Raw genomic sequence first — 144,179 nt, 5'->3', positions numbered from 1 at the left:
TTCCTGATGTTTGAGGGATAATAACTGTTCCTGAACCTGGTGGTGTGGGGCCTGAGGCTCCTGGACCTCCTTCCTGATGGTTGAGGGGTGATAACTGTTCCTGATCCTGGTGGTGTGGGTCCCTAGGGCTCCTGTACCTCCTTTCTGATGGTTGAGGGGTAATAACTGTTCCTGAACCTGGTGGTGTTGGTCCTGAGACTCCTGTATCTCCTTCCTGATGGTTGAGGGGTAATAACTGTCCCTGAACCTGGTGGTGTGGGTCCTGAGGCTCCTGTACCGTCTTCCTGATGGTTGAGGGGTAATAACTGTTCCTGAACCTGGTGGTGTGGGTCTTGAGGCTCCTGTACCTCCTTCCTGATGGTTGAGGGGTAATAACTGTTCCTGAATCTGGTGGTGTGGTTCCAGAGGCTCCTGTACCTCCTTCCTGATGGTTGAGGGGCAATAACTGTTCCTGAACCTGGTGGTGTGGGTCCTAAGGCTCCTATTCCTCCTTCCTGATTGTTGAGGGGGGAATAACTGTTCCTGAACCTGGTGGAGTGGGTCCTGAGGCTCCTGTACCTCCTTCCTGATGGTTGAGGGGAAATAACTGTTCCTTAACCTGGTGGTGTGGGTTCTGATGCTCCTGTACCTCCTTCCTAATGGTTGAGGGGAAATAAGTGTTCCTGAACCTGGTGCTGTGGGACCTGAGGGTCCTGTACCAACTTCCTGATGGTTGAGGGATAGAAAACTGTTCCTGAAACTGGTGGTGTGGGGCCTGAGGGTCCTGTACCTCCTTCCTGATGGTTGAGGGATAATAACTGTTCCTGAACCTGATGGTGTGGGGCCTGAGTGTCCTGTACCTCCTTCCTGATGGTTGAGGGATAATAACTGTTCCTGAATCTGGTGGTGTGGGGCCTGTGGGTCCTGGACCTCCTTCCTGATGGTTGAGGGGTGATAACTGTTCCTGAACCTAGTGGTGTGGGTCCCTAGGGCTCCTGTACCTCCTTCCTAATGGTTGAGGGGAAATAAGTGTTCCTGAACCTGGTGCTGTGGGACCTGAGGTTCCTGTACCTCCTTCCTAATGGTTGAGGGGTAATTACTGTCCCTGAACCTGGTGGTGTGGGTCCTGAGGCTCCGGTACCTCCTTCCTGATGGTTGAGGGGTGATAACTGTTCCTGAACCTGGAGGTGTGGGTCCCTAGGGCTCCTGTACCTCCTTCCTGATGGTTGAGGGGTAATAACTGTTCCTGAACCCGGTGGTGTGGGGCCTGAGGGTCCTGTACCTCCTTCCTGATGGCTGAGGGGTAATAACTGTTCCTGAACCTGCTGCTGTGGTTTCTGAGGCTCCTGAACCTCCTTCCTGATGGTTGAGGGGAAATAACTGTTCCTGAACCTGGTGGTGTGGGTTCTGATGCTCCTGTACCTCCTTCCTGATGGTTGAGGGATAATAACTGTTCCTGAACCTGCTGGTGTGGGGCCTGAGGGTCCTGTACCTCCTTCCTGATGGTTGAGGGATAATAACTGTTCCTCAACCTGCTGGTGTGGGTTCTGAGGCTCCTGTACCTCCTTCCTGATGGTTGAGGGATAATAACTGTTCCTGAAACTGGTGGTGTGGGGCCTGAGCGTCCTGTACCTTCTTCCTGATGGTTGAGGGGTGATAACTGTTCCTGAAACTGGTGGTGTGGGGCCTGAGGGTCCTGTACCTTCTTCCTGATGGTTGAGGGATAATAACCGTTCCTGAACCTGGTGGTGTGGGGCCTGAGGGTCCTGTACCTCCTTCCTGATGGTTGAGGGGTAATAATTGTTCCTGAACCCGGTGGTGTGGGGCCTGAGGGACCTGTACCTCCTTCCTGATGGTTGAGGGGTAATAACAGTTCCTGAAACTGCTGGTGTGGGTTCTAAGGCACCTGTACCTCCTTCCTGCTGGTTGAGGGGAAATAACTGTTCCTGAACCTGGTGGTGTGGGTTCTGAGGCTCCTGTACCTCCTTCCTGATGGTTGAGGGATAATAACTGTTCCTGAACCTGGTGTTGTGGGGCCTGAGGGTCCTGTACCTCCTTCCTGATGGTTGAGGGATAATAACTGTTCCTGAACCTGTTGGTGTGGAGCCTGAGGCTCCTGGACCTCCTTCCTGATGGTTGAGGGGTGATAACTGTTCCTGAACCTGGTGGTGTGGGTCCCTAGGGCTCCTGTACCTCCTTCCTGATGGTTGAGGGGCAATAACTGTTCCTGAACCCGGTGGTGTGGGGCCTGAGGGTCCTGTACCTCCTTCCTGATGGTTGAGGGGTAATACCTGTTCCTGAACCTGCTGGTGTGGGTTCTGAGGCTCCTGTACCTCCTTCTTGATGGTTGAGGGGAAATAACTGTTCCTGAACCTGGTGGTGTGGGTTCTAATGCTCCTGTACCTCCATCCTGACGGTTGAGGGATAATAACTGTTCCTGAACCTGGTGTTGTGGGGCCTGAGGCTCCTGGACCTCCTTCCTGATGGTTGAGGGGTGATAACTGATCCTGAATCTGGTGGTGTGGGACCCTAGGGCTCCTGTACCTCCTTCCAGATGGTTGAGGGGTAAAAACTGGTCCTGAACATGCTGGTGTGGGTTCTGAGGCTCCTGTACCTCCTTCCTGATGGTTGAGGGGAAATAAGGGTTCCTGAACCTGGTGGTGTGGGTTCTGAGGCTCCTGTACCTCCTTCCTGATGGTTGAGGGGTGATAACTGTTCCTGAACCTGGTGGTGTGGGTCCCTAGGGCTCCTGTACCTCCTTCCAGATGGTTGAGTGGTAATAACTGTTCCTGAACCCGGTGGTGTGGGGCCTGAGTGTCCTGTACCTCCTTCCTGATGGTTGAGGGGTAATAACTGTTCCTGATCCTGGTGGTGTGGGTCCCTAGGGCTCCTGTACCTCCTTCCAGATGGTTGAGTGGTAATAACTGTTCCTGAACATGCTGGTGTGGGTTCTGAGGCTCCTGTACCTCCTTCCTGATGGTTGAGGGGAAATAAGGGTTCCTGAACCTGGTGGTGTGGGTTCTGAGGCTCCTGTACCTCCTTCCTGATGGTTGAGGGGTGATAACTGTTCCTGAACCTGGTGGTGTGGGACCCTAGGGCTCCTGTACCTCCTTCCTGATGGTTGAGGGGTAATAACTGTTCATGAACCTGCTGGTGTGGGTTCTGAGGCTCCTGTACCTCCTTCCTGATGGTTGAGGGGTAATAACTATTCCTGAACCTGCTGGTGTGGGTTCTGAGGCTCCTGTACCTCCTTTCAGATGGTTGAGGGAAAATAACTGTTCCTAAACCTGGTGCTGTTTGGCCTGAGGGTCCTGTACCAACTTCCTGATGGTTGAGGGATAGTAACTGTTCCTGAACCTTGTAGTGTGGGGCCTGAGGGTCCTGTACCTTCTTCCTGTTGGTTGAGGGGTGATAACTGTTCCTGAAACTGGTGGTGTGGGGCCTGAGGGTCCTGTACCTTCTTCCTGATGGTTGAGGGATAATAACTGTTCCTGAACCTGGTGGTGTGGGGCCGAGGGTCCTGTAACTTCTTCCTGATGGTTGAGGGATAATAACTGTTCCTGAACCTGGTGGTGTGGGTCCTGAGGCTCCTGTACCTCCTTCCTAATGGTTGAGGGGTAATTACTGTCCCTGAACCTGGTGGTGTGGGTCCTGAGGCTCCTGTACCTCCTTCCTAATGGTTGAGGGGTAATTACTGTCCCTGAAACTGGTGGTGTGGGTCCTGAGGCTCCGGTACCTCCTTCCTGATGGTTGAGGGGTGATAACTGTTCCTGAACCTGGAGGTGTGGGTCCCTAGGGCTCCTGTACCTCCTTCCTGATGGTTGAGGGGTAATAACTGTTCCTGAACCCGGTGGTGTGGGGCCTGAGGGTCCTGTACCTCCTTCCTGATGGCTGAGGGGTAAAAACTGTTCCTGAACCTGCTGCTGTGGTTTCTGAGGCTCCCGTACCTCCTTCCTGATGGTTGAGGGGAAATAACTGTTCCTGAATCTGGTGGTGTGGGGCCTGAGGGTCCTGTACCTCCTTCCTGATGGTTGAGGGATAATAACTGTTCCTGAACCTGCTGGTGTGGGTTCTGAGGCTCCTGTACCTCCTTCCTGATGGTTGAGGGGAAATAACTGTTCCTGAACCTGGTGGTGTGGGTTCTGATGCTCCTGTACCTCCTTCCTGATGGTTGAGGGATAATAACTGTTCCTGAACCTGGTGGTGTGGGGCCTGAGGCTCCTGTACCTTCTTCCTGATGTTTGAGGGATAATAACTGTTCCTGAACCTGGTGGTGTGGGGCCTGAGGCTCCTGGACCTCCTTCCTGATGGTTGAGGGGTGATAACTGTTCCTGATCCTGGTGGTGTGGGTCCCTAGGGCTCCTGTACCTCCTTTCTGATGGTTGAGGGGTAATAACTGTTCCTGAACATGGTGGTGTTGGTCCTGAGACTCCTGTATCTCCTTCCTGATGGTTGAGGGGTAATAACTGTCCCTGAACCTGGTGGTGTGGGTCCTGAGGCTCCTGTACCGTCTTCCTGATGGTTGAGGGGTAATAACTGTTCCTGAACCTGGTGGTGTGGGTCTTGAGGCTCCTGTACCTCCTTCCTGATGGTTGAGGGGTAATAACTGTTCCTGAATCTGGTGGTGTGGTTCCAGAGGCTCCTGTACCTCCTTCCTGATGGTTGAGGGGCAATAACTGTTCCTGAACCTGGTGGTGTGGGTCCTAAGGCTCCTATTCCTCCTTCCTGATTGTTGAGGGGGGAATAACTGTTCCTGAACCTGGTGGAGTGGGTCCTGAGGCTCCTGTACCTCCTTCCTGATGGTTGAGGGGAAATAACTGTTCCTTAACCTGGTGGTGTGGGTTCTGATGCTCCTGTACCTCCTTCCTGATGGTTCAGGGATAATAACTGTTCCTGAACCTGGTGGTGTGGGGCCTGAGGCTCCTGGACCTCCTTCCTGATGGTTGAGGGGTGATAACTGTTCCTGAACCTGGTGGTGTGGGACCCTAGGGCTCCTGTACCTCCTTCCTGATGGTTGAGGGGTAATAACTGTTCATGAACCTGCTGGTGTGGGTTCTGAGGCTCCTGTACCTCCTTCCTGATGGTTGAGGGGTAATAACTGTTCCTGAACCTGCTGGTGTGGGTTCTGAGGCTCCTGTACCTCCTTCCTGATGGTTGAGGGAAAATAACTGTTCCTAAACCTGGTGCTGTTTGGCCTGAGGGTCCTGTACCAACTTCCTGATGGTTGAGGGATAGTAACTGTTCCTGAACCTTGTAGTGTGGGGCCTGAGGGTACTGTACCTTCTTCCTGTTGGTTGAGGGGTGATAACTGTTCCTGAAACTGGTGGTGTGGGGCCTGAGGGTCCTGTACCTTCTTCCTGATGTTTGAGGGATAATAACTGTTCCTGAACCTGGTGGTGTGGGGCCGAGGGTCCTGTAACTTCTTCCTGATGGTTGAGGGATAATAACTGTTCCTGAACCTGGTGGTGTGGGTCCTGAGGCTCCTGTACCTCCTTCCTAATGGTTGAGGGGTAATTACTGTCCCTGAACCTGGTGGTGTGGGTCCTGAGGCTCCTGTACCTCCTTCCTAATGGTTGAGGGGTAATTACTGTCCCTGAACCTGGTGGTGTGGGTCCTGAGGCTCCGGTACCTCCTTCCTGATGGTTGAGGGGTGATAACTGTTCCTGAACCTGGAGGTGTGGGTCCATAGGGCTCCTGTACCTCCTTCCTGATGGTTGAGGGGTAATAACTGTTCCTGAACCCGGTGGTGTGGGGCCTGAGGGTCCTGTACCTCCTTCCTGATGTCTGAGGGGTAAAAACTGTTCCTGAACCTGCTGCTGTGGTTTCTGAGGCTCCCGTACCTCCTTCCTGATGGTTGAGGGGAAATAACTGTTCCTGAATCTGGTGGTGTGGGGCCTGAGTGTCCTGTACCTCCTTCCTGATGGTTGAGGGATAATAACTGTTCCTGAACCTGCTGGTGTGGGTTCTGAGGCTCCTGTACCTCCTTCATGATGGTTGAGGGGAAATAACTGTTCCTGAACCTGGTGGTGTGGGTTCTGATGCTCCTGTACCTCCTTCCTGATGGTTGAGGGATAATAACTGTTCCTGAACCTGGTGGTGTTGGTCCTGAGGCTCCTGTATCTCCTTCCTGATGGTTGAGGGGTAATAACTGTCCCTGAACCTGGTGGTGTGGGTCCTGAGGCTCCTGTACCGTCTTCCTGATGGTTGAGGGGTAATAACTGTTCCTGAACCTGGTGCTGTGGGGCCTGAGGCTCCTGTACCTCCTTCCTGATGGTTGAGGGGTAAAAACAGTTTCTGAACCCGGTGGTCTGGGTCCTGAGGCTCCTGTAACCCTTCCTGATGGTTGAGGGGTAATAACTGTTCCTGAACCTGGCGGTGTGGGTCCTGAGGGTCCTGTACCTCCTTCCTGATGGTTGAGGAGTAATAACGGTTCCTAAACATGGTGGTGTTGGTCCTGAGGCTTCTGTACCTCCTTCCTGATGGTTGAGATGTAAAAACTGTCCCTGAAACTGGTGGTGTGGGTCCTGAGGCTCCTGTACCTCCTTCCTGATGGTTGAGGGATAATAACTGTTCCTGAAACTGGTGGTGTGGGGCCTGAGCGTCTTGTACCTTCTTCCTGATGGTTGAGGGGTGATAACTGTTCCTGAACCTGGTGGTGTGGGTCCTGAGGCTCCTGTACCGTCTTCCTGATGGTTGAGGGGTAATAACTGTTCCTGAACCTGGTGGTGTGGGTCTTGAGGCTCCTGTACCTCCTTCCTGATGGTTGAGGGGTAATAACTGTTCCTGAATCTGGTGGTGTGGTTCCAGAGGCTCCTGTACCTCCTTCCTGATGGTTGAGGGGCAATAACTGTTCCTGAACCTGGTGGTGTGGGTCCTAAGGCTCCTATTCCTCCTTCCTGATTGTTGAGGGGGGAATAACTGTTCCTGAACCTGGTGGAGTGGGTCCTGAGGCTCCTGTACCTCCTTCCTGATGGTTGAGGGGAAATAACTGTTCCTTAACCTGGTGGTGTGGGTTCTGATGCTCCTGTACCTCCTTCCTGATGGTTCAGGGATAATAACTGTTCCTGAACCTGGTGGTGTGGGGCCTGAGGCTCCTGGACCTCCTTCCTGATGGTTGAGGGGTGATAACTGTTCCTGAACCTGGTGGTGTGGGACCCTAGGGCTCCTGTACCGCCTTCCTGATGGTTGAGGGGTAATAACTGTTCATGAACCTGCTGGTGTGGGTTCTGAGGCTCCTGTACCTCCTTCCTGATGGTTGAGGGGTAATAACTGTTCCTGAACCTGCTGGTGTGGGTTCTGAGGCTCCTGTACCTCCTTCCTGATGGTTGAGGGAAAATAACTGTTCCTAAACCTGGTGCTGTTTGGCCTGAGGGTCCTGTACCAACTTCCTGATGGTTGAGGGATAGTAACTGTTCCTGAACCTTGTAGTGTGGGGCCTGAGGGTACTGTACCTTCTTCCTGTTGGTTGAGGGGTGATAACTGTTCCTGAAACTGGTGGTGTGGGGCCTGAGGGTCCTGTACCTTCTTCCTGATGTTTGAGGGATAATAACTGTTCCTGAACCTGGTGGTGTGGGGCCGAGGGTCCTGTAACTTCTTCCTGATGGTTGAGGGATAATAACTGTTCCTGAACCTGGTGGTGTGGGTCCTGAGGCTCCTGTACCTCCTTCCTAATGGTTGAGGGGTAATTACTGTCCCTGAACCTGGTGGTGTGGGTCCTGAGGCTCCTGTACCTCCTTCCTAATGGTTGAGGGGTAATTACTGTCCCTGAACCTGGTGGTGTGGGTCCTGAGGCTCCGGTACCTCCTTCCTGATGGTTGAGGGGTGATAACTGTTCCTGAACCTGGAGGTGTGGGTCCATAGGGCTCCTGTACCTCCTTCCTGATGGTTGAGGGGTAATAACTGTTCCTGAACCCGGTGGTGTGGGGCCTGAGGGTCCTGTACCTCCTTCCTGATGTCTGAGGGGTAAAAACTGTTCCTGAACCTGCTGCTGTGGTTTCTGAGGCTCCCGTACCTCCTTCCTGATGGTTGAGGGGAAATAACTGTTCCTGAATCTGGTGGTGTGGGGCCTGAGTGTCCTGTACCTCCTTCCTGATGGTTGAGGGATAATAACTGTTCCTGAACCTGCTGGTGTGGGTTCTGAGGCTCCTGTACCTCCTTCATGATGGTTGAGGGGAAATAACTGTTCCTGAACCTGGTGGTGTGGGTTCTGATGCTCCTGTACCTCCTTCCTGATGGTTGAGGGATAATAACTGTTCCTGAACCTGGTGGTGTGGGGCCTGAGGGGCCTGTACCTCCTTCCTGATGGTTGAGGGATAATAACTGTTCCTGAAACTGGTGGTGTGGGGCCTGAGCGTCTTGTACCTTCTTCCTGATGGTTGAGGGGTGATAACTGTTCCTGAACCTGGTGGTGTGGGGCCTGAGGCTCCTGTACCTTCTTCCTGATGTTTGAGGGATAATAACTGTTCCTGAACCTGGTGGTGTGGGGCCTGAGGCTCCTGGACCTCCTTCCTGATGGTTGAGGGGTGATAACTGTTCCTGATCCTGGTGGTGTGGGTCCCTAGGGCTCCTGTACCTCCTTTCTGATGGTTGAGGGGTAATAACTGTTCCTGAAACTGGTGGTGTGGGTCCTAAGGCTCCTGTCCCTCCTTCCTGATGGTTGAGGGATAATAACTGTTCCTGAACCTGGTGGTGTGGGTCTTGAGGCTCCTGTACCTCCTTCCTGATGGTTGAGGGGTAATAACTGTTCCTGAATCTGGTGGTGTGGGTCCAGAGGCTCCTGTACCTCCTTCCTGATGGTTGAGGGGCAATAACTGTTCCTGAACCTGGTGGTGTGGGTCCTAAGGCTCCTATTCCTCCTTCCTGATTGTTGAGGGGGGAATAACTGTTCCTGAACCTGGTGGAGTCTGTCCTGAGGCTCCTGTACCTCCTTCCTGATGGTTGAGGGGTAATAACTGTTCCTGAACCTGGTGGTGTTGGTCCTGAGGCTCCTGTATCTCCTTCCTGATGGTTGAGGGGTAATAACTGTCCCTGAACCTGGTGGTGTGGGTCCTGAGGCTCCTGTACCGTCTTCCTGATAGTTGAGGGGTAATAACTGTTCCTGAACCTGGTGCTGTGGGGCCTGAGGCTCCTGTACCTCCTTCCTGATGGTTGAGGGGTAAAAACAGTTTCTGAACCCGGTGGTCTGGGTCCTGAGGCTCCTGTAACCCTTCCTGATGGTTGAGGGGTAATAACTGTTCCTGAACCTGGCGGTGTGGGTCCTGAGGGTCCTGTACCTCCTTCCTGATGGTTGAGGAGTAATAACGGTTCCTAAACATGGTGGTGTTGGTCCTGAGGCTTCTGTACCTCCTTCCTGATGGTTGAGATGTAAAAACTGTCCCTGAAACTGGTGGTGTGGGTCCTGAGGCTCCTGTACCTCCTTCCAAATGGTTGAGGGGTAATAACTGTTCCTGAACCTGGTGGTGTGGGTCCTGAGGCTCCTGTACCTCCTTCCTGATGGTTGAGGGATAATAACTGTTACTGAACCTGGTGGTGTGGGTCCTGAGGGTCTTGTACCTCCTTCCTGAAGGTTGAGGGATAATAACTGTTCCTGAACCTGGTGGTGTGTGTCCTGAGGCTCCTGTACCTCCTTCCTGATGGTTGAGGGATAATAACTGTTCCTGAACCTGGAGGTGTGGGTCCTGAGACACCTGTACCTCCTTCCTGATGGTTGAGGGGTGATAACTGTTCCTGAACCTGGTGGTGTGGGTCCTGAGACACCTGTACCTCCTTCCTGATGGTTGCCGGTTAATAACTGTCCCTGAACCTGGTGGTCTGGGGCCTGAGGGTCCTGTACCTTCTTCCTGATGGTTGAGGGATAATAACTGTTCCTGAACCTGGTGGTGTGGTTCCTGAGGCTCCTGTACCTCCTCCCTGATGGTTGCCGGTCAATAACTGTCCCTGAACCTGGTGGTCTGGGGCCTGAGGGTCCTGTACCTTCTTCCTGATGGTTGAGGGATAATAACTGTTCCTGAACCAGGTGGAGTGGGGCCTGAGGGTCCTGTACCTCCTCCCTGATGGTTGAGGGATAATAACTGTTCCTGAACCTGGTGGTGTGGGGCCTGAGGGTCCTGTACCTCCTTCCTGATGGTTGAGGGGTAATAACTGTTCCTGAACCTGGTGGTGTGGGTCCTGAGGCTCCTGTGCCTCCTTCCTAATGGTTGAGGGTAATAACTGTTCCTGAACCTGGTGGTGTGGGTCCTAAGGCTCCTGTACCTCCTTCCTCATGGTTGAGGGGTAATAACTGTTCCTCAACCTGGTGTTGTGGGTCCTAAGGCTCCTGTACCTCCTTCCTGATGGTTGAGGGGGTAATAACTGTTCCTGAACCTGGTGGTGTGGGTCCTGAGGCTCCTGTACCTCCTTCCTAATGGTTGAGGGGTAATAACTGTTCCTGAACCTGGTGGTGTGGGTCCTAAGGCTCCTGTACCTCCTTCCTGATGGTTGAGGGGTAATAACTGATCCTGAACCTGGTGGTGTGGGTCCTAAGGCTCCTGTACCTTCTTCCTGATGGTTGAGGGGTGATAACTGTTCCTGAACCTGGTGGTGTGGGGCCTGAGGGTCCTGTACCTCCTTCCTGATGGTTGAGGGGTGATAACTGTTTCTGAACCTGGTGGTGTGGGGCCTGAGTGTCCTGTACCTCCTTCCTGATGGTTGAGGGGTATTAACTGTTCCTGAACATGGTGGTGTGGGGCCTGAGGGTCCTGTACCTTCTTCCTGATGGTTGAGGGATAATAACTGTTCCTGAACCTGGTGGAGTGGGGCCTGAGTGTCCTGTACCTTCTTCCAGCTGGTTGAGGGATAATAACTGTTCCTGAACCTGGTGGTGTGGGCCCTGAGGGTCCTGTACCTCATTCCTGATGGTTGAGGGGTAATAACTGTTCCTGAACCTGGTGGTGTGGGACATGAGGCTCCTGTACCTCCTTCCTGATGGTTGAGGGGGTAATAACTGTTCCTGAACCTCGTGGTGTAGGTCCTGAGGCTCCTGTACCTCCTTCCAGATGGTTGAGGGGTAATAACTGTTCCTGAACCTGGTGGTGTGGGTCCTGAGGCTCCTGTACCCCCCCTTCCTGATGGTTGAGGGATAATAACTGTTCCTGAACCTGGAGGTGTGGGTCCTGAGGCTCCTGTACCTCCTTCCTGATGGTTGAGGGATAATAACTGTTCCTGAACCTGTTGGTGTGGGACCTGAGGCTCCTGTACCTCCTTCTTAATGGTTGAGGGGTAATAACTGTTCCTGAACCTGGTGGTGTGGGTCCTGAGGCTCCTGTACCTCCTTCCTGATGGTTGAGGGGTAATAACTGTTCCTGAACCTGGTGGTGTGGGTCCTAAGGCTCCTATACCTCCTTACTGATGGTTGAGGGGGTAATAACTGTTCCTGAACCTGGTGGTGTGGGTCATGAGGCTCCTGTACCTCCTTCCTGATGATTGAGGGGTAATAACTGTTCCTGAACCTGGTGGTGTGGGTCCTGAGGGTCCTGTACCTCCTTCCTGATGGTTGCGGGGTAATAACTGTTCCTGAACCTGGTGGTGTGGGTCCTGAGGGTCCTGTACCTCCTCCCTGATGGTTGCCGGTTAATAACTGTCCCTGAACCTGGTGGTGTGGGGCCTGAGGGTCCTGTACCTTCTTCCTGATGGTTGAGGGATAATAACTGTTCCTGAACCTGGTGGTGTGGGGCCTGAGGCTCCTGTACCTCCTTCCTGATGGTTGAGGGGGTAATAACTGTTCCTGAACCTGGTGGTGTGGGTCCTGAGGCTCCTGTACCTCCTTCCTGATGGTTGAGGGGGTAATAACTGTTCCTGAACCTGGTGGTGTGGGTCCTGAGGCTCCTGTACCTCCTTCCTAATGGTTGAGGGTAATAACTGTTCCTGAACCTGGTGGTGTGGGTCCTAAGGCTCCTGTACCTCCTTCCTGATGGTTGAGGGGTAATAACTGTTCCTGAACCTGGTGGTGTGGGTCCTAAGGCTCCTGTACCTCCTTCCTGATGGTTGAGGGGGTAATAACTGTTCCTGAACCTGGTGGTGTGGGTCCTGAGGCTCCTGTACCTCCTTCCTAATGGTTGAGGGGTAATAACTGTTCCTGAACCTGGTGGTGTGGGTCCTAAGGCTCCTGTACCTCCTTCCTGATGGTTGAGGGGTAATAACTGATCCTGAACCTGGTGGTGTGGGTCCTAAGGCTCCTGTACCTCCTTCCTGATGGTTGAGGGGTGATAACTGTTCCTGAACCTGGTGGTGTGGGGCCTGAGGGTCCTGTACCTCCTTCCTGATGGTTGAGGGGTGATAACTGTTCCTGAACCTGGTGGTGTGGGGCCTAAGGGTCCTGTACCTCCTTCCTGATGGTTGAGGGGTATTAACTGTTCCTGAACATGGTGGTGTGGGGCCTGAGGGTCCTGTACCTTCTTCCTGATGGTTGAGGGATAATAACTGTTCCTGAACCTGGTGGAGTGGGGCCTGAGTGTCCTGTACCTTCTTCCAGCTGGTTGAGGGATAATAACTGTTCCTGAACCTGGTGGTGTGGGGCCTGAGGGTCCTGTACCTCCTTCCTGATGGTTGAGGGGTAATAACTGTTCCTGAACCTGGTGGTGTGGGTCATGAGGCTCCTGTACCTCCTTCCTGATGGTTGAGGGGGTAATAACTGTTCCTGAACCTGGTGGTGTGGGTCCTGAGGCTCCTGTACCTCCTTCCTGATGGTTGAGGGGTAATAACTGTCCCTGAACCTGGTGGTGTGGGTCCTGAGGCTCCTGTACCCCCCCTTCCTGATGGTTGAGGGATAATAACTGTTCCTGAACCTGGAGGTGTGGGTCCTGAGGCTCCTGTACCTCCTTCCTGATGGTTGAGGGATAATAACTGTTCCTGAACCTGTTGGTGTGGGACCTGAGGCTCCTGTACCTCCTTCTTAATGGTTGAGGGGTAATAACTGTTCCTGAAACTGGTGGTGTGGGTCCTGAGGCTCCTGTACCTCCTTCCTGATGGTTGTGGGGTAATAACTGTTCCTGAACCTGGTGGTGTGGGTCCTAAGGCTCCTGTACCTCCTTACTGATGGTTGAGGGGGTAATAACTGTTCCTGAACCTGGTGGTGTGGGTCATGAGGCTCCTGTACATCCTTCCTGATGATTGAGGGGTAATAACTGTTCCTGAACATGGTGGTGTGGGTCCTGAGGGTCCTGTACCTCCTTACTGATGGTTGCGGGGTAATAACTGTTCCTGAACCTGGTGGTGTGGGTCCTGAGGGTCCTGTACCTCCTCCCTGATGGTTGCCGGTTAATAACTGTCCCTGAACCTGGTGGTGTGGGCCTGAGGGTCCTGTACCTTCTTCCTGATGGTTGAGGGATAATAACTGTTCCTGAACCAGGTGGAGTGGGGCCTGAGGGTCCTGTACCTCCTCCCTGATGGTTGAGGGATAATAACTGTTCCTGAACCTGGTGGTGTGGGGCCTGAGGGTCCTGTACCTCCTTCCTGATGGTTGAGGGGTAATAACGGTTCCTAAACATGGTGGTGTTGGTCCTGAGGCTTCTGTACCTCCTTCCTGATGGTTGAGATGTAAAAACTGTCCCTGAAACTGGTGGTGTGGGTCCTGAGGCTCCTGTACCTCCTTCCAAATGGTTGAGGGGTAATAACTGTTCCTGAACCTGGTGGTGTGGGTCCTGAGGCTCCTGTACCTCCTTCCTGATGGTTGAGGGATAATAACTGTTACTGAACCTGGTGGTGTGGGTCCTGAGGCTCCTGTACCTCCTTCCTGAAGGTTGAGGGATAATAACTGTTCCTGAACCTGGTGGTGTGTGTCCTGAGGCTCCTGTACCTCCTTCCTGATGGTTGAGGGATAATAACTGTTCCTGAACCTGGAGGTGTGGGTCCTGAGACACCTGTACCTCCTTCCTGATGGTTGAGGGGTAATAACTGTTCCTGAAACTGGTGGTGTGGGTCCTGAGGCTCCTGTACCTCCTTCCAAATGGTTGAGGGGTAATAACTGTTCCTGAACCTGGTGGTGTGGGTCCTGAGGCTCCTGTACCTCCTTCCTGATGGTTGAGGGATAATAACTGTTACTGAACCTGGTGGTGTGGGTCCTGAGGCTCCTGTACCTCCTTCCTGAAGGTTGAGGGATAATAACTGTTCCTGAACCTGGTGGTGTGTGTCCTGAGGCTCCTGTACCTCCTTCCTGATGGTTGAGGGATAATAACTGTTCCTGAACCTGGAGGTGTGGGTCCTGAGACACCTGTACCTCCTTCCTGATGGTTGAGGGGTGATAACTGTTCCTGAACCTGGTGGTGTGGGTCCTGAGACACCTGTACCTCCATCCTGATGGTTGCCGGTTAATAACTGTCCCTGAACCTGGTGGTCTGGGGCCTGAGGGTCCTGTACCTTCTTCCTGATGGTTGAGGGATAATAACTGTTCCTGAACCTGGTGGTGTGGTTCCTGAGGCTCCTGTACCTCCTCCCTGATGGTTGCCGGTTAATAACTGTCCCTGAACCTGGTGGTCTGGGGCCTGAGGGTCCTGTACCTTCTTCCTGATGGTTGAGGGATAATAACGGTTCCTGAACCAGGTGGAGTGGGGCCTGAGGGTCCTGTACCTCCTCCCTGATGGTTGAGGGATAATAACTGTTCCTGAACCTGGTGGTGTGGGGCCTGAGAGTCCTGTACCTCCTTCCTGATGGTTGAGGGGTAATAACTGTTCCTGAACCTGGTGGTGTGGGTCCTAAGGCTCCTGTACCTCCTTCCTGATGGTTGAGGGGGTAATAACTGTTCCTGAACCTGGTGGTGTGGGTCCTGAGGCTCCTGTACCTCCTTCCTAATGGTTGAGGGGTAATAACTGTTCCTGAACCTGGTGGTGTGGGTCCTAAGGCTCCTGTACCTCCTTCCTGATGGTTGAGGGGTAATAACTGATCCTGAACATGGTGGTGTGGGTCCTAAGGCTCCTGTACCTTCTTCCTGATGGTTAAGGGGTGATAACTGTTCCTGAACCTGGTGGTGTGGGGCCTGAGGGTCCTATACCTCCTTCCTGATGGTTGAGGGGTGATAACTGTTCCTGAACCTGGTGGTGTGGGGCCTGAGGGTCCTGTACCTCCTTCCTGATGGTTGAGGGGTATTAACTGTTCCTGAACATGGTGGTGTGGGGCCTGAGGGTCCTGTACCTTCTTCCTGATGGTTGAGGGATAATAACTGTTCCTGAACCTGGTGGAGTGGGGCCTGAGTGTCCTGTACCTTCTTCCAGCTGGTTGAGGGATAATAACTGTTCCTGAACCTGGTGGTGTGGGGCCTGAGGGTCCTGTACCTCCTTCCTGATGGTTGAGGGGTAATAACTGTTCCTGAACCTGGTGGTGTGGGACATGAGGCTCCTGTACCTCCTTCCTGATGGTTGAGGGGGTAATAACTGTTCCTGAACCTCGTGGTGTAGGTCCTGAGGCTCCTGTACCTCCTTCCTGATGGTTGAGGGGTAATAACTGTTCCTGAACCTGGTGGTGTGGGTCCTGAGGCTCCTGTACCCCCCCTTCCTGATGGTTGAGGGATAATAACTGTTCCTGAACCTGGAGGTGTGGGTCCTGAGGCTCCTGTACCTCCTTCCTGATGGTTGAGGGATAATAACTGTTCCTGAACCTGTTGGTGTGGGACCTGAGGCTCCTGTACCTCCTTCTTAATGGTTGAGGGGTAATAACTGTTCCTGAACCTGGTGGTGTGGGTCCTGAGGCTCCTGTACCTCCTTCCTGATGGTTGAGGGGTAATAACTGTTCCTGAACCTGGTGGTGTGGGTCCTAAGGCTCCTGTACCTCCTTACTGATGGTTGCGGGGGTAATAACTGTTCCTGAACCTGGTGGTGTGGGTCATGAGGCTCCTGTACCTCCTTCCTGATGATTGAGGGGTAATAACTGTTCCTGAACCTGGTGGTGTGGGTCCTGAGGGTCCTGTACCTCCTTCCTGATGGTTGCGGGGTAATAACTGTTCCTGAACCTGGTGGTGTGGGTCCTGAGGGTCCTGTACCTCCTCCCTGATGGTTGCCGGTTAATAACTGTCCCTGAACCTGGTGGTGTGGGGCCTGAGGGTCCTGTACCTTCTTCCTGATGGTTGAGGGATAATAACTGTTCCTAAACCTGGTGCTGTTGGGCCTGAGGCTCCTGTACCTCCTTCCTGATGGTTGAGGGGGTAATAACTGTTCCTGAACCTGGTGGTGTGGGTCCTGAGGCTCCTGTACCTCCTTCCTGATGGTTGAGGGGGTAATAACTGTTCCTGAACCTGGTGGTGTGGGTCCTGAGGCTCCTGTACCTCCTTCCTAATGGTTGAGGGTAATAACTGTTCCTGAACCTGGTGGTGTGGGTCCTAAGGCTCCTGTACCTCCTTCCTGATGGTTCAGGGGTAATAACTGTTCCTGAACCTGGTGGTGTGGGTCCTAAGGCTCCTGTACCTCCTTCCTGATGGTTGAGGGGGTAATAACTGTTCCTGAACCTGGTGGTGTGGGTCCTGAGGCTCCTGTACCTCCTTCCTAATGTTTGAGCGGTAATAACTGATCCTGAACCTGGTGGTGTGGGTCCTAAGGCTCCTGTACCTCCTTCCTGATGGTTGAGGGGTAATAACTGATCCTGAACCTGGTGGTGTGGGTCCTAAGGCTCCTGTACCTCCTTCCTGATGGTTGAGGGGTGATAACTGTTCCTGTACCTGGTGGTGTGGGGCCTGAGGGTCCTGTACCTCCTTCCTGATGGTTGAGGGGTGATAAATGTTCCTGTACCTGGTGGTGTGGGGCCTGAGGGTCCTGTACCTCCTTCCTGATGGTTGAGGGGTGATAACTGTTCCTGAACATGGTGGTGTGGGGCCTGAGGGTCCTGTACCTTCTACCTGATGGTTGAGGGATAATAACTGTTCCTGAACCTGGTGGAGTGGGGCCTGAGTGTCCTGTACCTTCTTCCAGCTGGTTGAGGGATAATAACTGTTCCTGAACCTGGTGGTGTGGGTCATGAGGCTCCTGTACCTCCTTCCTGATGGTTGAGGGGGTAATAACTGTTCCTGAACCTGGTGGTGTGGGTCCTGAGGCTCCTGTACCTCCTTCCTGATGGTTGAGGGGTAATAACTGTCCCTGAACCTGGTGGTGTGGGTCCTGAGGCTCCTGTACCCCCCCTTCCTGATGGTTGAGGGATAATAACTGTTCCTGAACCTGGAGGTGTGGGTCCTGAGGCTCCTGTACCTCCTTCCTGATGGTTGAGGGATAATAACTGTTCCTGAACCTGTTGGTGTGGGACCTGAGGCTCCTGTACCTCCTTCTTAATGGTTGAGGGGTAATAACTGTTCCTGAAACTGGTGGTGTGGGTCCTGAGGCTCCTGTACCTCCTTCCTGATGGTTGAGGGGTAATAACTGTTCCTGAACCTGGTGGTGTGGGTCCTAAGGCTCCTGTACCTCCTTACTGATGGTTGAGGGGGTAATAACTGTTCCTGAACCTGGTGGTGTGGGTCATGTGGCTCCTGTACCTCCTTCCTGATGATTGAGGGGTAATAACTGTTCCTGAACCTGGTGGTGTGGGTCCTGAGGGTCCTGTACCTCCTTACTGATGGTTGCGGGGTAATAACTGTTCCTGAACCTGGTGGTGTGGGTCCTGAGGGTCCTGTACCTCCTCCCTGATGGTTGCCGGTTAATAACTGTCCCTGAACCTGGTGGTGTGGACCTGAGGGTCCTGTACCTTCTTCCTGATGGTTGAGGGATAATAACTGTTCCTGAACCTGGTGGAGTGGAGCCTGAGGGTCCTGTACCTTCTTCCTGATGGTTGAGGGATAATAACTGTTCCTGAACCTGGTGGTGTGGGTCCTGAGGCTCCTGTACCTTCTTCCTAATGGTTGAGGGTAATAACTGTTCCTGAACCTGGTGGTGTGGGTCCTAAGGCTCCTGTACCTCCTTCCTGATGGTTGAGGGGGTAATAACTGTTACTGAACCTGGTGGTGTGGGTCCTGAGGCTCCTGTACCTCCTTCCTGATGGTTGAGGGATAATAACTGTTCCTGAACCTGATGGACTGGGGCCTGAGGGTCCTGTACCTTCTTCCTAATGGTTGAGGGATAATAACTGTTCCTGAACCTGGTGGTGTGGGTCCTAAGGCTCCTGTACCTCCTTCCTGATGGTTGAGGGGTAATAATTGTTCCTGAACCTGGTGGTGTGGGGCCTGAGGGTCCTGTACCTCCTTCCTGATGGTTGAGGGGTAATAACTGTTCCTGAACCTGGTGGTGTGGGTCATGAGGCTCCTGTACCTCCTTCCTGATGGTTGAGGGGGTAATAACTGTTCCTGAACCTGGTGGTGTGGGTCCTGAGGCTCCTGTACCTCCTTCCTGATGGTTGAGGGGTAATAACTGTTCCTGAACCTGGTGGTGTGGGTCCTGAGGCTCCTGTACCTCCTTCCTGATGGTTGAGGGGGTAATAACTGTTCCTGAACCTGGTGGTGTGGGTCCTGAGGCTCCTGTGACTCCTTCCTAATGGTTGAGGGTAATAACTGTTCCTGAACCTGGTGGTGTGGGTCCTAAGGCTCCTGTACCTCCTTCCTGATGGTTGAGGGGTAATAACTGTTCCTGAACCTGGTGGTGTGGGTCCTAAGGCTCCTGTACCTCCTTCCTGATGGTTGAGGGGGTAATAACTGTTCCTGAACCTGGTGGTGTGGGTCCTGAGGCTCCTGTAACTCCTTCCTAATGGTTGAGGGGTAATAACTGTTCCTGAACCTGGTGGTGTGGGTCCTAAGGCTCCTGTACCTCCTTCCTGATGGTTGAGGGGTAATAACTGATCCTGAACCTGGTGGTGTGGGTCCTAAGGCTCCTGTACCTTCTTCCTGATGGTTGAGGGGTGATAACTGTTCCTGAACCTGGTGGTGTGGGGCCTGAGGGTCCTGTACCTCCTTCCTGATGGTTGAGGGTTGATAACTGTTCCTGAACCTGGTGGTGTGGGGCCTGAGGGTCCTGTACCTCCTTCCTGATGGTTGAGGGGTATTAACTGTTCCTGAACTTGGTGGTGTGGGGCCTGAGGGTCCTGTACCTTCTTCCTGATGGTTGAGGGATAATAACTGTTCCTGAACCTGGTGGAGTGGGGCCTGAGTGTCCTGTACCTTCTTCCAGCTGGTTGAGGGATAATAACTGTTCCTGAACCTGGTGGTGTGGGGCCTGAGGGTCCTGTACCTCCTTCCTGATGGTTGAGGGGTAATAACTGTTCCTGAACCTGGTGGTGTGGGTCATGAGGCTCCTGTACCTCCTTCCTGATGGTTGAGGGGGTAATAACTGTTCCTGAACCTGGTGGTGTGGGTCCTGAGGCTCCTGTAACTCCTTCCTGATGGTTGAGGGGTAATAACTGTTCCTGAACCTGGTGGTGTGGGTCCTGAGGCTCCTGTACCCCCCCTTCCTGATGGTTGAGGGATAATAACTGTTCATGAACCTGGAGGTGTGGGTCCTGAGGCTCCTGTACCTCCTTCCTGATGGTTGAGGGATAATAACTGTTCCTGAACCTGTTGGTGTGGGACCTGAGGCTCCTGTACCTCCTTCTTAATGGTTGAGGGGTAATAACTGTTCCTGAACCTGGTGGTGTGGGTCCTGAGGCTCCTGTACCTCCTTCCTGATGGTTGAGGGGTAATAACTGTTCCTGAACCTGGTGGTGTGGGTCCTAAGGCTCCTGTACCTCCTTACTGATGGTTGAGGGGGTAATAACTGTTCCTGAACCTGGTGGTGTGGGTCATGAGGCTCCTGTACCTCCTTCCTGATGATTGAGGGGTAATAACTGTTCCTGAACCTGGTGGTGTGGGTCCTGAGGGTCCTGTACCTCCTTCCTGATGGTTGCGGGGTAATAACTGTTCCTGAACCTGGTGGTGTGGGTCCTGAGGGTCCTGTACCTCCTCCCTGATGGTTGCCGGTTAATAACTGTCCCTGAACCTGGTGGTGTGGGCCTGAGGGTCCTGTACCTTCTTCCTGATGGTTGAGGGATAATAACTGTTCCTGAACCTGGTGGAGTGGGGCCTGAGGGTCCTGTACCTTCTTCCTGATGGCTGAGGGATAATAACTGTTCCTGAACCTGGTGGTGTGGGTCCTGAGGCTCCTGTACCTCCTTCCTAATGGTTGAGGGGTAATAACTGTTCCTGAACCTGGTGTGGGTCCTAAGGCTCCTGTACCTCCTTCCTGATGGTTGAGGGGGTAATAACTGTTACTGAACCTGGTGGTGTGGGTCCTGAGGCTCCTGTACCTCATTCCTGATGGTTGAGGGATAATAACTGTTCCTGAACCTGGTGGAGTGGGGCCTGAGGGTCCTGTACCTTCTTCCTAATGGTTGAGGGATAATAACTGTTCCTGAACCTGGTGGTGTGGGTCCTAAGGCTCCTGTACCTCCTTCCTGATGGTTGAGGGGTAATAATTGTTCCTGAACCTGGTGGTGTGGGGCCTGAGGGTCCTGTACCTCCTTCCTGATGGTTGAGGGGTAATAACTGTTCCTGAACCTGGTGGTGTGGGTCATGAGGCTCCTGTACCTCCTTCCTGATGGTTGAGGGGGTAATAACTGTTCCTGAACCTGGTGGTGTGGGTCCTGAGGCTCCTGTACCTTCCTGATGGTTGAGGGGTAATAACTGTTCCTGAACCTGGTAGTGTGGGTCCTGAGGCTCCTGTACCCCCCCCTTCCTGATGGTTGAGGGATAATAACTGTTCCTGAACCTGGAGGTGTGGGTCCTGAGGCTCCTGTACCTCCTTCCTGATGGTTGAGGGATAATAACTGTTCCTGAACCTGTTGGTGTGGGACCTGAGGCTCCTGTACCTCCTTCTTAATGGTTGAGGGGTAATAACTGTTCCTGAACCTGGTGGTGTGGGTCCTGAGGCTCCTGTACCTCCTTCCTGATGGTTGAGGGGTAATAACTGTTCCTGAACCTGGTGGTGTGGGTCCTAAGGCTCCTGTACCTCCTTACTGATGGTTGAGGGGGTAATAACTGTTCCTGAACCTGGTGGTGTGGGTCATGAGGCTCCTGTACCTCCTTCCTGATGATTGAGGGGTAATAACTGTTCCTGAACCTGGTGGTGTGGGTCCTGAGGGTCCTGTACCTCCTTCCTGATGGTTGCGGGGTAATAACTGTTCCTGAACCTGGTGGTGTGGGTCCTGAGGGTCCTGTACCTCCTCCCTTATGGTTGCCGGTTAATAACTGTCCCTGAACCTGGTGGTGTGGGCCTGAGGGTCCTGTACCTTCTTCCTGATGGTTGAGGGATAATAACTGTTCCTGAACCTGGTGGTGTGGGTCCTGAGGCTCCTGTACCTCCTTCCTAATGGTTGAGGGGTAATAACTGTTCCTGAACCTGGTGGTGTGGGTCCTAAGGCTCCTGTACCTCCTTCCTGATGGTTGAGGGGGTAATAACTGTTACTGAACCTGGTGGTGTGGGTCCTGAGGCTCCTGTACCTCATTCCTGATGGTTGAGGGATAATAACTGTTCCTCAACCTGGTGGAGTGGGGCCTGAGGGTCCTGTACCTTCTTCCTAATGGTTGAGGGATAATAACTGTTCCTGAACCTGGTGGTGTGGGTCCTAAGGCTCCTGTACCTCCTTCCTGATGGTTGAGGGGTAATAATTGTTCCTGAACCTGGTGGTGTGGGGCCTGAGGGTCCTGTACCTCCTTCCTGATGGTTGAGGGGTAATAACTGTTCCTGAACCTGGTGGTGTGGGTCATGAGGCTCCTGTACCTCCTTCCTGATGGTTGAGGGGGTAATAACTGTTCCTGAACCTGGTGGTGTGGGTCCTGAGGCTCCTGTACCTTCCTGATGGTTGAGGGGTAATAACTGTTCCTGAACCTGGTAGTGTGGGTCCTGAGGCTCCTGTACCCCCCCTTCCTGATGGTTGAGGGATAATAACTGTTCCTGAACCTGGAGGTGTGGGTCCTGAGGCTCCTGTACCTCCTTCCTGATGGTTGAGGGATAATAACTGTTCCTGAACCTGTTGGTGTGGGACCTGAGGCTCCTGTACCTCCTTCTTAATGGTTGAGGGGTAATAACTGTTCCTGAACCTGGTGGTGTGGGTCCTGAGGCTCCTGTACCTCCTTCCTGATGGTTGAGGGGTAATAACTGTTCCTGAACCTGGTGGTGTGGGTCCTAAGGCTCCTGTACCTCCTTACTGATGGTTGAGGGGGTAATAACTGTTCCTGAATCTGGTGGTGTGGGTCATGAGGCTCCTGTACCTCCTTCCTGATGATTGAGGGGTAATAACTGTTCCTGAACCTGGTGGTGTGGGGCCTGAGGGTCCTGTACCTCCTTCCTGATGGTTGAGGGGTAATAACTGTTCCTGAACCTGGTGGTGTGGGTCATGAGGCTCCTGTACCTCCTTCCTGATGGTTGAGGGGGTAATAACTGTTCCTGAACCTGGTGGTGTGGGTCCTGAGGCTCCTGTACCTTCCTGATGGTTGAGGGGTAATAACTGTTCCTGAACCTGGTAGTGTGGGTCCTGAGGCTCCTGTACCCCCCCTTCCTGATGGTTGAGGGATAATAACTGTTCCTGAACCTGGAGGTGTGGGTCCTGAGGCTCCTGTACCTCCTTCCTGATGGTTGAGGGATAATAACTGTTCCTGAACCTGTTGGTGTGGGACCTGAGGCTCCTGTACCTCCTTCTTAATGGTTGAGGGGAAATAACTGTTCCTGAACCTGGTGGTGTGGGTCCTGAGGCTCCTGTACCTCCTTCCTGATGGTTGAGGGGTAATAACTGTTCCTGAACCTGGTGGTGTGGGTCCTAAGGCTCCTGTACCTCCTTACTGATGGTTGAGGGGGTAATAACTGTTCCTGAACCTGGTGGTGTGGGTCATGAGGCTCCTGTACCTCCTTCCTGATGATTGAGGGGTAATAACTGTTCCTGAACCTGGTGGTGTGGGTCCTGAGGGTCCTGTACCTCCTTCCTGATGGTTGCGGGGTAATAACTGTTCCTGAACCTGGTGGTGTGGGTCCTGAGGGTCCTGTACCTCCTCCCTGATGGTTGCCGGTTAATAACTGTCCCTGAACCTGGTGGTGTGGGCCTGAGGGTCCTGTACCTTCTTCCTGATGGTTGAGGGATAATAACTGTTCCTGAACCTGGTGGAGTGGGGCCTGAGGGTCCTGTACCTTCTTCCTGATGGCTGAGGGATAATAACTGTTCCTGAACCTGGTGGTGTGGGTCCTGAGGATCCTGTACCTCCTTCCTAATGGTTGAGGGGTAATAACTGTTCCTTAACCTGGTGGTGTGGGTCCTAAGGCTCCTGTACCTCCTTCCTGATGGTTGAGGGGGTAATAACTGTTACTGAACCTGGTGGTGTGGGTCCTGAGGGTCCTGTACCTCATTCCTGTTGGTTGAGGGATAATAACTGTTCCTGAACCTGGTGGAGTGGGGCCTGAGGGTCCTGTACCTTCTTCCTAATGGTTGAGGGATAATAACTGTTCCTGAACCTGGTGGTGTGGGTCCTAAGGCTCCTGTACCTCTTTCCTGATGGTTGAGGGGTAATAATTGTTCCTGAACCTGGTGGTGTGGGGCCTGAGGGTCCTGTACCTCCTTCCTGATGGTTGAGGGGTAATAACTGTTCCTGAACCTGGTGGTGTGGGTCATGAGGCTCCTGTACCTCCTTCCTGATGGTTGAGGGGGTAATAACTGTTCCTGAACCTGGTGGTGTGGGTCCTGAGGCTCCTGTACCTTCCTGATGGTTGAGGGGTAATAACTGTTCCTGAACCTGGTAGTGTGGGTCCTGAGGCTCCTGTACCCCCCCTTCCTGATGGTTGAGGGATAATAACTGTTCCTGAACCTGGAGGTGTGGGTCCTGAGGCTCCTGTACCTCCTTCCTGATGGTTGAGGGATAATAACTGTTCCTGAACCTGTTGGTGTGGGACCTGAGGCTCCTGTACCTCCTTCTTAATGGTTGAGGGGTAATAACTGTTCCTGAACCTGGTGGTGTGGGTCCTGAGGCTCCTGTACCTCCTTCCTGATGGTTGAGGGGTAATAACTGTTCCTGAAACTGGTGGTGTGGGTCCTAAGGCTCCTGTCCCTCCTTACTGATGGTTGAGGGGGTAATAACTGTTCCTGAACCTGGTGGTGTGGGTCATGAGGGTCCTGTACCTCCTTCCTGATGGTTGCGGGGTAATAACTGTTCCTGAACCTGGTGGTGTGGGTCCTGAGGGTCCTGTACCTCCTCCCTGATGGTTGCCGGTTAATAACTGTCCCTGAACCTGGTGGTGTGGGCCTGAGGGTCCTGTACCTTCTTCCTGATGGTTGAGGGATAATAACTGTTCCTGAACCTGGTGGAGTGGGGCCTGAGGGTCCTGAACCTTCTTCCTGATGGTTGAGGGATAATAACTGTTCCTGAACCTGGTGGTGTGGGTCCTGAGGCTCCTGTACCTCCTTCCTAATGGTTGAGGGGTAATAACTGTTCCTGAACCTGGTGGTGTGGGTCCTAAGGCTCCTGTACCTCCTTCCTGATGGTTGAGGGGGTAATAACTGTTACTGAACCTGGTGGTGTGGGTCCTGAGGCTCCTGTACCTCCTTCCTGATGGTTGAGGGATAATAACTGTTCCTGAACCTGGTGGAGTGGGGCCTGAGGGTCCTGTACCTTCTTCCTAATGGTTGAGGGATAATAACTGTTCCTGAACCTGGTGGTGTGGGTCCTAAGGCTCCTGTACCTCCTTCCTGATGGTTGAGGGGTAATAATTGTTCCTGAACCTGGTGGTGTGCATCCTGAGGGTCCTGTACCTTCTTCCTGATGGTTGAGGGGTGATAACTGTTCCTGAACCTGGTGGTGTGGGGCCTGAGGGTCCTGTACCTCCTTCCTGATGGTTGAGGGGTATTAACTGTTCCTGAACATGGTGGTGTGGGGCCTGAGGGTCCTGTACCTTCTTCCTGATGGTTGAGGGATAATAACTGTTCCTGAACCTGGTGGAGTGGGGCCTGAGGGTCCTGTACCTTCTTCCTGCTGGTTGAGGGATAATAACTGTTCCTGAACCTGGTGGTGTGGGGCCTGAGGGTCCTGTACCTCCTTCCTGATGGTTGAGGGGTAATAACTGTTCCTGAACCTGGTAGTGTGGGGCCTGAGGCTCCTGGACCTCCTTCCTGATGGTTGAGGGGTGATAACTGTTCCTGAACCTGGTGGTGTGGGTCCCTAGGGCTCCTGTACCTTCTTCCTGATGGTTGAGGGGGTAATAACTGTTCCTGAACCTGGTGGTGTGGGTCCTGAGGCTCCTGTACCTCCTTCCTGATGGTTGAGGGGTAATAACCGTTCCTGAACCTGGTGGTGTGGGTCCTGAGGCTCCAGTACCTCCTTCCTGATGGTTGAGGGGTAATAACTGTTCCTGAACCTGGAGGTGTGGGTCCTGAGGGTCATGTACCTCCTTCCTGATGGTTGAGGGGTAAAAACCGTTCCTGAACCTGGTGGTGTGGGTCCTAAGGCTCCTGTACCTCCTTCCTGATGAGTGAGGGGTAATAACTGTTCCTGAACCTGGTGGTGTGGGTCCTAAGGCTCCTGTACCTCCTTCCTGATGGTTGAGGGGGTAATAACTGTTCCTGAACCTGGTGGTGTGGGTCTTGATGCTCCTGTACCTCCTTCCTGTTGGTTCAGGGGTAATAACTGTTCCTGAACCTGGTGGTGTGGGTCCTAAGGCTCCTGTACCTCCTTCCTGATGGTTGAGGGGGTAATAACTGTTCCTGAACCTGGTGGTGTGGGTCTTGATGCTCCTGTACCTCCTTCCTGTTGGTTGAGGGTTAATAACTGTTCCTGAACCTGGTGGTGTGGGTCCTAAGGCTCCTGTACCTCCTTCCTGATGGTTGAGGGGGTAATAACTGTTCCTGAACCTGGTGATGTGGGTCCTGAGGCTCCTGTACCTCCTTCCTGATGGTTGAGGGGTAATAACTGTTCCTGAAACTAGTGGTGTGGGTCCTGAGGCTCCTGTATCCCCCTTCCTGATGGTTGAGGGATAATAACTGTTCCTGAACCTGGAGGTGTGGGTCCTGAGGCTCCTGTACCTCCTTCCTGATGGTTGAGGGATAATAACTGTTCCTGAACCTGTTGGTGTGGGACCTGAGGCTCCTGAACCTCCTTCCTGATGGTTGAGGGGTAATAACTGTTCCTGAACCTGGTGGTGTGGGTCCTGAGGCTCCTGTACCTCCTTCCTGATGGTTGAGGGGTAATAACTGTTCCTGAACCTGGTGGTGTGGGTCCTAAGGCTCCTGTACCTCCTTACTGATGGTTGAGGGGGTAATAACTGTTCCTGAACCTGGTGGTGTGGGTCATGAGGCTCCTGTACCTCCTTCCTGATGATTGAGGGGTAATAACTGTTCCTGAACCTGCTGGTGTGGGTCCTGAGTGTCCTGTACCTCCATCCTGATGTTTGCGGGGTAATAACTGTTCCTGAACCTGGTGGTGTGGGTCCTGAGGGTCCTGTACCTCCTCCCTGATGGTTGCCGGTTAATAACTGTCCCTGAACCTGGTGGTGTGGGGCCTGAGGGTCCTGTACCTTCTTCCTGATGGTTGAGGGATAATAACTGTTCCTGAACCTGGTGGAGTGGGGCCTGAGGGTCCTGTACCTTCTTCCTGATGGTTGAGGGATAATAACTGTTCCTGAACCTGGTGGTGTGGGTCCTGAGGCTCCTGTACCTCTTTCCTAATGGTTGAGGGGTAATAACTGTTCCTGAACCTGGTGGTGTGGGTCCTGAGGCTCCTGTACCTCCTTCCTGATGGTTGAGGGATAATAACTGTTCCTGAACCTGGTGGTGTGGGACCTGAGGCTTCTGTACCTCCTTCCTGATGGATGAGGTGTAAGAACTGTTCCTGAACCTGGTGGTGTGGGGCCTGAGGGTTCTGTACCTCCATCCTGATGGTTGAGGGATAATAACTGTTCCTGAACATGGTGTTGTGGAGCCTGAGGCTCCTGGACCTCCTTCCTGATGGTTGAGGGGTGATAACTGTTCCTGAACCTGGTGGTGTGGGTCCCTAGGGCTCCTCTACCTCCTTCCTGATGGTTGAGGGGTAATAACTGTTCCTGAACCCGGTGGTGTGGGGCCTGAGGGTCCTGTACCTCCTTCCTGATGGTTGAGGGGTACTGTTCCTGAACCTGCTGGTGTGGGTTCTGAGGCTCCAGTACCTCCTTCCTGATGGTTGAGGGGAAATAACTGTTCCTGAACCTGGTGGTGTGGGTTCTAAGGCTCCTGTACCTCCTTCCTGATGGTTGAGGGGTAATAACTGTTCCTGAACCTGGTGGTGTGGGTCCCTAGGGCTCCTGTACCTCCTTCCTGATGGTTCAGGGGTAATAACTGTTCCTGAACCTGGTGGTGTGGGTCTTGATGCTCCTGTACCTCCTTCCTGTTGGTTGAGGGGTAATAACTGTTCCTGAACCTGGTGGTGTGGGTCCTAAGGCTCCTGTACCTCCTTCCTGATGGTTGAGGGGGTAATAACTGTTCCTGAACCTGGTGGTGTGGGTCTTGATGCTCCTGTACCTCCTTCCTGTTGGTTGAGGGTTAATAACTGTTCCTGAACCTGGTGGTGTGGGTCCTAAGGCTCCTGTACCTCCTTCCTGATGGTTGAGGGGGTAATAACTGTTCCTGAACCTGGTGATGTGGGTCCTGAGGCTCCTGTACCTCCTTCCTGATGGTTGAGGGGTAATAACTGTTCCTGAAACTAGTGGTGTGGGTCCTGAGGCTCCTGTATCCCCCTTCCTGATGGTTGAGGGATAATAACTGTTCCTGAACCTGGAGGTGTGGGTCCTGAGGCTCCTGTACCTCCTTCCTGATGGTTGAGGGGTAAAAACCGTTCCTGAACCTGGTGGTGTGGGTCCTAAGGCTCCTGTACCTCCTTCCTGATGAGTGAGGGGTAATAACTGTTCCTGAACCTGGTGGTGTGGGTCCTAAGGCTCCTGTACCTCCTTCCTGATGAGTGAGGGGTAATAACTGTTCCTGAACCTGGTGGTGTGGGTCCTAAGGCTCCTGTACCTCCTTCCTGATGGTTGAGGGGGTAATAACTGTTCCTGAACCTGGTGGTGTGGGTCTTGATGCTCCTGTACCTCCTTCCTGTTGGTTCAGGGGTAATAACTGTTCCTGAACCTGGTGGTGTGGGTCCTAAGGCTCCTGTACCTCCTTCCTGATGGTTGAGGGGGTAATAACTGTTCCTGAACCTGGTGGTGTGGGTCTTGATGCTCCTGTACCTCCTTCCTGTTGGTTGAGGGTTAATAACTGTTCCTGAACCTGGTGGTGTGGGTCCTAAGGCTCCTGTACCTCCTTCCTGATGGTTGAGGGGGTAATAACTGTTCCTGAACCTGGTGATGTGGGTCCTGAGGCTCCTGTACCTCCTTCCTGATGGTTGAGGGGTAATAACTGTTCCTGAAACTAGTGGTGTGGGTCCTGAGGCTCCTGTATCCCCCTTCCTGATGGTTGAGGGATAATAACTGTTCCTGAACCTGGAGGTGTGGGTCCTGAGGCTCCTGTACCTCCTTCCTGATGGTTGAGGGATAATAACTGTTCCTGAACCTGTTGGTGTGGGACCTGAGGCTCCTGAACCTCCTTCCTGATGGTTGAGGGGTAATAACTGTTCCTGAACCTGGTGGTGTGGGTCCTGAGGCTCCTGTACCTCCTTCCTGATGGTTGAGGGGTAATAACTGTTCCTGAACCTGGTGGTGTGGGTCCTAAGGCTCCTGTACCTCCTTACTGATGGTTGAGGGGGTAATAACTGTTCCTGAACCTGGTGGTGTGGGTCATGAGGCTCCTGTACCTCCTTCCTGATGATTGAGGGGTAATAACTGTTCCTGAACCTGCTGGTGTGGGTCCTGAGTGTCCTGTACCTCCATCCTGATGTTTGCGGGGTAATAACTGTTCCTGAACCTGGTGGTGTGGGTCCTGAGGGTCCTGTACCTCCTCCCTGATGGTTGCCGGTTAATAACTGTCCCTGAACCTGGTGGTGTGGGGCCTGAGGGTCCTGTACCTTCTTCCTGATGGTTGAGGGATAATAACTGTTCCTGAACCTGGTGGAGTGGGGCCTGAGGGTCCTGTACCTTCTTCCTGATGGTTGAGGGATAATAACTGTTCCTGAACCTGGTGGTGTGGGTCCTGAGGCTCCTGTACCTCTTTCCTAATGGTTGAGGGGTAATAACTGTTCCTGAACCTGGTGGTGTGGGTCCTGAGGCTCCTGTACCTCCTTCCTGATGGTTGAGGGATAATAACTGTTCCTGAACCTGGTGGTGTGGGACCTGAGGCTTCTGTACCTCCTTCCTGATGGATGAGGTGTAAGAACTGTTCCTGAACCTGGTGGTGTGGGGCCTGAGGGTTCTGTACCTCCATCCTGATGGTTGAGGGATAATAACTGTTCCTGAACATGGTGTTGTGGAGCCTGAGGCTCCTGGACCTCCTTCCTGATGGTTGAGGGGTGATAACTGTTCCTGAACCTGGTGGTGTGGGTCCCTAGGGCTCCTCTACCTCCTTCCTGATGGTTGAGGGGTAGTAACTGTTCCTGAACCCGGTGGTGTGGGGCCTGAGGGTCCTGTACCTCCTTCCTGATGGTTGAGGGGTACTGTTCCTGAACCTGCTGGTGTGGGTTCTGAGGCTCCAGTACCTCCTTCCTGATGGTTGAGGGGAAATAACTGTTCCTGAACCTGGTGGTGTGGGTTCTAAGGCTCCTGTACCTCCTTCCTGATGGTTGAGGGGTAATAACTGTTCCTGAACCTGGTGGTGTGGGTCCCTAGGGCTCCTGTACCTCCTTCCTGATGGTTCAGGGGTAATAACTGTTCCTGAACCTGGTGGTGTGGGTCTTGATGCTCCTGTACCTCCTTCCTGTTGGTTGAGGGGTAATAACTGTTCCTGAACCTGGTGGTGTGGGTCCTAAGGCTCCTGTACCTCCTTCCTGATGGTTGAGGGGGTAATAACTGTTCCTGAACCTGGTGGTGTGGGTCTTGATGCTCCTGTACCTCCTTCCTGTTGGTTGAGGGTTAATAACTGTTCCTGAACCTGGTGGTGTGGGTCCTAAGGCTCCTGTACCTCCTTCCTGATGGTTGAGGGGGTAATAACTGTTCCTGAACCTGGTGATGTGGGTCCTGAGGCTCCTGTACCTCCTTCCTGATGGTTGAGGGGTAATAACTGTTCCTGAAACTAGTGGTGTGGGTCCTGAGGCTCCTGTATCCCCCTTCCTGATGGTTGAGGGATAATAACTGTTCCTGAACCTGGAGGTGTGGGTCCTGAGGCTCCTGTACCTCCTTCCTGATGGTTGAGGGATAATAACTGTTCCTGAACCTGTTGGTGTGGGACCTGAGGCTCCTGAACCTCCTTCCTGATGGTTGAGGGGTAATAACTGTTCCTGAACCTGGTGGTGTGGGTCCTGAGGCTCCTGTACCTCCTTCCTGATGGTTGAGGGGTAATAACTGTTCCTGAACCTGGTGGTGTGGGTCCTAAGGCTCCTGTACCTCCTTACTGATGGTTGAGGGGGTAATAACTGTTCCTGAACCTGGTGGTGTGGGTCATGAGGCTCCTGTACCTCCTTCCTGATGATTGAGGGGTAATAACTGTTCCTGTACCTGCTGGTGTGGGTCCTGAGTGTCCTGTACCTCCATCCTGATGTTTGCGGGGTAATAACTGTTCCTGAACCTGGTGGTGTGGGTCCTGAGGGTCCTGTACCTCCTCCCTGATGGTTGCCGGTTAATAACTGTCCCTGAACCTGGTGGTGTGGGGCCTGAGGGTCCTGTACCTTCTTCCTGATGGTTGAGGGATAATAACTGTTCCTGAACCTGGTGGAGTGGGGCCTGAGGGTCCTGTACCTTCTTCCTGATGGTTGAGGGATAATAACTGTTCCTGAACCTGGTGGTGTGGGTCCTGAGGCTCCTGTACCTCCTTCCTAATGGTTGAGGGGTAATAACTGTTCCTGAACCTGGTGGTGTGGGTCCTGAGGCTCCTGTACCTCCTTCCTGATGGTTGAGGGATAATAACTGTTCCTGAACCTGGTGGTGTGGGACCTGAGGCTTCTGTACCTCCTTCCTGATGGATGAGGTGTAAGAACTGTTCCTGAACCTGGTGGTGTGGGGCCTGAGGGTTCTGTACCTCCATCCTGATGGTTGAGGGATAATAACTGTTCCTGAACATGGTGGTGTGGGGCCTGAGGCTCCTGGACCTCCTTCCTGATGGTTGAGGGGTGATAACTGTTCCTGAACCTGGTGGTGTGGGTCCCTAGGGCTCCTCTACCTCCTTCCTGATGGTTGAGGGGTAGTAACTGTTCCTGAACCCGGTGGTGTGGGGCCTGAGGGTCCTGTACCTCCTTCCTGATGATTGAGGGGTACTGTTCCTGAACCTGCTGGTGTGGGTTCTGAGGCTCCAGTACCTCCTTCCTGATGGTTGAGGGGAAATAACTGTTCCTGAACCTGGTGGTGTGGGTCCTGAGGCTCCAGTACCTCCTTCCTGATGGTTGAGGGGTAATAACTGTTCCTGAACCTGGAGGTGTGGGTCCTGAGGGTCCTGTACCTCCTTCCTGATGGTTGAGGGGTAATAACTGTTCCTGAACCTGGTGGTGTGGGTCCTAAGGCTCCTGTACCTCCTTCCTGATGGTTGAGGAGGTAATAACTGTTCCTGAACCTGGTTGTGTGGGTCCTAAGGCTCCTGTACCTCCTTCCTGATGGTTGAGGGGTAATAACTGTTCCTGAACCTGGTGGTGTGGGTCCTAAGGCTCCTGTACCTCCTTCCTGATGGTTGAGGGGGTAATAACTGTTCCTGAACCTGGTGGTGTGGGTCTTGATGCTCCTGTACCTCCTTCCTGTTGGTTGAGGGGTAATAACTGTTCCTGAACCTGGTGGTGTGGGTCCTGAGGCTCCTGTACCTCCTTCCTGTTGGTTGAGGGGTAATAACTGTTCCTGAACCTGGTGGTGTGGGTCCTGAGGCTCCTGTACCTCCTTCCTGATGGTTGAGGGATAATAACTGTTCCTGAACCTGGTGGTGTGGGACCTGAGGCTTCTGTACCTCCTTCCTGATGGATGAGGTGTAAGAACTGTTCCTGAACCTGGTGGTGTGGGGCCTGAGGGTTCTGTACCTCCATCCTGATGGTTGAGGGATAATAACTGTTCCTGAACATGGTGGTGTGGGGCCTGAGGCTCCTGGACCTCCTTCCTGATGGTTGAGGGGTGATAACTGTTCCTGAACCTGGTGGTGTGGGTCCCCAGGGCTCCTCTACCTCCTTCCTGATGGTTGAGGGGTAATAACTGTTCCTGAAACTGGTGGTGTGGGTCCTGAGGCTCCTGTATCCCCCTTCCTGATGGTTGAGGGATAATAACTGTTCCTGAACCTGGAGGTGTGGGTCCTGAGGCTCCTGTACCTCCTTCCTGATGGTTGAGGGTTAATAACTGTTCCTGAACCTGGTGGTGTGGGTACTAAGGCTCCTGTACCTCCTTCCTGATGGTTGAGGGGGTAATAACTGTTCCTGAACCTGGTGATGTGGGTCCTGAGGCTCCTGACCCTCCTTCCTGATGGTTGAGGGGTAATAACTGTTCCTGAACCTGGTGGTGTGGGGCCTGAGGCTCCTGGACCTCCTTCCTGATGGTTGAGGGGTGATAACTGTTCCTGAACCTGGTGGTGTGGGTCCCTAGGGCTCCTCTACCTCCTTCCTGATGGTTGAGGGGTAATAACTGTTCCTGAACCTGGTGGTGTGGGTCCTAAGGCTCCTGTACCCCCTTCCTGATGGTTGTGGGGGTAATAACTGTTCCTGAAACTGGTGGTGTGGGTACTGAGGCTCCTGTACCTCCATCCTGATGAATGAGGGGTAATAACTGTTCCTGAACCTGGTGGTGTGGGTCCTATGGCTCCTGTACCTCCTTCCTGATGGTTGAGAGGGTAATAACTGTTCCTGAACCTGGTGGTGTGGGTCTTGAGGCTCCTGTACCTCCTTCCTGTTGGTTCAGGGGTAATAACTGTTCCTGAACCTGGTTGTGTGGGTCCTGAGGCTCCTGTACCTCCTTCCTGATGGTTGAGGGGTAATAACTGTTCCTGAATCTGGTGGTGTGGGTCCTGAGGCTCCTATACCTCCTTCCTGATGGTTGAGGGTTAATAACTGTTCCTGAACCTGGTGGTGTGGGTCCTAAGGCTCCTGTACCTCCTTCCTGATGGTTGAGGGGGTAATAACTGTTCCTGAACCTGGTGATGTGGGTCCTGAGGCTCCTGTACCTCCTTCCTGATGGTTGAGGGGTAATAACTGTTCTGAAACTGGTGGTGTGGGTCCTGAGGCTCCTGTATCCCCCTTCCTGATGGTTGAGGGATAATAACTGTTCCTGAACCTGGAGGTGTGGGTCCTGAGGCTCCTGTACCTCCTTCCTGATGGTTGAGGGATATTAACTGTTCCTGAACCTGTTGGTGTGGGACCTGAGGCTCCTGAACCTCCTTCCTGATGGTTGAGGGGTAATAACTGTTCCTGAACCTGGTGGTGTGGGTCCTGAGGCTCCTGTACCTCCTTCCTGATGGTTGAGGGGTAATAACTGTTCCTGAACCTGGTGGTGTGGGTCCTAAGGCTCCTGTACCTCCTTCCTGATGGTTGAGGGGGTAATAACTGTTCCTGAACCTGGTGGTGTGGGTCTTGATGCTCCTGTACCTCCTTCCTGTTGGTTGAGGGTTAATAACTGTTCCTGAACCTGGTGGTGTGGGTCCTAAGGCTCCTGTACCTCCTTCCTGATGGTTGAGGGGGTAATAACTGTTCCTGAACCTGGTGATGTGGGTCCTGAGGCTCCTGTACCTCCTTCCTGATGGTTGAGGGGTAATAACTGTTCCTGAAACTAGTGGTGTGGTCCTGAGGCTCCTGTATCCCCCTTCCTGATGGTTGAGGGATAATAACTGTTCCTGAACCTGGAGGTGTGGGTCCTGAGGCTCCTGTACCTCCTTCCTGATGGTTGAGGGATAATAACTGTTCCTGAACCTGTTGGTGTGGGACCTGAGGCTCCTGAACCTCCTTCCTGATGGTTGAGGGGTAATAACTGTTCCTGAACCTGGTGGTGTGGGTCCTGAGGCTCCTGTACCTCCTTCCTGATGGTTGAGGGGTAATAACTGTTCCTGAACCTGGTGGTGTGGGTCCTAAGGCTCCTGTACCTCCTTACTGATGGTTGAGGGGGTAATAACTGTTCCTGAACCTGGTGGTGTGGGTCATGAGGCTCCTGTACCTCCTTCCTGATGATTGAGGGGTAATAACTGTTCCTGAACCTGCTGGTGTGGGTCCTGAGTGTCCTGTACCTCCATCCTGATGTTTGCGGGGTAATAACTGTTCCTGAACCTGGTGGTGTGGGTCCTGAGGGTCCTGTACCTCCTCCCTGATGGTTGCCGGTTAATAACTGTCCCTGAACCTGGTGGTGTGGGGCCTGAGGGTCCTGTACCTTCTTCCTGATGGTTGAGGGATAATAACTGTTCCTGAACCTGGTGGAGTGGGGCCTGAGGGTCCTGTACCTTCTTCCTGATGGTTGAGGGATAATAACTGTTCCTGAACCTGGTGGTGTGGGTCCTGAGGCTCCTGTACCTCCTTCCTAATGGTTGAGGGGTAATAACTGTTCCTGAACCTGGTGGTGTGGGTCCTGAGGCTCCTGTACCTCCTTCCTGATGGTTGAGGGATAATAACTGTTCCTGAACCTGGTGGTGTGGGACCTGAGGCTTCTGTACCTCCTTCCTGATGGATGAGGTGTAAGAACTGTTCCTGAACCTGGTGGTGTGGGGCCTGAGGGTTCTGTACCTCCATCCTGATGGTTGAGGGATAATAACTGTTCCTGAACATGGTGGTGTGGGGCCTGAGGCTCCTGGACCTCCTTCCTGATGGTTGAGGGGTGATAACTGTTCCTGAACCTGGTGGTGTGGGTCCCTAGGGCTCCTCTACCTCCTTCCTGATGGTTGAGGGGTAGTAACTGTTCCTGAACCCGGTGGTGTGGGGCCTGAGGGTCCTGTACCTCCTTCCTGATGGTTGAGGGGTACTGTTCCTGAACCTGCTGGTGTGGGTTCTGAGGCTCCAGTACCTCCTTCCTGATGGTTGAGGGGAAATAACTGTTCCTGAACCTGGTGGTGTGGGTTCTAAGGCTCCTGTACCTCCTTCCTGATGGTTGAGGGGTAATAACTGTTCCTGAACCTGGTGGTGTGGGTCTTGATGCTCCTGTACCTCCTTCCTGTTGGTTGAGGGTTAATAACTGTTCCTGAACCTGGTGGTGTGGGTCCTAAGGCTCCTGTACCTCCTTCCTGATGGTTGAGGGGGTAATAACTGTTCCTGAACCTGGTGATGTGGGTCCTGAGGCTCCTGTACCTCCTTCCTGATGGTTGAGGGGTAATAACTGTTCCTGAAACTAGTGGTGTGGGTCCTGAGGCTCCTGTATCCCCCTTCCTGATGGTTGAGGGATAATAACTGTTCCTGAACCTGGAGGTGTGGGTCCTGAGGCTCCTGTACCTCCTTCCTGATTGTTGAGGGATAATAACTGTTCCTGAACCTGTTGGTGTGGGACCTGAGGCTCCTGAACCTCCTTCCTGATGGTTGAGGGGTAATAACTGTTCCTGAACCTGGTGGTGTGGGTCCTGAGGCTCCTGTACCTCCTTCCTGATGGTTGAGGGGTAATAACTGTTCCTGAACCTGGTGGTGTGGGTCCTAAGGCTCCTGTACCTCCTTACTGATGGTTGAGGGGGTAATAACTGTTCCTGAACCTGGTGGTGTGGGTCATGAGGCTCCTGTACCTCCTTCCTGATGATTGAGGGGTAATAACTGTTCCTGAACCTGCTGGTGTGGGTCCTGAGTGTCCTGTACCTCCATCCTGATGTTTGCGGGGTAATAACTGTTCCTGAACCTGGTGGTGTGGGTCCTGAGGGTCCTGTACCTCCTCCCTGATGGTTGCCGGTTAATAACTGTCCCTGAACCTGGTGGTGTGGGGCCTGAGGGTCCTGTACCTTCTTCCTGATGGTTGAGGGATAATAACTGTTCCTGAACCTGGTGGAGTGGGGCCTGAGGGTCCTGTACCTTCTTCCTGATGGTTGAGGGATAATAACTGTTCCTGAACCTGGTGGTGTGGGTCCTGAGGCTCCTGTACCTCCTTCCTAATGGTTGAGGGGTAATAACTGTTCCTGAACCTGGTGGTGTGGGTCCTGAGGCTCCTGTACCTCCTTCCTGATGGTTGAGGGATAATAACTGTTCCTGAACCTGTTGGTGTGGGACCTGAGGCTTCTGTACCTCCTTCCTGATGGATGAGGTGTAAGAACTGTTCCTGAACCTGGTGGTGTGGGGCCTGAGGGTTCTGTACCTCCATCCTGATGGTTGAGGGATAATAACTGTTCCTGAACATGGTGGTGTGGGGCCTGAGGCTACTGGACCTCCTTCCTGATGGTTGAGGGGTGATAACTGTTCCTGAACCTGGTGGTGTGGGTCCCTAGGGCTCCTCTACCTCCTTCCTGATGTTTGAGGGGTAGTAACTGTTCCTGAACCCGGTGGTGTGGGGCCTGAGGGTCCTGTACCTCCTTCCTGATGGTTGAGGGGTACTGTTCCTGAACCTGCTGGTGTGGGTTCTGAGGCTCCAGTACCTCCTTCCTGATGGTTGAGGGGAAATAACTGTTCCTGAACCTGGTGGTGTGGGTTCTGAGGCTCCTGTACCTCCTTCCTGATGGTTGAGGGGTAATAACTGTTCCTGAACCTGGTGGTGTGGGTCCTGAGGCTCCAGTACCTCCTTCCTGTTGGTTGAGGGGTAATAACTGTTCCTGAACCTGGAGGTGTGGGTCCTGAGGGTCCTGTACCTCCTTCCTGATGGTTGAGGGGTAATAACTGTTCCTGAACCTGGTGGTGTGGGTCCTAAGGCTCCTGTACCTCCTTCCTGATGGTTGAGGAGGTAATAACTGTTCCTGAACCTGGTGGTGTGGGTCCTAAGGCTCCTGTACCTCCTTCCTGATGGTTGAGGGGTAATAACTGTTCCTGAACCTGGTGGTGTGGGTCCTAAGGCTCCTGTACCTTCTTCCTGATGGTTGAGGGGGTAATAACTGTTCCTGAACCTGGTGGTGTGGGTCTTGATGCTCCTGTACCTCCTTCCTGTTGGTTGAGGGGTAATAACTGTTCCTGAACCTGGTGGTGTGGGTCCTGAGGCTCCTGTGCCTCCTTCCTGTTGGTTGAGGGGTAATAACTGTTCCTGAACCTGGTGGTGTGGGTCCTGAGGCTCCTGTACCTCCTTCCTGATGGTTGAGGGATAATAACTGTTCCTGAACCTGGTGGTGTGGGACCTGAGGCTCCTGTACCTCCTTCCTGATGGTTGAGGGATAATAACTGTTCCTGAACCTGGTGGTGTGGGTCCTGAGGCTTCTGTACCTCCTTCCTGATGGATGAGGTGTAAGAACTGTTCCTGAACCTGGAGGTGTGGGTCCTGAGGCTCCTGTATCCCCCTTCCTGATGGTTGAGGGATAATAACTGTTCCTGAACCTGGAGGTGTGGGTCCTGAGGCTCCTGTACCTCCTTCCTGATGGTTGAGGGTTAATAACTGTTCCTGAACCTGGTGGTGTGGGTCCTAAGGCTCCTGTACCTCCTTCCTGATGGTTGAGGGGGTAATAACTGTTCCTGAACCTGGTGATGTGGGTCCTGAGGCTCCTGTACCTCCTTCCTGATGGTTGAGGGGTAATAACTGTTCCTGAAACTGGTGGTGTGGGGCCTGAGGCTCCTGGACCTCCTTCCTGATGGTTGAGGGGTGATAACTGTTCCTGAACCTGGTGGTGTGGGTCCCTAGGGCTCCTCTACCTCCTTCCTGATGGTTGAGGGGTAATAACTGTTCCTGAACCTGGTGGTGTGGGTCCTAAGGCTCCTGTACCCCCTTCCTGATGGTTGTGGGGGTAATAACTGTTCCTGAAACTGGTGGTGTGGGTCCTGAGGCTCCTGTACCTCCATCCTGATGAATGAGGGGTAATAACTGTTCCTGAACCTGGTGGTGTGGGTCCTATGGCTCCTGTACCTCCTTCCTGATGGTTGAGAGGGTAATAACTGTTCCTGAACCTGGTGGTGTGGGTCTTGAGGCTCCTGTACCTCCTTCCTGTTGGTTCAGGGGTAATAACTGTTCCTGAACCTGGTTGTGTGGGTCCTGAGGCTCCTGTACCTCCTTCCTGATGGTTGAGGGGTAATAACTGTTCCTGAATCTGGTGGTGTGGGTCCTGAGGCTCCTATACCTCCTTCCTGATGGTTGAGGGTTAATAACTGTTCCTGAACCTGGTGGTGTGGGTCCTAAGGCTCCTGTACCTCCTTCCTGATGGTTGAGGGGGTAATAACTGTTCCTGAACCTGGTGGTGTGGGTCCTAAGGCTCCTGTACCTCCTTACTGATGGTTGAGGGGGTAATAACTGTTCCTGAACCTGGTGGTGTGGGTCATGAGGCTCCTGTACCTCCTTCCTGATGATTGAGGGGTAATAACTGTTCCTGAACCTGCTGGTGTGGGTCCTGAGTGTCCTGTACCTCCATCCTGATGTTTGCGGGGTAATAACTGTTCCTGAACCTGGTGGTGTGGGTCCTGAGGGTCCTGTACCTCCTCCCTGATGGTTGCCGGTTAATAACTGTCCCTGAACCTGGTGGTGTGGGGCCTGAGGGTCCTGTACCTTCTTCCTGATGGTTGAGGGATAATAACTGTTCCTGAACCTGGTGGAGTGGGGCCTGAGGGTCCTGTACCTTCTTCCTGATGGTTGAGGGATAATAACTGTTCCTGAACCTGGTGGTGTGGGTCCTGAGGCTCCTGTACCTCCTTCCTAATGGTTGAGGGGTAATAACTGTTCCTGAACCTGGTGGTGTGGGTCCTGAGGCTCCTGTACCTCCTTCCTGATGGTTGAGGGATAATAACTGTTCCTGAACCTGTTGGTGTGGGACCTGAGGCTTCTGTACCTCCTTCCTGATGGATGAGGTGTAAGAACTGTTCCTGAACCTGGTGGTGTGGGGCCTGAGGGTTCTGTACCTCCATCCTGATGGTTGAGGGATAATAACTGTTCCTGAACATGGTGGTGTGGGGCCTGAGGCTCCTGGACCTCCTTCCTGATGGTTGAGGGGTGATAACTGTTCCTGAACCTGGTGGTGTGGGTCCCTAGGGCTCCTCTACCTCCTTCCTGATGTTTGAGGGGTAGTAACTGTTCCTGAACCCGGTGGTGTGGGGCCTGAGGGTCCTGTACCTCCTTCCTGATGGTTGAGGGGTACTGTTCCTGAACCTGCTGGTGTGGGTTCTGAGGCTCCAGTACCTCCTTCCTGATGGTTGAGGGGAAATAACTGTTCCTGAACCTGGTGGTGTGGGTTCTGAGGCTCCTGTACCTCCTTCCTGATGGTTGAGGGGTAAGAACTGTTCCTGAACCTGGTGGTGTGGGTCCTGAGGCTCCAGTACCTCCTTCCTGTTGGTTGAGGGGTAATAACTGTTCCTGAACCTGGAGGTGTGGGTCCTGAGGGTCCTGTACCTCCTTCCTGATGGTTGAGGGGTAATAACTGTTCCTGAACCTGGTGGTGTGGGTCCTAAGGCTCCTGTACCTCCTTCCTGATGGTTGAGGAGGTAATAACTGTTCCTGAACCTGGTGGTGTGGGTCCTAAGGCTCCTGTACCTCCTTCCTGATGGTTGAGGGGTAATAACTGTTCCTGAACCTGGTGGTGTGGGTCCTAAGGCTCCTGTACCTTCTTCCTGATGGTTGAGGGGGTAATAACTGTTCCTGAACCTGGTGGTGTGGGTCTTGATGCTCCTGTACCTCCTTCCTGTTGGTTGAGGGGTAATAACTGTTCCTGAACCTGGTGGTGTGGGTCCTGAGGCTCCTGTGCCTCCTTCCTGTTGGTTGAGGGGTAATAACTGTTCCTGAACCTGGTGGTGTGGGTCCTGAGGCTCCTGTACCTCCTTCCTGATGGTTGAGGGATAATAACTGTTCCTGAACCTGGTGGTGTGGGACCTGAGGCTCCTGTACCTCCTTCCTGATGGTTGAGGGATAATAACTGTTCCTGAACCTGGTGGTGTGGGTCCTGAGGCTTCTGTACCTCCTTCCTGATGGATGAGGTGTAAGAACTGTTCCTGAACCTGGTGGTGTGGGGCCTGAGGGTTCTGTACCTCCTTCCTGATGGTTGAGGGGTGATAACTGTTCCTGAACCTGGTGGTGTGGGTCCCTAGGGCTCCTCTACCTCCTTCCTGATGGTTGAGGGGTAATAACTGTTCCTGAAACTGGTGGTGTGGGTCCTGAGGCTCCTGTATCCCCCTTCCTGATGGTTGAGGGATAATAACTGTTCCTGAACCTGGAGGTGTGGGTCCTGAGGCTCCTGTACCTCCTTCCTGATGGTTGAGGGTTAATAACTGTTCCTGAACCTGGTGGTGTGGGTCCTAAGGCTCCTGTACCTCCTTCCTGATGGTTGAGGGGGTAATAACTGTTCCTGAACCTGGTGATGTGGGTCCTGAGGCTCCTGTACCTCCTTCTTGATGGTTGAGGGGTAATAACTGTTCCTGAAACTGGTGGTGTGGGGCCTGAGGCTCCTGGACCTCCTTCCTGATGGTTGAGGGGTGATAACTGTTCCTGAACCTGGTGGTGTGGGTCCCTAGGGCTCCTCTACCTCCTTCCTGATGGTTGAGGGGTAATAACTGTTCCTGAACCTGGTGGTGTGGGTCCTAAGGCTCCTGTACCCCCTTCCTGATGGTTGTGGGGGTAATAACTGTTCCTGAAACTGGTGGTGTGGGTCCTGAGGCTCCTGTACCTCCATCCTGATGAATGAGGGGTAATAACTGTTCCTGAACCTGGTGGTGTGGGTCCTATGGCTCCTGTACCTCCTTCCTGATGGTTGAGAGGGTAATAACTGTTCCTGAACCTGGTGGTGTGGGTCTTGAGGCTCCTGTACCTCCTTCCTGTTGGTTCAGGGGTAATAACTGTTCCTGAACCTGGTTGTGTGGGTCCTGAGGCTCCTGTACCTCCTTCCTGATGGTTGAGGGGTAATAACTGTTCCTGAATCTGGTGGTGTGGGTCCTGAGGCTCCTATACCTCCTTCCTGATGGTTGAGGGTTAATAACTGTTCCTGAACCTGGTGGTGTGGGTCCTAAGGCTCCTGTACCTCCTTCCTGATGGTTGAGGGGGTAATAACTGTTCCTGAACCTGGTGATGTGGGTCCTGAGGCTCCTGTACCTCCTTCCTGATGGTTGAGGGGTAATAACTGTTCTGAAACTGGTGGTGTGGGTCCTGAGGCTCCTGTATCCCCCTTCCTGATGGTTGAGGGATAATAACTGTTCCTGAACCTGGAGGTGTGGGTCCTGAGGCTCCTGTACCTCCTTCCTGATGGTTGAGGGATAATAACTGTTCCTGAACCTGTTGGTGTGGGACCTGAGGCTCCTGAACCTCCTTCCTGATGGTTGAGGGGTAATAACTGTTCCTGAACCTGGTGGTGTGGGTCCTGAGGCTCCTGTACCTCCTTCCTGATGGTTGAGGGGTAATAACTGTTCCTGAACCTGGTGGTGTGGGTCCTAAGGCTCCTGTACCTCCTTACTGATGGTTGAGGGGGTAATAACTGTTCCTGAACCTGGTGGTGTGGGTCATGAGGCTCCTGTACCGCCTTCCTGATGATTGAGGGGTAATAACTGTTCCTGAACCTGCTGGTGTGGGTCCTGAGTGTCCTGTACCTCCATCCTGATGTTTGCGGGGTAATAACTGTTCCTGAACCTGGTGGTGTGGGTCCTGAGGGTCCTGTACCTCCTCCCTGATGGTTGCCGGTTAATAACTGTCCCTGAACCTGGTGGTGTGGGGCCTGAGGGTCCTGTACCTTCTTCCTGATGGTTGAGGGATAATAACTGTTCCTGAACCTGGTGGTGTGGGTCCTGAGGCTCCAGTACCTCCTTCCTGATGGTTGAGGGGTAATAACTGTTCCTGAACCTGGAGGTGTGGGTCCTGAGGGTCCTGTACCTCCTTCCTGATGGTTGAGGGGTAATAACCGTTCCTGAACCTGGTGGTGTGGGTCCTAAGGCTCCTGTACCTCCTTCCTGATGAGTGAGGGGTAATAACTGTTCCTGAACCTGGTGGTGTGGGTCCTAAGGCTCCTGTACCTCCTTCCTGATGGTTGAGGGGGTAATAACTGTTCCTGAACCTGGTGGTGTGGGTCTTGATGCTCCTGTACCTCCTTCCTGTTGGTTGAGGGGTAATAACTGTTCCTGAACCTGGTGGTGTGGGTCCTAAGGCTCCTGTACCTCCTTCCTGATGGTTGAGGGGGTAATAACTGTTCCTGAACCTGGTGGTGTGGGTCTTGATGCTCCTGTACCTCCTTCCTGTTGGTTGAGGGTTAATAACTGTTCCTGAACCTGGTGGTGTGGGTCCTAAGGCTCCTGTACCTCCTTCCTGATGGTTGAGGGGGTAATAACTGTTCCTGAACCTGGTGATGTGGGTCCTGAGGCTCCTGTACCTCCTTCCTGATGGTTGAGGGGTAATAACTGTTCCTGAAACTAGTGGTGTGGGTCCTGAGGCTCCTGTATCCCCCTTCCTGATGGTTGAGGGATAATAACTGTTCCTGAACCTGGAGGTGTGGGTCCTGAGGCTCCTGTACCTCCTTCCTGATGGTTGAGGGATAATAACTGTTCCTGAACCTGTTGGTGTGGGACCTGAGGCTCCTGAACCTCCTTCCTGATGGTTGAGGGGTAATAACTGTTCCTGAACCTGGTGGTGTGGGTCCTGAGGCTCCTGTACCTCCTTCCTGATGGTTGAGGGGTAATAACTGTTCCTGAACCTGGTGGTGTGGGTCCTAAGGCTCCTGTACCTCCTTACTGATGGTTGAGGGGGTAATAACTGTTCCTGAACCTGGTGGTGTTGGTCATGAGGCTCCTGTACCTCCTTCCTGATGATTGAGGGGTAATAACTGTTCCTGAACCTGCTGGTGTGGGTCCTGAGTGTCCTGTACCTCCATCCTGATGTTTGCGGGGTAATAACTGTTCCTGAACCTGGTGGTGTGGGTCCTGAGGGTCCTGTACCTCCTCCCTGATGGTTGCCGGTTAATAACTGTCCCTGAACCTGGTGGTGTGGGGCCTGAGGGTCCTGTACCTTCTTCCTGATGGTTGAGGGATAATAACTGTTCCTGAACCTGGTGGAGTGGGGCCTGAGGGTACTGTACCTTCTTCCTGATGGTTGAGGGATAATAACTGTTCCTGAACCTGGTGGTGTGGGTCCTGAGGCTCCTGTACCTCCTTCCTAATGGTTGAGGGGTAATAACTGTTCCTGAACCTGGTGGTGTGGGTCCTGAGGCTCCTGTACCTCCTTCCTGATGGTTGAGGGATAATAACTGTTCCTGAACCTGGTGGTGTGGGACCTGAGGCTTCTGTACCTCCTTCCTGATGGATGAGGTGTAAGAACTGTTCCTGAACCCGGTGGTGTGGGGCCTGAGGGTTCTGTACCTCCATCCTGATGGTTGAGGGATAATAACTGTTCCTGAACATGGTGGTGTGGGGCCTGAGGCTCCTGGACCTCCTTCCTGATGGTTGAGGGGTGATAACTGTTCCTGAACCTGGTGGTGTGGGTCCCTAGGGCTCCTCTACCTCCTTCCTGATGGTTGAGGGGTAGTAACTGTTCCTGAACCCGGTGGTGTGGGGCCTGAGGGTCCTGTACCTCCTTCCTGATGGTTGAGGGGTACTGTTCCTGAACCTGCTGGTGTGGGTTCTGAGGCTCCAGTACCTCCTTCCTGATGGTTGAGGGGAAATAACTGTTCCTGAACCTGGTGGTGTGGGTTCTGAGGCTCCTGTACCTCCTTCCTGATGGTTGAGGGGTAATAACTGTTCCGGAACCTGGTGGTGTGGGTCCTGAGGCTCCAGTACCTCCTTCCTGATGGTTGAGGGGTAATAACTGTTCCTGAACCTGGAGGTGTGGGTCCTAAGGGTCCTGTACCTCCTTCCTGATGGTTGAGGGGTAATAACTGTTCCTGAACCTGGTGGTGTGGGTCCTAAGGCTCCTGTACCTCCTTCCTGATGGTTGAGGAGGTAATAACTGTTCCTGAACCTGGTGGTGTGGGTCCTAAGGCTCCTGTACCTCCTTCCTGATGGTTGAGGGGTAATAACTGTTCCTGAACCTGGTGGTGTGGGTCCTAAGGCTCCTGTACCTCCTTCCTGATTATTGAGGGGGTAATAACTGTTCCTGAACCTGGTGGTGTGGGTCTTGATGCTCCTGTACCTCCTTCCTGTTGGTTGAGGGGTAATAACTGTTCCTGAACCTGGTGGTGTGGGTCCTGAGGCTCCTGTACCTCCTTCCTGTTGGTTGAGGGGTAATAACTGTTCCTGAACCTGGTGGTGTGGGTCCTGAGGCTCCTGTACCTCCTTCCTGATGGTTGAGGGATAATAACTGTTCCTGAACCTGGTGGTGTGGGACCTGAGGCTTCTGTACCTCCTTCCTGATGGATGAGGTGTAAGAACTGTTCCTGAACCTGGTGGTGTGGGGCCTGAGGGTTCTGTACCTCCATCCTGATGGTTGAGGGATAATAACTGTTCCTGAACATGGTGGTGTGGGGCCTGAGGCTCCTGGACCTCCTTCCTGATGGTTGAGGGGTGATAACTGTTCCTGAACCTGGTGGTGTGGGTCCCTAGGGCTCCTCTACCTCCTTCCTGATGGTTGAGGGGTAATAACTGTTCCTGAAACTGGTGGTGTGGGTCCTGAGGCTCCTGTATCCCCCTTCCTGATGGTTGAGGGATAATAACTGTTCCTGAACCTGGAGGTGTGGGTCCTGAGGCTCCTGTACCTCCTTCCTGATGGTTGAGGGTTAATAACTGTTCCTGAACCTGGTGGTGTGGGTCCTAAGGCTCCTGTACCTCCTTCCTGATGGTTGAGGGGGTAATAACTGTTCCTGAACCTGGTGATGTGGGTCCTGAGGCTCCTGTACCTCCTTCCTGATGGTTGAGGGGTAATAACTGTTCCTGAAACTGGTGGTGTGGGGCCTGAGGCTCCTGGACCTCCTTCCTGATGGTTGAGGGGTGATAACTGTTCCTGAACCTGGTGGTGTGGGTCCCTAGGGCTCCTCTACCTCCTTCCTGATGGTTGAGGGGTAATAACTGTTCCTGAACCTGGTGGTGTGGGTCCTAAGGCTCCTGTACCCCCTTCCTGATGGTTGTGGGGGTAATAACTGTTCCTGAAACTGGTGGTGTGGGTCCTGAGGCTCCTGTACCTCCATCCTGATGAATGAGGGGTAATAACTGTTCCTGAACCTGGTGGTGTGGGTCCTATGGCTCCTGTACCTCCTTCCTGATGGTTGAGAGGGTAATAACTCTTCCTGAACCTGGTGGTGTGGGTCTTGAGGCTCCTGTACCTCCTTCCTGTTGGTTCAGGGGTAATAACTGTTCCTGAACCTGGTTGTGTGGGTCCTGAGGCTCCTGTACCTCCTTCCTGATGGTTGAGGGGTAATAACTGTTCCTGAATCTGGTGGTGTGGGTCCTGAGGCTCCTATACCTCCTTCCTGATGGTTGAGGGTTAATAACTGTTCCTGAACCTGGTGGTGTGGGTCCTAAGGCTCCTGTACCTCCTTCCTGATGGTTGAGGGGGTAATAACTGTTCCTGAACCTGGTGATGTGGGTCCTGAGGCTCCTGTACCTCCTTCCTGATGGTTGAGGGGTAATAACTGTTCTGAAACTGGTGGTGTGGGTCCTGAGGCTCCTGTATCCCCCTTCCTGATGGTTGAGGGATAATAACTGTTCCTGAACCTGGAGGTGTGGGTCCTGAGGCTCCTGTACCTCCTTCCTGATGGTTGAGGGATAATAACTGTTCCTGAACCTGTTGGTGTGGGACCTGAGGCTCCTGAACCTCCTTCCTGATGGTTGAGGGGTAATAACTGTTCCTGAACCTGGTGGTGTGGGTCCTGAGGCTCCTGTACCTCCTTCCTGATGGTTGAGGGGTAATAACTGTTCCTGAACCTGGTGGTGTGGGTCCTAAGGCTCCTGTACCTCCTTACTGATGGTTGAGGGGGTAATAACTGTTCCTGAACCTGGTGGTGTGGGTCATGAGGCTCCTGTACCGCCTTCCTGATGATTGAGGGGTAATAACTGTTCCTGAACCTGCTGGTGTGGGTCCTGAGTGTCCTGTACCTCCATCCTGATGTTTGCGGGGTAATAACTGTTCCTGAACCTGGTGGTGTGGGTCCTGAGGGTCCTGTACCTCCTCCCTGATGGTTGCCGGTTAATAACTGTCCCTGAACCTGGTGGTGTGGGGCCTGAGGGTCCTGTACCTTCTTCCTGATGGTTGAGGGATAATAACTGTTCCTGAACCTGGTGGTGTGGGTCCTGAGGCTCCAGTACCTCCTTCCTGATGGTTGAGGGGTAATAACTGTTCCTGAACCTGGAGGTGTGGGTCCTGAGGGTCCTGTACCTCCTTCCTGATGGTTGAGGGGTAATAACCGTTCCTGAACCTGGTGGTGTGGGTCCTAAGGCTCCTGTACCTCCTTCCTGATGAGTGAGGGGTAATAACTGTTCCTGAACCTGGTGGTGTGGGTCCTAAGGCTCCTGTACCTCCTTCCTGATGGTTGAGGGGGTAATAACTGTTCCTGAACCTGGTGGTGCGGGTCTTGATGCTCCTGTACCTCCTTCCTGTTGGTTGAGGGGTAATAACTGTTCCTGAACCTGGTGGTGTGTGTCCTAAGGCTCCTGTACCTCCTTCCTGATGGTTGAGGGGGTAATAACTGTTCCTGAACCTGGTGGTGTGGGTCTTGATGCTCCTGTACCTCCTTCCTGTTGGTTGAGGGTTAATAACTGTTCCTGAACCTGGTGGTGTGGGTCCTAAGGCTCCTGTACCTCCTTCCTGATGTTTGAGGGGGTAATAACTGTTCCTGAACCTGGTGATGTGGGTCCTGAGGCTCCTGTACCTCCTTCCTGATGGTTGAGGGGTAATAACTGTTCCTGAAACTAGTGGTGTGCGTCCTGAGGCTCCTGTATCCCCCTTCCTGATGGTTGAGGGATAATAACTGTTCCTGAACCTGGAGGTGTGGGTCCTGAGGCTCCTGTACCTCCTTCCTGATGGTTGAGGGATAATAACTGTTCCTGAACCTGTTGGTGTGGGACCTGAGGCTCCTGAACCTCCTTCCTGATGGTTGAGGGGTAATAACTGTTCCTGAACCTGGTGGTGTGGGTCCTGAGGCTCCTGTACCTCCTTCCTGATGGTTGAGGGGTAATAACTGTTCCTGAACCTGGTGGTGTGGGTCCTAAGGCTCCTGTACCTCCTTACTGATGGTTGAGGGGGTAATAACTGTTCCTGAACCTGGTGGTGTGGGTCATGAGGCTCCTGTACCTCCTTCCTGATGATTGAGGGGTAATAACTGTTCCTGAACCTGCTGGTGTGGGTCCTGAGTGTCCTGTACCTCCATCCTGATGTTTGCGGGGTAATAACTGTTCCTGAACCTGGTGGTGTGGGTCCTGAGGGTCCTGTACCTCCTCCCTGATGGTTGCCGGTTAATAACTGTCCCTGAACCTGGTGGTGTGGGGCCTGAGGGTCCTGTACCTTCTTCCTGATGGTTGAGGGATAATAACTGTTCCTGAACCTGGTGGAGTGGGGCCTGAGGGTCCTGTACCTTCTTCCTGATGGTTGAGGGATAATAACTGTTCCTGAACCTGGTGGTGTGGGTCCTGAGGCTCCTGTACCTCCTTCCTAATGGTTGAGGGGTAATAACTGTTCCTGAACCTGGTGGTGTGGGTCCTGAGGCTCCTGTACCTCCTTCCTGATGGTTGAGGGATAATAACTGTTCCTGAACCTGGTGGTGTGGGACCTGAGGCTTCTGTACCTCCTTCCTGATGGATGAGGTGTAAGAACTGTTCCTGAACCTGGTGGTGTGGGGCCTGAGGGTTCTGTACCTCCATCCTGATGGTTGAGGGATAATAACTGTTCCTGAACATGGTGGTGTGGGGCCTGAGGCTCCTGGACCTCCTTCCTGATGGTTGAGGGGTGATAACTGTTCCTGAACCTGGTGGTGTGGGTCCCTAGGGCTCCTCTACCTCCTTCCTGATGGTTGAGGGGTAGTAACTGTTCCTGAACCCGGTGGTGTGGGGCCTGAGGGTCCTGTACCTCCTTCCTGATGGTTGAGGGGTACTGTTCCTGAACCTGCTGGTGTGGGTTCTGAGGCTCCAGTACCTCCTTCCTGATGGTTGAGGGGAAATAACTGTTCCTGAACCTGGTGGTGTGGGTTCTAAGGCTCCTGTACCTCCTTCCTGATGGTTGAGGGGTAATAACTTTTCCTGAACCTGGTGGTGTGGGTCCCTAGGGCTCCTGTACCTCCTTCCTGATGGTTGAGGGGTAATAACTGTTCCTGAACCTGGTGGTGTGGGTCTTGATGCTCCTGTACCTCCTTCCTGTTGGTTGAGGGGTAATAACTGTTCCTGAACCTGGTGGTGTGGGTCCTAAGGCTCCTGTACCTCCTTCCTGATGGTTGAGGGGGTAATAACTGTTCCTGAACCTGGTGGTGTGGGTCTTGATGCTCCTGTACCTCCTTCCTGTTGGTTGAGGGTTAATAACTGTTCCTGAACCTGGTGGTGTGGGTCCTAAGGCTCCTGTACCTCCTTCCTGATGGTTGAGGGGGTAATAACTGTTCCTGAACCTGGTGATGTGGGTCCTGAGGCTCCTGTACCTCCTTCCTGATGGTTGAGGGGTAATAACTGTTCCTGAAACTAGTGGTGTGGGTCCTGAGGCTCCTGTATCCCCCTTCCTGATGGTTGAGGGATAATAACTGTTCCTGAACCTGGAGGTGTGGGTCCTGAGGCTCCTGTACCTCCTTCCTGATGGTTGAGGGATAATAACTGTTCCTGAACCTGTTGGTGTGGGACCTGAGGCTCCTGAACCTCCTTCCTGATGGTTGAGGGGTAATAACTGTTCCTGAACCTGGTGGTGTGGGTCCTGAGGCTCCTGTACCTCCTTCCTGATGGTTGAGGGGTAATAACTGTTCCTGAACCTGGTGGTGTGGGTCCTAAGGCTCCTGTACCTCCTTACTGATGGTTGAGGGGGTAATAACTGTTCCTGAACCTGGTGGTGTGGGTCATGAGGCCCCTTTACCTCCTTTCTGATGATTGAGGGGTAATAACTGTTCCTGAACCTGCTGGTGTGGGTCCTGAGTGTCCTGTACCTCCATCCTGATGTTTGCGGGGTAATAACTGTTCCTGAACCTGGTGGTGTGGGTCCTGAGGGTCCTGTACCTCCTCCCTGATGGTTGCCGGTTAATAACTGTCCCTGAACCTGGTGGTGTGGGGCCTGAGGGTCCTGTACCTTCTTCCTGATGGTTGAGGGATAATAACTGTTCCTGAAACTGGTGGAGTGGGGCCTGAGGGTCCTGTACCTTCTTCCTGATGGTTGAGGGATAATAACTGTTCCTGAACCTGGTGGTGTGGGTCCTGAGGCTCCTGTACCTCCTTCCTAATGGTTGAGGGGTAATAACTGTTCCTGAACCTGGTGGTGTGGGTCCTGAGGCTCCTGTACCTCCTTCCTGATGGTTGAGGGATAATAACTGTTCCTGAACCTGGTGGTGTGGGACCTGAGGCTTCTGTACCTCCTTCCTGATGGATGAGGTGTAAGAACTGTTCCTGAACCTGGTGGTGTGGGGCCTGAGGGTTCTGTACCTCCATCCTGATGGTTGAGGGATAATAACTGTTCCTGAACATGGTGGTGTGGGGCCTGAGGCTCCTGGACCTCCTTCCTGATGGTTGAGGGGTGATAACTGTTCCTGAACCTGGTGGTGTGGGTCCCTAGGGCTCCTCTACCTCCTTCCTGATGGTTGAGGGGTAGTAACTGTTCCTGAACCCGGTGGTGTGGGGCCTGAGGGTCCTGTACCTCCTTCCTGATGGTTGAGGGGTACTGTTCCTGAACCTGCTGGTGTGGGTTCTGAGGCTCCAGTACCTCCTTCCTGATGGTTGAGGGGAAATAACTGTTCCTGAACCTGGTGGTGTGGGTTCTGAGGCTCCTGTACCTCCTTCCTGATGGTTGAGGGGTAATAACTGTTCCTGAACCTGGTGGTGTGGGTCCTGAGGCTCCAGTACCTCCTTCCTGATGGTTGAGGGGTAATAACTGTTCCTGAACCTGGAGGTGTGGGTCCTGAGGGTCCTGTACCTCCTTCCTGATGGTTGAGGGGTAATAACTGTTCCTGAACCTGGTGGTGTGGGTCCTAAGGCTCCTGTACCTCCTTCCTGATGGTTGAGGAGGTAATAACTGTTCCTGAACCTGGTGGTGTGGGTCCTAAGGCTCCTGTACCTCCTTCCTGATGGTTGAGGGGTAATAACTGTTCCTGAACCTGGTGGTGTGGGTCCTAAGGCTCCTGTACCTCCTTCCTGATGGTTGAGGGGTTAATAACTGTTCCTGAACCTGGTGGTGTGGGTCTTGATGCTCCTGTACCTCCTTCCTGTTGGTTGAGGGGTAATAACTGTTCCTGAACCTGGTGGTGTGGGTCCTGAGGCTCCTGTACCTCCTTCCTGTTGGTTGAGGGGTAATAACTGTTCCTGAACCTGGTGGTGTGGGTCCTGAGGCTCCTGTACCTCCTTCCTGATGGTTGAGGGATAATAACTGTTCCTGAACCTGGTGGTGTGGGACCTGAGGCTTCTGTACCTCCTTCCTGATGGATGAGGTGTAAGAACTGTTCCTGAACCTGGTGGTGTGGGGCCTGAGGGTTCTGTACCTCCATCCTGATGGTTGTGGGATAATAACTGTTCCTGAACATGGTGGTGTGGGGCCTGAGGCTCCTGGACCTCCTTCCTGATGGTTGAGGGGTGATAACTGTTCCTGAACCTGGTGGTGTGGGTCCCTAGGGCTCCTCTACCTCCTTCCTGATGGTTGAGGGGTAATAACTGTTCCTGAAACTGGTGGTGTGGGTCCTGAGGCTCCTGTATCCCCCTTCCTGATGGTTGAGGGATAATAACTGTTCCTGAACCTGGAGGTGTGGGTCCTGAGGCTCCTGTACCTCCTTCCTGATGGTTGAGGGTTAATAACTGTTCCTGAACCTGGTGGTGTGGGTCCTAAGGCTCCTGTACCTCCTTCCTGATGGTTGAGGGGGTAATAACTGTTCCTGAACCTGGTGATGTGGGTCCTGAGGCTCCTGTACCTCCTTCCTGATGGTTGAGGGGTAATAACTGTTCCTGAAACTGGTGGTGTGGGGCCTGAGGCTCCTGGACCTCCTTCCTGATGGTTGAGGGGAGATAACTGTTCCTGAACCTGGTGGTGTGGGTCCCTAGGGCTCCTCTACCTCCTTCCTGATGGTTGAGGGGTAATAACTGTTCCTGAACCTGGTGGTGTGGGTCCTAAGGCTCCTGTACCCCCTTCCTGATGGTTGTGGGGGTAATAACTGTTCCTGAAACTGGTGGTGTGGGTCCTGAGGCTCCTGTACCTCCATCCTGATGAATGAGGGGTAATAACTGTTCCTGAACCTGGTGGTGTGGGTCCTATGGCTCCTGTACCTCCTTCCTGATGGTTGAGAGGGTAATAACTGTTCCTGAACCTGGTGGTGTGGGTCTTGAGGCTCCTGTACCTCCTTCCTGTTGGTTCAGGGGTAATAACTGTTCCTGAACCTGGTTGTGTGGGTCCTGAGGCTCCTGTACCTCCTTCCTGATGGTTGAGGGGTAATAACTGTTCCTGAATCTGGTGGTGTGGGTCCTGAGGCTCCTATACCTCCTTCCTGATGGTTGAGGGTTAATAACTGTTCCTGAACCTGGTGGTGTGGGTCCTAAGGCTCCTGTACCTGCTTCCTGATGGTTGAGGGGGTAATAACTGTTCCTGAACCTGGTGATGTGGGTCCTGAGGCTCCTGTACCTCCTTCCTGATGGTTGAGGGGTAATAACTGTTCTGAAACTGGTGGTGTGGGTCCTGAGGCTCCTGTATCCCCCTTCCTGATGGTTGAGGGATAATAACTGTTCCTGAACCTGGAGGTGTGGGTCCTGAGGCTCCTGTACCTCCTTCCTGATGGTTGAGGGATAATAACTGTTCCTGAACCTGTTGGTGTGGGACCTGAGGCTCCTGAACCTCCTTCCTGATGGTTGAGGGGTAATAACTGTTCCTGAACCTGGTGGTGTGGGTCCTGAGGCTCCTGTACCTCCTTCCTGATGGTTGAGGGGTAATAACTGTTCCTGAACCTGGTGGTGTGGGTCCTAAGGCTCCTGTACCTCCTTACTGATGGTTGAGGGGGTAATAACTGTTCCTGAACCTGGTGGTGTGGGTCATGAGGCTCCTGTACCGCCTTCCTGATGATTGAGGGGTAATAACTGTTCCTGAACCTGCTGGTGTGGGTCCTGAGTGTCCTGTACCTCCATCCTGATGTTTGCGGGGTAATAACTGTTCCTGAACCTGGTGGTGTGGGTCCTGAGGGTACTGTACCTCCTCCCTGATGGTTGCCGGTTAATAACTGTCCCTGAACCTGGTGGTGTGGGTCTTGATGCTCCTGTACCTCCTTCCTGTTGGTTGAGGGTTAATAACTGTTCCTGAACCTGGTGGTGTGGGTCCTAAGGCTCCTGTACCTCCTTCCTGATGGTTGAGGGGGTAATAACTGTTCCTGAACCTGGTGATGTGGGTCCTGAGGCTCCTGTACCTCCTTCCTGATGGTTGAGGGGTAATAACTGTTCCTGAAACTAGTGGTGTGGGTCCTGAGGCTCCTGTATCCCCCTTCCTGATGGTTGAGGGATAATAACTGTTCCTGAACCTGGAGGTGTGGGTCCTGAGGCTCCTGTACCTCCTTCCTGATGGTTGAGGGATAATAACTGTTCCTGAACCTGTTGGTGTGGGACCTGAGGCTCCTGAACCTCCTTCCTGATGGTTGAGGGGTAATAACTGTTCCTGAACCTGGTGGTGTGGGTCCTGAGGCTCCTGTACCTCCTTCCTGATGGTTGAGGGGTAATAACTGTTCCTGAACCTGGTGGTGTGGGTCCTAAGGCTCCTGTACCTCCTTACTGATGGTTGAGGGGGTAATAACTGTTCCTGAACCTGGTGGTGTGGGTCATGAGGCTCCTGTACCTCCATCCTGATGATTGAGGGGTAATAACTGTTCCTGAACCTGCTGGTGTGGGTCCTGAGTGTCCTGTACCTCCATCCTGATGTTTGCGGGGTAATAACTGTTCCTGAACCTGGTGGTGTGGGTCCTGAGGGTCCTGTACCTCCTCCCTGATGGTTGCCGGTTAATAACTGTCCCTGAACCTGGTGGTGTGGGGCCTGAGGGTCCTGTACCTTCTTCCTGATGGTTGAGGGATAATAACTGTTCCTGAACCTGGTGGAGTGGGGCCTGAGGGTCCTGTACCTTCTTCCTGATGGTTGAGGGATAATAACTGTTCCTGAACCTGGTGGTGTGGGTCCTGAGGCTCCTGTACCTCCTTCCTAATGGTTGAGGGGTAATAACTGTTCCTGAACCTGGTGGTGTGGGTCCTGAGGCTCCTGTACCTCCTTCCTGATGGTTGAGGGATAATAACTGTTCCTGAACCTGGTGGTGTGGGACCTGAGGCTTCTGTACCTCCTTCCTGATGGATGAGGTGTAAGAACTGTTCCTGAACCTGGTGGTGTGGGGCCTGAGGGTTCTGTACCTCCATCCTGATGGTTGAGGGATAATAACTGTTCCTGAACATGGTGGTGTGGGGCCTGAGGCTCCTGGACCTCCTTCCTGATGGTTGAGGGGTGATAACTGTTCCTGAACCTGGTGGTGTGGGTCCCTAGGGCTCCTCTACCTCCTTCCTGATGGTTGAGGGGTAGTAACTGTTCCTGAACCCGGTGGTGTGGGGCCTGAGGGTCCTGTACCTCCTTCCTGATGGTTGAGGGGTACTGTTCCTGAACCTGCTGGTGTGGGTTCTGAGGCTCCAGTACCTCCTTCCTGATGGTTGAGGGGAAATAACTGTTCCTGAACCTGGTGGTGTGGGTTCTGAGGCTCCTGTACCTCCTTCCTGATGGTTGAGGGGTAATAACTGTTCCGGAACCTGGTGGTGTGGGTCCTGAGGCTCCAGTACCTCCTTCCTGATGGTTGAGGGGTAATAACTGTTCCTGAACCTGGAGGTGTGGGTCCTAAGGGTCCTGTACCTCCTTCCTGATGGTTGAGGGGTAATAACTGTTCCTGAACCTGGTGGTGTGGGTCCTAAGGCTCCTGTACCTCCTTCCTGATGGTTGAGGAGGTAATAACTGTTCCTGAACCTGGTGGTGTGGGTCCTAAGGCTCCTGTACCTCCTTCCTGATGGTTGAGGGGTAATAACTGTTCCTGAACCTGGTGGTGTGGGTCCTAAGGCTCCTGTACCTCCTTCCTGATTATTGAGGGGGTAATAACTGTTCCTGAACCTGGTGGTGTGGGTCTTGATGCTCCTGTACCTCCTTCCTGTTGGTTGAGGGGTAATAACTGTTCCTGAACCTGGTGGTGTGGGTCCTGAGGCTCCTGTACCTCCTTCCTGTTGGTTGAGGGGTAATAACTGTTCCTGAACCTGGTGGTGTGGGTCCTGAGGCTCCTGTACCTCCTTCCTGATGGTTGAGGGATAATAACTGTTCCTGAACCTGGTGGTGTGGGACCTGAGGCTTCTGTACCTCCTTCCTGATGGATGAGGTGTAAGAACTGTTCCTGAACCTGGTGGTGTGGGGCCTGAGGGTTCTGTACCTCCATCCTGATGGTTGAGGGATAATAACTGTTCCTGAACATGGTGGTGTGGGGCCTGAGGCTCCTGGACCTCCTTCCTGATGGTTGAGGGGTGATAACTGTTCCTGAACCTGGTGGTGTGGGTCCCTAGGGCTCCTCTACCTCCTTCCTGATGGTTGAGGGGTAATAACTGTTCCTGAAACTGGTGGTGTGGGTCCTGAGGCTCCTGTATCCCCCTTCCTGATGGTTGAGGGATAATAACTGTTCCTGAACCTGGAGGTGTGGGTCCTGAGGCTCCTGTACCTCCTTCCTGATGGTTGAGGGTTAATAACTGTTCCTGAACCTGGTGGTGTGGGTCCTAAGGCTCCTGTACCTCCTTCCTGATGGTTGAGGGGGTAATAACTGTTCCTGAACCTGGTGATGTGGGTCCTGAGGCTCCTGTACCTCCTTCCTGATGGTTGAGGGGTAATAACTGTTCCTGAAACTGGTGGTGTGGGGCCTGAGGCTCCTGGACCTCCTTCCTGATGGTTGAGGGGTGATAACTGTTCCTGAACCTGGTGGTGTGGGTCCCTAGGGCTCCTCTACCTCCTTCCTGATGGTTGAGGGGTAATAACTGTTCCTGAACCTGGTGGTGTGGGTCCTAAGGCTCCTGTACCCCCTTCCTGATGGTTGTGGGGGTAATAACTGTTCCTGAAACTGGTGGTGTGGGTCCTGAGGCTCCTGTACCTCCATCCTGATGAATGAGGGGTAATAACTGTTCCTGAACCTGGTGGTGTGGGTCCTATGGCTCCTGTACCTCCTTCCTGATGGTTGAGAGGGTAATAACTCTTCCTGAACCTGGTGGTGTGGGTCTTGAGGCTCCTGTACCTCCTTCCTGTTGGTTCAGGGGTAATAACTGTTCCTGAACCTGGTTGTGTGGGTCCTGAGGCTCCTGTACCTCCTTCCTGATGGTTGAGGGGTAATAACTGTTCCTGAATCTGGTGGTGTGGGTCCTGAGGCTCCTATACCTCCTTCCTGATGGTTGAGGGTTAATAACTGTTCCTGAACCTGGTGGTGTGGGTCCTAAGGCTCCTGTACCTCCTTCCTGATGGTTGAGGGGGTAATAACTGTTCCTGAACCTGGTGATGTGGGTCCTGAGGCTCCTGTACCTCCTTCCTGATGGTTGTGGGGGTAATAACTGTTCTGAAACTGGTGGTGTGGGTCCTGAGGCTCCTGTATCCCCCTTCCTGATGGTTGAGGGATAATAACTGTTCCTGAACCTGGAGGTGTGGGTCCTGAGGCTCCTGTACCTCCTTCCTGATGGTTGAGGGATAATAACTGTTCCTGAACCTGTTGGTGTGGGACCTGAGGCTCCTGAACCTCCTTCCTGATGGTTGAGGGGTAATAACTGTTCCTGAACCTGGTGGTGTGGGTCCTGAGGCTCCTGTACCTCCTTCCTGATGGTTGAGGGGTAATAACTGTTCCTGAACCTGGTGGTGTGGGTCCTAAGGCTCCTGTACCTCCTTACTGATGGTTGAGGGGGTAATAACTGTTCCTGAACCTGGTGGTGTGGGTCATGAGGCTCCTGTACCGCCTTCCTGATGATTGAGGGGTAATAACTGTTCCTGAACCTGCTGGTGTGGGTCCTGAGTGTCCTGTACCTCCATCCTGATGTTTGCGGGGTAATAACTGTTCCTGAACCTGGTGGTGTGGGTCCTGAGGGTCCTGTACCTCCTCCCTGATGGTTGCCGGTTAATAACTGTCCCTGAACCTGGTGGTGTGGGGCCTGAGGGTCCTGTACCTTCTTCCTGATGGTTGAGGGATAATAACTGTTCCTGAACCTGGTGGTGTGGGTCCTGAGGCTCCAGTACCTCCTTCCTGATGGTTGAGGGGTAATAACTGTTCCTGAACCTGGAGGTGTGGGTCCTGAGGGTCCTGTACCTCCTTCCTGATGGTTGAGGGGTAATAACCGTTCCTGAACCTGGTGGTGTGGGTCCTAAGGCTCCTGTACCTCCTTCCTGATGAGTGAGGGGTAATAACTGTTCCTGAACCTGGTGGTGTGGGTCCTAAGGCTCCTGTACCTCCTTCCTGATGGTTGAGGGGGTAATAACTGTTCCTGAACCTGGTGGTGCGGGTCTTGATGCTCCTGTACCTCCTTCCTGTTGGTTGAGGGGTAATAACTGTTCCTGAACCTGGTGGTGTGTGTCCTAAGGCTCCTGTACCTCCTTCCTGATGGTTGAGGGGGTAATAACTGTTCCTGAACCTGGTGGTGTGGGTCTTGATGCTCCTGTACCTCCTTCCTGTTGGTTGAGGGTTAATAACTGTTCCTGAACCTGGTGGTGTGGGTCCTAAGGCTCCTGTACCTCCTTCCTGATGGTTGAGGGGGTAATAACTGTTCCTGAACCTGGTGATGTGGGTCCTGAGGCTCCTGTACCTCCTTCCTGATGGTTGAGGGGTAATAACTGTTCCTGAAACTAGTGGTGTGCGTCCTGAGGCTCCTGTATCCCCCTTCCTGATGGTTGAGGGATAATAACTGTTCCTGAACCTGGAGGTGTGGGTCCTGAGGCTCCTGTACCTCCTTCCTGATGGTTGAGGGATAATAACTGTTCCTGAACCTGTTGGTGTGGGACCTGAGGCTCCTGAACCTCCTTCCTGATGGTTGAGGGGTAATAACTGTTCCTGAACCTGGTGGTGTGGGTCCTGAGGCTCCTGTACCTCCTTCCTGATGGTTGAGGGGTAATAACTGTTCCTGAACCTGGTGGTGTGGGTCCTAAGGCTCCTGTACCTCCTTACTGATGGTTGAGGGGGTAATAACTGTTCCTGAACCTGGTGGTGTGGGTCATGAGGCTCCTGTACCTCCTTCCTGATGATTGAGGGGTAATAACTGTTCCTGAACCTGCTGGTGTGGGTCCTGAGTGTCCTGTACCTCCATCCTGATGTTTGCGGGGTAATAACTGTTCCTGAACCTGGTGGTGTGGGTCCTGAGGGTCCTGTACCTCCTCCCTGATGGTTGCCGGTTAATAACTGTCCCTGAACCTGGTGGTGTGGGGCCTGAGGGTCCTGTACCTTCTTCCTGATGGTTGAGGGATAATAACTGTTCCTGAACCTGGTGGAGTGGGGCCTGAGGGTCCTGTACCTTCTTCCTGATGGTTGAGGGATAATAACTGTTCCTGAACCTGGTGGTGTGGGTCCTGAGGCTCCTGTACCTCCTTCCTAATGGTTGAGGGGTAATAACTGTTCCTGAACCTGGTGGTGTGGGTCCTGAGGCTCCTGTACCTCCTTCCTGATGGTTGAGGGATAATAACTGTTCCTGAACCTGGTGGTGTGGGACCTGAGGCTTCTGTACCTCCTTCCTGATGGATGAGGTGTAAGAACTGTTCCTGAACCTGGTGGTGTGGGGCCTGAGGGTTCTGTACCTCCATCCTGATGGTTGAGGGATAATAACTGTTCCTGAACATGGTGGTGTGGGGCCTGAGGCTCCTGGACCTCCTTCCTGATGGTTGAGGGGTGATAACTGTTCCTGAACCTGGTGGTGTGGGTCCCTAGGGCTCCTCTACCTCCTTCCTGATGGTTGAGGGGTAGTAACTGTTCCTGAACCCGGTGGTGTGGGGCCTGAGGGTCCTGTACCTCCTTCCTGATGGTTGAGGGGTACTGTTCCTGAACCTGCTGGTGTGGGTTCTGAGGCTCCAGTACCTCCTTCCTGATGGTTGAGGGGAAATAACTGTTCCTGAACCTGGTGGTGTGGGTTCTAAGGCTCCTGTACCTCCTTCCTGATGGTTGAGGGGTAATAACTTTTCCTGAACCTGGTGGTGTGGGTCCCTAGGGCTCCTGTACCTCCTTCCTGATGGTTGAGGGGTAATAACTGTTCCTGAACCTGGTGGTGTGGGTCTTGATGCTCCTGTACCTCCTTCCTGTTGGTTGAGGGGTAATAACTGTTCCTGAACCTGGTGGTGTGGGTCCTAAGGCTCCTGTACCTCCTTCCTGATGGTTGAGGGGGTAATAACTGTTCCTGAACCTGGTGGTGTGGGTCTTGATGCTCCTGTACCTCCTTCCTGTTGGTTGAGGGTTAATAACTGTTCCTGAACCTGGTGGTGTGGGTCCTAAGGCTCCTGTACCTCCTTCCTGATGGTTGAGGGGGTAATAACTGTTCCTGAACCTGGTGATGTGGGTCCTGAGGCTCCTGTACCTCCTTCCTGATGGTTGAGGGGTAATAACTGTTCCTGAAACTAGTGGTGTGGGTCCTGAGGCTCCTGTATCCCCCTTCCTGATGGTTGAGGGATAATAACTGTTCCTGAACCTGGAGGTGTGGGTCCTGAGGCTCCTGTACCTCCTTCCTGATGGTTGAGGGATAATAACTGTTCCTGAACCTGTTGGTGTGGGACCTGAGGCTCCTGAACCTCCTTCCTGATGGTTGAGGGGTAATAACTGTTCCTGAACCTGGTGGTGTGGGTCCTGAGGCTCCTGTACCTCCTTCCTGATGGTTGAGGGGTAATAACTGTTCCTGAACCTGGTGGTGTGGGTCCTAAGGCTCCTGTACCTCCTTACTGATGGTTGAGGGGGTAATAACTGTTCCTGAACCTGGTGGTGTGGGTCATGAGGCCCCTTTACCTCCTTTCTGATGATTGAGGGGTAATAACTGTTCCTGAACCTGCTGGTGTGGGTCCTGAGTGTCCTGTACCTCCATCCTGATGTTTGCGGGGTAATAACTGTTCCTGAACCTGGTGGTGTGGGTCCTGAGGGTCCTGTACCTCCTCCCTGATGGTTGCCGGTTAATAACTGTCCCTGAACCTGGTGGTGTGGGGCCTGAGGGTCCTGTACCTTCTTCCTGATGGTTGAGGGATAATAACTGTTCCTGAACCTGGTGGAGTGGGGCCTGAGGGTCCTGTACCTTCTTCCTGATGGTTGAGGGATAATAACTGTTCCTGAACCTGGTGGTGTGGGTCCTGAGGCTCCTGTACCTCCTTCCTAATGGTTGAGGGGTAATAACTGTTCCTGAACCTGGTGGTGTGGGTCCTGAGGCTCCTGTACCTCCTTCCTGATGGTTGAGGGATAATAACTGTTCCTGAACCTGGTGGTGTGGGACCTGAGGCTTCTGTACCTCCTTCCTGATGGATGAGGTGTAAGAACTGTTCCTGAACCTGGTGGTGTGGGGCCTGAGGGTTCTGTACCTCCATCCTGATGGTTGAGGGATAATAACTGTTCCTGAACATGGTGGTGTGGGGCCTGAGGCTCCTGGACCTCCTTCCTGATGGTTGAGGGGTGATAACTGTTCCTGAACCTGGTGGTGTGGGTCCCTAGGGCTCCTCTACCTCCTTCCTGATGGTTGAGGGGTAGTAACTGTTCCTGAACCCGGTGGTGTGGGGCCTGAGGGTCCTGTACCTCCTTCCTGATGGTTGAGGGGTACTGTTCCTGAACCTGCTGGTGTGGGTTCTGAGGCTCCAGTACCTCCTTCCTGATGGTTGAGGGGAAATAACTGTTCCTGAACCTGGTGGTGTGGGTTCTGAGGCTCCTGTACCTCCTTCCTGATGGTTGAGGGGTAATAACTGTTCCTGAACCTGGTGGTGTGGGTCCTGAGGCTCCAGTACCTCCTTCCTGATGGTTGAGGGGTAATAACTGTTCCTGAACCTGGAGGTGTGGGTCCTGAGGGTCCTGTACCTCCTTCCTGATGGTTGAGGGGTAATAACTGTTCCTGAACCTGGTGGTGTGGGTCCTAAGGCTCCTGTACCTCCTTCCTGATGGTTGAGGAGGTAATAACTGTTCCTGAACCTGGTGGTGTGGGTCCTAAGGCTCCTGTACCTCCTTCCTGATGGTTGAGGGGTAATAACTGTTCCTGAACCTGGTGGTGTGGGTCCTAAGGCTCCTGTACCTCCTTCCTGATGGTTGAGGGGTTAATAACTGTTCCTGAACCTGGTGGTGTGGGTCTTGATGCTCCTGTACCTCCTTCCTGTTGGTTGAGGGGTAATAACTGTTCCTGAACCTGGTGGTGTGGGTCCTGAGGCTCCTGTACCTCCTTCCTGTTGGTTGAGGGGTAATAACTGTTCCTGAACCTGGTGGTGTGGGTCCTGAGGCTCCTGTACCTCCTTCCTGATGGTTGAGGGATAATAACTGTTCCTGAACCTGGTGGTGTGGGACCTGAGGCTTCTGTACCTCCTTCCTGATGGATGAGGTGTAAGAACTGTTCCTGAACCTGGTGGTGTGGGGCCTGAGGGTTCTGTACCTCCATCCTGATGGTTGTGGGATAATAACTGTTCCTGAACATGGTGGTGTGGGGCCTGAGGCTCCTGGACCTCCTTCCTGATGGTTGAGGGGTGATAACTGTTCCTGAACCTGGTGGTGTGGGTCCCTAGGGCTCCTCTACCTCCTTCCTGATGGTTGAGGGGTAATAACTGTTCCTGAAACTGGTGGTGTGGGTCCTGAGGCTCCTGTATCCCCCTTCCTGATGGTTGAGGGATAATAACTGTTCCTGAACCTGGAGGTGTGGGTCCTGAGGCTCCTGTACCTCCTTCCTGATGGTTGAGGGGGTAATAACTGTTCCTGAACCTGGTGATGTGGGTCCTGAGGCTCCTGTACCTCCTTCCTGATGGTTGAGGGGTAATAACTGTTCCTGAAACTGGTGGTGTGGGGCCTGAGGCTCCTGGACCTCCTTCCTGATGGTTGAGGGGAGATAACTGTTCCTGAACCTGGTGGTGTGGGTCCCTAGGGCTCCTCTACCTCCTTCCTGATGGTTGAGGGGTAATAACTGTTCCTGAACCTGGTGGTGTGGGTCCTAAGGCTCCTGTACCCCCTTCCTGATGGTTGTGGGGGTAATAACTGTTCCTGAAACTGGTGGTGTGGGTCCTGAGGCTCCTGTACCTCCATCCTGATGAATGAGGGGTAATAACTGTTCCTGAACCTGGTGGTGTGGGTCCTATGGCTCCTGTACCTCCTTCCTGATGGTTGAGAGGGTAATAACTGTTCCTGAACCTGGTGGTGTGGGTCTTGAGGCTCCTGTACCTCCTTCCTGTTGGTTCAGGGGTAATAACTGTTCCTGAACCTGGTTGTGTGGGTCCTGAGGCTCCTGTACCTCCTTCCTGATGGTTGAGGGGTAATAACTGTTCCTGAATCTGGTGGTGTGGGTCCTGAGGCTCCTATACCTCCTTCCTGATGGTTGAGGGTTAATAACTGTTCCTGAACCTGGTGGTGTGGGTCCTAAGGCTCCTGTACCTGCTTCCTGATGGTTGAGGGGGTAATAACTGTTCCTGAACCTGGTGATGTGGGTCCTGAGGCTCCTGTACCTCCTTCCTGATGGTTGAGGGGTAATAACTGTTCTGAAACTGGTGGTGTGGGTCCTGAGGCTCCTGTATCCCCCTTCCTGATGGTTGAGGGATAATAACTGTTCCTGAACCTGGAGGTGTGGGTCCTGAGGCTCCTGTACCTCCTTCCTGATGGTTGAGGGATAATAACTGTTCCTGAACCTGTTGGTGTGGGACCTGAGGCTCCTGAACCTCCTTCCTGATGGTTGAGGGGTAATAACTGTTCCTGAACCTGGTGGTGTGGGTCCTGAGGCTCCTGTACCTCCTTCCTGATGGTTGAGGGGTAATAACTGTTCCTGAACCTGGTGGTGTGGGTCCTAAGGCTCCTGTACCTCCTTACTGATGGTTGAGGGGGTAATAACTGTTCCTGAACCTGGTGGTGTGGGTCATGAGGCTCCTGTACCGCCTTCCTGATGATTGAGGGGTAATAACTGTTCCTGAACCTGCTGGTGTGGGTCCTGAGTGTCCTGTACCTCCATCCTGATGTTTGCGGGGTAATAACTGTTCCTGAACCTGGTGGTGTGGGTCCTGAGGGTACTGTACCTCCTCCCTGATGGTTGCCGGTTAATAACTGTCCCTGAACCTGGTGGTGTGGGGCCTGAGGGTCCTGTACCTTCTTCCTGATGGTTGAGGGATAATAACTGTTCCTTAACCTGGTGGAGTGGGGCCTGAGGGTCCTGTACCTTCTTCCTGATGGTTGAGGGATAATAACTGTTCCTGAACCTGGTGGTGTGGGTCCTGAGGCTCCTGTACCTCCTTCCTAATGGTTGAGGGGTAATAACTGTTCCTGAACCTGGTGGTGTGGGTCCTGAGGCTCCTGTACCTCCTTCCTGATGGTTGAGGGATAATAACTGTTCCTGAACCTGGTGGTGTGGGACCTGAGGCTTCTGTACCTCCTTCCTGATGGATGAGGTGTAAGAACTGTTCCTGAACCTGGTGGTGTGGGGCCTGAGGGTTCTGTACCTCCATCCTGATGGTTGAGGGATAATAACTGTTCCTGAACACGGTGGTGTGGGGCCTGAGGCTCCTGGACCTCCTTCCTGATGGTTGAGGGGTGATAACTGTTCCTGAACCTGGTGGTGTGGGTCCCTAGGGCTCCTCTACCTCCTTCCTGATGGTTGAGGGGTAGTAACTGTTCCTGAACCTGCTGGTGTGGGTTCTGAGGCTCCAGTACCTCCTTCCTGATGGTTGAGGGGAAATAACTGTTCCTGAACCTGGTGGTGTGGGTTCTGAGGCTCCTGTACCTCCTTCCTGATGGTTGAGGGGTAATAACTGTTCCTGAACCTGGTGGTGTGGGTCCTGAGGCTCCAGTACCTCCTTCCTGATGGTTGAGGGGTAATAACTGTTCCTGAACCTGGAGGTGTGGGTCCTGAGGGTCCTGTACCTCCTTCCTGATGGTTGAGGGGTAATAACTGTTCCTGAACCTGGTGGTGTGGGTCCTAAGGCTCCAGTACCTCCTTCCTGATGGTTGAGGGGTAATAACTGTTCCTGAACCTGGAGGTGTGGGTCCTGAGGGTCCTGTACCTCCTTCCTGATGGTTGAGGGGTAATAACTGTTCCTGAACCTGGTGGTGTGGGTCTTGATGCTCCTGTACCTCCTTCCTGTTGGTTGAGGGGTAATAACTGTTCCTGAACCTGGTGGTGTGGGTCCTGAGGCTCCTGTACCTCCTTCCTGTTGGTTGAGGGGTAATAACTGTTCCTGAACCTGGTGGTGTGGGTCCTGAGGCTCCTGTACCTCCTTCCTGATGGTTGAGGGATAATAACTGTTCCTGAACCTGGTGGTGTGGGACCTGAGGCTTCTGTACCTCCTTCCTGATGGATGAGGTGTAAGAACTGTTCCTGAACCTGGTGGTGTGGGGCCTGAGGGTTCTGTACCTCCATCCTGATGGTTGAGGGATAATAACTGTTCCTGAACATGGTGGTGTGGGGCCTGAGGCTCCTGGACCTCCTTCCTGATGGTTGAGGGGTGATAACTGTTCCTGAACCTGGTGGTGTGGGTCCCTAGGGCTCCTCTACCTCCTTCCTGATGGTTGAGGGGTAATAACTGTTCCTGAAACTGGTGGTGTGGGTCCTGAGGCTCCTGTATCCCCCTTCCTGATGGTTGAGGGATAATAACTGTTCCTGAACCTGGAGGTGTGGGTCCTGAGGCTCCTGTACCTCCTTCCTGATGGTTTAGGGGTAATAACTGTTCCTGAACCTGGTGGTGTGGGTCCTGAGGCTCCTGTACCTCCTTCCTGATGGTTGAGGGGTAATAACTGTTCCTGAACCTGGTGGTGTGGGTCCTAAGGCTCCTGTACCTCCTTACTGATGGTTGAGGGGGTAATAACTGTTCCTGAACCTGGTGGTGTGGGTCATGAGGCTCCTGTACCTCCTTCCTGATGATTGAGGGGTAATAACTATGTGTGTGTGTGTGTGTGTGAGTGTGTGCGCGTGTGTGTGTGTGTGTCTGTGTGTGTGAGTGTCAGTGTGTGTGTGAGTGTGTGTGTGTGTGAGTGTCAGTGTGTGTGTGTCTGTGTGTGTGTGTGTGAGTGTGTTTGTGTGAGTGTGTGTGTGTGTGTGTGAGTGTGTGTGTGTGTGTGTGTGTGTATGTGTGTGTGCGCACACACGCTTGTGCCTGTGTCTGAGGAACATTGTTCCCTGTGTACGGTTGAAAGTCAATAAGCAGAAATTGAACTTGAATTTTAAGCTTCACCCCCACAGACCCACGCGTCGGACAAAGGGGAGTAAACCCAGACTCCCTACGGCGAACGGCAGAGGGTGAGTCAGAAGCGGGGAACGCCAGGCCTACCTTTTGTCGCCGTCCTTGCAGTTCGGACAAGTGCAGGCCACCCGCTTCATCTTCTTGCTCTGCGACGCCGGCTGGCCCACCATCTCGTCGGCCGGCAGAGCGGGCTCAACCTGCAGCTGGCTCAGCTGGCTGGGGCTCAGTCCGGTGATGGTGATATTGTTGGCGGAGACTGGCGACACCACCCCCGCCTGGATGCCCAGCTGCTGCTGCCCTGCAAGATGACAAAGAAACCCGGTCTTCAGAGATCTCTGCAGCGCGCCAGAGGCCGTTCAGACAGTCTACCCCGTGCTAACCCTCTGAAAGAACTACAGACATCTACTTTCCAGCTGCTAAGTGGCTCCAGTTTCTAATTATGACCTAATCAGGTAGATAATTAATATTTTACAAATCGCCAGGGTAGTTTGATAATAAGTTTACTTTGTCTTTGAGATGTTTAGCTTGCCGAGTTCAAAACAGTTGAAATTTTTGGGCCAAGATCCTTCATCGGGACAGGAAAGGAAGGGGGAAGACACTTGAATAAGAAGGTGAGGGTTGGGGGGCAGGGGAGGACAAGCTGGAAGGTGATAGGGGAAGCCAGGTGTGTGGTGGAAGGGAGATGCTGGGAGGTGATAAGTGAAGAAGAAGTAGAATTCAATTCAATTCAATAGTGTTGTCTCCCTCCCCCAGTGTCATTTCCCTTTTCACAGTGTACGTGGAAAGTGTGGAAAACCTAAAGTTCCTTGGAGTTATGTTGTCAAAACAGCTGACATGGACCACCAGCACCTCACTGACATGGACCACCAGCACCTCACTGACATGGACCACCAACACCTCACTGACATGGACCACCAACACCTCACTGACATGGACCACCAACACCTCGCTGACATGGATCACCAACACCTCGCTGACATGGATCACCAACACCTCGCTGACATGGACCACCAACACCTCGCTGACATGGACCACCAACACCTCTCTGACATGGACCACCAACACCTCACTGACATGGACCACCGACACCTCGCTGACATGGACCACCGACACCTCGCTGACATGGATCACCAACACCTCGCTGACATGGATCACCAACACCTCGCTGACATGGACCACCAACACCTCGCTGACATGGATCACCAACACCTCGCTGACATGGACCACCAACACCTCTCTGACATGGACCACCAACACCTCGCTGACATGGATCACCAACACCTCGCTGACATGGACCACCAACACCTCACTGACATGGACCACCAACACCTCGCTGACGTGGATCACCAACACCTCACTGACATGGACCACCAACACCTCGCTGACATGGATCACCGACACCTCGCTGACATGGACCACCAACACCTCACTGACATGGACCACCAACACCTCGCTGACATGGACCACCAACACCTCGCTGACATGGACCACCAACACCTCACTGACATGGATCACCAACACCTCGCTGACATGGACCACCAACACCTCTCTGTCATGGACCACCAACACCTCACTGACATGGATCACCGACACCTCACTGACATGGATCACCGACACCTCGCTGACATGGATCACCAACACCTCGCTGACATGGATCACCAACACCTCGCTGACATGGACCACCAACACCTCGCTGACATGGATCACCAACACCTCGCTGACATGGATCACCAACACCTCGCTGACATGGACCACCAACACCTCGCTGACATGGATCACCAACACCTCGCTGACATGGATCACCAACACCTCGCTGACATGGACCACCAACAACTCGCTGACGTGGAACACCAACACCTCACTGACGTGGACCATCCACACCTCACTGACGTGGATCACCAACACCTCACTGACATGGACCACCAACACCTCACTGACATGGACCACCAACACCTCAGTGACATGGACCACCAACACCTCACTGCCGTGGAGCACCAACACCTCGCTGACATGGACCACCGACACCTCGCTGACATGGACCACCAACACCTCGCTGACATGGACCACCAACACCTCACTGACATGGATCACCAACACCTCACTGACATGGACCACCGACACCTCACTGACATGGACCACCGACAACTCACTGACATGGACCCCCGACACCTCGCTGACATGGACCACCAACACCTCGCTGACATGGACCACCGACACCTCGCTGACATGGATCACCAACACCTCACTGACATGGACCACCAACACCTCGCTGACATGGAACACCAACACCTCACTGACATGGACCACCAACACCTCGCTGACATGGACCACCAACACCTCACTGACATGGACCACCAACACCTCGCTGACATGGACCACCAACACCTCGCTGACGTGGAACACCAACACCTCACTGACGTGGACCAGCAACACCTCACTGACATGGACCACCAACACCTCACTGACATGGACCACCAACACCTCGCTGACGTGGACCACCAACACCTCACTTACATGGACCACCAACACCTCACTGACATGGACCACAAACACCTCACTGACATGGATCACCTACACCTCGCTGACATGGATCACCAACACCTCACTGACATGGACCACCAACACCTCACTGACATGGATCACCAACACCTCACTGACATGGACCACCGACACCTCACTGACATGGACCACCGACAACTCACTGACATGGACCCCCGACACCTCGCTGACATGGACCACCAACACCTCGCTGACATGGACCACCGACACCTCGCTGACATGGATCACCAACACCTCACTGACATGGACCACCAACACCTCGCTGACATGGAACACCAACACCTCACTGACATGGACCACCAACACCTCGCTGACATGGACCACCAACACCTCACTGACATGGACCACCGACACCTCACTGACATGGACCACAAACACCTCACTGACATGGATCACCTACACCTCGCTGACATGGATCACCAACACCTCTCTGTCATGGACCACCAACACCTCACTGACATGGATCACCGACACCTCACTGACATGGATCACCGACACCTCGCTGACATGGATCACCAACACCTCGCTGACATGGATCACCAACACCTCGCTGACATGGACCACCAACACCTCGCTGACATGGATCACCAACACCTCGCTGACATGGACCACCAACACCTCGCTGACATGGACCACCAACACCTCGCTGACGTGGAACACCAACACCTCACTGACGTGGACCATCCACACCTCACTGACGTGGATCACCAACACCTCACTGACATGGACCACCAACACCTCACTGACATGGACCACCAACACCTCAGTGACATGGACCACCAACACCTCACTGCCGTGGAGCACCAACACCTCGCTGACATGGACCACCGACACCTCGCTGACATGGACCACCAACACCTCGCTGACATGGACCACCAACACCTCGCTGACATGGATCACCAACACCTCGCTGACATGGACCACCAACACCTCACTGACATGGACCACCAACACCTCGCTGACATGGACCCCCAACACCTCGCTGACATGGACCACCAACACCTCGCTGACATGGAACACCAACACCTCTCTGACATGGACCACCAACACCTCGCTGACATGGAACACCAACACCTCACTGACATGGACCACCAACACCTCGCTGACATGGACCACCGACACCTCACTGACATGGACCACAAACACCTCACTGACATGGATCACCTACACCTCGCTGACATGGAGCACCAACACCTCACTGACATGGACCACCAACACCTCACTGACATGGATCACCAACACCTCACTGACATGGACCACCGACACCTCACTGACATGGACCACCGACAACTCACTGACATGGACCCCCGACACCTCGCTGACATGGACCACCAACACCTCGCTGACATGGACCACCGACACCTCGCTGACATGGATCACCAACACCTCACTGACATGGACCACCAACACCTCGCTGACATGGAACACCAACACCTCACTGACATGGACCACCAACACCTCGCTGACATGGACCACCAACACCTCACTGACATGGACCACCAACACCTCGCTGACATGGACCACCAACACCTCGCTGACGTGGAACACCAACACCTCACTGACGTGGACCAGCAACACCTCACTGACATGGACCACCAACACCTCACTGACATGGACCACCAACACCTCGCTGACGTGGACCACCAACACCTCACTTACATGGACCACCAACACCTCGCTGACATGGATCACCAACACCTCGCTGACGTGGACCACCAACACCTCACTGACATGGATCACCAACACCTCACTGACATGGATCACCAACACCTCACTGACGTGGAGCACCAACCCCTCACTGACATGGACCACCAACACCTCACTGACATGGATCACCAACACCTCGCTGACGTGGATCACCAACACCTCACTTACATGGACCACCAACACCTCGCTGACATGGATCACCAACACCTCGCTGACGTGGACCACCAACACCTCACTGACATGGATCACCAACACCTCACTGACATGGATCACCAACAGCTCACTGACGTGGAGCACCAACCCCTCACTGACATGGACCACCAACACCTCGCTGACATGGATCACCAACACCTCGCTGACGTGGATCACCAACACCTCGCTGACGTGGACCACCAACACCTCGCTGACATGGACCACCAACACCTCACTGACATGGATCACCAACACCTCGCTGACATGGATCACCAACACCTCGCTGACATGGACCACCAACACCTCTCTGACATGGACCACCAACACCTCACTGACATGGATCACCAACACCTCACTGACGTGGACCACCAACACCTCGCTGACATGGATCACCAACACCTCGCTGACATGGATCACAAACACCTCGCTGACATGGACCACCAACACCTCTCTGACATGGACCACCAACACCTCACTGACATGGATCACCAACACCTCACTGACGTGGACCACCAACACCTCGCTGACGTGGACCACCAACACCTCGCTGACATGGACCACCAACACCTCGCTGACATGGACCACCAACACCTCGCTGACATGGATCACCAACACCTCGCTGACATGGATCACCAACACCTCGCTGACATGGACCACCAACACCTCGCTGACGTGGAACACCAACACCTCGCTGACGTGGAACACCAACACCTCACTGACGTGGACCACCAACACCTCACTGACGTGGACCACCAACACCTCGCTGACATGGACCCCCAACACCTCGCTGACATGGATCACCAACACCTCGCTGACATGGACCACCAACACCTCGCTGACGTGGAACACCAACACCTCACTGACATGGACCACCAACACCTCACTGACGTGGACCCCCAACACCTCGCTGACATGGACCCCCAACAGCTCGCTGACATGGACCACCGACACCTCGCTGACATGGATCACCTACACCTCGCTGACATGGACCACCAACACCTCGCTGACATGGACCCCCAACACCTCGCTGACATGGATCACCAACACCTCGCTGACATGGATCACCAACACCTCACTGACATGGATCACCAACACCTCGCTGACATGGACCCCCAACACCTCGCTGACATGGATCACCAACACCTCGCTGACATGGATCACCAACACCTCACTGACATGGATCACCAACACCTCGCTGACATGGACCACCAACAGCTCACTGACATGGACCACCAACAGCTCGCTGACATGGACCACCAACACCTCACTGACATGGATCACCAACACCTCGCTGACATGGACCACCAACACCTCACTGACATGGACCACCGACACCTCGCTGACATGGATCACCTACACCTCACTGACATGGACCACCAACACCTCACTGACGTGGACCACCAACACCTCGCTGACATGGACCACCAACACCTCGCTGACATGGACCACCGACACCTCGCTGACATGGACCACCGACACCTCACTGACATGGACCACCAACACCTCACTGACATAGATCACCAACACCTCACTGACATGGATCACCAACACCTCACTGACGTGGACCACCGACACCTCACTGACATGGACCACCAACACCTCGCTAACATGGATCACCAACACCTCGGTGACGTGGACCACCGACACCTCGCTGACATGGATCACCGACACCTCGCTGACATGGACCACCGACACCTCACTGACATGGACCACCAACACCTCACTGACATGGACCACCAACACCTCACTGACATGGACCACCAACACCTCGCTGACATGGACCACCAACACCTCGCTGACATGGACCACCAACACCTCGCTGACATGGACCACCAACACCTCACTGACATGGACCACCAACACCTCAATGACATGGACCACCAACACCTCGCTGACATGGACCACCAACACCTCACTGACATGGATCACCAACACCTCGCTGACATGGACCACCAACACCTCGCTGACATAGACCACCGACACCTCACTGACATGGACCACCAACACCTCACTGACATGGATCACCAACACCTCACTGACATGGATCACCAACACCTCACTGACATGGCCCACCGACACCTCACTGACATGGACCACCAACACCTCGCTGACATGGATCACCAACACCTCGCTGACATGGATCACCAACACCTCACTGACATGGCCCACCGACACCTCGCTGACATGGCCCACCGACACCTCGCTGACATGGACCACCAACACCTCGCTGACATGGACCACCAACACCTCGCTGACATGGACCACCAACACCTCGCAGACATGGATCACCAACACCTCGCTGACATGGATCACCGACACCTCGCTGACATGGACCACCAACACCTCGGTGACATGGACCACCAGCACCTCGCTGACGTGGATCACCAACACCTCGCTGACATGGACCACCAACACCTCGCTGACATGGACCACCAACACCTCGCTGACATGGACCACCGACACCTCGGTGACATGGACCACCAACACCTCGGTGACATGGACCACCAACACCTCACTGACATGGATCACCAACACCTCACTGACATGGACCACCAACACCTCGCTGACATGGATCACGGACACCTCGCTGACATGGACCACCAACACCTCATGACATGGACCACCAACACCTCGCTGACATGGACCACCAACACCTCGGTGACGTGGACCACCAACACCTCGCTGACATGGACCCCCAACACCTCGCTGACATGGACCCCCAACACCTCGCTGACATGGACCACCAACACCTCGGTGACGTGGACCACCAACACCTCGCTGACATGGACCACCAACACCTCACTGACATGGACCACCAACACCTCGCTGACATGGACCACCAACAACTCGCTGACATGGATCACCAAAACCTCGCTGACATGGACCACCAACACCTCGCTGACATGGATCACCAACACCTCGCTGACATGGACCACCAACACCTCACTGACATGGACCACCAACACCTCGCTGACATGGACCACCAACACCTCGCTGACGTGGACCACCGACACCTCACTGACATGGACCACCGACACCTCGCTGACATGGACCACCAACACCTCGCTGACATGGACCACCAACACCTCGCTGACAAGGACCACCAACACCTCGCTGACATGGACCACCAACACCTCGCTGACATGGACCACCAACACCTCGCTGACATGGACCACCAACACCTCGCTGACATGGATCACCGACACCTCGCTGACATGGACCACCAACACCTCGCTGACGTGGATCACCAACACCTCGCTGACATGGACCACCAACACCTCGCTGACATGGATCACCAACACCTCACTGACATGGATCACCAACACCTCACTGACATGGACCACCAACACCTCACTGACATGGACCACCAACACCTCGCTGACATGGATCACCAACACCTCGCTGACATGGACCACCAACACCTCGCTGACATGGACCACCAACACCTCGCTGACAAGGACCACCAACACCTCGCTGACATGGACCACCAACACCTCGCTGACATGGACCACCAACACCTCGCTGACATGGACCACCAACACCTCGCTGACATGGATCACCGACACCTCGCTGACATGGACCACCAACACCTCGCTGACGTGGATCACCAACACCTCGCTGACATGGACCACCAACACCTCGCTGACGTGGATCACCAACACCTCGCTGACATGGACCACCGACACCTCGCTGACGTGGACCACCAACACCTCGCTGACATGGATCACCGACACCTCACTGACATGGATCACCAACACCTCGCTGACGTGGATCACCGACACCTCGCTGACATGGACCACCGACACCTCACTGACATGGACCACCAACACCTCACTGACATGGACCACCAACACCTCGCTGACATGGATCACCAACACCTCGCTGACATGGATCACCGACACCTCACTGACATGGATTACCAACACCTCGCTGACGTGGACCACCGACACCTCGCTGACGTGGAACACCAACACCTCGCTGACATGGACCACCAACACCTCACTGACATGGACCACCGCCACCTCGCTGACATGGACCACCAACACCTCACTGACATGGACCACCAACACCTCACTGACATGGACCACCAACACCTCGCTGACGTGGACCATCAACACCTCACTGACGTGGATCACCAACACCTCGCTGACGTGGACCCCCAACACCTCGCTGACATGGACCACCGACACCTCACTGACGTGGACCACCAACACCTCGCTGACATGGAGCACCAACACCTCGCTGACATGGAGCACCAACACCTCACTGACATGGACCACCAACACCTCTCTGACATGGAGCACCGACACCTCACTGACATGGACCCCCAACACCTCGCTGACATGGACCCCCAACACCTCGCTGACATGGACCCCCAACACCTCGCTGACATGGACCACCAACACCTCGCTGACATGGACCACCAACACCTCACTGACATGGACCACCAACACCTCGCTGACGTGGACCACCAACACCTCGCTGACATGGAACACCAACACCTCGCTGACGTGGAGCACCAACACCTCACTGACATGGACCACCAACACCTCGCTGACATGGACCACCAACACCTCACTGACATGGACCACCAACACATCGCTGACGTGGACCACCAACACCTCGCTGACATGGACCACCAACACCTCACTGACATGGACCACCAACACATCGCTGACGTGGACCACCAACACCTCGCTGACATGGACCACCAACACCTCGCTGATATGGACCACCAACACCTCGCTGACATGGACCACCAACACCTCACTGACATGGATCACCAACACCTCACTGACATGGATCACCAACACCTCACTGACATGGACCACCAACACCTCACTGACGTGGATCACCAACACCTCGCTGACATGGACCACCAACACCTCACTGACATGGATCACCAACACCTCGCTGACATTGACCACCAACACCTCGCTGACATGGATCACCAACACCTCGCTGACATGGACCACCAACACCTCGCTGACATGGACCACCAACACCTCGCTGACATGGACCACCAACACCTCGCTGACATGGACCACCAACACCTCGCTGACATGGACCACCAACACCTCACTGACATGGACCACCAACACCTCGCTGACATGGACCACCAACACCTCACTGACATTGATCACCAACACCTCGCTGACGTGGACCACCAACACCTCGCTGACATGGGCCACCAACACCTCGCTGACATAGACCACCAACACCTCACTGACATGGACCACCAACACTTCACTGACATGGATCACCAACACCTCGCTGACATGGATCACCGACACCTCACTGACATGGATCACCGACACCTCACTGACATGGATCACCGACACCTCACTGACATGGACCACCGACACCTCACTGACATGGACCACCAACACCTCACTGACATAGACCACCGACACCTCGCTGACATGGACCACCAACACCTCGCTGACATAGACCACCGACACCTCACTGACATAGACCACCGACACCTCACTGACATGGACCACCAACACCTCACTGACATGGATCACCAACACCTCGCTGACATGTATCACCGACACCTCAATGACGTGGATCACCAACACCTCGCTGACGTGGATCACCAACACCTCAGTGACATGGACCCCCAACACCTCACTGACATGGACCACCAACACCTCGCTGACATGGATCACCAACACCTCACTGACGTGGACCACCAACACCTCACTGACATGGACCACCGACACCTCGCTGACATGGACCACCGACACCTCGCTGACATGGACCACCAACACCTCGCTGACATGGACCACCAACACCTCGCTGTCATGGACCACCTACACCTCGCTGACATGGACCACCGACACCTCACTGACATGGACCACCAACACCTCGCTGACATGGATCACCAACACCTCGCTGACATGGACCACCCACACCTCGCTGACGTGGACCACCAACACCTCGCTGACATGGACCACCAACACCTCGCTGACATGGACCACCAACACCTCGCTGACATGGACCACCAACACCTCGCTGACATGGACCACCAACACCTCACTGACATGGATCACCAACACCTCGCTGACGTGGACCATCAACACCTCACTGACGTGGATCACCAACACCTCGCTGACGTGGATCCCCAACACCTCGCTGACATGGACCACCGACACCTCACTGACGTGGACCACCAACACCTCGCTGACATGGAGCACCAACACCTCGCTGACATGGAGCACCAACACCTCACTGACATGGACCACCAACACCTCTCTGACATGGAGCACCAACACCTCACTGACATGGACCCCCGACACCTCGCTGACATGGACCCCCAACACCTCGCTGACATGGACCCCCAACACCTCGCTGACATGGACCACCAACACCTCGCTGACATGGACCACCAACACCTCGCTGACATGGACCACCAACACCTCACTGACATTGATCACCAACACCTCGCTGACGTGGACCACCAACACCTCGCTGACATGGACCACCAACACCTCGCTGACGTGGATCACCAACACCTCGCTGACATGGACCACCAACACCTCGCTGACATGGACCACCAACACCTCGCTGACATGGACCACCAACACCTCACTGACATTGAGCACCAACACCTCGCTGACGTGGACCACCAACACCTCGCTGACATGGGCCACCAACACCTCGCTGACATAGACCACCGACACCTCACTGACATGGACCACCAACACCTCACTGACATGGATCACCAACACCTCGCTGACATGGATCACCGACACCTCGCTGACATAGACCACCGACACCTCACTGACATGGACCACCGACACCTCGCTGACATGGACCACCAACACCTCGCTGACATTGACCACCAACACCTCGCTGACATGGACCACCAACACCTCGCTGACATTGACCACCAACACCTCACTGACATGGACCACCGACACCTCGCTGACATGGATCACCGACACCTCGCTGACATGGATCAACGACAGCTCGCTGACATGGACCACCGACACCTCGCTGACATGGACCACCAACACCTCGCTGACATAGACCACCGACACCTCACTGACATGGACCATCGACACCTCGCTGACATGGACCACCGACACCTCGCTGACATAGACCACCGACACCTCACTGACATGGACCACCAACACCTCACTGACATGGATCACCAACACCTCGCTGACATGGATCACCGACACCTCGCTGACATAGACCACCGACACCTCACTGACATGGACCACCGACACCTCGCTGACATGGACCACCAACACCTCGCTGACATTGACCACCAACACCTCGCTGACATGGACCACCAACACCTCGCTGACATTGACCACCAACACCTCACTGACATGGACCACCGACACCTCGCTGACATGGATCACCGACACCTCGCTGACATGGATCAACGACAGCTCGCTGACATGGACCACCGACACCTCGCTGACATGGACCACCGACACCTCGCTGACATGGACCACCGACACCTCGCTGACATGGATCACCAACACCTCGCTGACGTGGATCACCAATACCTCGCTGACGTGGACCCCCAACACCTCGCTGACGTGGACCACCAACACCTCGCTGACATGGACCACCAACACCTCACTGACGTGGACCACCAACACCTCGCTGACATGGAGCACCAACACCTCGCTGAAATGGAGCACCAACATCTCACTGACATGGAGCACCAACACCTCACTGACATGGAGCACCGACACCTCACTGACATGGACCCCCAACACCTCGCTGACATGGACCCCCAACACCTCGCTGACATGGACCCCCAACACCTCGCTGACATGGACCACCAACACCTCGCTGACATGGACCACCAACACATCGCTGACGTGGACCACCAACACATCGCTGACGTGGACCACCAACACCTCGCTGACATGGACCACCAACACCTCGCTGACATGGACCACCAACACCTCGCTGACATGGACCACCAACACCTCGCTGACGCGGACCACCAACACCTCGCTGACATGGACCACCAACACCTCACTGACATGGACCACCAACACCTCACTGACATGGACCACCAACACCTCACTGACATGGACCACCAACACCTCAGTGACGTGGACCACCAACACCTCACTGACATGCAGCACCAACACCTCACTGACATGCAGCACCAACACCTCACTGACATGGAGCACGAACACCTCACTGACATGGACCACCAACACCTCACTGACATGAACCACCAACACCTCGCTGACATGGAGCACCAACACCTCGCTGACATGGAGCACCAACACCTCGCTGACATGGAGCACCAACACCTCGCTGACGTGGAGCACCAACACCTCGCTGACATAGACCACCAACACCTCGCTGACATGGAGCACCAACACCTCACTGACATGGACCACCAACAACTCGCTGACATGGAGCACCAACACCTCGCTGACGTGGAGCACCAACACCTCACTGACATGGACCACCAACACCTCGCTGACATGGACCACCAACACCTCGCTGACATGGACCACCAACACCTCGCTGACATGGACCACCAACACCTCGCAGACATGGACCACCAACACCTCGCTGACATGGACCACCAACACCTCGCTGACATGGATCACCAACACCTCACTGACATGGATCACCAACACCTCACTGACATGGACCAGCAACACCTCGCTGACATGGACCACCAACACCTCACTGACATGGATCACCAACACCTCACTGACGTGGACCACCAACACCTCACTGACGTGGACCACCAACACCTCGCTGACATGGATCACCAACACCTCGCTGACATGGACCACCAACACCTCACTGACATGGACCACCAACACCTCGCTGACATGGACCACCAACACCTCACTGACATGGATCACCAACACCTCGGTGACATAGACCACCAACACCTCACTGACATGGAGCACCAACACCTCGCTGACATGGATCACCAACACCTCGCTGACGTGGACCACCAACACCTCGCTGACATGGGCCACCAACACCTCGCTGACATAGACCACCAACACCTCACTGACATGGACCACCAACACTTCACTGACATGGACCACCAACACCTCACTGACATGGATCACCAACACCTCACTGACATGGATCACCGACACCTCGCTGACATGGATCACCGACACCTCACTGACATGGATCACCGACACCTCACTGACATGGATCACCGACACCTCGCTGACATGGACCACCGACACCTCGCTGACATGGACCACCAACACCTCGCTGACATAGACCACCGACACCTCACTGACATGGACCACCGACACCTCGCTGACATGGACCACCGACACCTCACTGACATAGACCACCGACACCTCACTGACATGGACCACCAACACCTCACTGACATGGATCACCAACACCTCGCTGACATAGACCACCGACACCTCGCTGACATAGACCACCGACACCTCACTGACATGGACCACCGACACCTCGCTGACATGGACCACCAACACCTCACTGACATGGACCACCGACACCTCACTGACATGGACCACCAACACCTCACTGACATGGATCACCAACACCTCGCTGACATGGATCACCGACACCTCGCTGACATAGACCACCGACACCTCACTGACATGGACCACCGACACCTCGCTGACATGGACCACCAACACCTCGCTGACATTGACCACCAACACCTCGCTGACATGGACCACCAACACCTCGCTGACATTGACCACCAACACCTCACTGACATGGACCACCGACACCTCACTGACATGGATCACCAACACCTCGCTGACATGGACCACCAACACCTCGCTGACATGGACCACCAACACCTCGCTGACATGGACCACCGACACCTCGCTGACATGGACCACCAACACCTCGCTGACATGGATCACCGACACCTCGCTGACATGGATCAACGACACCTCGCTGACATGGACCACCGACACCTCGCTGACATGGACCACCAACACCTCGCTGACATGGATCACCAACACCTCGCTGACATGGATCACCAACACCTCGCTGACGTGGATCACCAACACCTCGCTGACGTGGACCCCCAACACCTCGCTGACATGGACCACCGACACCTCACTGACGTGGACCACCAACACCTCGCTGACATGGAGCACCAACACCTCGCTGACATGGAGCACCAACACCTCGCTGAAATGGAGCACCAACACCTCACTGACATGGAGCACCAACACCTCACTGACATGGAGCACCGACACCTCACTGACATGGACCCCCAACACCTCGCTGACATGGACCCCCAACACCTCGCTGACATGGACCCCCAACACCTCGCTGACATGGACCACCAACGCCTCGCTGACATGGACCACCAACACCTCACTGACATGGACCACCAACACATCGCTGACGTGGACCACCTACACCTCGCTGACATGGACCACCAACACCTCGCTGACATGGATCACCGACACCTCACTGACATGGATCACCAACACCTCGCTGACGTGGACCACCGACACCTCGCTGACGTGGACCACCAACACCTCGCTGACATGGACCACCAACACCTCACTAACATGGACCACCGCCACCTCGCTGACATGGACCACCAACACCTCACTGACATGGACCACCAACACCTCACTGACATGGATCACCAACACCTCGCTGACGTGGACCATCAACACCTCACTGACGTGGATCACCAACACCTCGCTGACGTGGACCCCCAACACCTCGCTGACATGGACCACCGACACCTCACTGACGTGGACCACCAACACCTCGCTGACATGGAGCACCAACACCTCGCTGACATGGAGCACCAACACCTCACTGACATGGACCACCAACATCTCTCTGACATGGAGCACCGACACCTCACTGACATGGACCCCCAACACCTCGCTGACATGGACCCCCAACACCTCGCTGACATGGACCCCCAACACCTCGCTGACATGGACCACCAACACCTCGCTGACATGGACCACCAACACCTCACTGACATGGACCACCAACACATCGCTGACGTGGACCACCAACACCTCGCTGACATGGACCACCAACACCTCGCTGACATGGACCACCAACACCTCGCTGACATGGACCACCAACACCTCGCTGACATGGACCACCAACACCTCGCTGACATGGACCACCGACACCTCGCTGACATGGACCACCGACACCTCACTGACATGGATCACCAACACCTCACTGACATGGACCACCAACACCTCAGTGACGTGGACCACCAACACCTCGCTGACATAGACCACCGACACCTCACTGACATGGACCACCGACACCTCGCTGACATGGACCACCGACACCTCACTGACATAGACCACCGACACCTCACTGACATGGACCACCAACACCTCACTGACATGGATCACCAACACCTCGCTGACATAGACCACCGACACCTCGCTGACATAGACCACCGACACCTCACTGACATGGACCACCGACACCTCGCTGACATGGACCACCAACACCTCACTGACATGGACCACCGACACCTCACTGACATGGACCACCAACACCTCACTGACATGGATCACCAACACCTCGCTGACATGGATCACCGACACCTCGCTGACATAGACCACCGACACCTCACTGACATGGACCACCGACACCTCGCTGACATGGACCACCAACACCTCGCTGACATTGACCACCAACACCTCGCTGACATGGACCACCAACACCTCGCTGACATTGACCACCAACACCTCACTGACATGGACCACCGACACCTCACTGACATGGATCACCAACACCTCGCTGACATGGACCACCAACACCTCGCTGACATGGACCACCAACACCTCGCTGACATGGACCACCGACACCTCGCTGACATGGACCACCAACACCTCGCTGACATGGATCACCGACACCTCGCTGACATGGATCAACGACACCTCGCTGACATGGACCACCGACACCTCGCTGACATGGACCACCAACACCTCGCTGACATGGATCACCAACACCTCGCTGACATGGATCACCAACACCTCGCTGACGTGGATCACCAACACCTCGCTGACGTGGACCCCCAACACCTCGCTGACATGGACCACCGACACCTCACTGACGTGGACCACCAACACCTCGCTGACATGGAGCACCAACACCTCGCTGACATGGAGCACCAACACCTCGCTGAAATGGAGCACCAACACCTCACTGACATGGAGCACCAACACCTCACTGACATGGAGCACCGACACCTCACTGACATGGACCCCCAACACCTCGCTGACATGGACCCCCAACACCTCGCTGACATGGACCCCCAACACCTCGCTGACATGGACCACCAACGCCTCGCTGACATGGACCACCAACACCTCACTGACATGGACCACCAACACATCGCTGACGTGGACCACCTACACCTCGCTGACATGGACCACCAACACCTCGCTGACATGGATCACCGACACCTCACTGACATGGACCACCGACACCTCACTGACATGGACCACCAACACCTCACTGACATGGATCACCAACACCTCGCTGACATGGATCACCGACACCTCGCTGACATAGACCACCGACACCTCACTGACATGGACCACCGACACCTCGCTGACATGGACCACCAACACCTCGCTGACATTGACCACCAACACCTCGCTGACATGGACCACCAACACCTCGCTGACATTGACCACCAACACCTCACTGACATGGACCACCGACACCTCACTGACATGGATCACCAACACCTCGCTGACATGGACCACCAACACCTCGCTGACATGGACCACCAACACCTCGCTGACATGGACCACCGACACCTCGCTGACATGGACCACCAACACCTCGCTGACATGGATCACCGACACCTCGCTGACATGGATCAACGACACCTCGCTGACATGGACCACCGACACCTCGCTGACATGGACCACCAACACCTCGCTGACATGGATCACCAACACCTCGCTGACATGGATCACCAACACCTCGCTGACGTGGATCACCAACACCTCGCTGACGTGGACCCCCAACACCTCGCTGACATGGACCACCGACACCTCACTGACGTGGACCACCAACACCTCGCTGACATGGAGCACCAACACCTCGCTGACATGGAGCACCAACACCTCGCTGAAATGGAGCACCAACACCTCACTGACATGGAGCACCAACACCTCACTGACATGGAGCACCGACACCTCACTGACATGGACCCCCAACACCTCGCTGACATGGACCCCCAACACCTCGCTGACATGGACCCCCAACACCTCGCTGACATGGACCACCAACGCCTCGCTGACATGGACCACCAACACCTCACTGACATGGACCACCAACACATCGCTGACGTGGACCACCTACACCTCGCTGACATGGACCACCAACACCTCGCTGACATGGATCACCGACACCTCACTGACATGGATCACCAACACCTCGCTGACGTGGACCACCGACACCTCGCTGACGTGGACCACCAACACCTCGCTGACATGGACCACCAACACCTCACTGACATGGACCACCGCCACCTCGCTGACATGGACCACCAACACCTCACTGACATGGACCACCAACACCTCACTGACATGGATCACCAACACCTCGCTGACGTGGACCATCAACACCTCACTGACGTGGATCACCAACACCTCGCTGACGTGGACCCCCAACACCTCGCTGACATGGACCACCGACACCTCACTGACGTGGACCACCAACACCTCGCTGACATGGAGCACCAACACCTCGCTGACATGGAGCACCAACACCTCACTGACATGGACCACCAACATCTCTCTGACATGGAGCACCGACACCTCACTGACATGGACCCCCAACACCTCGCTGACATGGACCCCCAACACCTCGCTGACATGGACCCCCAACACCTCGCTGACATGGACCACCAACACCTCGCTGACATGGACCACCAACACCTCACTGACATGGACCACCAACACATCGCTGACGTGGACCACCAACACCTCGCTGACATGGACCACCAACACCTCGCTGACATGGACCACCAACACCTCGCTGACATGGACCACCAACACCTCGCTGACATGGACCACCAACACCTCGCTGACATGGACCACCGACACCTCGCTGACATGGACCACCGACACCTCACTGACATGGATCACCAACACCTCACTGACATGGATCACCAACACCTCACTGACATGGACCACCAACACCTCACTGACATGGACCACCAACACCTCGCTGACATGGACCACCAACACCTCGCTGACATTGACCACCAACACCTCGCTGACATGGATCACCAACACCTCGCTGACATGGACCACCAACACCTCGCTGACATGGACCACCAACACCTCGCTGACATGGACCACCAACACCTCGCTGACATGGATCACCGACACCTCGCTGACATGGATCACCAACACCTCGCTGACATGGACCACCAACACCTCACTGACATGGACCACCAACACCTCACTGACATGGACCACCAACACCTCGCTGACGTGGATCACCAACACCTCGCTGACATGGGCCACCAACACCTCGCTGACATGGGCCACCAACACCTCGCTGACATAGACCACCAACACCTCACTGACATGGACCACCAACACCTCACTGACATGGATCACCAACACCTCGCTGACATGGATCACCGACACCTCACTGACATGGATCACCGACACCTCACTGACATGGATCACCGACACCTCGCTGACATGGACCACCAACACCTCGCTGACATGGACCACCAACACCTCGCTGACATAGACCACCGACACCTCACTGACATGGACCACCGACACCTCGCTGACATGGACCACCGACACCTCGCTGACATAGACCACCGACACCTCACTGACATGGACCACCAACACCTCACTGACATGGACCACCAACACCTCGCTGACGTGGACCACCAACACCTCACTGACGTGGATCACCAACACCTCGCTGACATGTATCACCGACACCTCAATGACGTGGATCACCAACACCTCGCTGACATGGATCACCAACACCTCAGTGACATGGACCCCCAACACCTCACTGACATGGACCACCAACACCTCGCTGACATGGATCACCAACACCTCACTGACGTGGACCACCAACACCTCACTGACATGGACCACCGACACCTCGCTGACATGGACCACCGACACCTCGCTGACATGGACCACCAACACCTCGCTGTCATGGACCACCTACACCTCACTGACATGGACCACCAACACCTCGCTGACGTGGACCACCAACACCTCACTTACATGGACCACCAACACCTCGCTGACATGGATCACCAACACCTCGCTGACGTGGACCACCAACACCTCACTGACATGGATCACCAACACCTCACTGACATGGATCACCAACACCTCACTGACGTGGAGCACCAACCCCTCACTGACATGGACCACCAACACCTCACTGACATGGATCACCAACACCTCGCTGACGTGGATCACCAACACCTCACTTACATGGACCACCAACACCTCGCTGACATGGATCACCAACACCTCGCTGACGTGGACCACCAACACCTCACTGACATGGATCACCAACACCTCACTGACATGGATCACCAACACCTCACTGACGTGGAGCACCAACCCCTCACTGACATGGACCACCAACACCTCGCTGACATGGATCACCAACACCTCACTGACATGGACCCCCAACACCTCGCTGACATGGACCCCCAACACCTCGCTGACATGGACCCCCAACACCTCGCTGACATGGACCCCCAACACCTCGCTGACATGGACCACCAACACCTCGCTGACATGGACCACCAACACCTCGCTGACATGGACCACCAACACCTCACTGACATGGACCACCAACACATCGCTGACGTGGACCACCAACACCTCGCTGACATGGACCACCAACACCTCGCTGACATGGACCACCAACACCTCGCTGACATGGACCACCAACACCTCGCTGACATGGACCACCAACACCTCGCTGACATGGACCACCGACACCTCGCTGACATGGACCACCGACACCTCACTGACATGGATCACCAACACCTCACTGACATGGATCACCAACACCTCACTGACATGGACCACCAACACCTCACTGACATGGACCACCAACACCTCGCTGACATGGACCACCAACACCTCGCTGACATTGACCACCAACACCTCGCTGACATGGATCACCAACACCTCGCTGACATGGACCACCAACACCTCGCTGACATGGACCACCAACACCTCGCTGACATGGACCACCAACACCTCGCTGACATGGATCACCGACACCTCGCTGACATGGATCACCAACACCTCGCTGACATGGACCACCAACACCTCACTGACATGGACCACCAACACCTCACTGACATGGACCACCAACACCTCGCTGACGTGGATCACCAACACCTCGCTGACATGGGCCACCAACACCTCGCTGACATGGGCCACCAACACCTCGCTGACATAGACCACCAACACCTCACTGACATGGACCACCAACACCTCACTGACATGGATCACCAACACCTCGCTGACATGGATCACCGACACCTCACTGACATGGATCACCGACACCTCACTGACATGGATCACCGACACCTCGCTGACATGGACCACCAACACCTCGCTGACATGGACCACCAACACCTCGCTGACATAGACCACCGACACCTCACTGACATGGACCACCGACACCTCGCTGACATGGACCACCGACACCTCGCTGACATAGACCACCGACACCTCACTGACATGGACCACCAACACCTCACTGACATGGACCACCAACACCTCGCTGACGTGGACCACCAACACCTCACTGACGTGGATCACCAACACCTCGCTGACATGTATCACCGACACCTCAATGACGTGGATCACCAACACCTCGCTGACATGGATCACCAACACCTCAGTGACATGGACCCCCAACACCTCACTGACATGGACCACCAACACCTCGCTGACATGGATCACCAACACCTCACTGACGTGGACCACCAACACCTCACTGACATGGACCACCGACACCTCGCTGACATGGACCACCGACACCTCGCTGACATGGACCACCAACACCTCGCTGTCATGGACCACCTACACCTCACTGACATGGACCACCAACACCTCGCTGACGTGGACCACCAACACCTCACTTACATGGACCACCAACACCTCGCTGACATGGATCACCAACACCTCGCTGACGTGGACCACCAACACCTCACTGACATGGATCACCAACACCTCACTGACATGGATCACCAACACCTCACTGACGTGGAGCACCAACCCCTCACTGACATGGACCACCAACACCTCACTGACATGGATCACCAACACCTCGCTGACGTGGATCACCAACACCTCACTTACATGGACCACCAACACCTCGCTGACATGGATCACCAACACCTCGCTGACGTGGACCACCAACACCTCACTGACATGGATCACCAACACCTCACTGACATGGATCACCAACACCTCACTGACGTGGAGCACCAACCCCTCACTGACATGGACCACCAACACCTCGCTGACATGGATCACCAACACCTCGCTGACGTGGATCACCAACACCTCGCTGACGTGGACCACCAACACCTCGCTGACATGGACCACCAACACCTCACTGACATGGATCACCAACACCTCGCTGACATGGATCACCAACACCTCGCTGACATGGACCACCAACACCTCTCTGACATGGACCACCAACACCTCACTGACATGGATCACCAACACCTCACTGACGTGGACCACCAACACCTCGCTGACATGGATCACCAACACCTCGCTGACATGGACCACCAACACCTCACTGACATGGATCACAAACACCTCGCTGACATGGACCACCAACACCTCTCTGACATGGACCACCAACACCTCACTGACATGGATCACCAACACCTCACTGACGTGGACCACCAACACCTCGCTGACATGGACCACCAACACCTCGCTGACATGGACCACCAACACCTCGCTGACATGGACCACCAACACCTCGCTGACATGGATCACCAACACCTCGCTGACATGGATCACCAACACCTCGCTGACATGGACCACCAACACCTCGCTGACGTGGAACACCAACACCTCACTGACGTGGACCACCAACACCTCACTGACGTGGACCACCAACACCTCGCTGACATGGACCCCCAACACCTCGCTGACATGGATCACCTACAGCTCGCTGACATGGACCACCGACACCTCACTGACATGGATCACCTACACCTCGCTGACATGGACCACCAACACCTCACTGACATTGATCACCAACACCTCGCTGACATGGACCACCAACACCTCGCTGACATGGACCACCAACACCTCACTGACATTGATCACCAACACCTCGCTGACATGGACCACCAACACCTCGCTGACATGGACCACCAACACCTCACTGACATGGACCCCCAACAACTCGCTGACATGGACCACCAACACCTCGCTGACATGGACCCCCAACACCTCGCTGACATGGATCACCAACACCTCGCTGACATGGATCACCAACACCTCACTGACATGGATCACCAACACCTCGCTGACATGGACCCCCAACACCTCGCTGACATGGATCACCAACACCTCGCTGACATGGATCACCAACACCTCACTGACATGGATCACCAACACCTCGCTGACATGGACCACCAACAGCTCACTGACATGGACCACCAACAGCTCGCTGACATGGACCACCAACACCTCACTGACATGGATCACCAACACCTCGCTGACATGGACCACCAACACCTCACTGACATGGACCACCGACACCTCGCTGACATGGATCACCAACACCTCACTGACATGGACCACCGACACCTCGCTGACATGGACCACCAACACCTCGCTGACATGGATCACCGACACCTCGCTGACGTGGACCACCAACACCTCACTGACGTGGACCACCAACACCTCGCTGACATGGACCACCAACACCTCGCTGACATGGACCACCGACACCTCGCTGACATGGACCACCGACACCTCACTGACATGGACCACCAACACCTCACTGACATAGATCACCAACACCTCACTGACATGGATCACCAACACCTCACTGACATGGATCACCAACACCTCACTGACGTGGAGCACCAACCCCTCACTGACATGGACCACCAACACCTCGCTGACATGGATCACCAACACCTCGCTGACGTGGATCACCAACACCTCGCTGACGTGGACCACCAACACCTCGCTGACATGGACCACCAACACCTCTCTGACATGGATCACCAACACCTCGCTGACATGGATCACCAACACCTCGCTGACATGGACCACCAACACCTCACTGACATGGACCACCAACACCTCGCTGACGTGGATCACCAACACCTCACTGACATGGACCACCAACACCTCGCTGACATGGATCACCGACACCTCGCTGACATGGACCACCAACACCTCGCTGACATGGACCACCAACACCTCGCTGACATGGACCACCAACACCTCGCTGACATGGACCACCAACACCTCACTGACATGGATCACCAACACCTCGCTGACATGGACCACCAACACCTCTCTGTCATGGACCACCAACACCTCACTGACATGGATCACCGACACCTCACTGACATGGATCACCGACACCTCGCTGACATGGATCACCAACACCTCGCTGACATGGATCACCAACACCTCGCTGACATGGACCACCAACACCTCGCTGACATGGATCACCAACACCTCGCTGACATGGATCACCAACACCTCGCTGACATGGACCACCAACACCTCACTGACATGGACCACCAACACCTCACTGACATGGATCACCAACACCTCACTGACGTGGACCACCAACACCTCGCTGACATGGACCACCAACACCTCGCTGACATGGACCACCAACACCTCGCTGACATGGACCACCAACACCTCGCTGACATGGATCACCAACACCTCGCTGACATGGATCACCAACACCTCGCTGACATGGACCACCAACACCTCGCTGACGTGGAACACCAACACCTCACTGACGTGGACCACCAACACCTCACTGACGTGGACCACCAACACCTCGCTGACATGGACCCCCAACACCTCGCTGACATGGATCACCTACAGCTCGCTGACATGGACCACCGACACCTCACTGACATGGATCACCTACACCTCGCTGACATGGACCACCAACACCTCGCTGACATGGACCCCCAACACCTCGCTGACATGGATCACCAACACCTCGCTGACATGGATCACCAACACCTCACTGACATGGATCACCAACACCTCGCTGACATGGACCCCCAACACCTCGCTGACATGGATCACCAACACCTCGCTGACATGGATCACCAACACCTCACTGACATGGATCACCAACACCTCGCTGACATGGACCACCAACAGCTCACTGACATGGACCACCAACAGCTCGCTGACATGGACCACCAACACCTCACTGACATGGATCACCAACACCTCGCTGACATGGACCACCAACACCTCACTGACATGGACCACCGACACCTCGCTGACATGGATCACCAACACCTCACTGACATGGACCACCGACACCTCGCTGACATGGACCACCAACACCTCGCTGACATGGATCACCGACACCTCGCTGACGTGGACCACCAACACCTCACTGACGTGGACCACCAACACCTCGCTGACATGGACCACCAACACCTCGCTGACATGGACCACCGACACCTCGCTGACATGGACCACCGACACCTCACTGACATGGACCACCAACACCTCACTGACATAGATCACCAACACCTCACTGACATGGATCACCAACACCTCACTGACGTGGACCACCGACACCTCACTGACATGGACCACCAACACCTCGCTGACATGGATCACCAACACCTCGGTGACGTGGACCACCGACACCTCGCTGACATGGATCACCGACACCTCGCTGACATGGACCACCGACACCTCACTGACATTGATCACCAACACCTCACTGACATGGACCACCAACACCTCGCTGACATGGACCACAAACACCTCGCTGACATGGACCACCAACACCTCGCTGACATGGACCACCAACACCTCGCTGACATGGACCACCAACACCTCACTGACATGGACCACCAACACCTCAATGACATGGACCACCAACACCTCGCTGACATGGACCACCAACACCTCACTGACATGGATCACCAACACCTCGCTGACATGGACCACCAACACCTCGCTGACATAGACCACCGACACCTCACTGACATGGACCACCAACACCTCACTGACATGGATCACCAACACCTCACTGACATGGATCACCAACACCTCACTGACATGGCCCACCGACACCTCACTGACATGGACCACCAACACCTCGCTGACATGGATCACCAACACCTCGCTGACATGGATCACCAACACCTCACTGACATGGCCCACCGACACCTCGCTGACATGGCCCACCGACACCTCGCTGACATGGACCACCAACACCTCGCTGACATGGACCACCAACACCTCGCTGACATGGACCACCAACACCTCGCAGACATGGATCACCAACACCTCGCTGACATGGATCACCGACACCTCGCTGACATGGACCACCAACACCTCGGTGACATGGACCACCAACACCTCGCTGACGTGGATCACCAACACCTCGCTGACATGGACCACCAACACCTCGCTGACATGGACCACCAACACCTCGCTGACATGGACCACCGACACCTCGGTGACATGGACCACCAACACCTCGGTGACATGGACCACCAACACCTCACTGACATGGATCACCAACACCTCACTGACATGGACCACCAACACCTCGCTGACATGGATCACGGACACCTCGCTGACATGGACCACCAACACCTCACTGACATGGACCACCAACACCTCGCTGACATGGACCACCAACACCTCGGTGACGTGGACCACCAACACCTCGCTGACATGGACCCCCAACACCTCGCTGACATGGACCCCCAACACCTCGCTGACATGGACCACCAACACCTCGGTGACGTGGACCACCAACACCTCGCTGACATGGACCACCAACACCTCACTGACATGGACCACCAACACCTCGCTGACATGGACCACCAACAACTCGCTGACATGGATCACCAAAACCTCGCTGACATGGACCACCAACACCTCGCTGACATGGATCACCAACACCTCGCTGACATGGACCACCAACACCTCACTGACATGGACCACCAACACCTCGCTGACATGGACCACCAACACCTCGCTGACGTGGACCACCGACACCTCACTGACATGGACCACCGACACCTCGCTGACATGGACCACCAACACCTCGCTGACATGGACCACCAACACCTCGCTGACAAGGACCACCAACACCTCGCTGACATGGACCACCAACACCTCGCTGACATGGACCACCAACACCTCGCTGACATGGACCACCAACACCTCGCTGACATGGATCACCGACACCTCGCTGACATGGACCACCAACACCTCGCTGACGTGGATCACCAACACCTCGCTGACATGGACCACCAACACCTCGCTGACATGGATCACCAACACCTCACTGACATGGATCACCAACACCTCACTGACATGGACCACCAACACCTCACTGACATGGACCACCAACACCTCGCTGACATGGATCACCAACACCTCGCTGACATGTACCACCAACACCTCGCTGACATGGACCACCAACACCTCGCTGACAAGGACCACCAACACCTCGCTGACATGGACCACCAACACCTCGCTGACATGGACCACCAACACCTCGCTGACATGGACCACCAACACCTCGCTGACATGGATCACCGACACCTCGCTGACATGGACCACCAACACCTCGCTGACGTGGATCACCAACACCTCGCTGACATGGACCACCAACACCTCGCTGACGTGGATCACCAACACCTCGCTGACATGGATCACCGACACCTCGCTGACGTGGACCACCAACACCTCGCTGACATGGATCACCGACACCTCACTGACATGGATCACCAACACCTCGCTGACGTGGATCACCGACACCTCGCTGACATGGACCACCGACACCTCACTGACATGGACCACCAACACCTCACTGACATGGACCACCAACACCTCGCTGACATGGATCACCAACACCTCGCTGACATGGATCACCGACACCTCACTGACATGGATTACCAACACCTCGCTGACGTGGACCACCGACACCTCGCTGACGTGGAACACCAACACCTCGCTGACATGGACCACCAACACCTCACTGACATGGATCACCAACACCTCACTGACATGGATCACCAACACCTCACTGACATGGACCAGCAACACCTCGCTGACATGGACCACCAACACCTCACTGACATGGATCACCAACACCTCACTGACGTGGACCACCAACACCTCACTGACGTGGACCACCAACACCTCGCTGACATGGACCACCAACACCTCGCTGACATGGATCACCAACACCTCGCTGACATGGACCACCAACACCTCACTGACATGGACCACCAACACCTCGCTGACATGGACCACCAACACCTCACTGACATGGATCACCAACACCTCGGTGACATAGACCACCAACACCTCACTGACATGGAGCACCAACACCTCGCTGACATGGATCACCAACACCTCGCTGACGTGGACCACCAACACCTCGCTGACATGGGCCACCAACACCTCGCTGACATAGACCACCAACACCTCACTGACATGGACCACCAACACTTCACTGACATGGACCACCAACACCTCACTGACATGGATCACCAACACCTCACTGACATGGACCACCGACACCTCGCTGACATGGACCACCAACACCTCGCTGACATGGATCACCGACACCTCACTGACATGGATCACCGACACCTCACTGACATGGATCACCGACACCTCGCTGACATGGACCACCAACACCTCGCTGACATAGACCACCGACACCTCACTGACATGGACCACCGACACCTCGCTGACATGGACCACCGACACCTCGCTGACATAGACCACCGACACCTCACTGACATGGACCACCAACACCTCACTGACATGGATCACCAACACCTCGCTGACATGGATCACCGACACCTCGCTGACATAGACCACCGACACCTCGCTGACATAGACCACCGACACCTCACTGACATGGACCACCGACACCTCGCTGACATGGACCACCAACACCTCGCTGACATAGACCACCGACACCTCACTGACATGGACCACCAACACCTCACTGACATGGATCACCAACACCTCGCTGACATGGATCACCGACACCTCGCTGACATAGACCACCGACACCTCACTGACATGGACCACCGACACCTCGCTGACAGGGACCACCAACACCTCGCTGACATTGACCACCAACACCTCGCTGACATGGACCACCAACACCTCGCTGACATTGACCACCAACACCTCACTGACATGGACCACCGACACCTCGCTGACATGGATCACCGACACCTCGCTGACATGGATCAACGACACCTCGCTGACATGGACCACCGACACCTCGCTGACATGGACCACCAACACCTCGCTGACATGGATCACCGACACCTCGCTGACATGGATCACCAACACCTCGCTGACGTGGATCACCAACACCTCGCTGACGTGGACCCCCAACACCTCGCTGACATGGACCACCGACACCTCACTGACGTGGACCACCAACACCTCGCTGACATGGAGCACCAACACCTCGCTGACATGGAGCACCAACACCTCGCTGAAATGGAGCACCAACACCTCACTGACATGGAGCACCAACACCTCACTGACATGGAGCACCGACACCTCACTGACATGGACCCCCAACACCTCGCTGACATGGACCCCCAACACCTCGCTGACATGGACCACCAACGCCTCGCTGACATGGACCACCAACGCCTCACTGACATGGACCACCAACACATCGCTGACGTGGACCACCTACACCTCGCTGACGTGGACCACCAACACCTCGCTGACATGGACCACCAACACCTCGCTGACATGGACCACCAACACCTCGCTGACATGGACCACCAACACCTCGCTGACGTGGACCACCAACACCTCACTGACATGGACCACCAACACCTCACTGACATGGACCACCAACACCTCGCTGACATGGACCACCGACACCTCACTGACATGGACCACCAACACCTCGCTGACATGGACCACCAACACCTCGCTGACATGGACCACCAACACCTCGCTGACATGGACCACCAACACCTCGCTGACATGGACCACCAACACCTCGCTGACATGGACCACCAACACCTCGCTGACATGGACCACCAACACCTCGCTGACATGGATCACCAACACCTCGCTGACATGGACCACCAACACCTCACTGACATGGACCACCAACACCTCGCTGACATGGACCACCAACACCTCACTGACATTGATCACCAACACCTCGCTGACGTGGACCACCAACACCTCGCTGACATGGGCCACCAACACCTCGCTGACATAGACCACCAACACCTCACTGACATGGACCACCAACACTTCACTGACATGGATCACCAACACCTCGCTGACATGTATCACCGACACCTCACTGACATGGATCACCGACACCTCACTGACATGGATCACCGACACCTCGCTGACATGGACCACCAACACCTCGCTGACATGGACCACCAACACCTCGCTGACATAGACCACCGACACCTCACTGACATGGACCACCGACACCTCGCTGACATGGACCACCGACACCTCGCTGACATACACCACCGACACCTCACTGACATGGACCACCAACACCTCACTGACATGGATCACCAACACCTCGCTGACATGTATCACCGACACCTCAATGACGTGGATCACCAACACCTCGCTGACATGGACCCACCAACACCTCAGTGACATGGACCCCCAACACCTCACTGACATGGACCACCAACACCTCGCTGACATGGATCACCAACACCTCACTGACGTGGACCACCAACACCTCACTGACATGGACCACCGACACCTCGCTGACATGGACCACCGACACCTCGCTGACATGGACCACCAACACCTCGCTGACATGGACCACCAACACCTCGCTGTCATGGACCACCTACACCTCGCTGACATGGACCACCGACACCTCACTGACATGGACCACCAACACCTCGCTGACATGGATCACCAACACCTCGCTGACATGGATCACCGACACCTCACTGACATGGACCACCAACACCTCGCTGACGTGGACCACCAACACCTCGCTGACATGGACCACCAACACCTCACTGACATGGACCACCAACACCTCGCTGACATGGACCACCAACACCTCGCTGACATGGACCACCAACACCTCGCTGACATGGACCACCAACACCTCGCAGACATGGACCACCAACACCTCGCTGACATGGATCACCAACACCTCACTGACATGGATCACCAACACCTCACTGACATGGACCACCAACACCTCACTGACATGGATCACCAACACCTCACTGACATGGATCACCAACACCTCGCTGACATGGATCACCGACACCTCACTGACATGGATCACCGACACCTCACTGACATGGATCACCGACACCTCGCTGACATGGACCACCAACACCTCGCTGACATGGACCACCAACACCTCGCTGACATAGACCACCAACACCTCACTGACATGGATCACCAACACCTCACTGACATGGACCACCAACACCTCGCTGACATGGACCCTCAACACCTCGCTGACATGGACCCCCAACACCTCACTGACGTGGACCACCGACACCTCACTGACATGGACCACCGACACCTCGCTGACATGGACCACCGACACCTCGCTGACATAGACCACCGACACCTCACTGACATGGACCACCAACACCTCACTGACATGGATCACCAACACCTCACTGACATGGACCACCAACACCTCGCTGACATTGACCACCGACACCTCGCTGACATGGACCACCAACACCTCGCTGACATGGATCACCGACACCTCGCTGACATAGACCACCGACACCTCACTGACATGGACCACCGACACCTCGCTGACATGGACCACCAACACCTCGCTGACATTGACCACCAACACCTCGCTGACATGGACCACCAACACCTCGCTGACATTGACCACCAACACCTCACTGACATGGACCACCGACACCTCGCTGACATGGATCACCGACACCTCGCTGACATGGATCAACGACACCTCGCTGACATGGACCACCGACACCTCGCTGACATGGACCACCTACACCTCGCTGACATGGACCACCGACACCTCGCTGACATGGATCACCGACACCTCGCTGACGTGGATCACCAACACCTCGCTGACGTGGACCCCCAACACCTCGCTGACATGGACCACCGACACCTCACTGACGTGGAGCACCAACACCTCGCTGACATGGAGCACCAACACCTCGCTGACATGGAGCACCAACACCTCGCTGAAATGGAGCACCAACACCTCACTGACATGGAGCACCAACACCTCACTGACATGGAGCACCGACACCTCACTGACATGGACCCCCAACACCTCGCTGACATGGACCCCCAACACCTCGCTGACATGGACCCCCAACACCTCGCTGACATGGACCACCATCACCTCGCTGACATGGACCACCAACACCTCACTGACATGGACCACCAACACATCGCTGACGTGGACCACCAACACCTCGCTGACATGGACCACCAACACCTCGCTGACATGGACCACCAACACCTCGCTGACATGGACCACCAACACCTCGCTGACATGGACCACCAACACCTCGCTGACGTGGACCACCAACACCTCACTGACATGGACCACCAACACCTCACTGACATGGACCACCAACACCTCGCTGACATGAACCACCAACACCTCACTGACATGGACCACCAACACCTCAGTGACGTGGAACACCAGCACCTCACTGACATGGAGCACCAACACCTCACTGACATGGAGCACGAACACCTCACTGACATGGAGCAACAACACCTCACTGACATGGACCACCAACACCTCACTGACATGGACCACCAACACCTCGCTGACATGGAGCACCAACACCTCGCTGACATAGACCACCAACACCTCGCTGACATGGAGCACCAACACCTCACTGACATGGACCACCAACAACTCGCTGACATGGAGCACCAACACCTCGCTGACGTGGATCACCAACACCTCACTGACATGGACCACCAACACCTCGCTGACATGGACCACCAACACCTCGCTGACATGGACCACCAACACCTCGCTGACATGGACCACCAACACCTCGCAGACATGGACCACCAACACCTCGCTGACATGGATCACCAACACCTCGCTGACATGGATCACCAACACCTCACTGACATGGACCACCAACACCTCGCTGACATGGACCACCAACACCTCGCTGACATGGACCACCAACACCTCGCTGACATGGACCAACAACACCTCGCAGACATGGACCACCAACACCTCTCTGACATGGAGCACCGACACCTCGCTGACGTGGACCACCAACACCTCACTGACATGGACCACCAACACCTCGCTGACATGGACCACCAACACCTCGCTGACATGGATCACCAACACCTCGCTGACATGGACCACCGACACCTCACTGACATGGATCACCAACACCTCGCTGACATGGACCACCAACACCTCGCTGTCATGGACCACCGACACCTCGCTGACATGGACCACCGACACCTCGCTGACATGGACCACCAACACCTCACTGACATGGACCACCAACACCTCGCTGACATGGACCCCCAACACCTCGCTGACATGGACCCCCAACACCTCGCTGACGTGGATCACCAACACCTCACTTACATGGATCACCAACACCTCGCTGACATGGACCAGCAACACCTCGCTGACATGGACCACCAACACCTCGCTGACATGGATCACGAACACCTCACTGACATGGATCACCAACACCTCGCTGACATGGACCACCAACACCTCACTGACATGAACCACCAACACCTCGCTGACATGGACCACCAACACCTCGCTGACATGGACCCCCAACACCTCGCTGACATGGACCACCAACACCTCGCTGACATGGACCACCAACACCTCACTGACATGGACCACCAACACATCGCTGACGTGGACCACCAACACCTCGCTGACATGGACCACCAACACCTCGCTGACATGGACCACCAACACCTCGCTGACATGGACCACCAACACCTCGCTGACATGGACCACCAACACCTCGCTGACATGGACCACCGACAGCTCGCTGACATGGACCACCGACACCTCACTGACATGGATCACCGACACCTCACTGACATGGATCACCAACACCTCACTGACATGGACCACCAACACCTCACTGACGTGGATCACCAACACCTCACTGACGTAGATCACCAACACCTCGCTGACATGGACCACCAACACCTCACTGACATGGATCACCAACACCTCGCTGACATGGACCACCAACACCTCGCTGACATGGATCACCAACACCTCGCTGACATGGACCACCAACACCTCGCTGACATGGACCACCAACACCTCGCTGACATGGACCACCAACACCTCGCTGACATGGATCACCAACACCTCGCTGACATGGACCACCAACACCTCACTGACATGGACCACCAACACCTCGCTGACATGGACCACCAACACCTCACTGACATTGATCACCAACACCTCGCTGACGTGGACCACCAACACCTCGCTGACATGGGCCACCAACACCTCGCTGACATAGACCACCAACACCTCACTGACATGGACCACCAACACTTCACTGACATGGATCACCAACACCTCGCTGACATGTATCACCGACACCTCACTGACATGGATCACCGACACCTCACTGACATGGATCACCGACACCTCGCTGACATGGACCACCAACACCTCGCTGACATGGACCACCAACACCTCGCTGACATAGACCACCGACACCTCACTGACATGGACCACCGACACCTCGCTGACATGGACCACCGACACCTCGCTGACATACACCACCGACACCTCACTGACATGGACCACCAACACCTCACTGACATGGATCACCAACACCTCGCTGACATGTATCACCGACACCTCAATGACGTGGATCACCAACACCTCGCTGACATGGACCCACCAACACCTCAGTGACATGGACCCCCAACACCTCACTGACATGGACCACCAACACCTCGCTGACATGGATCACCAACACCTCACTGACGTGGACCACCAACACCTCACTGACATGGACCACCGACACCTCGCTGACATGGACCACCGACACCTCGCTGACATGGACCACCAACACCTCGCTGACATGGACCACCAACACCTCGCTGTCATGGACCACCGACACCTCGCTGACATGGACCACCGACACCTCACTGACATGGACCACCAACACCTCGCTGACATGGATCACCAACACCTCGCTGACATGGATCACCGACACCTCACTGACATGGACCACCAACACCTCGCTGACGTGGACCACCAACACCTCGCTGACATGGACCACCAACACCTCACTGACATGGACCACCAACACCTCGCTGACATGGACCACCAACACCTCGCTGACATGGACCACCAACACCTCGCTGACATGGACCACCAACACCTCGCAGACATGGACCACCAACACCTCGCTGACATGGATCACCAACACCTCACTGACATGGATCACCAACACCTCACTGACATGGACCAGCAACACCTCGCTGACATGGACCACCAACACCTCACTGACGTGGATCACCAACACCTCACTGACGTGGACCACCAACACCTCACTGACGTGGACCACCAACACCTCGCTGACATGGACCACCAACACCTCGCTGACATGGATCACCAACACCTCGCTGACATGGACCACCAACACCTCGCTGACATGGACCACCAACACCTCGCTGACATGGACCACCAACACCTCGGTGACATAGACCACCAACACCTCACTGACATGGAGCACCAACACCTCACTGACATGGAGCACCAACACCTCGCTGACGTGGACCACCAACACCTCGCTGACGTGGACCACCAACACCTCGCTGACATGGGCCACCAACACCTCGCTGACATAGACCACCAACACCTCACTGACATGGACCACCAACACTTCACTGACATGGACCACCAACACCTCACTGACATGGATCACCAACACCTCACTGACATGGATCACCAACACCTCGCTGACATGGATCACCAACACCTCACTGACATGGACCACCGACACCTCGCTGACATGGATCACCGACACCTCACTGACATGGACCACCGACACCTCGCTGACATGGACCACCAACACCTCGCTGACATGGACCACCAACACCTCGCTGACATAGACCACCGACACCTCACTGACATGGACCACCGACACCTCGCTGACATGGACCACCGACACCTCGCTGACATAGACCACCGACACCTCACTGACATGGACCACCAACACCTCACTGACATGGATCACCAACACCTCGCTGACATGGATCACCGACACCTCGCTGACATAGACCACCGACACCTCACTGACATGGACCACCGACACCTCGCTGACATTGACCACCAACACCTCGCTGACATTGACCACCAACACCTCGCTGACATTGACCACCAACACCTCGCTGACATGGACCAGCGACACCTCGCTGACATGTATCACCAACACCTCGCTGACGTGGACCACCAACACCTCACTGACATGGATCACCAACACCTCGCTGACATGGATCACCGACACCTCGCTGACATGGATCAACGACACCTCGCTGACATGGACCACCGACACCTCGCTGACATGGATCAACGACACCTCGCTGACATGGACCACCGACACCTCGCTGACATGGATCAACGACACCTCGCTGACATGGACCACCGACACCTCGCTGACATGGATCACCAACACCTCGCTGACATGGATCACCAACACCTCGCTGACATGGACCACCAACACCTCGCTGACTTTGTTCACCAACACCTCACTGACATTGTTCACCAACACCTCGCTGACATGGACCACCAACACCTCGCTGACATGGACCACCAACACCTCGCTGACATGGACCACCAACACCTCGCTGACATGGCTCACCAACACCTCGCTGACATGGACCACCAACACCTCGCTGACATGGACCACCAACACCTCACTGACATGGACCACCAACACCTCACTGACATGGATCACCAACACCTCTCTGACATGGATCACCAACACCTCACGGACATGGATCACCAACACCTCACTGACATGGATCACCAACACCTCACAGACATGGACCCCCAACACCTCGCTGACATAGACAACCGACACCTCACTGACATGGATCACCAACACCTCACTGACATGGATCACCAACACCTCGCTGACATGGACCACCAACACCTCGCTGACATGGACCACCAACACCTCACTGACATGGACCACCTACACCTCACTGACATGGATCACCAACACCTCGCTGACATGGACCACCAACACCTCGCTGACATGGACCACCAACACCTCGCTGACATGGACCACCAACACCTCGCTGACATGGACCCCCGATACCTCGCTGACATGGACCCCCAACACCTCGCTGACATGGACCACCAACACCTCTCTGACATGGACCCCCGACACCTCGCTGACATGGATCACCAACACCTCACTGACATGGATCACCAACACCTCGCTGACATGGACCACCAACACCTCACTGACCTGGACCACCTACACCTCGCTGACATGGACCCCCAACACCTCGCTGACATGGACCCCCAACACCTCGCTGACATGGATCACCAACACCTCGCTGACATGGACCACCAACACCTCACTGACATGGACCACCGACACCTCGCTGACATGGATCACCAACACCTCGCTGACATGGACCACCAACACCTCGCTGACGTGGATCACCAACACCTCCCTAACATGGATCACCAACACCTCGCTGTCATGGATCACCAACACCTCGCTGTCATGGATCACCAACACCTCGCTGACATGGACCACCGACACCTCGCTGACATGGACCACCAACACCTCGCTGACATTGACCACCGACACCTCGCTGACATGGACCACCGACACCTCGCTGACATGGACCACCGACACCTCGCTGACATGGACCACCAACACCTCACTGACATGGACCACCAACACCTCGCTGACATGGACCAGCAACACCTCGCTGACATGGACCACCAACACCTCACTGACATGGACCACCAACACCTCGCTGACATGGACCACCAACACCTCGCTGACATGGACCACCGACACCTCGCTGACATGGACCACCAACACCTCACTGACATGGACCACCAACACCTCGGTGACGTGGACCACCAACACCTCGCTGACATGGACCACCAACTCCTCACTGACGTGGACCACCAACACCTCGCTGACATGGACCACCAACACCTCGCTGACATGGACCACCAACACCTCGCTGTCATGGATCACCAACACCTCGCTGACATGGACCACCAACACCTCGCTGACATGGATCACCGACACCTCGCTGACATAGACCACCAACACCTCGCTGACATGGACCACCAACACCTCGCTGACATGGACCAGCAACACCTCGGTGACATGGACCACCAACACCTCGCTGACATGGACCCCCAACACCTCGCTGACATGGACCCCCAACACCTCGCTGACATGGACCACCAACACCTCACTGACATGGATCACCAACACCTCACTGACATGGATCACCAACACCTCGCTGACATGGACCACCGACACCTCGCTGACATGGACCACCAACACCTCGCTGACATGGATCACCAACACCTCGCTGACATGGATCACCAACACCTCGCTGACATGGACCACCAACACCTCGGTGACATGGACCACCGACACCTCGCTGACGTGGACCACCGACACCTCGCTGACATGGACGACCAACACCTCGCTGACGTGGAACACCGACACCTCACTGACGTGGACCACCGACACCTCGCTGACGTGGAACACCAACACCTCACTGACGTGGACCACCGACACCTCGCTGACGTGGAACACCGACACCTCGCTGACATGGACCACCAACACCTCGCTGACATGGAACACCAACACCTCACTGACATGGACCACCAACACCTCGCTGACATGGACCACCAACACCTCGCTGACATGGATCACCAACACCTCGCTGACATGGACCACCAACACCTCGCTGACATGGATCACCAACACCTCGCTGACATGGATCACCAACACCTCACTGACATGGACCAGCAACACCTCGCTGACATGGACCACCAACACCTCGCTGACATGGATCACCAACACCTCGCTGACATGGATCACCAACACCTCACTGACATGGAGCACCAACACCTCGCTGACATGGACCACCAACACCTCACTGACATGGACCACCAACAACTCGCTGACATGGACCCCCAACACCTCGCTGACATGGATCACCAACACCTCACTGACATGGACCACCGACACCTCGCTGACATGGACCACCAACACCTCGCTGACATGGACCACCAACTCCTCGCTGACATGGATCACCGACACCTCGCTGACATGGATCACCAACACCTCGCTGACATGGACCCCCGACACCTCGCTGACATGGACCACCAACACCTCGCTGACATGGACCACCAACACCTCGCTGACATGGATCACCGACACCTCGCTGACATGGATCACCAACACCTCGCTGACATGGACCCCCAACACCTCGCTGACATGGATCACCAATACCTCACTGACATGGACCACCGACACCTCGCTGACATGGACCACCAACACCTCGCTGACACGGACCACCAACTCCTCGCTGACACGGATCACCAACACCTCACTGACACGGACCACCGACACCTCGCTGACATGGATCACCAACACCTCGCTGACATGGACCACCGACACCTCACTGACATGGACCACCAACACCTCGCTGACATGGATCACCAACACCTCGCTGACATGGTCCACCGACACCTCACTGACATGGACCACCAACACCTCGCTGACATGGATCACCAACACCTCACTGACATGGACCACCGACACCTCACTGACATGGACCACCAACACCTCACTGACATGGACCACCGACACCTCGCTGAAATGGACCACCAACACCTCGCTGACGTGGACCACCAACACCTCGCTGACATGGATCACCAACACCTCGCTGACATGGACCACCAACACCTCACTGACATGGACCACCAACACCTCGCTGACATGGACCACCAACACCTCGCTGACGTGGACCACAAACACCTCACTGACATGGATCACCAACACCTCGCTGACATGGACCACCAACACCTCACTGACATGGACCACCAACACCTCACTGACATGGACCACCAACACCTCGGTGACGTGGACCACCAATACCTCGCTGACATGGATCACCAACACCTCACTGACATGGACCACCAACACCTCGCTGACGTGGACCACCAACACCTCGCTGACATGGATCACCAACACCTCGCTGACATGGACCCCCAACACCTCGCTGACATGGACCACCAATACCTCGCTGACATGGATCACCAACACCTCGCTGACGTGGACCACCAACACCTCACTGACGTGGATCACCAACACCTCGCTGACATGGATCACCAACACCTCGCTGCTTGTAAAAACAGACACAACAAAGACTCCTCTTTCTCGGAAAGCTGAAACAGGCCAAACTCCCACAAAAACTGTTGCTTAACTTCTACAGAAGCACAACTGATACCATCCTGACTGACAGCGCCACCGTGTGGTGTGCCGGCTGCACAGCCACTGAGCGACAAGACCTGCATTGTGTGGTGAAGATGGCCCGGTGAATTGTCAGGATGGAGCTCCCAGGACTGGACACCGTCTATTCCAGCAGGCTCAGGAGGAAAGCAATCAGCATAACCAGAGACACCACACACCCCGGCCACTCCCTGTTTGACCAGCTGCCCTCCAGCAAAAGGTTCAGGACACTAAAAGCCAGAACAAATAGACTGAGGAACAGCTTCTACCCCAGAGCTGTAGCCTCCATCACACCACTCCCACAGAACAGTGACTGAAACCGTGAGCACACACAAGGACTCAAATACTTGCACCAAAGGCACTTTGTGCATTACTGTGATATTCTGGTGCTGCTGCAACTTATTTTCTGCTACTTATCTATTTAATACTGTTTTTCTATCACTGTCTTGTTTTTATCTACCACTTTGTCTGACTGCCTGAGACGAAGCCAAACAGAGTTTCATTGTACCTGTGTGTAATGACAATAAAGACCATTCAATTCAAGAAGGGCTGAAAAAGGAGGAATCTGATAGGAGAGGAGAGTGGATCCTTGGGAGAAAGGGAAGTGGGGGGGTGGTCACTGGCAGGGGGAGGTGATAGGCCGGTGAGGAGAAGAGGTAGGTGGTAGAGTGTGAAGTCAAGGAAGAGGGAAGGGAGAGGGAGGAAAGTTCAAGATAAATCTATTAACAAAGCACATCTATGTCACCATCTACAACCCCGAGATTCATTTTCTTGAGGGCATGCTCAGCAAATCTTATAGAATAGTAACCATAACAGCATTAGTGAAAGGCCCAGCCGACCTGGGTGTCCTAACGGTGTGCAGAAGACAACAGACTGGGCAGGTACGAAAAAGGGAGGAAAAATAACGATAAATAGGCAAGCAGTAAATATCGAGAACAAGAGGAAGTTGGGGTAATCGATGTTCCTGCCGTCAGGTTGGAGGCTCCCCAGACGGAACACGAGGTCTTGCTCCTCTGGCCTGAGCGTGGCCTCATCGTGGCCGTGGACCGACAAGTCGGAATGGGAACGGGGATTGGAATTGAAATGGCTGGCCACCGGGAAAACCTGCCTAATGACTGGTTGGGTACATCGACAGAGTCTACCGATGCTGGAAATCCGGAGCAAAACACACACAAGATGCCGGAGGAACTCAGGCAGCACCTGTGGAAAAGAGTACACAGTCGGGTCTTGGCCCGGAGCGCCGACCGTTCACTCTCTCCCCTCGGTCAAATCAAAAAAAAAAATCAAATTGTCATTCAAACCACGTGGGTGCAGCTGAATGAGACGGCGTTCCTCGGGGAGGGGTGCAAGGTGCAAAAACGTACCCACGCATTCAAAATGACGAGGGAGGAGACAAAACTGAACAGAGTTACTTCGGAAAACTAATTTTAGACCAAGTTCCTGGTTCCCGGCAGTCCCGCCTGCAATTCCACTGATCTGCCACTGGGGGCAGCACCGACAGTACTTTACACGAGTACAGTACACGAGTACAGTACTTTGATAATTAAATTTGCTTTGAACGTTGATTCAAGTTTTAGTGGGGGGGGGAATTAACCCCTCGCCCCATGCCCCTCACCTATCATTCCGACTCCCTGAGCAATATTAGAAAAGTGAACTCTCTTTCGGAACGCCCTGCCAGTGATTTGCTATAGTGGTGTACAAAAGCTATTGGAAATCTAGTCAAGAAAAACAGAAAAGCTTACTACAGGTTCAAAAAAAATAAGTAATGTTGGTAAATGGTAGGGCATTGAGGAATGCAGGAGAACAGAGTGATCTGGGAATAATGGTGCACAGTTCCCTGAAGGTGGAATCTCATGTGGATAGGGTGGTGAAGAAAGCTTTTGGTATGCTGGCCTTTATGAATCAGAGCATTGAGTATAGGAGTTGGGATGTGATGTTAAAATTGTACAAGGCATTGGTAAGGCTGAATTTGGAGTATTGTGTACAGTTCTGGTCACCGAATTATAGGAAAGATGTCAACAAAATTGACAGAGTACAGAGAAGATTTACTAGAATGTTACCTGGGTTTCAGCATCTAAGTTACAGGGAAAGATTGAACAAGTTAGGTCTTTATTCTTTGGAGCGCAGAAGGTTGAGGGGGGACTTGATAGAGGTATTTGAAATTATGAGGGGGATAGATAGAGTTGATGTGGACAGGCTTTTTCCATTGAGAGTAGGGGAGATTCAAACAAGAGGACATGAGTTGAGAGTTAGGGGGCAAACGTTGAAGGGTAACGCGAGGGGGAAATTTCTTTACTCAGAGAGTGGTAGCTGCGTGGAACGAGCTTCCAGTAGAAGTGGTAGAGGCAGGTTCGGTATTGTCATTTAAAGTAAAATTGGATAGGGATATGGTCAGGAAAGGAATGGAGGGTTATGGGCTGTGCGGGTAGGTGGGACTAGGTGAGAGTGAGTGTTCGGCACGGACTAGAAGGGCCGAGATGGCTTGTTTCCGTGCTATAATTGTTATACGGTTATATGATAGAGATCTAGAAGATTAGAAGGCGAGCAGGATTAAAGAAAACCCCAAGGCATTCCACGAGTATGTGAAGATCCAGAGGACAAGATGTCAGAGAATAGGATCAATCAAGTGCGACAGTGGAAATGTGTGTACAGAACTGGAGGAGATGGCAGAGGCACTTGATGAATACTTTGCTTCAGAATTCACTACGGAAAAGGATTTTGGCGATTGTAGGGATGACTTGCAGTAGACGGAAAAAGCTTGAGCATTAAGAAAAAGGATGTGCTGGAGCTTTTGGAAAGCATCAAATTGGATAAGTCACTGGGACCGGAGAGGATGTACCCCAGGCTACTGTGGGAAGTGAGGGAGGAGATTGCTAAGCCTCTGGCAATGATCTTTGCATCATCAATGGGGATGGGAGAGGTTCAAAGAATTGGAGGGTTGTAGATGTTGTTCCCTTATTCAAAAAAGGGAGTAGAGATAGCCCAGAAACTCATAGGCCAGTGAGTCTTCCCTCAGTGGTTGGTAGGTTGATGGAAAAGATCCTGAGAAGCAGGATTTATAAACATTTGGAAAGGCAGAATCTGATTAGGAATTGTCTGCATGGCTTTGTCAAAGACAGGTCGCGCCCAACAAGACTGATTGAATTTTTTGAGGATGTGTGAGTGGGCACAGCTTTAAGGTGCTTGGAAGTAGGTACAGAGGAGATGTCAGGGGTAAGTATTTTTTACACATAGAGCGGTGTGTGTGTGGAATGGGCTGCCAGCGACGGTGGTGGAGGCGGATACAATAGGGTCTTTTGAGAGACTCCTGGACGGGTACTTGGAGCTTCGAAAAATAGAGGGGTATGGGTAATCCCAGGCAGCTTCTAAAGTACGTACATGTTAGGCACAGCATTGTGGGCCGAAGGGCCTGTATTGTTTGTTCTGTTACCTCACCACAGCTGGCTGTTTGGGTAGCCTCCAACCTGATGGCATGAACATCGAATTCTCCTTCCAGTTAAAAAAAAATTCCTCCTCAATTCCCCACTCTGGCCTTATTCTCATCTGCCTATCACCCCCCAGGGTCACCTCCTCCTTCCCTTTCTCCCACGGTCCACTCTCCTCTATCAGCTTCTTTCCTCTCCAGCCCTTTACCTCTCCCACCCACCAGGCTTCAACCATCACCCTCCTGCTAGCCTTCTCCTTCTCCTCCCCGCAACGCTTTCCCCTCCAGTCCCGAAGAAGGGTCGCGGCCCGATACGTTGACTGTTTATTCACAGACATGGATACGGCCCGAGTCCCACCAGCATTCCGTGCGTGCGTACCCTCCTTCTGTGGGCTATCCCCAACACTCCTCGCTGTCTCAGGGCCTGTGCTGCGGCACTGTGTGACCCTGTAACCGTGCGTGGCGACAGGGTGCTTCTCCAAAGCCAACAGCAGCAAAGGAGCTGGTTACAAACTCGCACCCCCCCTTAAACATCAGAGGCACAGCAGTGGAAAACGGCGGGGGGGGGGGGGGGGTCCATAACGCACACTCGAGAGTCCGAGAACACGTTGCGCTTCATCAGGAGAACTCATCAACGCCTCCACTTTCTGAAGTGGCTGTTCTCTTTCCACAGGTCATTCTACGGATGTGCAGGAGCGCATCAGGGTTGGTCAGGCGGCCAAGAAGGGAAATGGAAAGTCAGCTTTCATTGCTGGAGGGAATGAATTTAACAGCTGGGAGGTTACGCTGCGACTGGACAGGGTGCAGGTGAGACTGCACATCAGGGGTACCGCGTGCAGTTCTGCTCTCCTTACTTGAGGGAGGATATACTGGCTTCGGAGAGGGTGCAGAGGAGGTTCACCAGGTTGATTCCAGGGGTGAGGGGGTGAGACTATGAGGAGAGATCAAATCGCCTGGGACTGTACTCACTGGAATTCAGAAGGATGAGAGGAGATCTTACAGAAACAGATAAAATTATGACAGAGATAGAAAAGATAGAGGCAAGAAAGTTGTTTCCAATAGTAGGTGAGACTAGAACTAGGGGACAAAGTCCCAAGATCTGGGGGAGCAGATTTAGGATGGGGATGAGGAGGAACTGCTTTTCCCAGAGAGTGGAGAATCTGCGGAATTCTCTGCCCAAGGAAGCAGTGGAGGCTACGGAATATCTATGGGTGCATGCTCAGATCTTTGGGAACAGAGTGCGGGGAAAAAAAGCGACTTTATGGACTATTTACGTCGTAAGCCAGCGAGTTGTTTGTTATGTCTCCCGTCTTAGGGGGAAAACTGAGACTAAAAGGAAGAAGGCATAGATAGAGTGGATCTGGAGAGGACATTTCCTATAGTGGGGGAGTCTACGACCAGAGGACACAGATAGAGTGGATGTGGAGAGGATGTTTCCTATAGTGGGGGGGTCTAGGACCAGAGGACACAGATAGAGTGGATGTGGTGAGAATGATTCCTATAGTGGGGGAGCCTAGGACCAGAGGACACAGATAGAGTGGATGTGGAGAGGATGTATCCTATCGTAGGGGAGTCTAGGACCAGAGGACACAGATAAGTGGATGTGGAGAGGATGTTTCCCATAGTGGGCCGGTCTAGGACCAGAGGACACAGATAGAGTGGATGTGGTGAGGATGTTTACACTGGTGGGGGAGTCTAGGACCAGAGGGCACAGAGAGAGTGGATGTAGAGAGGATGATTCTTATAGTGGGGGAGTCTAGGACCAGAGGACACAGACAAGAGTGGATGCGGAGAGGATGTTTCCTATAGTGGGGGAGTCTAGGACCAAAGGACACAGATAGAGTGGATGTGGAAAGGATGTTTCCTGTTGTGGGGGAGTCTAGGACTAGAGGACACAGATAGAGTGGATGTGGAGAGGATGTATCCTTTCGTAGGGGAGTCTAGGACCAGAGGACACAGATAAGTGGATGTGGAGAGGATGTTTCCCATAGTGGGGAGTCTAGGACCAGAGGACACAGATAGAGTGGATGTGGAGAGGATGTTTCCTGTTGTGGGGGAGTCTAGGACCAGAGGACACAGATAAGTGGATGTGGAGAGGATGTTTCCCATAGTGGGGAGTCTAGGACCAGAGGACACAGATAGAGTGGATGTGGAGAGGATGTATCCTATCGTAGGGGAGTCTAGGACCAGAGGACACAGATAGAGTGGATGTGGAGAGGATGTTTCCTGTTGTGGGGGAGTCTAGGACCAGAGGACACAGATAAGTGGATGTGGAGAGGATGTTTCCCATAGTGGGGAGTCTAGGACCAGAGGACACAGATAGAGTGGATGTGGTGAGGATGTTTACACTGGTGGGGGAGTCTAGGACCAGAGGGCACAGAGAGAGTGGATGTAGAGAGGATGTTTCTTATATTGGGGGAGTCCAGGACCAGAGGACACTGATGGAGTGGATGTGGAGAGGATGTTTCCGATTGTGGGGGAATACAGGACCAGAGGACACAGATAGAATGAATGGGGAGAGCATATTTCCAATAGTGGGGGAGTCTAGGATCAGAGGACACAGACAGAGTTGATGTGGAGAGGATGTTTCCTATAGTGGGGAGTCTAGGACCAGAGGACACAGATAGAGTGGATGAGGAGAGGAAGTTTCCTATAGTGAGGGAGTCTAGGACCAGAGGACACAGATAGAGTGGATGTGGAGAGGATGTTTCCTACAGTGGGGGAGTCTAGGACCAGAGGACACAGATAGAGTGGATGTGGAGAGGATGTTTCCTATAGTGCAGGAGTCTAGGACCAGAGGACACAGATAGAGTGGATGTGGAGAGGATGTTTCCCGTAGTGGGGGGAGTCTAGGACCAGAAGACACAGATAGAGTGGATGTGGAGAGGATGTTTCCTTTAGTGGGGGGAGTCCAGGACCAGAAGACACAGATAGAGTGGATGTGGAGAGGATGTTTCCTATAGTGGGGGAGTCTAGGACCAGGACACAGATAGAGTGGATGTGGAGAGGATGTTTCCTATAGTGTGGGAGTCTAGGACCAGAGGACACAGATAGAGTGAATGTGGAGAGAATGTTTCCTATAGTGGGGGCGGAGTCTACGACCAGGGGACACAGATAGAGTGGATGTGGAGAGGATGTTTCTTATAGTGTGGGAGTCTAGGACCAGAGGACACAGATAGAGTGGATGTGGAGAGGATGTTTCCTATAGTGTGGGAGTCTAGGACCAGAGGACACAGATAGAGTGAATGTGGAGAGAATGTTTCCTATAGTGGGGGCGGAGTCTACGACCAGGGGACACAGATAGAGTGGATGTGGAGAGGATGTTTCCGATAGTCGGGGAGTCTAGGACCAGAGGACACAGATAGAGTGGATGTGGAGAAGATGTTTCCTACAGTGGGGGAGTCTAGGACCAGAGGATACTGATAGAGTGGATGTGGAGAGGATGTTCCCTATAGTGGGGGAGTCTAGGACCAGAGGACACTGATAGAGTGGATGTGGAGAGGATGTTTCCTATAGTGGGGGGGTCTAGCACCAGAGGACACAGGTAGAGTGGATGTGGAGAGGATGTTTTCTATAGTGGGGGAGTCTAGGACCATAGGACAGAGACAGACTGGATGTGCAGAGGAAGTAACCTGTAGTGGTGGAGTCTAGGACCAGAGGATACAGATAGACTGGATGTGGAGAGGATGTTTCCTATAGTGAGGGAGTCCAGGACCAGAGGACACAGATGGAGAGGATTTGAAGAGAATGTTTCCTATAGTGGTGGAGTCTAGGACCAGAGGACACAGATAGAGTGGATGTGGAGAGGATGTTTCCTATAGTGGGGGAGTCTAGGACCAGAGGACACAGATAGAGTGGATGTGGAGAGGATGTTTCCTATAGTGGGGGAGTCTAGGACCAGAGGACACAGATAGAGTGGATGTGGAGAGGATGTTTCATATAGTCGGGGTGTCTAGGACCAGAGGACACAGATAGAGTGGATGTGGAGAGGATGTTTCCTATATTGGGGGAGTCTAGTACTGAGGACACAGATAGAGTGGATGTGGAGAGGATGTTTCCTATAGTGGGGGAGTCTAGGACCAGAGGACACAGACAGTGGATGTGGAGAAGATGTTTCCTATAGTGGGGGAGTCTAGTACCAGAGGACACAGATAGAGTGGATGTGGAGAGGATGTATCCTATAGTGGGGGAGTCTAGGACCAGAGGACACAGATAGAGTGGATGTGGAGAGGATGTTTCCTATAGTGGGGGAGTCTAGGACCAAAAGGGCACAGATAGAGTGGATGTGGAGTGTATATTTCCACTGGTGGGGGAGTCTAGGACCAGAGGACACAGATAGAGTTGATGTGGAGAGGATATTTCCACTGGTGGGGGAGTATATGACCAGAGGACACAGATAGAGTGGATGTGGAGCGGATTTTTCCTATAATGAGGGAGTCTAGGATCAAAGGACGCAGATAGAGTGGATTTGGAGAGGACGTATCCTATACTGGGGGAGTCTAGGACAAGAGGACACTGACAGAGTGGATGTGGAGAGGATGTTTCCTATAGTGGGGGAGTCTAGGACCAGAGGGCACAGACAGAGAGGATGTGGAGAGGATGATTCCTATAGTGGGGGAGACTAGCATCAGAGGACACAGATAGAGTGGATGTGGAGAGAATGTTTCCTATAGTGGGGGAGTCTAGGACCAGAGGACACAGATACAGTGGATGTGGAGAGGATGTTTCCTATAGTGGGGGAGTCTAGGACCAGAGGACACAGATAGAGTGGATGTGGAGAGGATGTTTCTTATAGTCGGGGTGTCTAGGACCAGAGGACACAGATAGAGTGGATGTGGAGAGGATGTTTCCAATATTGGGGGAGTCTACTACTGAGGACACAGATAGAGTGGATGTGGAGAGGATGTTTCCTATAGTGGGGGAGTCTAGGACCAGAGGACACAGACAGTGGATGTGGAGAGGATGTTTCCTATAGTGGGGGAGTCTAGTACCAGAGGACACAGATAGAGTGGATGTGGAGAGGATGTATCCTATAGTGGAGGTGGAGTCTAGGACCAGAGGACACAGATAGAGTGGATGTGGAGAGGATGTTTCCTCTAGTGGTGGAGTCTAGGACCAAAAGGGCACAGATAGAGTGGATGTGGAGTGTATATTTCCACTGGTGGGGGAGTATATGACCAGAGGACACAGATAGAGTGGATGTGGAGCGGATTTTTCCTATAATGAGGGAGTCTAGGATCAAAGGACGCAGATAGAGTGGACGTGGAGGGGATGTTTCCTATAGTGGGGGAGTCTAGGACAAGAGGACACAGACAGAGTGGATGTGGAGAGGACGTATCCTACAGTGGGGGAGTCTAGGACCAGAGGACACAGATAGAGTGGATGTGGAGAGGATGTTTCCTATAGTGCAGGAGTCTAGGACCAGAGGACACAGATAGAGTGGATGTGGAGAGGATGTTTCCCGTAGTGGGGGGAGTCTAGGACCAGAAGACACAGATAGAGTGGATGTGGAGAGGATGTTTCCTTTAGTGGGGGGAGTCCAGGACCAGAAGACACAGATAGAGTGGATGTGGAGAGGATGTTTCCTATAGTGGGGGAGTCTAGGACCAGGACACAGATAGAGTGGATGTGGAGAGGATGTTTCCTATAGTGTGGGAGTCTTGGACCAGAGGACACAGATAGAGTGAATGTGGAGAGAATGTTTCCTATAGTGGGGGCGGAGTCTACGACCAGGGGACACAGATAGAGTGGATGTGGAGAGGATGTTTCTTATAGTGTGGGAGTCTAGGACCAGAGGACACAGATAGAGTGGATGTGGAGAGGATGTTTCCTATAGTGTGGGAGTCTAGGACCAGAGGACACAGATAGAGTGAATGTGGAGAGAATGTTTCCTATAGTGGGGGCGGAGTCTACGACCAGGGGACACAGATAGAGTGGATGTGGAGAGGATGTTTCCGATAGTCGGGGAGTCTAGGACCAGAGGACACAGATAGAGTGGATGTGGAGAAGATGTTTCCTACAGTGGGGGAGTCTAGGACCAGAGGATACTGATAGAGTAGATGTGGAGAGGATGTTCCCTATAGTGGGGGAGTCTAGGACCAGAGGACACTGATAGAGTGGATGTGGAGAGGATGTTTCCTATAGTGGGGGGGTCTAGCACCAGAGGACACAGGTAGAGTGGATGTGGAGAGGATGTTTTCTATAGTGGGGGAGTCTAGGACCATAGGACAGAGACAGACTGGATGTGCAGAGGAAGTAACCTGTAGTGGTGGAGTCTAGGACCAGAGGATACAGATAGACTGGATGTGGAGAGGATGTTTCCTATAGTGAGGGAGTCTAGGACCAGAGGACACAGATGGAGAGGATTTGAAGAGAATGTTTCCTATAGTGGTGGAGTCTAGGACCAGAGGACACAGATAGAGTGGATGTGGAGAGGATGTTTCCTATAGTGGGGGAGTCTAGGACCAGAGGACACAGATAGAGTGGATGTGGAGAGGATGTTTCCTATAGTGGGGGAGTCTAGGACCAGAGGACACAGATAGAGTGGATGTGGAGAGGATGTTTCATATAGTCGGGGTGTCTAGGAACAGAGGACACAGATAGAGTGGATGTGGAGAGGATGTTTCCTATATTGGGGGAGTCTAGTACTGAGGACACAGATAGAGTGGATGTGGAGAGGATGTTTCCTATAGTGGGGGAGTCTAGGACCAGAGGACACAGACAGTGGATGTGGAGAAGATGTTTCCTATAGTGGGGGAGTCTAGTACCAGAGGACACAGATAGAGTGGATGTGGAGAGGATGTATCCTATAGTGGGGGAGTCTAGGACCAGAGGACACAGATAGAGTGGATGTGGAGAGGATGTTTCCTATAGTGGGGGAGTCTAGGACCAAAAGGGCACAGATAGATTGGATGTGGAGTGTATATTTCCACTGGTGGGGGAGTCTAGGACAAGAGGACACAGATAGAGTTGATGTGGAGAGGATATTTCCACTGGTGGGGGAGTATATGACCAGAGGACACAGATAGAGTGGATGTGGAGCGGATTTTTCCTATAATGAGGGAGTCTAGGATCAAAGGACGCAGATAGAGTGGATTTGGAGAGGACGTATCCTATAGTGGGGGAGTCTAGGACAAGAGGACACTGACAGAGTGGATGTGGAGAGGATGTTTCCTATAGTGGGGGAGTCTAGGACCAGAGGGCACAGACAGAGAGGATGTGGAGAGGATGATTCCTATAGTGGGGGAGACTAGCATCAGAGGACACAGATAGAGTGGATGTGGAGAGAATGTTTCCTATAGTGGGGGAGTCTAGGACCAGAGGACACAGATACAGTGGATGTGGAGAGGATGTTTCCTATAGTGGGGGAGTCTAGGACCAGAGGACACAGATAGAGTGGATGTGGAGAGGATGTTTCTTATAGTCGGGGTGTCTAGGACCAGAGGACACAGATAGAGTGGATGTGGAGAGGATGTTTCCTATATTGGGGGAGTCTACTACTGAGGACACAGATAGAGTGGATGTGGAGAGGATGTTTCCTATAGTGGGGGAGTCTAGGACCAGAGGACACAGACAGTGGATGTGGAGAGGATGTTTCCTATAGTGGGGGAGTCTAGTACCAGAGGACACAGATAGAGTGGATGTGGAGAGGATGTTTCCTATAGTGGTGGAGTCTACGACCAAAAGGGCACAGATAGAGTGGATGTGGAGTGTATATTTCCACTGGTGGGGGAGTATATGACCAGAGGACACAGATAGAGTGGATGTGGAGCGGATTTTTCCTATAATGAGGGAGTCTAGGATCAAAGGACGCAGATAGAGTGGACGTGGAGGGGATGTTTCCTATAGTGGGGGAGTCTAGGACAAGAGGACACAGACAGAGTGGATGTGGAGAGGACGTATCCTATAGTGGGGGAGTCTAGGACAAGAGGACACAGACAGAGTGGATGTGGAGAGGATTTTTCCTAAAGTTGAGGGAGTCCAGGACCAGAGGACACAGACTGAGTGGATGTGGAGAGGATGTTTCATATAGAGGGGGAGTCTAGGACCAGAGGACAGAGATAGAGTGGATGTGGAGTGGATGTTTCCTATAGTGGGGGAGTCCAGGACCAGAGGACACAGATAGAGTGGATGTGGAGTTGATGTTTCCTATAGTGGGGGCGGAGTCTACGACCAGTGGACACAGATAGACTGGAAGTGGACACGATGTTTCTGATAGTCGGGGAGTCTAGGACAAGAGGACACAAATAGAATAGATGTGGAGAGGATGTTTCCTATAGTGGGGGAGTCTAGGACCAGAGGACACAGATAGAGTGGATGTGGAGAGGATGTTTCCTATAGTGGTGGAGTCTAGGACCAGAGGACACAGATAGAGTGGATGTGGAGAGGATGTTTCCTATAGTGGGGGAGTCTAGGACCAGAGGACACAGATAGAGTGGATGTGGAGAGGATGTTTCCTATAGTGGGGGAGTCTAGGACCAGAGGACACAGATAGAGTGGATGTGGAGAGGATGTTTCTTATAGTCGGGGTGTCTAGGACCAGAGGACACAGATAGAGTGGATGTGGAGAGGATGTTTCCTATATTGGGGGAGTCTAGTACTGAGGACACAGATAGAGTGGATGTGGAGAGGATGTTTCCTATAGTGGGGGAGTCTAGGACCAGAGGACACAGACAGTGGATGTGGAGAAGATGTTTCCTATAGTGGGGGAGTCTAGTACCAGAGGACACAGATAGAGTGGATGTGGAGTGGATGTATCCTATAGTGGGGGAGTCTAGGACCAGAGGACACAGATAGAGTGGATGTGGAGAGGATGTTTCCTATAGTGGGGGAGTCTAGGACCAAAAGGGCACAGATAGAGTGGATGTGGAGTGTATATTTCCACTGGTGGGGGAGTATATGACCAGAGGACACAGATAGAGTGGATGTGGAGCGGATTTTTCCTATAATGAGGGAGTCTAGGATCAAAGGACGCAGATAGAGTGGATTTGGAGAGGACGTATCCTATAGTGGGGGAGTCTAGGACAAGAGGACACTGACAGAGTGGATGTGGAGAGAATTTTTCCTAAAGTTGAGGGAGTCCAGGACCAGAGGACACAGATAGAGAGGATGTAGGGAGGAGGTTTTGTATAGTGGGGGAGTATAGGACCAGAGGGCACAGATAGAGTGGATGACGAGAGGATGTTTCCTATAGTGGGGGAGTCCAGGAGCAGAGGACACAGATGGAGTGGATGTGGAGAGGATGTTTCCTATAGTGGGGGAGTCTAGGACCAGAGGGCACAGACAGAGAGGATGTGGAGAGGATGATTCCTATAGTGGGGGAGACTAGCATCAGAGGACACAGATAGAGTGGATGTGGAGAGAATGTTTCCTATAGTGGGGGAGTCTAGGACCAGAGGACACAGATAGAGTGGATGTGGAGAGGATGTTTCTTATAGTCGGGGTGTCTAGGACCAGAGGACACAGATAGAGTGGATGTGGAGAGGATGTTTCCTATATTGGGGGAGTCTAGGACCAGAGGACACAGACAGTGGATGTGGAGAGGATGTTTCCTATAGTGGGGGAGTCTAGTACCAGAGGACACAGATAGAGTGGATGTGGAGAGGATTTTTCCTAAAGTTGAGGGAGTCCAGGACCAGAGGACACAGACTGAGTGGATGTGGAGAGGATGTTTCATATAGTGGGGGAGTCTAGGACCAGAGGACAGAGATAGAGTGGATGTGGAGAGGATGTTTCCTATAGTGGGGGAGTCTAGGACCAGAGGACACAGATAGAGTGGATGTGGAGAGGATGTTTCCTCTAGTGGGGGAGACCAGGACCAGAGGACACAGATAGAGTGGATGTGGAGTTGATGTTTCCTATAGTGGGGGCGGAGTCTACGACCAGGGGACACAGATAGACTGGAAGTGGACACGATGTTTCTGATAGTCGGGGAGTCTAGGACAAGAGGACACAAATAGAATAGATGTGGAGAGGATGTTTCCTATAGTGGGGGAGTCTAGGACCAGAGGACACAGATAGAGTGGATGTGGAGAGGATGTTTCCTGTAGTGGGGGAGTCTAGGACCAGAGGATACAGATGGAGAGGATTTGAAGAGAATGTTTCCTATATTAGGGGAGTCTAGGACCAGAGGACACAGATAGAGTGGAAGTGGAGAGGATGTTTCCTATAGTGGGGGAGTCTAGGACCAGTGGACACAGATAGAGTGCAAGTGGAGAGGATGTTTCCTATAGTGGGGGAGTCTAGGACCAGAGGACACAGATGGAGAGGATTTGAAGACAATGTTTCCTATATTAGGGGAGTCTAGGACCAGAGGACACAGATAGAGTGGATGTGGAGAGGATGTTTCCTATAGTGGGGGAGTCAAGGACCAGAGGGCACAGACAGAGTGGATGTGGAGAGGATGATTCCTATTGTGGGGGAGACTAGGACCAGAGGACACAGATAGAGTGCATGTGGAGAGCATGTTTCCTATAGTGGGGGAGTCTAGGACCAGAGGACACAGATAGAGTGGATGTGGAGAGGATGTTTCCTATATTGGGGGAGTTTAGTACTGAGTACACAGATAGAGTGCATGTGGAGAGGATGATTCCTATAGTGGGGGAGTCTAGGACCAGAGGACACAGACAGAGTGGATGTGGAGAGGATGTTTCCTATAGTGGGGGAGTCTAGTACCAGAGGACACAGATAGAGTGGATGTGGAGAGGATGTTTCCTACAGTGGGGGAGTCTAGGACCAGGACACAGATAGAGTGGATGTGGAGAGGATGTTTCCTATAGTGGGGGAGTATAGAACCAGAGGGCACAGATAGTGTGGATCAGGAGAGGATGTTTCCTATAGTGGGGGAGTCCAGGACCAGTGGATACAGATAGACTGGAAGTGGAGAGTATGTTTCGTATAATGGGGGAGACCAGGACCAGAGGACACAGATAGATTGGATGTGGAGAGGATGTTTCCTTTAGTGGGGTGGGGGTCTAGGACCAGAAGACACAGATAGAGTGGATGTGGAGAGGATGTTTCCAATAGTGAGGGAGTCGAGGACCAGAGGACACAGATAGAGTGGAGGTGATGATTCTGATAGTGGGGGAGTCTAGGAGAAGAGGACTCAGACAGAGTGGATTTAGAGACGAAGATTCATATAGTGGGGGAGTCTAGGACCAGAGGACACAGAGAGAGCGGATGTGGAGAGGATGTTTCCTATAGTGGGGGAGTCTAGGACAATTGGACACAGATCGAGTGGATGTGGAGTATATATTTCCACTGGTGGGGTAGTCTAGGACCAGAGGACACAGATAGAGTGGATTAGGAGAGGATGTTTCCTATAGTGGGGGAGTCTAGGACCAGAGGACACAGATAGAGTGGATGTGGAGAGGATTTTCCCTATAATGAGGGAGTCTAGAATCAAAGGGCGCAGATAGAGTGGATGTGCAGAGGAAATTTCCACTGGTGGGGGAGTCAAGGACCAGAGGACACTGACAGGAGTGGATGCGGAGTGGATGATTCCTATAGTTGAGGGAGTCCAGGACCAGAGGACACAGATAGAGTGGATGTGGAGAGGATGTTTCCTATAGAGGGGGAGTCCAGGACCAGAGGACACAGATAGAGTGGATGTGGAGAGGATGTTTCCTATACTGGGGGAGTCTAGGATCAGAGGACACAGATAGAGTGGATGTGGAGAGGATGTTTCCTATACTGAAGGAGTCTAGGACTAGAGGGCACAGATAGAGTGGATGTGGTGAGGATGTTTCCCATAGTTGGGGAGTTGAAGACCAGAGGACACGGATAGAGTGGATGTGGAGAGGATGTTTCCTATAGTGGGGGAGCCTAGGACCAGAGGACACAGATAGAGTGGATGTGGAGAGGATGTTTCCTATAGTGGGGGAGTCTAGGACCAGAGGACACAGATAGAGTGGATCTGGAGAGGATGTTTCCTGTTGAGGGGGAGTCCAGGACCAGAAGACGCAGATAGACTGGATGTGTAGAGGAAATTTCCACTGGTGCGGGAGTCAATGACCAGAGGACACTGACAAGAGTGGATGTGGAGAGGATGTTTCGTATAGTGAGGGAGTATAGAACCAGAGGGCACATATAGTGTCGATGAGGAGAGGATGTTTCTTATAGTGGGGGAGTCCAGGACCAGAGGATACAGATAGACTGGAAGAGGAGAGTATGTTTCGTATAATGGGGGTGTCTAGGACCAGACGGCACAGATAGAGTAGATGTGGAGAGCATGTTTCCTATAGTGGGCGAGTGAGGACCAGAGGACACCGATAGAGTGCATGTGGAGAGGATGTTTCCTATAGTGGGGGAGTCTAGGACCAGAGGACACAGATAGATCAGATAGATTGGATGTGGAGAGGATGTTTACTATAGTGGGGGAGTCTAGGACCAGAAGACACAGATAGAGTGGATGTGGAGAGGATGTTTCCTTTAGTGGGGGGGGGGTCTAGGACCAGAAGACACAGATAGAGTGGATGTGGAGAGGATGTTTTCTACAGTGGGGGAGTCTAGGACCAGAGGACACAGATAGAGTGGATGTGGAGAGGGTGTTTCCTATAGTGGGGGAGTATACGACCAGAGGACACAGATAGAGTGGATGTGGAGAGGATGTTTCTTATAGTGGGCGAGTCTAGGACCAGAGTACACAGATAGAGTGGATGTGGAGAGGATGTTTCCTATAGTGGGGGAGTCTAGGACCAGAGGGCACAGATAGAGTGGATGTGGAGAGGATGTTTCCAATAGTGGGGGAGTCTAGGACCAGAGGACACAGATAGAGAGGATGTGGATATGATGTCTCGCATAGTGGGGGAGTTTAGGTCCAGAGGACTCAGACTGAGTGGATGTGGGGAGGATGCTTCCTACAGTGGGGTAGTCAATGACCGGAGGACACAGATAGAGTGGATGTGGAGAGGATGTATCGTATAGTGGGGGAGTCTAGGACCGGAGGACACAGATAGAGTGGATGTGGAGAGGATGTTTCCTATAGTTGGGGGAGTACAGGACCGGAGGACACAGACAGAGTGGATGTGGAGAGGATGTTTCCTATAGTTGGGGGAGTACAGGACCGGACGACACAGACTGAGTGGATGTGGAGAGGATGTTTCCTATACTGGTGGAGTCTACGACCAGAGAACACAGATCTAGTGGATGTGGAGAGGATGTTTCCTATTGTGGTGGAGTCTACGACCAGAGAACACAGATATAGTGCATGTGGAGAGGATGTTTCCTATAGTGGGGGAGTCTAGGACTAGAGGACACAGATGGAGAGGATCTGGAGAGGATGTTTCCTATATTGGTGGAGTCTAGGACCAGAGGACACAGACAGAGTGGATGTGGAGACGACGTTTCCTGTTGTAAGGGAGTCTAGGACCAGAGGACACAGATAGAGTGGATGTGGAGAGGATGTTTCCCATAGTGGTGGAGTCTAGGACCAGAGGGCACAGATAGAGTGGATGTGGAGAGGATGTTTCATATAGTGGGGGAGTCTAGGACCAGAGGACACAGATAGAGTGGATGTGGAGAGGATGTTTCCTATACTGGTGGAGTCTAGGACCAGAGGGCACAGATAGAGTGGATGTGGAGAGGATGTTTCATATAGTGGGGGAGTCTAGGACCAGAGGACACAGATAGAGTGGATGTGAGAGGATGTTTCATATAGTTGTGTAGTCTAGGACCAGAGGACACAGTTAGAGTGGATGTGGAGAGAATGTTTCCTATAGTGGGGGAGTCTAGGACCAGAAGACACAGTTAGAGTGGATGAGGAGAGGATGTTTCCTATAGTGGGGGAGTCAAGGACCAGAGGACACAGATAGAGTGGAAGAGGAGAGGATGTTTCCTATAGTGGGGGAGTCAAGGACCAGAGGACACAGATAGAGTGGATGTAGAGAGGATGTTTCCTATAGTGGGGGAGTCTAGCACCAGAGGACACAGTTAGACTGGATGAGGAGAGGATGTTTTCTACAGTGGGGGAGTCTAGGACCAGAGGACACAGATAGAGTGGATGTGGAGAGGGTGTTTCCTATAGTGGGGGAGTATACGACCAGAGGACACAGAGAGAGTGGATGTGGAGAGGATGTTTCTTATAGTGGGCGAGTCTAGGACCAGAGTACACAGATAGAGTGGATGTGGAGAGGATGTTTCCTATAGTGGGGGAGTCTAGGACCAGAGGGCACAGATAGAGTGGATGTGGAGAGGATGTTTCCAATAGTGGGGGAGTCTAGGACCAGAGGACACAGATAGAGAGGATGTGGATATGATGTCTCGCATAGTGGGGGAGTTTAGGTCCAGAGGACGCAGACTGAGTGGATGTGGAGAGGATGCTTCCTACAGTGGGGTAGTCAATGACCGGAGGACACAGATAGAGTGGATGTGGAGAGGATGTATCGTATAGTGGGGGAGTCTAGGACCGGAGGACACAGATAGAGTGGATGTGGAGAGGATGTTTTCTATAGTTGGGGGATTCTAGGACCGGAGGACACAGATAGAGAGGATGTGGATATGATGTCTCGCATAGTGGGGGAGTTTAGGTCCAGAGGACGCAGACTGAGTGGATGTGGAGAGGATGCTTCCTACAGTGGGGTAGTCAATGACCGGAGGACACAGATAGAGTGGATGTGGAGAGGATGTATCGTATAGTGGGGGAGTCTAGGACCGGAGGACACAGATAGAGTGGATGTGGAGAGGATGTTTCCTATAGTTGGGGGAGTACAGGACCGGAGGACACAGACAGAGTGGATGTGGAGAGGATGTTTCCTATAGTTGGGGGAGTACAGGACCGGACGACACAGACTGAGTGGATGTGGAGAGGATGTTTCCTATAGTGGTGGAGTCTACGACCAGAGAACACAGATCTAGTGGATGTGGAGAGGATGTTTCCTATTGTGGTGGAGTCTACGACCAGAGAACACAGATATAGTGCATGTGGAGAGGATGTTTCCTATAGTGGGGGAGTCTAGGACTAGAGGACACAGATGGAGAGGATCTGGAGAGGATGTTTCCTATATTGGTGGAGTCTAGGACCAGAGGACACAGACAGAGTGGATGTGGTGAGAATGTTTCCTATAGTGGGGGAGTATAGGACCAGAGGACACAGACAGAGTGGATGTGGAGACGACGTTTCCTGTTGTAAGGGAGTCTAGGACCAGAGGACACAGATAGAGTGGATGTGGAGAGGATGTTTCCCATAGTGGTGGAGTCTAGGAGCAGAGGGCACAGATAGAGTGGATGTGGAGAGGATGTTTCATATAGTGGGGGAGTCTAGGACCAGAGGACACAGATAGAGTGGATGTGGAGAGGATGTTTCCTATACTGGTGGAGTCTAGGACCAGAGGGCACAGATAGAGTGGATGTGGAGAGGATGTTTCATATAGTGGGGGAGTCTAGGACCAGAGGACACAGATAGAGTGGATGTGAGAGGATGTTTCATATAGTTGTGGAGTCTAGGACCAGAGGACACAGTTAGAGTGGATGTGGAGAGAATGTTTCCTATAGTGGGGGAGTCTAGGACCAGAAGACACAGTTAGAGTGGATGAGGAGAGGATGTTTCCTATAGTGGGGGAGTCAAGGACCAGAGGACACAGATAGAGTGGAAGAGGAGAGGATGTTTCCTATAGTGGGGGAGTCAAGGACCAGAGGACACAGATAGAGTGGATGTGGAGAGGATGTTTCCTATAGTGGGGGAGTCTAGCACCAGAGGACACAGTTAGACTGGATGAGGAGAGGATGTTTCCTATAGTGGGGGAGTAACGGACCAGAGGACACAGATAGAGTGGATGTAGACAGGATGTTTCCTGTAGTGGGGGAGTTAGGGAACAGAGGACACAGTGGATGTGGAGAGGATGTTTTCTATAGTTGGGGGATTCTAGGACCGGAGGACACAGATAGAGAGGATGTGGATATGATGTCTCGCATAGTGGGGGAGTTTAGGTCCAGAGGACGCAGACTGAGTGGATGTGGAGAGGATGCTTCCTACAGTGGGGTAGTCAATGACCGGAGGACACAGATAGAGTGGATGTGGAGAGGATGTATCGTATAGTGGGGGAGTCTAGGACCGGAGGACACAGATAGAGTGGATGTGGAGAGGATGCTTCCTATAGTTGGGGGAGTACAGGACCGGAGGACACAGACAGAGTGGATGTGGAGAGGATGTTTCCTATAGTTGGGGGAGTACAGGACCGGACGACACAGACTGAGTGGATGTGGAGAGGATGTTTCCTATAGTGGTGGTGTCTACGACCAGAGAACACAGATCTAGTGGATGTGGAGAGGATGTTTCCTATTGTGGTGGAGTCTACGACCAGAGGACACAGATCTAGTGGATGTGGAGAGGATGTTTCCTATAGTGGGGGAGTCTAGGACCAGAGGACACAGACTGAGTGGATGTGGAGAGGATGTTTCCTATAGTGGGGGTGTCTAGGACTGAAGGACACAGATAGAGAGGATGTGGATATGATGTTTTGCATAGTGGGGGTGTATACGACCAGAAGGCACAGATAGAGTGGATGTGGAGAGGGTGTTTCCAATAGTGGGGGAGTATACGACCAGAGGACACAGATAGAGTGGATGTGGAGAGGATGTTTCTTATAGTGGGCGAGTCTAGGACCAGAGTACACAAATAGAGTGGATGTGGAGAGGATGTTTCCTATAGTGGGGGAGTCTAGGACCAGAGGGCACAGATAGAGTGGATGCGGAGAGGATGTTTCCAATAGTGGGGGAGTCTAGGACCAGAGGACACAGATAGAGTGGATGTGGAGAGGATGTTTTCTACAGTGGGGGAGTCTAGGACCAGAGGACACAGATAGAGTGGATGTGGAGAGGGTGTTTCCTATAGTGGGGGAGTATACGACCAGAGGACACAGATAGAGTGGATGTGGAGAGGATGTTTCTTATAGTGGGCGAGTCTAGGACCAGAGTACACAGATAGAGTGGATGTGGAGAGGATGTTTCCTATAGTGGGGGAGTCTAGGACCAGAGGGCACAGATAGAGTGGATGTGGAGAGGATGTTTCCAATAGTGGGGGAGTCTAGGACCAGAGGACACAGATAGAGAGGATGTGGATATGATGTCTCGCATAGTGGGGGAGTTTAGGTCCAGAGGACGCAGACTGAGTGGATGTGGAGAGGATGCTTCCTACAGTGGGGTAGTCAATGACCGGAGGACACAGATAGAGTGGATGTGGAGAGGATGTATCGTATAGTTGGGGAGTCTAGGACCGGAGGACACAGATAGATTGGATGTGGAGAGGATGTTTTCTATAGTTGGGGGATTCTAGGACCGGAGAACACAGATAGAGAGGATGTGGATATGATGTCTCGCATAGTGGGGGAGTTTAGGTCCAGAGGACGCAGACTGAGTGGATGTGGAGAGGATGCTTCCTACAGTGGGGTAGTCAATGACCGGAGGACACAGATAGAATGGATGTGGAGAGGATGTATCGTATAGTGGGGGAGTCTAGGACCGGAGGACACAGATAGAGTGGATGTGGAGAGGATGTTTCCTATAGTTGGGGGAGTACAGGACCGGAGGACACAGACAGAGTGGATGTGGAGAGGATGTTTCCTATAGTTGGGGGAGTACAGGACCGGACGACACAGACTGAGTGGATGTGGAGAGGATGTTTCCTATAGTGGTGGAGTCTACGACCAGAGAACACAGATCTAGTGGATGTGGAGAGGATGTTTCCTATTGTGGTGGAGTCTACGACCAGAGAACACAGATATAGTGCATGTGGAGAGGATGTTTCCTATAGTGGGGGAGTCTAGGACTAGAGGACACAGATGGAGAGGATCTGGAGAGGATGTTTCCTATATTGGTGGAGTCTAGGACCAGAGGACACAGACAGAGTGGATGTGGTGAGAATGTTTCCTATAGTGGGGGAGTATAGGACCAGAGGACACAGACAGAGTGGATGTGGAGACGACGTTTCCTGTTGTAAGGGAGTCTAGGACCAGTTGACAGAGATAGAGTGGGTGTGGAGAGGATGTTTCCCATATTGAGCGAGTCTAGGACCAAATGACGCAGATAGAGTGGATGTGGAGAGGAAGTTTCCTAGAGTGGGGGTGCCTAGGTCCAGAGGACACAGATAGAGTGGATGTGCAGAGGAAGTTTACTATAGTGGGGGAGTCCAGGACCAGAGAACAAAGATATAGTGCATGTGGAGAGGATGTTTTCTACAGTGGGGGAGTCTAGGACCAGAGGACACAGATAGAGTGGATGTGGAGAGGGTGTTTCCTATAGTGGGGGAGTATACGACCAGAGGACACAGATAGAGTGGATGTGGAGAGGATGTTTCCTATAGTGGGGGAGTCTAGGACCAGAGGGCACAGATAGAGTGGATGTGGAGAGGATGTTTCCAATAGTGGGGGAGTCTAGGACCAGAGGACACAGATAGAGTGGATGTGGAGAGGATGTTTCCTATAGTGGGGGAGTCTAGGACCAGAGGGCACAGATAGAGTGGATGTGGAGAGGATGTTTCCTATAGTGGGGGAGTCTAGGACCAGAGGACACAGATAGAGTGGATGTGGAGAGGATGTTTCCTATAGTGGGGGAGTCTAGGACCAGAGGACACAGATAGAGTGGATCTGGAGTGGATGTTTCCTATAGTGGTGGAGTCTAGGACCAGAGGACACAGACAGAGTGGATGTGGAGAGGATGTTTCCTATAGTGGGGGAGTCTAGGACCAGGGGGCAGAGATGGAGTGGGTGTGGAGAGGATGTTTCCTATAATGAGCGAGTCTAGGACTAAATGACGCAGATAGAGTGGATGTGGAGAGGGTTTCCTAGAGTGGGGGAGTCCAGGACCAGAGAACACAGATATAGTGCATGTGGAGAGGATGTTTCCTATAGTGGGGGAGTCTAGGACCAGAGGACACAGATAGAGTGGATGTGGAGAGGATGTTTCCTATAGTGGGGGAGTCCAGGACCAGAGAACACAGATATAGTGCATGTGGAGAGGATGTTTCCTATAGTGGGGGAGTCTAGGACTAGAGGACACAGATGGAGAGGATCTGGAGAGGATGTTTCCTATATTGGTGGAGTCTAGGACCAGAGGACACAGACAGAGTGGATGTGGTGAGAATGTTTCCTATAGTGGGGGAGTATAGGACCAGAGGACACAGATAGAGTGGATGTGCAGAGGAAGTTTACTATAGTGGGGGAGTCCAGGACCAGAGAACAAAGATATAGTGCATGTGGAGAGGATGTTTCATATAGTTGTGGAGTCTAGGACCAGAGGACACAGTTAGAGTGGATGAGGAGAGGATGTTTCCTATAGTGGGGGAGTCAAGGACCAGACGACACAGATAGAGTGGATGTGGAGAGGATGTTTCCTATAGTGGGGGAGTCTCGGACAAGAGGACACAGATAGAGTGGATGTGGAGAGGATGTTTCCTGTAGTGGGGGAGTCTAGGACCAGTGGACAGAGATAGACTGGATGTGGAGATGATGTTTCCAATAGTGGGGGCGGAGTCTAGGACCAGAGGACACAGATAGAGTGGATGTGGTGAGGGTGTTTCCTATAGTGGGGGAGTATACGACCAGAGGACACAGATAGAGTGGATGTGGAGAGGATGTTTCTTATAGTGGGCGAGTCTAGGACCAGAGTACACAGATAGAGTGGATGTGGAGAGGATGTTTCCTATAGTGGGGGAGTCTAGGACCAGAGGGCACAGATAGAGTGGATGTAGAGAGGATGTTTCCTATAGTGGGGGAGTCTAGCACCAGAGGACACAGTTAGACTGGATGAGGAGAGGATGTTTTCTACAGTGGGGGAGTCTAGGACCAGAGGACACAGATAGAGTGGATGTGGAGAGGGTGTTTCCTATAGTGGGGGAGTATACGACCAGAGGACACAGATAGAGTGGATGTGGAGAGGATGTTTCTTATAGTGGGCGAGTCTAGGACCAGAGTACACAGATAGAGTGGATGGGGAGAGGATGTTTCCTATAGTGGGGGAGTCTAGGACCAGAGGGCACAGATAGAGTGGATGTGGAGAGGATGTTTCCAATAGTGGGGGAGTCTAGGACCAGAGGACACAGATAGAGAGGATGTGGATATGATGTCTCGCATAGTGGGGGAGTTTAGGTCCAGAGGACGCAGACTGAGTGGATGTGGAGAGGATGCTTCCTACAGTGGGGTAGTCAATGACCGGAGGACACAGATAGAGTGGATGTGGAGAGGATGTATCGTATAGTGGGGGAGTCTAGGACCGGAGGACACAGATAGAGTGGATGTGGAAAGGATGTTTTCTATAGTTGGGGGATTCTAGGACCGGAGGACACAGATAGAGAGGATGTGGATATGATGTCTCGCATAGTGGGGGAGTCTAGGACCGGAGGACACAGATAGAGTGGATGTGGAGAGGATGTATCGTATAGTGGGGGAGTCTAGGTCCAGAGGACGCAGACTGAGTGGATGTGGAGAGGATGCTTCCTACAGTGGGGTAGTCAATGACCGGAGGACACAGATAGAGTGGATGTGGAGAGGATGTATCGTATAGTGGGGGAGTCTAGGACCGGAGGACACAGATAGAGTGGATGTGGAGAGGATGTTTCCTATAGTTGGGGGAGTACAGGACCGGAGGACACAGACAGAGTGGATGTGGAGAGGATGTTTCCTATAGTTGGGGGAGTACAGGACCGGACGACACAGACTGAGTGGATGTGGAGAGGATGTTTCCTATAGTGGTGGAGTCTACGACCAGAGAACACAGATCTAGTGGATGTGGAGAGGATGTTTCCTATTGTGGTGGAGTCTACGACCAGAGAACACAGATATAGTGCATGTGGAGAGGATGTTTCCTATAGTGGGGGAGTCTAGGACTAGAGGACACAGATGGAGAGGATCTGGAGAGGATGTTTCCTATATTGGTGGAGTCTAGGACCAGAGGACACAGACAGAGTGGATGTGGTGAGAATGTTTCCTATAGTGGGGGAGTATAGGACCAGAGGACACAGACAGAGTGGATGTGGAGACGACGTTTCCTGTTGTAAGGGAGTCTAGGACCAGAGGACACAGATAGAGTGGATGTGGAGAGGATGTTTCCCATAGTGGTGGAGTCTAGGAGCAGAGGGCACAGATAGAGTGGATGTGGAGAGGATGTTTCATATAGTGGGGGAGTCTAGGACCAGAGGACACAGATAGAGTGGATGTGGAGAGGATGTTTCCTATACTGGTGGAGTCTAGGACCAGAGGGCACAGATAGAGTGGATGTGGAGAGGATGTTTCATATAGTGGGGGAGTCTAGGACCAGAGGACACAGATAGAGTGGATGTGAGAGGATGTTTCATATAGTTGTGGAGTCTAGGACCAGAGGACACAGTTAGAGTGGATGTGGAGAGAATGTTTCCTATAGTGGGGGAGTCTAGGACCAGAAGACACAGTTAGAGTGGATGAGGAGAGGATGTTTCCTATAGTGGGGGAGTCAAGGACCAGAGGACACAGATAGAGTGGAAGAGGAGAGGATGTTTCCTATAGTGGGGGAGTCAAGGACCAGAGGACACAGATAGAGTGGATGTGGAGAGGATGTTTCCTATAGTGGGGGAGTCTAGCACCAGAGGACACAGTTAGACTGGATGAGGAGAGGATGTTTCCTATAGTGGGGGAGTAACGGACCAGAGGACACAGATAGAGTGGATGTAGACAGGATGTTTCCTGTAGTGGGGGAGTTAGGGAACAGAGGACACAGTGGATGTGGAGAGGATGTTTTCTATAGTTGGGGGATTCTAGGACCGGAGGACACAGATAGAGAGGATGTGGATATGATGTCTCGCATAGTGGGGGAGTTTAGGTCCAGAGGACGCAGACTGAGTGGATGTGGAGAGGATGCTTCCTACAGTGGGGTAGTCAATGACCGGAGGACACAGATAGAGTGGATGTGGAGAGGATGTATTGTATAGTGGGGGAGTCTAGGACCGGGGGACACAGATAGAGTGGATGTGGAGAGGATGTTTCCTATAGTTGGGGGAGTACAGGACCGGAGGACACAGACAGAGTGGATGTGGAGAGGATGTTTCCTATAGTTGGGGGAGTACAGGACCGGACGACACAGACTGAGTGGATGTGGAGAGGATGTTTCCTATAGTGGTGGTGTCTACGACCAGAGAACACAGATCTAGTGGATGTGGAGAGGATGTTTCCTATTGTGGTGGAGTCTACGACCAGAGGACACAGATCTAGTGGATGTGGAGAGGATGTTTCCTATAGTGGGGGAGTCTAGGACCAGAGGACACAGACTGAGTGGATGTGGAGAGGATGTTTCCTATAGTGGGGGTGTCTAGGACTGAAGGACACAGATAGAGAGGATGTGGATATGATGTTTTGCATAGTGGGGGTGTATACGACCAGAAGGCACAGATAGAGTGGATGTGGAGAGGGTGTTTTCAATAGTGGGGGAGTATACGACCAGAGGACACAGATAGAGTGGATGTGGAGAGGATGTTTCTTATAGTGGGCGAGTCTAGGACCAGAGTACACAAATAGAGTGGATGTGGAGAGGATGTTTCCTATAGTGGGGGAGTCTAGGACCAGAGGGCACAGATAGAGTGGATGCGGAGAGGATGTTTCCAATAGTGGGGGAGTCTAGGACCAGAGGACACAGATAGAGTGGATGTGGAGAGGATGTTTTCTACAGTGGGGGAGTCTAGGACCAGAGGACACAGATAGAGTGGATGTGGAGAGGGTGTTTCCTATAGTGGGGGAGTATACGACCAGAGGACACAGATAGAGTGGATGTGGAGAGGATGTTTCTTATAGTGGGCGAGTCTAGGACCAGAGTACACAGATAGAGTGGATGTGGAGAGGATGTTTCCTATAGTGGGGGAGTCTAGGACCAGAGGGCACAGATAGAGTGGATGTGGAGAGGATGTTTCCAATAGTGGGGGAGTCTAGGACCAGAGGACACAGATAGAGAGGATGTGGATATGATGTCTCGCATAGTGGGGGAGTTTAGGTCCAGAGGACGCAGACTGAGTGGATGTGGAGAGGATGCTTCCTACAGTGGGGTAGTCAATGACCGGAGGACACAGATAGAGTGGATGTGGAGAGGATGTATCGTATAGTTGGGGAGTCTAGGACCGGAGGACACAGATAGATTGGATGTGGAGAGGATGTTTTCTATAGTTGGGGGATTCTAGGACCGGAGGACACAGATAGAGAGGATGTGGATATGATGTCTCGCATAGTGGGGGAGTTTAGGTCCAGAGGACGCAGACTGAGTGGATGTGGAGAGGATGCTTCCTACAGTGGGGTAGTCAATGACCGGAGGACACAGATAGAATGGATGTGGAGAGGATGTATCGTATAGTGGGGGAGTCTAGGACCGGAGGACACAGATAGAGTGGATGTGGAGAGGATGTTTCCTATAGTTGGGGGAGTACAGGACCGGAGGACACAGACAGAGTGGATGTGGAGAGGATGTTTCCTATAGTTGGGGGAGTACAGGACCGGACGACACAGACTGAGTGGATGTGGAGAGGATGTTTCCTATAGTGGTGGAGTCTACGACCAGAGAACACAGATCTAGTGGATGTGGAGAGGATGTTTCCTATTGTGGTGGAGTCTACGACCAGAGAACACAGATATAGTGCATGTGGAGAGGATGTTTCCTATAGTGGGGGAGTCTAGGACTAGAGGACACAGATGGAGAGGATCTGGAGAGGATGTTTCCTATATTGGTGGAGTCTAGGACCAGAGGACACAGACAGAGTGGATGTGGTGAGAATGTTTCCTATAGTGGGGGAGTATAGGACCAGAGGACACAGACAGAGTGGATGTGGAGACGACGTTTCCTGTTGTAAGGGAGTCTAGGACCAGTTGACAGAGATAGAGTGGGTGTGGAGAGGATGTTTCCCATATTGAGCGAGTCTAGGACCAAATGACGCAGATAGAGTGGATGTGGAGAGGAAGTTTCCTAGAGTGGGGGTGCCTAGGTCCAGAGGACACAGATAGAGTGGATGTGCAGAGGAAGTTTACTATAGTGGGGGAGTCCAGGACCAGAGAACAAAGATATAGTGCATGTGGAGAGGATGTTTTCTACAGTGGGGGAGTCTAGGACCAGAGGACACAGATAGAGTGGATGTGGAGAGGGTGTTTCCTATAGTGGGGGAGTATACGACCAGAGGACACAGATAGAGTGGATGTGGAGAGGATGTTTCCTATAGTGGGGGAGTCTAGGACCAGAGGGCACAGATAGAGTGGATGTGGAGAGGATGTTTCCTATAGTGGGGGAGTCTAGGACCAGAGGACACAGATAGAGTGGATGTGGAGAGGATGTTTCCTATAGTGGGGGAGTCTAGGACCAGAGGACACAGATAGAGTGGATCTGGAGTGGATGTTTCCTATAGTGGTGGAGTCTAGGACCAGAGGACACAGACAGAGTGGATGTGGAGAGGATGTTTCCTATAGTGGGGGAGTCTAGGACCAGGGGGCAGAGATGGAGTGGGTGTGGAGAGGATGTTTCCTATAATGAGCGAGTCTAGGACTAAATGACGCAGATAGAGTGGATGTGGAGAGGAAGTTTCCTAGAGTGGGGGAGTCCAGGACCAGAGAACACAGATATAGTGCATGTGGAGAGGATGTTTCCTATAGTGGGGGAGTCTAGGACCAGAGGACACAGATAGAGTGGATGTGGAGAGGATGTTTCCTATAGTGGGGGAGTCCAGGACCAGAGAACACAGATATAGTGCATGTGGAGAGGATGTTTCCTATAGTGGGGGAGTCTAGGACTAGAGGACACAGATGGAGAGGATCTGGAGAGGATGTTTCCTATATTGGTGGAGTCTAGGACCAGAGGACACAGACAGAGTGGATGTGGTGAGAATGTTTCCTATAGTGGGGGAGTATAGGACCAGAGGACACAGATAGAGTAGATGTGCAGAGGAAGTTTACTATAGTGGGGGAGTCCAGGACCAGAGAACAAAGATATAGTGCATGTGGAGAGGATGTTTCATATAGTTGTGGAGTCTAGGACCAGAGGACACAGTTAGAGTGGATGAGGAGAGGATGTTTCCTATAGTGGGGGAGTCAAGGACCAGAGGACACAGATAGAGTGGATGTGGAGAGGATGTTTCCTGTAGTGGGGGAGTCTAGGACCAGTGGACAGAGATAGACTGGATGTGGAGATGATGTTTCCAATAGTGGGGGCGGAGTCTAGGACCAGAGGACACAGATAGAGTGGATGTGGTGAGGGTGTTTCCTATAGTGGGGGAGTATACGACCAGAGGACACAGATAGAGTGGATGTGGAGAGGATGTTTCTTATAGTGGGCGAGTCTAGGACCAGAGTACACAGATAGAGTGGATGTGGAGAGGATGTTTCCTATAGTGCGGGAGTCTAGGACCAGAGGGCACAGATAGAGTGGATGTGGAGAGGATGTTTCCAATAGTGGGGGAGTCTAGGACCAGAGGACACAGATAGAGTGGATGTGGAGAGGATGTTTCCTATAGTGGGGGAGTCTAGGACCAGAGGACACAGATAGAGTGGATGTGGAGAGGATGTTTCCTATAGTGGGGGAGTCTAGGACCAGAGGACACAGATAGAGTGGATGTGGAGAGGATGTTTCCTATAGTGGGGGAGTCTAGGACCAGAGGACACAGATAGAGTGGATCTGGAGTGGATGTTTCCTCTGGTGGGGGAGTCTAGGACCAGAGGACACAGATAGAGTGGATGGGGAGTCCATGTTTCCTATAGTGGGGGAGTCTAGGACCAGAGGACACAGTTAGAGTGGATGAGTAGAGGATGTTTCCTATAGTGGGGGAGTCAAGGACCAGAGGACACAGATAGAGTGGATGTGGAGAGGATGTTTCCTATGGTGGGGGAGTCTAGGACCAGAGGACACAGTTAGACTGGATAAGGAGAGGATGTTTCCTATAGTGGGGGAGTCTAGGACCAGAGGACACAGATAGAGTGGATGTGGAGAGGATGTTTCCTGTAGTGGGGGAGTCAAGGACCAGAGGACACAGATAGAGTGGATGTGGACAGGATGTTTCCTGTAGTGGGGGAGTCAAGGACCAGAGGACACAGATAGAGTGGATGTGGACAGGATGTTTCCTGTAGTGGGGGAGTCAGGGACCAGAGGACACAGAGAGAGTGGATGTGGAGAGGATGTTTTCTATAGTTGGGGGAGTCCAGGACCGGAAATACAGATAGAGAGGATGTGGAGACGACGTTTAGTATAGTGGGGGCAGAGACTACGACCAGGGGACACAGATAGAGTGCATGTGGAGAGGATGTTTCCTATAGTGGGGGAGTCTAGGACCGGAGGACACAGATAGAGAGGATGTGGATATGATGTCTCGCATAGTGGGGGAGTTTAGGACCAGAGGACACAGACTGAGTAGATGTGGAGAGGATGCTTCCTACAGTAGGGTAGTCAATGACCGGAGGACACAGATAGAGTGGATGTGGAGAGGATGTTTCCTATAGTGGGGGAGTCTAGAACCAGAGGACACAGATAGAGTGGATGTGGTGAGGATGTTTCCTATAGTGGGGGAGTCTAGTACCAGAGGACACAGATAGAGTGGATGTGGAGAGGACGTTTCCCATAGTGGGGGAGTCTAGGACCAGAGGACAGAGACAGAGTGGATTTGGAGAGGATGTTTCCTATAGTGGGGGAGTCTAGGACCAGATGGCACAGAAAGAGTGGATGTGGAGAGGATGTTTCCTGTAGTGAGGGTGTCTAGGAGCAGCGGACACAGATAGAGTGGATGTGGAGAGGATGTTTCCTATAGTGGGGGAGTCTAGGACCAGAGGACACAGATAGAGTGGATCTGGAGTGGATGTTTCCTCTGGTGGGGGAGTCTAGGACCAGAGGACACAGATAGAGTGGATGGGGAGTCCATGTTTCCTATAGTGGGGGAGTCTAGGACCAGAGGACACAGTTAGAGTGGATGAGTAGAGGATGTTTCCTATAGTGGGGGAGTCAAGGACCAGAGGACACAGATAGAGTGGATGTGGAGAGGATGTTTCCTATGGTGGGGGAGTCTAGGACCAGAGGACACAGTTAGACTGGATAAGGAGAGGATGTTTCCTATAGTGGGGGAGTCTAGGACCAGAGGACACAGATAGAGTGGATGTGGAGAGGATGTTTCCTGTAGTGGGGGAGTCAAGGACCAGAGGACACAGATAGAGTGGATGTGGACAGGATGTTTCCTGTAGTGGGGGAGTCAAGGACCAGAGGACACAGATAGAGTGGATGTGGACAGGATGTTTCCTGTAGTGGGGGAGTCAGGGACCAGAGGACACAGAGAGAGTGGATGTGGAGAGGATGTTTTCTATAGTTGGGGGAGTCCAGGACCGGAAATACAGATAGAGAGGATGTGGAGACGACGTTTAGTATAGTGGGGGCAGAGACTACGACCAGGGGACACAGATAGAGTGCATGTGGAGAGGATGTTTCCTATAGTGGGGGAGTCTAGGACCGGAGGACACAGATAGAGAGGATGTGGATATGATGTCTCGCATAGTGGGGGAGTTTAGGACCAGAGGACACAGACTGAGTAGATGTGGAGAGGATGCTTCCTACAGTAGGGTAGTCAATGACCGGAGGACACAGATAGAGTGGATGTGGAGAGGATGTTTCCTATAGTGGGGGAGTCTAGAACCAGAGGACACAGATAGAGTGGATGTGGTGAGGATGTTTCCTATAGTGGGGGAGTCTAGTACCAGAGGACACAGATAGAGTGGATGTGGAGAGGATGTTTCCCATAGTGGGGGAGTCTAGGACCAGAGGACAGAGACAGAGTGGATTTGGAGAGGATGTTTCCTATAGTGGGGGAGTCTAGGACCAGATGGCACAGAAAGAGTGGATGTGGAGAGGATGTTTCCTGTAGTGAGGGTGTCTAGGAGCAGCGGACACAGATAGAGTGGATGTGGAGAGGATGTTTCCTCTAGTGGGGGGAGTCTAGGTTCAGAGAACAAAGATAGAGTCGATGTTGAGAGGATGTTTCCTATAGTGGGGGAGTCTAGGACCAGAGGACACAGATAGAGTGGATGTGGAGAGGATGTTTCCTATAGTGGGGGAGTCTAGGACCAGAGGACACAGATAGAGTGGATGTGGAGAGGAAGTTTCATATACTGGTGGAGTCTTGGACCACAGATAGAGTGGATGTGAAGGGGATGTTTCTTATAATGAGGGAGTCTAGAGCCAAAGGACACAGATAGAGTGGATGTGGAGAGGATGTTCCCTATTTTGAGGGAGTCTAGGACCAGAGGGCACAGATAGAGAGGATGTGGAGAGGATGTTTCGTATACTGGGGGTGTATAGGACCAGAAGGCACAGATAGAGAGGATGTGGAGAGGATGTTTCGTATACTGGGGGTGTATAGGACCAGAAGGCACAGATAGAGAGGATGTGGACAGGATGTTTCGTATACTGGGGGTGTATAGGACCAGAAGGCACAGATAGAGTGGATGTGGAGAGAATGTTTCCTATAGTGGGGGAGTCTAGGACCAGAGGACACAGATAGAGTGGATGTGGGGAGGATGTTTCCTAAAGTGGGGGAGTCTCGGACAAGAGGACACAGATAGGGTGGATGAGGGGAGGATGTTTCCTATAGTGGGGGAGTATAGGACCAGAGGCCACAGATAGAGTGGATGTGCAGAGGATGTTTCCTATAGTGGTGGAGACTAGGTCAAGAGGACACAGGTAGAGTGGATGTGGAGTGGATATTTCCTATAGTGGGGGAGTCTAGGACCAGGGGACATAGAAAGAGTGGATGTGGAGAGGATGTTTCCTCTAGTGGGGGAGTCTAGGACCAGAGGACACAGATAGAGTGGATGTGGAGAGGATGTTTCCTGCAGTGTGGAAGTCTAGTATCAGAGGGCACAGATAGAGTGGATGTGGAGAGAACGTTTCCTATGGTGGGGTAGTCTGATACCAGAAGGTACATTTCGAGTGGGTGGGATGTTTCCTATAGTGATGGTGTCTACGGCCAGACTGCACAGGTAGAGTGAATGTAGAGAGGATGTTTCCAATTGCGGGGGAGTCTAGGACCTGAGAACACAGACAGAGCGGATGGAGAGATGATGATTCCGATAGTGCGGGAGTCCAGGACCAGAGGGCACAGATAGAGAGGATGTGCAGAGGATGTTTCGTAGAGAGGGTGAGTATAGGACCAGCGGGAACAGATGGAGTGGATGTGGAGAGGATGTTTCCTATAGTGGGGGAGTCTAGGACCAGAGGAAACAAATAGAGTGGATGTGGAGAGAATGTTTCCTATAGTTGCGGGAGTACAGGAACAGAGGACACAGATAGAGAGGATGTGGAGAGGATGTTTCGTATAGTGGGGGGAGACTAGGTCAAGAGCACACAGACAGAGTGGATGTGGAGAGGATGTTTCCTATATTGGTGGAGTCTAGGACCAGAGGACACAGATAGAGTGGATGTGGAGAGGATGTTTCCCATAGTGGTGGAGTCTAGGACCAGAGGGCACAGATAGAGTGGATGTGGAGAGGATGTTTCCTATATTGGTGGAGTCTAGGACCAGAGGACATAGATAGAGTGGATGTGGAGAGAATGTTTCCTATAGTGGGGGAGTCTAGGATCAGAGGGCACAGATAGAGTGGATGTGGAGAGGATGTTTCCTATAGTGGGGGGAGACTAGGTCAAGAGCACACAGACAGAGTGGATGTGGAGAGGATGTTTCCCATAGTGGTGGAGTCTAGGACCAGAGGGCACAGATAGAGTGGATGTGGAGAGGATGTTTCCTATATTGGTGGAGTCTAGGACCAGAGGACATAGATAGAGTGGATGTGGAGAGAATGTTTCCTATAGTGGGGGAGTCTAGGATCAGAGGGCACAGATAGAGTGGATGTGGAGAGGATGTTTCCAATAGTGGGGGAGTCTAGGACCAGAGGACACAGATAGAGTGGATGTGGAGAGGAAGTTTCCTATAGTGAGGGAGTCTAGGATCAGAGGGCACAGATAGAGTGGATGTGGAGAGGGTGTTTCCTATAGTGGTGGAGTCTAGGATCAGAGGGCACAGATAGAGTGGATGTGGAGAGGATGTTTCCTATAGTGAGGGTGTCTAGGACCAGAGGACACAGATACAGTGGATGTGGGGAGGATGTTTCCTATAGTGGAGGAGTCTAGGACCAGAGGGCACAGAAAGAGTGGATGTGGAGAGAATGTTTCCTGTAGTGGGGGTGTCTAGGAGCAGCGGACACAGATAGAGCGGATGTGGAGAGGATGTTTCCTATTGTGAGGGAGTCTAGGACCAGGTGACACAGATAGAGTGGATGTGGAGAGGATGTTTCCTATAGTGGTGGAGACTAGGTCAAGAGGACACAGGTAGAGTGGATGTGGAGTGGATATTTCGTATACTGGGGGTGTATAGGACCAGAAGGCACAGATAGAGAGGATGTGGAGAGGATGTTTCGTATACTGGGGGTGTATAGGACCAGAAGGCACAGATAGAGTGGATGTGGAGAGAATGTTTCCTATAGTGGGGGAGTCTAGGACCAGAGGACACAGATAGAGTGGATGTGGGGAGGATGTTTCCTAAAGTGGGGGAGTCTCGGACAAGAGGACACAGATAGGGTGGATGAGGGGAGGATGTTTCCTATAGTGGGGGAGTATAGGACCAGAGGCCACAGATAGAGTGGATGTGCAGAGGATGTTTCCTATAGTGGTGGAGACTAGGTCAAGAGGACACAGGTAGAGTGGATGTGGAGTGGATATTTCCTATAGTGGGGGAGTCTAGGACCAGGGGACATAGAAAGAGTGGATGTGGAGAGGATGTTTCCTCTAGTGGGGGAGTCTAGGACCAGAGGACACAGATAGAGTGGATGTGGAGAGGATGTTTCCTGCAGTGTGGAAGTCTAGTATCAGAGGGCACAGATAGAGTGGATGTGGAGAGAACGTTTCCTATGGTGGGGTAGTCTGATACCAGAAGGTACATTTCGAGTGGGTGGGATGTTTCCTATAGTGATGGTGTCTACGGCCAGACTGCACAGGTAGAGTGAATGTAGAGAGGATGTTTCCAATTGCGGGGGAGTCTAGGACCTGAGAACACAGACAGAGCGGATGGAGAGACGATGATTCCGATAGTGCGGGAGTCCAGGACCAGAGGGCACAGATAGAGAGGATGTGCAGAGGATGTTTCGTAGAGAGGGTGAGTATAGGACCAGCGGGAACAGATAGAGTGGATGTGGAGAGGAGAGGATGTTTCCTATAGTGGAGGGAGTCTAGGACCAGAGGGACACAGATAGAGTGGATGTGGAGAGGATGTTCCCTATAGTGGGGGAGTCTAGGACCAGAGGAAACAAATAGAGTGGATGTGGAGAGAATGTTTCCTATAGTTGCGGGAGTACAGGAACAGAGGACACAGATAGAGTGGATGTGGAGAGAATGTTTCCTATAGTGGTGGATTCTAGCAACAGAGAACACAGATAGAGTGGATGTGGAGAGAATGTTTCCTATATTGGGGGAGTCTAGGACCAGAGGGCACAGACAGAGTGGATGTGCAGAGGATGTTTCCTATAGTGGGGGGAGACTAGGTCAAGAGCACACAGATAGAGTGGACCTGGGAGAGGATGTTTCCTATAGTGGAGGGAGTCTAGGACCAGAGGGCACAGATAGAGTGGATGTGGAGAGGATGTTTCCTATATTGGTGGAGTCTAGGACCAGAGGACATAGATAGAGCGGATTTGGAGAGGATGTTTCCTATAGTGGGGGAATCTAGGACCAGAGGGCACACATAGAGCGGATGTGCAGAGGACGTTCCTACTGTGAAGGAGTCTAGAACCAGAGGACACAGATAGAGTGGATGTGGAGAGGATGTTTCCTGTAGTAGGGAGTCCAGGACCAGGTGACACAAATAGAGTGGATGTGCAGCGGATGTTTCTATAGTGGGGGGAGTCTAGGAGCAGAGGGCACTGATAGAGTGGATGTGGAGAGGACGTTTCCTGTAGTGGGGGTAGTCCAGGACCAGACGACACAGATAGAGTGGATGTTGAGAGGACGTTCCTATTGTGAGGGAGTCTAGGAACCAGGTGACACAGACGAGTGGATGTGGAGGGGATGTTTCCTATAGTGGGGAGTCTAGTACCAGAGGACACACATAGAGTGGATGTGGAGAGGATGTTACCTATAGTGTGGGAGTCTAGGACCAGAGGACACAGATAGAGTGGATGTGGAGAGGATGTTTTCCTATAGTGGGGGAGTCTAGACCAGAGGACACAGATAGAGTGGATGTGGAGAGGATGTTTCCCATAGTGGTGGAGTCTAGGACTAGAGGACACAGATAGAGTGGATGTGGAGAGGATGTTTCCCATAGTGGTGGAGTCTAGGACTAGAGTGACACAGATAGAGTGGATGTGGAGAGGATGTTTCCTATAGTGGGTGAGTCTAGTACCAGAGGACACAGATAGAGTGGATGTGGAGAGGATGTTTCCTATAGTGGGTGAGTCTAGTACCAGAGGACACAGATAGAGTGGATGTGGAGAGGATGTTTCCTATAGTGGGGGAGTCTAGGACCAGAGGACACAGATAGAGTGGATGTGGAGAGGATGTTTCCTATAGTGGGGGAGTCTAGGACCAGAGGACACAGATAGAGTGGATGTGGAGAGGATGTTTCCTATAGTGGGGGTGTCTAGGACCAGAGGGACACAGATAGAGTGGATGTGGAGAGGATGTTTCCTATAGTGGGGGAGTCTAGGACCAGAGGACACAGATAGAGTGGATGTGGAGAGGATGTTTCCTATAGTGGGGGAGTCCAGGACCAGAGGACACAGATAGTGTGGATGTGGAGAGGATGTTTCCTATAGTGGGGGAGTCTAGGACCAGAGGACATGGAGAGAGTGGATGTGGAGAGGATGTTTCCTATAGTGGGGGAGTCTAGGACCAGAGGACACAGATTGAGTGGATGTGGAGAGGATGTTTCCTATAGTGGGGGAGTCTAGGACCAGAGGACATGGAGAGAGTGGATGTGGGACGATGTGGAAAGGTTGTTTCAGGGTGGGTGTGGGGGGGGGGGGGTTCCCATCCTGGAGTCCACGGTTAATAGTTAATAGAGGAGAGGGGGAGAGGATGGGTGAGAGGAGGGGGGAGAGGAAAGCGGGAGGAGAGGGGGAGAGGAGGAGGGAGAGGAGAGAGGAGAGAGAGAGAGGGGGAGGAGAGAAGGGAGAGGAGAGGGGGAGGGAGGGGAGAGAGAGGGAGAGGCAGGGGGAGAGAGGGGAGAGGGTGAGAGAGAGGGGGAGAGGAGAGGGGGGAGAGGTGACAGAGAGTGGACGGAAGGGGGAGAGGGTGAGAGAGAGGGGAGAGGGAGAGAGGGAGAGGGAGGTGGAAAGAAAGTGAGAGGCAGGGGGAGAGAGAGGGGGAGAGGGAGGGGGGAGAGGGCGACAGAGAGGGGGATGGGAGAGGGGGAGAGGGTGAGAGAGAGGGGAGAGTGGAGAGAGAGAGGGAGGGGGGAGAGAGAGGGGGGAGAGAGGGGGGAGAGAGAGGGGGGAGAGAGAGAGAGAGAGGGAGGGGGGAGAGAGAGGGGGGTGAGTGGAGAGAGAGGGAGGGGGGAGAGAGAGGGGGGAGAGAGAGGGGGGAGAGAGAGGGGGGAGAGAGAGGGGAGAGAGAGGGGGGAGAGAGAGATGGGGGAAGAGAGGGAGAGGGGGAGCCTTTCCACGGGCGCCTGCAAAGACCCAAGAAATTTCAAAGCGCTGGACTGTCACCCCTGAACCTGCCCCCAAGCCTTACTGGCAACTGCGCCCCAGGTCTTTGGCAAAGGTGGGAAGAGCCCTTGGGCTAGATGTTTCTCACCTGAAGCGTTGGTGACCGTCACTGGAACGCCAGGTGACCGTCACTGGAACGCCAGGCACCTGGAGCCCGTTGATATTTGATGGTCTGTATCGAGTGGCCGGAGGCGAACTGCGTGGTGTTCAGGTTAATGGGTCCCCCCGGCCGGGGCGATCCTGGGCAGGGCGTTCCCCTTCCGGATGCTGGAGCCGGCCGCCGATCTCTTCCCCGCCCCCGGCCGGGGCGATGCGGGGCAGGCTGCTGGAGAGGCTGGGGGCCGTCTGCAGGGCGGCGGCAGTGGTGCTCTTCACGGGCAGGGCCTGCCAGCTCAGCTGGCCGAGGAGGAGACGGGCTGGGCCCGGATGATGACGGGGGGCTGCCTCCCCGGGCTGGGCCTGGAAGGCCGCTGGCGGCGGCTGGGGGCTTCTGCGGGACGGTGGGGAGGGTGTGCCCGCTCATGGAGGCCGCCTGCACCACACGGATGGCCTGCTGGGGGATGGCGGGGGGCCGGGGGCTCCTGCCTCTGCTGGACGACCTGCAGGAGGCCGGAGCCGGCGCTCTGCAGCAGCACCATGTTCGTCCCCGCCTGCAGGAGCCCACCCGGCCCGGCCTCCACCAGGGTGACAGCCTCCGCCGACGAGGAGGGGGAGGAGGTGGCCGACTTCCTCCGCAGCCGCTTGCCGGCCTTGGCCGGGCCCCCGCCCTCCCCGGGCAGCTGCACCGCGCCACCGAAGGGCAGGGAGAGGGCCACATTGCCCCGCCGGCCAGCTTGATCACGTTGCCCGGGCTCTGCAGCGGCGCCCCCCCCACCCTCTGCACCTGGACCGGGAGGGAGGCGGCCGACTTCACCTGCACCGGCTGGGGGGCGGGCTTCGGGCTCGTCACGAAGGCCTGGCTGGTGCCCGGGATGATCTGGATCTGGCCCGCCACGCTGGGCTGGACGTTGGCGATCTGCAGGGACTGGACCTGGGGGACCACCTGGTACTGGACCCCCGGCCGCGAGGCCTTGCCGCCGGCCGCCGCCGGCCTGGTTCTGGATGGCCAGCACCAGCTGGCCCGCGGCGGACGCGCTGACGGCTGCGCTGCCGGCCGGCGGCCCTTGGATCTGGAAGACCTTCCCGCCCGCCGTGAAGAAGCCGAGGTTGGCGCCGCCGTTCTGGCCGTTGGGCGGCGGGGGGGCCGGCTTCAGGAGGGGCAGCTTCTTGGCGACCACCTGCACCGCCACCGGGGAGGGCGAGGAGCTGGGGTCGGCGGCCGGGGGGCCGATCTTGCTGCAGGTCGCTGCCAGCAGAGCCAGTGGAGAGGGCTGAGAGTCCTGCAGCAACAGCCGAAACAAAAACAAACAACGGGGAACTTCAACAGAACATACGATCGAAAGCACAACCAGACCGTTCAGCCCGCCAAATCTGCTCCCCCATTCCATCATGGCTGATTCATTTACCCTCCCAACCCCCATTCTCCTGACTTCACCCTGTTACCTTTGACGCCCTGACTAATCAACAACCGATTATCCTCCGCTTTAAGTACACACAATGGCTCAGCCTGCACAGCTATTTGTAGCAATGAATTCCAACGATTCACCACCCTCTGGCTAAAGAAATTCCTCCTCATCTCTGTTCTAAATGGACGTCTGGTCCATTGGTCCTCTGGTCCTAGACTCCCTCACTATAGGAAACATCCTCTACACATCCACTCTATCTGTGTCCTCTGGTCCTAGACTCCCCCCACTATAGGAAACATCCTCTCCACATCCACTCTATCTGTGTCCTCTGGTCCTAGACTCACCCACTATAGGAAACATCCTCTCCACATCCACTCTATCTGTGTCCTCTGGTCCTGGACTCCCCCACTATGGGAAACATTCTCTCCACATCCACTCTGTCTGTGTCCTCTGGTCCCAGACACCCCCACGATAGGAAACATCCTCTCCACATCCACTCTATCTGTGCCCTCTGATCCTAGACTCCCCCACTATAGGAAACATCGTCTCCACATCCACTCTATATGTGCCCTCTGGTCCTAGACTCCCCCACTATAGGAAACATCCTCTCCACATCCACTCTATCTGTGCCCTCTGATCCTAGACTCCCCCACTATAGGAAACATCCTCACCACATCCACTCTATCTGTGTCCTCTGGTCCTAGACTCCCTCACTATAGGAAACATCCTCTCCACATCCACTCTATGTGTGTCCTCTGGTCCTAGTCTCCCCTACTATAGGAAACATCCTCTCCACAATCCACTCTATCTGTGCCCTCTGATCTAGACTCGCAGTAACCTTTGAGGACCATGACCTCGTCGTAGGGTTTGGAGACCTGCATGCCTCGATGACCCAGAGAGCTACATTGGCTGGAGTCACTGCCTTGAGCTTTGGCTTTCTGCCGGGTCTCCCAGTGCCAAGCAGATCAAAGGGTAGAGGTCAGACCGAGAGTGGTC

The 144,179-nt window shown here is 53.7% G+C and overlaps 1 pseudogene; it reads right to left on the bottom strand.

The window, feature by feature from the left end:
* Nucleotides 1–64,014: 64,014 nt before the first annotated feature.
* Nucleotides 64,015–143,165, bottom strand: LOC132390311 (transcription factor Sp2-like; annotated as a pseudogene).
* Between the last annotated feature and the right edge of the window lie 1,014 nt (nt 143,166–144,179).

This window comes from Hypanus sabinus, unplaced genomic scaffold, assembly GCF_030144855.1.
Source record: "Hypanus sabinus isolate sHypSab1 unplaced genomic scaffold, sHypSab1.hap1 scaffold_857, whole genome shotgun sequence".
In the NCBI taxonomy this organism is placed as follows: domain Eukaryota; kingdom Metazoa; phylum Chordata; class Chondrichthyes; order Myliobatiformes; family Dasyatidae; genus Hypanus; species Hypanus sabinus.
Note: the sequence above shows the minus strand (reverse complement) of the source record. Positions and strands in the feature narration are given on the sequence as shown.